The sequence below is a fragment of the Plectropomus leopardus genome, chromosome 12 (genome assembly GCF_008729295.1).
Source record: "Plectropomus leopardus isolate mb chromosome 12, YSFRI_Pleo_2.0, whole genome shotgun sequence".
Lineage (NCBI taxonomy): Eukaryota > Metazoa > Chordata > Actinopteri > Perciformes > Serranidae > Plectropomus > Plectropomus leopardus.
The window spans coordinates 7,702,543-7,846,721 of NC_056474.1; the positions used below are offsets into that span (position 1 = coordinate 7,702,543).

The window sequence follows — 144,179 nt, forward strand, 5'->3', positions numbered from 1 at the left end:
TCGCTTAAAGTCATTTTTTCTGATAAAAAAGGAAGGTGAATTTAAGCTGACACCTCTTTTTTAGTGACGCGATGAACTTTAAGTGGGTGAGAAGGCTGTGGCATATTAGTGTGTGAGTGAAGGTAAATTATCAAACATTGCTGAGGATGTGGAAACCAACTGTGTGTGTGTGTGTGTGTGTGTGTGTGTGTGTGTGTGTGTGTGTGTGTTGCGCTGTACACCTGCCTGTAGTGTGTCTTTGTATTGTGTGTAGCTCCAGTGTGCATGTTGAGCGGGGGGGTTGTAAAGGAATGCCTGTGTGTATTTCACACTTGATCAAATAGTAATTGCATATATATTTTGTGGTTAGGTTGATGTGGCTCACAGTTACACTTGTTTTCTCAAAGCAATTTTGCTAACGCTTTATTTTAAAGGTCCGTAATTTCTTAATTTTGGAATTTTCTTTGGAGTTTTCAGGAAAGAACTGTGGAATTTGATACTAATTTCTGGATAAATACTAAGAGTTCACTTCTGATTGAGGTGGATCCCTCTTAGAGTGATCACGGCCGTGCAGGTCAAACTGATTATAAAAAATTTCTGTTATAACCTGAAGAAGACTGTTCTTCTGAATTCCTCGTCAGATCACCATGTAATTGACATTTGTTTAATCATTACATACATGGGAGGATTATGAGACAATGGGCTCCAGGGTGTTGTTGTTGTTTTGTGCCTCCTTGTGGTTGTTGTGTCTTTTTGTGGATGTTTTGTGTCTCTTTGGGGTAAATTTGTGTCTCTAAGTTTGTCTTTTTTGTATCTCTTTGTGGTGGTTTTACCTGTTTTTGTTATTGTTTTGTGTCACAGTGTGGTTGTTTTTTGTGTCTTTCAAATAAATTTGTAATTTTTTGGGTCTCTTTGTTTGTTTCATCTGCTTTTTGGGGTTTTTTTTAAGTTATTTTGTGTCATTGCAGTTCTTTTGCATCTTTGTGTGTGTTTTTTTGAGTCTCTTCTTGGTCGGTTCGTGCTAATTTAAGTGACATCGTGCCAGTGAAGGCAGTTTGGGCCCCTAGGCCTGGGCACAGTAGGCCCGTTCAGTAATCCATTTCTGATTACTTAAAGTAATTTGGGATATTAGATGGGGGCATTACATGACCGACATTATCAGTCCACTTGATGTGGAAATACTGTAGCATCGAACTTTTTTTCCACATGTTGTAATATATGAAAAGACCCAAAATCAACACTGTAAGTGGACTTTCTGATTATCATTAGTGAATAACTTAAACAGAATATGTTTAAGTTATTTTCTGCCCTTAGATTCTGCCCTAAGCTTTTTGATTCATATCAGCAGTTGATCACTGTAACAGCGATCACTATAAGCAACTTCCACTGTAATTACTTTTAATTAATCGCTAGTGTGACCTAAAATGTTTTAAACCAGTCCACACGTCAGCTGAACAAAGAAAAATATGTGTGGTATAACGGGTAAAGTCTCTAATGATAAATGTATAAATATTTACTTGGGATTAAAAAGCACCAATATTTTAAGCAAATTTCTGCCTATAAATTCACCCAAAACCTAAATAATTAGTACCAAATTGTGTAGTTCAGACCCATAAAATAAAGCATTTCCACAATTTTTCAATAGTCCTATCATAAAAAGAAAGCAATAAATGTCAGGTCTCTTACACTGAAATGGACAATGCATATATTGCTATCAGATCTAGATTTGGAAGTGATCAGGCTTGAATGACAACCAAAACTTGAATAAGTGCAACTGAAGGAAAAAGTACAACTGAAAGCTCCTCCGTGTCTTCACATCTGAGTCTTGTAAAGACATGGAGCAGAAGAGTGAAGATGCAGAGGAATAATTAAATACAATAAAAAAAAAACACGGCGTGTCAGTTTTTTTAGACCATGTGTGTTTTGGTGTGAACTCTTCAAACACGCGTGATCACTTCTAAACCTGGAGTGAGAAGTGTAACTGCAAATTTATCTGCCAGATAAACGACACAAAGCGTGCCACATGCCACATTTACTCTGCTCTATTTGAACTGTTTTATCCGTCTGGTGTCCTATGATAAAACAAATTATAAAACATAATAAAAGAAATTATCTTTGATCACTATTCGATCAGGTCTGGTGCATGTGTACGCGTGGGAGAACAGGGAGCTCAGGGGGCCCTATAGCAAGGCTTTCTCTGAGTAGGGGACCTGTGAGGCGTCTGAGGAAGGTGCTATGCTCTGGCCAGAGGGGGTGCTGCTGTAGTTTGGCGTCTGCGTCATGCTTGCGGGATTCGTGCCTGGAGCGGTGGCTGGGTTCTGGTAGGACTGTAAGTCTGCTGGGGCCATGCTGCCTGGAGCTGCAGTGTAGACTGGCGGCTGGCCCATGTACATATGAACGTCGCTGTGATAAAGAATGAAGCAACATTAATTACAACACTACAGCAAGGTCGAATAGTTAAACAGTAGGTGGAATTCATAAAACCATAAGCTCTCTATTAAAGGCTAGTACCAAAAAGCTGTCAAAAAAGTGTCAAATAATAGCCGTGACGGGTGTGATTAATTACATGCTACTCGCTAATAAAGGCCGAGAGACACTTATGAGGCATGGAACTAACCTGTAATTAAAATTTAACTTGCATGGTCGTTTCGGACTAATTAAGATTTCCACAGCTCTTAATTCCATCTATACAAGAACAGAGTTGTGCGACACGTAACACTGTTTTGAATTTCCTTTTTTGACAAAAATACTGTTTTCATTCGAAAAGTTTCTCATTTATTTTTCAGTTTATAGCACAGGTAAAGACATATATCACCATTAGCCACAATAATAGGGTGCAGAATGGCTATAACACACTGGAAATCAAAGAAGTCAGCCACCAAAGCCACCAAAGCCACCAAAAGCCACGCAAGGGAGCAGGGAGATCTGGGTTCAACATAGTTCATATACACATAATATCCACATTGTTATGATACACAGCTGACTGTAAACTCACCTGGGAGCTGGCTGACCAGGTATGGGGGTTCCAGCTGGAAGCTGCTCCATGGGAACAGTGTAACCCTGCACTGCAGTGCCGCTCATGGCATATGAACCTGATGCAGGCTGACCAGGGTAGACCTGTGGTCACAAATATACACACTGTGTGTTAATGACGGACTAAGACCAACAGCAATTTACACCAGTGACACTGTAAAAGGTGGGTAATAAAGTCAAATTAAATAACATTCGAGTCCAATACTTAACATTATAGGAAGTGCCACTGCATTGCCTATTTTAGTCCTCAAATGTTTAGCTATAAAATGAGAAGGTTTGTGACCCAACCGCCATGTTCGAAATAGTCAACCAAAGTAACACAAGCTGGACTAACTTTCTCATTTTACAATTAAAAAATATACTGAAATATTTTTCCAAACACATTTGTGTTGAGAAGTAGGCAATACAGTAACAGAATCACGATATCTGATCGGCACTTTCTAATTTGCCTGCACTTTACGAGCAGTAATTGACATGATTAACAGATGTGTTAGAGACTTTAAATAGAGGGTACCAGCTTTAAAGGACAGTACACGCAAAACTGTTTTTGAGTTAACTGCCTCTTCAAGATTTTGACATGTCAAAGAAGTGAAGGTTTTGAGTGAATTTTGTATGCTAGCAAGATTCTGGATGTGCACAAAATCGTATTTCTTTCAAACAAAGTCTAGACTTTTATGCTTGCCTTTGTCACATCTATGACACACTTACTATACCTGTTGTGCTGCGTTTGCAGGTTGCTGCATGTAGTACTGTTGGCTCTGCAGTTTGGCGTACATGGCATAGACTGGATCTTCATTCATTAACTTGGCATACAAAGAGAGCGCTTCCATCACCTTCACGTTCAGCTCTGAGAGCTCTGAGTGTTTCCTGTTGATACAAACACGCACACAAACACAAAGATCAGATCAACTGAATATTTATGGAAAACTTGCATTACATCGATCAGCGTTTTACTTTTCTTTAGCTTAAAACATTCTGTGGTTTTCTATGGGAAAGCATGTCACATCAGCACAGTTTACCTGTCTATATCCTCCAACTTCTGGTCAATGAGCGGCCCCATTTGATTACAGGCACCTGGTGAGAAATAAGTTAAATCTGTAGTCAATAAGTCATATCAGACTCACTTCTGTATACTGACATATACCTTTATCTTACTTACATTCATTTAATACAATATCAAATTCAGTTTACCTTCCAACTGTAATAACTCGACGCTGTCTGACTGGTTGTCTGTGGGATCTGCACTCTGGATCATCTGCAGTAGCTGGTCCATTTTGTCCTGAAATATTTAAAAACAGTTCAAGTTCCAGTTCCAGTTTCAAAGTTAAACTACTAATTTCTCTAAAATGGAAAGCCTAGTCTATTATGTTTGTTTATGTTTTTCAGCAAGTGACAATTTTTAAATTGCATTTCCTATTTAGGAACACAACTCTTGTTTTTTTGATGCAACAGTGAGATCTTGAGGCAGAAAAAGCTGAGAAAACAAGTGTTTATACAAGGGAACTTACCTCATCTATATATACAGGCTCCTGTTCGGGCTCTATGGTCTCCACCTGGATGTCCTCACTGAACTGTACTGTCTTCTTCTCTGTCTTCACTGTAGATTCCCGAATAACAGCGGACGCGGCAGCAGCGAAACAATGCAACAGCAGCAATCAGTTACACATTGATAAGACGTAAGGAGGCGTTGACTGAACATTCAGTAATGTTCAGATACTAGCGCAAAAAGAATGGTCTTGATATCAGATGAAAATAAAATTTACCATCTGATACAAGATATTGACCAATCTTTTTGAAATATCATGTACATATTTGTATAGTTACTGTTTGTGCAATGTGCTGTAACAAGAAGTAGCAACACACTAAACAGTCAAAAGCTGTCATCATGTTTGCGGAGTGAAGGCGTTTGACAGAGAGAAAAAAGCTAATCAGCAGAAAGCACACATGCAGTATGAGTATTTTGAGGGATGACACACTTGCAGAAGCATCATGCAAAAGAATATGACGAGCAAGATGATAAGAAAACGTGGAAAGCGACAAACATTTGGGTGTAATTAAGAAGCGTGACAAACTCCTACCAGAGGGCAACAAAGCAAAGCTGATAACAATGAAAATCATGGAAATCATTATGCCGGATGACCAAAAAATATAACCCCCAACATGCATTTGACTGTTAATACTTGTATGTTTACCAGCAGTAGGCATGGAATTATATAAAATATTCATTTCACAATTACCCTAACCAAAATCACTGAGTTCCACGATATTGTCGCGATAATCATAGAAATATGCTTAAAACTCTTAAAATGGTGATAAACATACTGAAATCACTTCACCTTACATTTTCTTAAGAAATAAGTATTTCATTGCATCACAAAGAGGACACACATCTTTTTTTGTGAAAAGCAATTATAAAAAGACAGGCTTTTGACCTATTTAAAAAGCTATCATATCTTTTGTTTTTTGGGGTTGGTGTGTACGCAGACTCAATGTTTTCCATATATGTTTTGGTTTTTTTTTAATCTTGTTGGTGTGTGTGTGTGCCTTTTTTATCATACTGAGATTTTTTTTCTTCAACAGCAGTTTGAGGAGTTTGAGTCACAGTATTGAAAACTGATAAGTCGATCCAGTCAGTTTAGATCGAAAAGAGGAGCAGCTGCTACAGAGGTCAGTGAATGCAAACTTTAACCCCAGTGCAATACATGTTTAAGATTTACTTTCACTGCACCTGACATTCACTGCTCAGTCTGTGCCCGGAGTATGCTCTGCGCTCAGAGAGTGGTGCTATGCATAACCAAACGGTATACTTATTTCAACAGCGCACAAAATGACAGTTCAAGCTCCAAAAATATAGAATATCAACATGTGGGCAGCAGATTTTTTTTTAACATGGCAGGCTGCCACAAATAAATGAACATTTGGGAAACCCTGCAGCCCGACAGAATCTCTTTCATTGTTGGTTGCCCAGCAGTCCTTTTGGATGCTGATGGACATGATATTCACAATTATCTCAATAAAGGCAATTTACCACAATCAACTTATCGTGAATGTTTTGTTTTTTTTAATCGGAATCTGTGATAAAAATCGTATACTGTCCCATCCTTAGCAGCAAGGATATGAGCTCCTCTCCAACATTTTAAAACAGAAATGAATTTTACAACTGAAATACGGAGCTCAAACGTCCTGTATCATAACTACACTATGACTGGACTCTGTATAGATGTTATGACACCAAAGGAGGAACTGTTTTGTGGTCACACACAGTAGATTTCATGTTGGCAGCAATGCAGCAGACGTTAAATGCTTGGTGAATTAAAAGGTGCATGCATCGTACTATGAGTCAGTGCCAAGAAAATAAAAGTAGCATATGTATGGCATAATAATAATAATAATAATGATAAATAAATACAGTTCAGCACATTACAGAAAATAAATAAGACTTCATATCAGAGGAAAGAAAGATTCTGTATCAATACCGCAGACACTGAAAGTTGTTGTATCAGTATCAGAAATAGAAATAGTTGTATAGTCGCTCTAAGAGGAGGAAATATGTCCAAAATGCTATCAGAGAAACTCTTGTATGACGTCCCAGAAGTACAGACAGCGCTGTGGTGAACTGCATGTGATAATGCATTGATCATGTTCTGTCTATGATCAATTTCTTGACTGTACTGGTTTCTTTGCATTGCTTCATCAGCTTTGTGCAAGTGATAAAGTATTTCCCACTCTAGGATCAATATAGCAATATTGCTAATGGACTAAATGGGCAATCAGAGAACTGGAGATGGCATAAGTGGATAAAGTGTTTTGTGTGCGTGTACTCACTCATCTCAGGCTCTGCGGTGAGGTCGGCTGTGACAAAGTTGGAGGGAAACAACCCTACTCCCTGGTATGTTTCCCCCTTCCACCAGTTTGGGTCACTGAAATAAAAAAGAAAACGCTCAGAAATGATCAAACAACAGATTTAAGTGGTTTTCTTCTGAGTGCTGCGTTAGGTTCTTATGTTAGAGATCTACAGATCAGAAAAGATCATTTTACAGCTTAGCTAACAGTTTAAAGTTTCATTAAAATGTCAGAATATTTTCACAAAACTCAGAATACCACCTCGATTCCCTCAATCCCTCTATGTTGTTATTACCAGATTATATATTCACCTATCGTCCAGGATAGTGATGATCTCTCCTGACTTGAAGGTGAGTTCGTTGTCCTCGGCAGCCTCAAAGTCGTAGATGGCGCGGACTTTCCTGCCGTCAGATTTGTGTGAGGAGAGCAGGCTGGATGTGTTTGGGTAAAGGCTCGACAGGGTCGTCTGCGGCTGCTGACGTTGCTCCTTCAGTGACAGCTCGATAGCTGCACACAAAAGAGGCAGATATGTGAAATCAAGCGTTTGCCCTTGAAAGTCCTTAAATTTTTGCTGAACATCTGCAATGCATTAATCTAGTGCAAACAGGGATCTGTGCAATGCAAATAAAGAATTAAAGCTTTTAGTGTGGCATGTTTTTAAGCATTATGCCTATTAAAAAACATTTCTCTATTGATGCTGAGTAAAAAGTGTAATTGTCCGATAGCAGCTAGAAGCCTCCTTACCTTTGGCCAAGTCTTCTTCTTCTTTTTTGTTTGTGGAGGTGGAGGGATCCTTTGCCACTAAAGCAGGGCTTGCTTTTGCTTGCTCTGCAGCCTGTGAGGAAATGATAATCAAACCTTGAAGTGAATCAACAACTAGAAGAATAAAATGGATGAGTCAGGGTCTCAATGTTGAAGCAAAACAAATTCAAATTCCCCCATGAAATAGAACATTTTGTGTTTGACAGTTTTTTGGCATTTTGCCTTTATTAAGGCAGTGAAATGTGGTAAGCAAGAAAGGAATATGACATGCAACAAAAGTCCTTGACTGGGACTGAAATGGAGACAGTAGTATGGTACAGGATAGGGTTGCCCGATTTTAGCAAAAATGATAACCATGATTATTTTTGTCAACATTGACATTAGAAATTATTCATTGTTTTTAAATACACAGAGCACTGCTTTCACTGTGCTATATTCCTGCTTTTGCATCAAAATAAGATTTAAAATAAGGTTCCTCTTTAACTACATTCAGTACATCTTTCATGGATACATATCAGCTGCTGTATTTTATTTTATTTTTTCCAGTGGACACAGAACTGTGACGCGCTCTAGTGTGAATGTCTCAGTTGACGCTGGACAATTACGGAGACTCAGTGAGGTAACATTAGCAATGTTACTGGCCTTGGCTTTCATGCATTCATCGTACAGCAGATTTTGGTCTTTTTCCTGCTGGTTTAACAAGTTAGTTGTGTTGCTTTGCGGCTCAGACACAAGTCTCAGGTACTCTTTGCATTTAATTTGCTCTATCCTAAATCAGAAATACTTCAAATCAACGCATGATGATGGTTGATAAATGGATCATTTTTGTTTTGACCGCCTGCAGCATAGATATATGGCCGGCAGTCGGAAAGTTTTTTCATAAGCAGCCGCTGCATGGTGCACGTGTAGAGGCATGAGAACTCTTCAAAAGTGGAGTCAGGCTGTTAGTTTAAGAAGCGCTTGATTTGATATGCAGCCGAGTTTTGCATGAGCGGTACACACATTTAAAACCTAATATAACACTTGATCACATTCATTTAATAGTAGGAAGCCAAAATCATGATTAATATTCATGATTTTGTCACACACACACACACACACACACACACACACACACACACACACTCATGCACACACACTCATAATTTGATCTTTTTGTCATCTTTTTGTTGCCCTCATTGTATATTGCTTGCATCAAAGTACTGCACTTTATAATATTACTTGTGATTGATTGTATTACCTTTGGTGAGGTATTTTTATAAGCCCATTTGGGTTTCTAACCTCTCTGGCATCCTGTTTTTCCTGTATTCTTTTTGACCTGTTTTCTGTTACTGTTTTTAATGGTGCAAATAAGTAAATGAAATGATTACTATTTGATTTATAGAGTCACTAGTCCACCCCTAAATACAGCAATTTAAAAATGTACATTTCACACAAAGTACGCTCAAACTTGAATAAAAAAACAACAGTGTATTGCACTGGATACACCTACCTGGGACCCCACAGCTGGGAAAGTGACTCCCTGCTCACGCAGATTCTTGATCATCGCTGAGATCAGACTGAGTTGGGGATCGTTGCGGAAGTCCTCTGCCCACTCAACCATCAGGGCTTTCAGCTTCTCACACACTTTGGGGTGGCCCTGTGGACAATCATAAAAAGGCACATCATGAGAACAAAGAACTGGGTGTAGCACAAGCTGATTCTAAGTAATCAAACATAATTACCATAGACAACACACTTAAAGTATAAATGCAATCACATACCTTGTTTAAGACATTACTGACTTCACTGGCAAACTCTCTGGAGCAAACCTCCAGGTGGAATATCTTCCCACAGTTTGAGACACAAGCACCAAGGAGCTGTGTGAGGACATCAGTACAAACACTTCAGACTCACTATTTAATATATGTCAATATGAAGCACATATTAGGATACAACTTATTACAGAATAAAATCAGGTACACCACAAGTTCACATCTCACTGAAAGGTTAATTAAACTAGATGACATGAAGACTACATGACGCCTCCAAGAATCAAACAATCACTACCATAACAAAGATGGTTGTTTGTGTACAATCTGCTTACAGTCAGTGCCTGCATGGCCACATGAGGATCCTTGTGGTTCACTCTTCTCATTATTGACCGAAGACATTCTTTTGGCCTTCAAAAGAACGGCAGAAATCAAAAGGTTATCACTTCAGAAGTTTTTGTAATCTTCAATTTCTCCTTATACACTTGGTATCCTGGGGTTATATCCCTAACCCTGGGATATGTGCATTTTTACGACTGAAAAACCTTGAAGGGATCTTCATGCAATGCCTGATAAATGTGTTTGTGTGTCAGGTTTAGTGTGATGACAGTGAACTAACCCGGTGCGTGACTGCCCTATCTTATCACATATGTCCAGAATAAGGCCCCAGTCCTCAGCTGTGTTCATCTCACTGGTTGCTTTCTCTGCAGGAAAGAAGCACAACAACAAACGTCAGTAGGAAGAGGGATCGAAAAGAACATTTCCATTACTTATTCTTTTTAGACACTGGGAGGAGAGGTGAGGAGAGAGGATCAAAAATAATGAAGCATCTTGTAACAAAAACTATATTTGCAAGCTGTTGGCATGCGTGAGATCCTCTGCTTTAGTCTTGTTCTTCTGTTAATCATAAAAAATAGCATAAACATTAGAGAAAAACAGACAAGAAAAAAACAGAAGCCCTTACCCAGACAACAGCCCTGCAGTAAATATCAATCTAATGAAGCTCATTTGGTTTGGGTTCAGACTGCCAGTATTAGGTTTATTCAGAACTGTAGCTTGTGCTTATACACCGAGTAAAAGTTCCTCTTTGCCGTTACATCTTCCTTGTCTTTGCCATTAGTCACTGTGATTTTCTTTTAAACCTCTCTTCTTGAAGAATTACATAATTTTACAGTGTTTTGTGGACCTGTGGTAAATATAGAATGTAGCTTCTGTGTACTTGTCTTACCTTATAAATGACCTGTTTCCATAAAAATTCACCGATAAAAGTGTTCCTCTTACAAAGCTGACACGTACTGCTGTCTGACCATATGACCCACATGTTTGGCTGCTTTTAGAATAATGAAATGCATTGGGTATGTGCTAAACACTGAAAAAACGCACTAGCAAAGACACAATTTAGTCACAAGTTGGAGTTGGCAATATGATGACATATACTGTGTGAGGACATACAAATGCCTTACCATTTTTACAATCAGAAATACTTTATTGATCCCCAGGGGGAAAATTGTGATTTCTTACTGTCACTCAGTACAGAGAATGATAAAGGTAAAAATAACATTCAGTATTAAGATGAGAATTAAGTAAAAATATACATTAGAATAAAGATATAAAATAAAAGATAAAATAAATATGTGCATTATGCTTCAATTACACAGCAGAATCTAAGAATGAGATATGTAAAATATGAATAAATGTTTAGAGTGTCCAATATAGTTGTATATATTTATTTAGTTATTAGTGTTGTAGCTATTTCTTTAATATCGTTAATATATTTTTATTTTATTTTTTTCCCACAGCATGATTGGGCAAATTGATATTTAAGAATTGAATTTACTGAATTAAACAAAAAAACAGGCATTCATGTCAGGTTATTTATTCATTATCTGGTTCACAATTTTTAGACAATTTAGGCTACTACACGAAGATTCATAAAGAGATTGCAATACAATATTTTCATTATTAAGGCTGAAGATTTTTGAAAATCCCCAACCACTCCTAACAAGTCAATGATCACCAATGCAGATATATTAACAGTAGTATATAAACTCAAATACAACAAACTAAAGTTGAAGCTGCACCTGTCAGTCCCAACACACCCATTATGAGCTTTAACAAATTAGCATTTACTGCTGGTTTTGAAGAGCTACAGGTTTTTATAAAGTACTGCATAATGACATGTTTGTGTACTTTATCCACCTCCTGTAGCACACTGTGCCATCACATGCTAATGAAGTGGTTAACCACGAGAGCCAGAACAAAGAGAGAAAAGGACACACAGTGTGACTTAGTGGTTTCACACACCATTTCCTCCTCTTTCATATGCAGCAGCAGGGAGACGGCATACATCACATCGGTTAGCCGACATATAAGGGACACAGCGAGGTGATGATGAGGTAGATGACTAGCTAACGTTACTTCAGTTATCTGGTGACAACACCTCTGTCCCACCGTCTGTTAACAGTGAACCTCACCACATAAAAAAACGTTACATAAAATATGAAAAAAAAAATCACACAATTAACCTTCAAATGGCTGTGAACGATTTCAAAATGTTATCTTACGAGCTAACAGCTAAATCTCCACATAACATAAGGATAAGCTAGTTAGCTCTGTGGCTAACAGAGCGAATCACAACAAACACAGGCAAAACATTTAAAAGAAAATTACACGGACTACACCTTGTTGGTTTAAACAACATGTAATATAATGCTACAAGACAGCCAAAAGACATTGTTAATACATCTCTTCGGGGTAAAATCTGAGCTGAAGGCGTCTGAGGAACACAAACAAAGCTGTCTAATAAAAGCTACTTTAGCTAGCCTGCTAAAACAGCCTCCAGTTGTGATTACTCACCAACATCTTGGTCAAACGGGTTGGTCGCGAAGAGAGGCATCGCTGGCGTGTTGACAACAAGAGATTTCGCCTACCCTTGTGATTTCTTTCCCTCTTTTGTCTTATTTCATACAATAAACACGCATAGTAACGACAACTTCATGAATGTCAAATTGTAGCTGTCTCTATTCTACACAGTCACTCCTTCGCCAGACGGCAACAAGCGGGGCATTCTGGGTAATCGAAGCAGACAGGCGCGTGTTAAATAAACTGTTGGCATGTCGCGAGGTGAATAAACCGCTGTCATTAAATATAATTTAACACTTATAGTCGCACAGGTGTGGACGCGCCTGCACAGACTGGACACATAAGAAAATGAACCAGAAGCTGTAAATTGCCCGAAAAAATAACATGTCATCGTCAGGTGATGGTGATCACGTGACGATGTCTTATCGCGCTGACAACAAAATCTCCTTTATGATTAATACATTTATGATTAATCAAAGTCTGCATCTCTGTGATGACTTTCGCAACCGATTTACTATTAACAGTTTATATCTATATAGTGTTTCCAATTCCTTTCAGAGAATTTAATTCTATGGCTCGCGTTATTTCAAATGGATTAATGCAATTTATGAAAAATCACCTAAATGATGATGAAATCGATAGCCTATAGCACAGACTTCCGTTACGCTGAATGAAACTGAGTCTACATACATACATTTTAACAATATGACATATTCGCCAATCTTTTCAAAGAAAGAATAAAACTGGATCCAGTTTTCCCGAAGGTTGAAAATTGAAAACATAAACTGGAGATTTGGCTTTCACCTTAAAATCTCAAATAGAAGTCAATCTCCATGGAGAAGTCCATCTAAAAATCATACATAATATGTATTCTGATTGTATTAATGCTAAATTTACACACTGTACTACTTTCTGTAACTTTTCCTATTTTTTTTTTATTTTAGTTTTATGTGAAATATCCATATTTTTATATTTTATTTAATCTTTTATTTTTGTCTGTTTATTTGTTTTTGTTGTTGCCTTGGTCATTTATGAGCTTCATGCATACTTGTATCATTCAGATATATTGGGGGTTTTTTTCTACATGTGTTATCATTTACCTGCTGTTTTGTACATGTTCATTGTGTCAACAAACAAGCAAACAAACCAACAAACAAATAAATAAAATGTACTCCTAAATCAGTTAAATCTTTTCCCAAACAGTTACAACTGATTTATGTGTGTGCATGAATCCATTATTTTAAAATTTTGCCTCTCTGGCACAGTTGAGACACCTTGTTCTGGGTTACAAAAAAGAAAGACAAGAAAATGGTTGGATGGATGGATGGATAGTATTTGTAAAATTATTTTATTTTAAAATTATTATTTTTTAAAAATAATTTCAGTGGCACCTATCAGCCCTATGTTGTTTCAAAGTGTAGCCTTTAGTTTTATAAAGGCTATTGAGTTATTTTGCAAAGAAAAAAAAGGACAACTTAAATGTTAAAAATGCTAAATATATAACATTTAGCAATTTTAAATACTATCTTTTACAACTTTATTCTTATAATATGACTATTCTTAAATCTATTTTTTTTCTCAATATGGCCCTCACCATCCTTTTTACATCACAAGGTGGTAGTAAAAATTATTGACGTATACTTAAGTGCTTTGACTATATGGAAATAAAGCCATTTTTAATTTTGTTTAATCTTGTTTTGTTTGAGCTCCAATGTCTGATTTTTGTACACTAATTTTGTTAACAAAGACAAATAAAATAAAAGGATGCAAATGTATGTGAGCCTGATATCAGTACTATATCAAATAGTGGCTTTCATGCCCTATTACCTAGATTAATTTATTACAATATTTAATAGGACAAAAAAATCATGGACCTCCCACACAGTTTTTTTCCCAGTTTATTGTGATCCATAGGAACATGGTAATTTAATTAAGGCATAATGAGAGTTGAGCCAGATTACAAAATGCTACTCAGTCCTTAAGTATTATATGAATCAGTAAACATCAATTATACAAAAATAACAGCTGATTATGCAAATTATAAACATGTAACATATTTCACATATTTGGCATAATGAATAAATCATTGTACGATGGCTACATTACAAAAAAATGTACATATTGTTAATGTGTGACTCAAAGTGTATAAAACTCGTACTGGCAGTTTTAAGCTTAAGAAATCCTGTCCTTCATAAAACAGCAGCACTGCTCACACTGAGCATCTATTTTCAAAAAAAATGACATTGACACTTCAGTTTATACATTAGCTTTGCTTCTATTGATTATCTGAGTTTGCAGTCATTTGCTGATGGTGAGGCAGTGCTCATAATTTTCCTAGGAGCTTATTTCTAAGCTTTTGACAGTATAAAAATAGTTCCATTGTATTAACATAATCCTCTGATATAGATTTTTTTGTAAGTGTAAAGATTAAAAAGTCTGCCAAGAAATAACACAATGTGAAATTCAATCCCAAAACAATGTATCCAATGTGAAACATTATTTACAGATGCACCTGTACAACAAGCGGCTGCCCTAAAGAATGACTTGGTACAGCCAAAATAAATCCCTACATTCTCATTTTTCCTTCAGTACAAATACTAAATCAATACAATAGAGGGCTGGCTCCGTGCATGCTCTGTCTTTTACACCATACTGTGTTGTAAAGTGCCTTTGACACAAAGATCAGTCCGAGTCTCAGTGATGCTTGACTGAGCTGGCGTTATCAGAGTCCTCTAGTCATCTAGAGCTCCTCCTTATGTCCTTCATTATCCTAAACTTCAGCCTCTTCACCTTTCTCCCAGAGACAGCTCACACTGTCTTGGATGGATGCTATAAAACTGGTACTTTCGCTGTGAAGACAACAACAAAAACAAAACATTTAACATCTTTATAAAGTGCTTTATAGACTGTTACAGTAACAGTTATAGTAACGCTAATAACACAACTAAATATGGTCATATGCAACATTAATATAATGATGAACTCCCCTGATTCAGTCAGCATATTTTACAGTGGACACTCAAGATTAGTGTCACCAATTCAGTATCTGACTAAATGTGACACTGAATAATGGCCAGGAAAGTGTTTTTGCAGAATATTATGGTGCTACTGTGAAGTTGACCTTTGACCTTTTGGATGTAAAATTTCAATATTTTACCCTATCAGACATTTGTGTAAAAATGTTGTCATAATTAGCATATTAATTCTTGAGTTATGGCCAAAAACATATTTTCTGAGGTCATAGTGACTTTGACCTTTGAACTTTGACGAACAAATTCTTATCAGTTCAACAATTAGTCCAAGTGGATGTTTGGGCCAAATTCAAGGAAACTCCCTCAAGGTACTCTTGAGATATCCTGTAACGAGAACCAAATATATATATGTATATACAGTAAATCCCATTTATACCATCATGGTGCCTCATTCTCACTAGAGCACCAAATTTGCATAAATCTACAACACTAAATAGTTACCAACAAATACACAATTTACTCCTATTTTAGTAAAATTTGCAAAAGAACTACAGTGGATCCAGAAATTATATATGTACAGCTCTTTTTTTTTTTTTTTTTAGAGGATTAACATCTTGAGTAGGCGTGAATAGACTTAGGGTTGAGTCGCACAGGTTGAGTAGGAAAGCTGATAATATTGATATACACCACATTGTTGGTTTTGGTCTTTATATCGGATTTCTTGCAAATTAAGTTATTTATAGACTCGTGCTAGCTGTATACTTAAGAACACCCACCCAAATGTGCACACAAACACACAAATAGGATATTTCAAAATTAAAAAAAATATAGAAGGTACTGACAGTCAGAGGCCTGTTCACAGATGAAACCAATGCGGTCAGTGCAGTAGAAATCATTCCAGTTGGCATTATGGATGAGGCCAGCACAGTCCTCGCCATCTTCATGACCATGGGTCCAGTTATCAGGCTGGCCAGGCTTCCACTTCCTGATAGCAATGACATGAACAGTATATTTTAAAGTTTAAGCATCATACCAAGGTGTTGGTTAAATTTACAGAATCATGTTGTTTTGAACAGAATGAAACAAAGGATTTTCAGAAATCACTTAAACTACTAATAGGTCCCATATAACGCTCATTTTCAGCTTTATACTTGTATTTTGGGTTTCTACTGAAACATGTTTACATTCTTTAATGTTCAAAAAACACTTATTTTCCTCATATTATCGGCCCAAATATACCTCTACTCACTGTCTGTCTGAAACGCTTCATTTTAGCACCTGTCTCTTTAATCCCCCACACACAAAGAGTCTTACACATCTGCACTCTCTGTGTCTCTGCACTGTCGTTACAGCCGGGGAGTGACAGTAATGGTCCTGTAGCGGCACTTTTGACCATTTATAGCATAATTGTGACATCACAACTTCATGGAAGTTCTGACGGCTTGTTTAAAGTTGCACTTTCTGAATATGGACAGTGTGTGTTTCTCTGTGGATTGAGCATTTTGATGCTTTTACAGTGATTATACAACACCTATACCTCCTCTGTAATAAAAAATACATTAAAATCTGACTTTTTCCAAGATGGGACCCTTAATAACAGATAAAAAAAAAAAAAAGTCAGTTTTTCTCACGTGAAAACAGGCAGGGTTCCATCCACCCATTTCCAGACATTTTCCTCCTCCCTGTCAGTTAGGCCCAGCCAGAAATATCCTTTTCCTGCAATTGCAGTTCTCACAAATTGCTATGGATAAAATAACAAAAAAAATCAGATTTTAAGTCATTTTATAACATAGTTTAATTCTTTAAAGTCAGTGAATTTATTTAAAGGGACAGCTTGGATTTTTAAAGTGGGGTTGTATGAGGTACTCATCCATAGTAACTGAGAACTGATCTCCTGCTGCCTCAACAAGTTATTTAGTTTGTGTTATTGTGTGACTTAAGTGAATCTGAACTAACCTTTTTAAAACCAAAGTTACACAATAACACAAACTGACTAACTGATCCAGACAGTGGTAGCCCACCAGCTCCTGTGTTCAGTGAGGTAAAATCACTGGTTTTCTCAATGGAGCCTGACTTTGAAGAGAGGGATCTGATGGTTTTATTTGATGGAAATCACTTTCTGAGATTACAGGTAAAGCAGTGAAAATATTTTAAATAAACCGTACACTTAAACTGATATTGTTTTTTGTTTTTCTGGTGGCTAAAATACATTTAGCTGCTGTCCCCTTCACAGCTGAACATTACTTAGCTTCCATGTCTGACATTACTGTACATAATATATTGTCTATGGAAAGGAACTCCGTACAACCTCACTTTAAAAACGCAACTGTCCCTTCAAGTAACTTGGAGGGTCTAATTTAATTTACCTGTTCCTCATTGTTGGTTATAATGAGCATTTGAGATGAAATGTTGGCACAAAACTGGGAGGCCTCATCAAAGTTGAGCCTCTGAGAACCAGAGGAGAAGTAATAGCAGTTGTTTTCAAATTTTGTGAACTCAGGTGGGCAACCTGAAATGATCATAAACAGAATATTACAGTAAACAATGTAAGTAAAAGCACACTTAACCCTTTAAACCCTTTTTGTATAACACAGGGAAAAAAGCAATGTCCAACTTGGCAAGAAATGGCCAAAAATTTGTAAAAGTGGGTAAAATGTGATAAAAAAATAATTTTAAAAATTGTTTGAAAATGAGGGAGGGATTAATTTCAAAAAATATCAAAAAAAGACAGGAAAAAATGTCCCATGAAGTTTTATTTATTATAATTAATCGTAATGTAAAATTAGGTAATTTTCTTGTAGCCTGTTTTTGTTTTCACATTTTTTTTGCTAATTTTTTGGCCATGTCTTGTTAAGTTGCTTGTTGCCTTTTCCTGTGTTTTTAAAAGAAATCAAACCAATTTTCTCAGTTCTCAAAGAGTTAATGGGCCACAAATCTATTTCCGACTCTCATGTAATCATTTAACTTACCAGGTGCTGCAGTAGTGGCGACAGGGGACTGGATCTGCTGGGACACGGAGCCTTGTGGTTCCTCTGCTGGTTTGGGAGGTTGAGCTGGTTTGGGGGGTTGAGCTGGTTTGGGGGGTTGAGCTGGTTTGGGGGGCTGAGGTGGTTTAGGGGGTTGAGCTGGTTTGGGAGGTTGAGGTGGTCTGGGGGTTGCAGGGACCTTAGCGGGCTGAGGAGTGGGCTTAGGGGGCCTTGAAACTGGAGGTACGGGCGCAGGTATCCCTGGAAGCCCTGGAGGACCTGGAGGGCCGATGGGTCCAACAGGCCCGCGAGTCCCCTCGACCCCTGCAGGTCCTGCTGCTCCTCTGGGCCCCTGTGGCCCTTGTGGTCCTGGCAACCCTGACAGTCCGTCTCTACCTGGAATCCCCAGAGCTCCAGGGTCACCTTTTTCACCAGGAGTTCCAGGTCGACCTCCAGACCCTCTTGACCCTTTAGCCCCTGGAAGACCTCGAGCCCCAGGTGCCCCCTTCGGGCCCGGAATACCTGGTATTCCAGGAGCACCTTTGTCCCCTTTAGGTCCCACCAAGCCCGGCATCCCTTTGTCTCCTTTGTCACCCTTTTGTCCTGCCGCACCCACCGGCCCCGTGGGACCCTTCTCACCTCTGGGGCCCCTTGGACCTGGTGGACCTGAGACACAATTAAAAGCAGATGAGAGCATCAAACATCATGTGCTGTTACTCATGAGGCCTTAAGAAAGAAAACATTTTTTTTCTTGTACTAACGGTTTAAAAAAATATATAAATATTATTTAAATACTATTTTGCCGATAATACAGTGTACTAGAGGGCGGACAGAGATATTCTCCTGGCTGTGGTCAAAGGTTACAAATCTCCCTTTTAATCTAAATCCTTTCATTGCTTTGGACCAACCAGATGACCTGAGATACTCTGAATATTACATTTTAAAAACACTTGTAAAACATTGTTATTAATAGAAATGGAAGGCAGAGAGATTATAAATGTCATTTTGGTACAGTTGGACATGTGTTGTGCATATGTTGACATAATTAAAGGTCCAGTATGTAGGATTTAGGGGGATATGTGGACAGAAATTTAATATAATGTAAAAGTATGTTTTCTTTAATGCATAATAACCTGAAAATAAAAATCATTGTGTTTTCCTCATAATGAGCCATTCATAGCTCCGTCTTTTGTGTTTTCACATCGACCACCATCGTTAGCAGCCCATTTGTGATGACGGGTCAGAAAACCAGATTGTTTTTAACATGAAACAGCTTTTTTTCATTTGTTTTTTACCAATTTGGCTCTGTTTTGGAGAGGAGGAGGAGACCTCTGTGGAAGTTTGACTCCCATAAGAGCGTCTGGATTGCAGGTTACCAGAGCAAAAATGTGAGCACACGGTAGCAAGTGCTGGGCTGTTTGGTTCGTCTACATGTCAAACAGTTTGAAGAAACACTGATTTGCAATGTGAAACTACTTTACTCAGTGTTTTTTACCAGTTTAAATTGTTTGTTTTGGAGAGGAGGACAGCACTGCTGACAATTCAGCTCCTGATAGAAACATCCAGGATCAGAAATAAGGTGAGCACATGTCAAACAGAGTAGGAGAGACTCTGATTTGTGATTTCTGTGGAACTCCTTTATGCAGCATTTTTACTAGTTTAAATCCATTTGTCTTGGAAAGGAGGGGACCTCTGCAGATAATTTGACTCATGTTAAAAAAAAAAACCCTGAATGTCTGGATTAGAAAAAAAGGTGAGCACACATTAGACGGCCCAACGTTGTCGGAGAAACACAGATTTGTAAAGGGAAACTACTTTATTCAGTGTTTTTACTGGTTTGTTTAACTCGGTCCATTTGTTTAGGAGAGGAAGAGACCTCTGAAGATAATTCGGCTCCCAGTAATAACCTTTTGAACATCTGGATTCTAAGTTATCAGAGAAAAAAAGTGAGCACACATTAGCATGTGCTGGGCTACTGACCCGTCTCCATAATGCCAAACGTCGTCAGAGAAACACTGATTTGCAATGTGAAAGTACTTAATTTATTGTTTTTGAACAGGTTTTAATCACCTATTTGTTTAGGAACGGAAGAGACCTTTGTGGATCATTCTGTAAAAACCTCCTGAACAATGACACTAATATATGTCAAATAAATTCATCATTATTCTTACCCTGCATGATGGTGAAGTTGGTGATGAGCTGTGAGTGCTTGGAGTCCACCAGCTTCATCTCCTCCATCACCATGGAGAGGTTGTTGACCTCTCTGTCCAATCTGGCCGCCAGCTCGTCCTGCTGCGTGCGCAGCTCTTTGCTATCTGTGCTAGCCTCCGTCACACTGCTATTCAGCCCCACTAACAGGTCTGTGTGTCGCATCACTGTCTCAGCACAAAACCTCAGGCCGTTAAGATCGGAGCTGATGGCGCCTAGGAGCTGTGTGGTGAAGCTCACGTTTCCGTTCACACGGTCCATGTCGTTCTCTTGTTTGTCTAATCGTGCTTCCATCTCATCAAACTTAGATGAGGTGGCGTTATCGTGGTCTCTCTGGTGGTCCATCAGTTCATGCAGGTTCTGGCCGCGCTCCTCACTGAGAGCTGAGGTGTTCTGGATCTGGCTGGCTAGCGTGCTGAGCTGAGCCCCCAAATCATCCAGAGCTTCTCCATTGGAGCGAGCCAGGGCTGAATTATTGGCTGCCAAAACCTGGAGGTTCTGTACTTTTTCTTTTAGCCACTCTGTGTCAGAGCGGGTCTGCCTGGCTGTCTGCTGCAGACCCTGATAGTCATTCTTCAGTTTCTGCACCGCCTGGCCTGCGTCCTCCACCGTCTTCTGCAGCGTGCTGAGCAGATTCCGCTGTTGGGACTGTGTGATGTTTAGTGCGCTGATATTAACCTGAGTCTGGCTCTGCACTTTGACCTGGCCCTGTATCTCTGACTGGAGCCATGCAGTGTCTGTCTGGAGGTTGTCAATCATGCGGCTGTAGGAGGCCAAGGTCTGGTTGACCCCGCGCAGTGAGGCCTCGTTGCTCTGCAAAACACTCTGCAGGGAGACGTGGCCATTCTGCATGTCATCTCCAGTGATCTGAAGCTCATCCAGCACATCCCTGTTTCTGGTCGCCCTGAGGGCAATATCAGTCAGCTGGTTCTGCAAAGCCTCCAGATCTGACTTGAACGTTTTGATGTCACTTGTGGTATTAACCGATTTCTCTCCTGCCTGATCATCTAAAGTGGTGAAACACAAATTTATCAGTTAATAGAAAATGTTTGTGTTCTCAGCTGATGTAGGTAAAAACTGTATATATACTAAACAGCATATTTTTCAAAGGCTTAAGTTAAAGATCTTCGACTTCTTTCATGCACTCATTAGATATATTTCTGTTAGGAATACATGGTACTGGATTTTCTGGCTGATAACTAATACCAATATTGACATATCTGCTTTTTCCCAACCTAATTTTAATGATCGTCTCTGCTGTGGAATTAACATCATATTATGCATACGCTTACTGTGATGGCCCACCAGCAGATGGAGACATAAAATACAATGCTTTACAATGTATGTGACATTCATTCATTGTGCAAAATAAGAAAAATACTTCAACTTATGACTGATGTTTTGTACATGTTCACTTTATCAATAAAGGAAAGAAATATTGGTTTGTGATATTATTGGCTGATTTCTGCTGAAATTTCATTTTAAAGCCAATATCTGCCAATACTGAGCCAATATTATTATTATTATTACTTTAACCTTGAACAATAGAAGCAAAACCATAAGCGTTGTGTTTAAACAGTTTCTATCTATCTATCTATCTATCTATCTATCTATCTATCTATCTATCTATCTATATCTTATCTTGTGCCAATGAGACTTACCTAGTTTCTTTAAGTCGGTCTCCACAGCATTGATCTTGCCTCCATAATTCTGCATGCCCTCTGTGACATTGTCCATTTTCTGGACCACTGACAATAGATGAAAGAGACAGTGTAAATAGATATGTACAGTAGATACACTTACAGGGAAAAAGCAAAAAAATTAAATAGACAATATTGTGATGCAATATTTTCTCTCACTGTTTGGCGAGAGGAAACTTTCACAGATACTGATGCAGGAATTGCATTCCCTGTGAAATATGACCTTCTATTGGCTATAAAGGATCTATGAGGTAGATAAGTATAAGAATGTTTACTTATGATCACTTACATTTTGCTGATACTACTTACACGCTTTCACTTTAGAAAGTTTTTAAATGCAATACTTTTACTGGAGAACGAGTAATTTTACGTGGCAATGCTTCTTTTGCTTAAGTAAAGAATCTGAATGTCTCTTCCACCACTCATAAATACCTATAAATCCTGTGAAACTTATGTGTAAACAGAGAATTTACTCAGACAAGCTGATAGTGAACAGCAGAGGGTGCTGCTGCATTCATTCCCCTCCACTGAATAACTGCAAACAGCAATTCTGAACACAGGATGTTGAACAGATTTAAGAGTTCCCGATTTTTTTTTGTAACCTGGCAACTCCACATCTGTTGATCGATACAAATCTCGATTTTTCAGAGCACATTCACAAATTCCACTTCAGTATAAACAATGTCAAACACATGATGAATACCACACTAGCACACTCTGGTCCCGCTCTCTCCCTCTCTCCTCCGCACATCTGCAACAAAGAGTCCATCTCCTCTCCTCTGCCGTTTGTTTTTCTGTCGGTACGTGGGCGTCTAAAAACTGCCCTGGAAAACATCCTTAGCTTTCCCCTGTTATCATTCCAGAAGTGACAAAAACACGAAACAATAACAGGCACTTGGGACAAAAACACACAGGACCAGTTTCAAAGAGCGGTTGGTCAACTGCTGAGAGTATGCAGCTTGAGTCTCACCTCGTTCTCTCTCCTCTAAAATGTCTTTATCTTGTTGAGTATTGAGAAAAGCTGTATCTGCCTTGTTTATTTCCAATATTCATTCTATATTGCTATATTACTGCAACACTTAACAGTGACAGCAATGCCTGCCACACTATCTTTCTCCCTGATGTCAGCATACCTTCTTATTCCTCTCTCTTAATCTTTCCATCCCCCACAGTCCTGTATTGGAAAAGCATTATGAGTTATATAAGGTTGCTACATCGAGTAAGGCTCATTGGCTGCCTATTGTGAAATTATGAGCCATACTTAGCTATCCAACAAGAGGCCACACAGATTAATGCTGATCAATGCTGCAGGAGCACACACTTAGTGACAAAGCAGGTTGCACATACAGTACCTTAACATTTAACAAATTGCGTCATTTGGGGGTCCAAGATTAAGAATTAGTGCAGAAAACTGTTTATGTTGGCTGGTTAACAACAGTATGTGGTGTTTTAATGGTATAGAAAAGAGGAAAACAACACAGATCTTGGCCTTCTCTTGCTTCTTGCAAACTATGTTGGACACTTACACCCATTTGTTAGTCAACCTGCGGTTCATGAGACAACAAATTGCTACCAAGCCATAAAATCTCCTCTGGGCTGTTAAGCCAGGGTAGTCGCTGCGTGGTCATCTGGTAGACATTAAACCCAAACCACCAAAATCACATGGGCTCCATGCAAACCCAAAGCTGGAAACCCAAAACAATCCTGACAGCACTCACTGGTCACGTCTCAGATTTAGATCTTAACTTCTATTTCAAATAAAATAATTGAATAAAATCCATGTTTTAGCAGGTTAGGATGCCTGTGGAGGAGGTAGGACTTCAGTTCTTTTGCTCAGAGATGTTTTGACAGGTTTTCTATGATTGATTGGGGCCACAAATGTGTAAGGCTGAACAATACATAAAAGTGCACTCCATATCGAAGGCGTTTGAGATATCTGGTATTCCCTTCTGTTTCTATTTAACATTATCGCCCTGGTTCAAACAGGGAGAAACAGCTGAAATGGGCTGCAGTAAGGACAATGTTGCACAAACAACTATGTTTCTAATCTCAAACTCTGGCCAGTGTCCGAAAGATATCATTTCAGTGGAGGTTAAACAATGAAATCTGTCAAGGTCTCTTCAAATGGTAAATCTTACTCTTACTGAACTCTGACTTGGTTGGACTTAGCTTTGCATTCGATTGCAATGACACAACATTTTGACTCTCATCAAACCTCAGAGAGAAAGACAAAGCCAGAGGGACTGCACATGGACATGAAGGACATGAAGGGATAATCTTCTAAAATCTAAATTTTATTTATAAATTCATTTGGAGACTACAAATAAGAACATCAACAGTTGAACTGATTCTTTTCCCAGTTGACCCTTTGAAGTTGGTTGATTCGATTGATGCTAAACAACTTTTTTTACAATCAAAAAACACAAAATAACAAGCCTAAAAGTCTGCAACCATGCTAGCAACTCTTAAAGCTGAACTTAAGCAAGTTCTGCTTTGAGATCAATGCTAATGTCAGTATGTTAGCATGCTAAACATGCTTACAATGACAATGTTAACAGGATGACTTTAACAGAATATGTCTGCTATGGTCACAATCTCAGTTTAGCATGCTAGCTAACATGCAAACAAATGCTACTTTCTACTGCAAGCTTATGCCCTCCACCCAATTTACTGGACAGATTAAAGATTTTGACTTGATTAAGGGGCTATCAGCCCAGTTACCAAAAGAAAACGTTCACATTCACGTACGTTTCTGCAAACCACAAACATGTTACATTTGCATGTTTCGTGATGTCAAATATAAGTTGACCTTGCCATTGGGAGGTCGGGAGGTTGTGTGTCACTGAGGAGAGACGCCTGCTAAGCTGCAGACCACTGAAGACTAATGTTTAATACCAAATACAAACAAAACCACATTTTAGCGACCCTTTGAAGCATTTCTCAGTGACATTTGCCACCAAACATGGGCGAAACAAAATGTGATCTTTTCCAAACCATAACCAAGTGTCTAACCTCATGTTAACCAAAGCATTGTTGTGAAACATAAGTTTCAATGTATCTGCTACAAAAGAATGTACAATGTATCTGTGGTTTGTAGAAATGTTCATTGCAAATGTTTTTCCTGGCTATTGGGATGTTGCTATAAATATAATTATAAAAGATCAGGAAATCACCAACGTCAGTAGGATATCCTCTGGAAACCAAAATAAGGCAATCTGTTCAATATTTGGCTAAAAACAACGGAAGATTTGTCTAAAATAAGATAACTAATAACTGATTGATGGCTTAAACCTAGACAATTTAAGATTTTCTGACTTTTCAGGAACCTTTGGATACTAGCAGTAGGCAGTGGTATAGTGGTACTGGATGAGGTGGTTATATTACTGGGCAGATAGGTTTTAAAGAAAGTGGATCTGTGAAAGTGAATCCAGAGGCTGTGGGCTTAAAAACCCAGTTTTTTTCTTTGCTGAATGTAAGACTAAATGTTCTAGGATTTGTGTCATGTGACCACAGCTTTAAAATCTGTACTATGAAGGTCAAGGACTGCAGCAGAAACATGAAAAACTCAACTACTGTGCAAAAGGCAATTTATTCGAGTGCAGTTTTGACTTACCTTTGTACCCAAGGACAGCCACTGCTATAGTGAGCAGGGCACAGAGCACATAGAGCAGTGCGATAGCCGCCCTCAGTGCCCAGTCATTTTTACACTTGGTGCACTCTGTACCCTCCTGAATACCTGCAACACACAACAGACTTTGTGTCATGAATCAGGGCAGAGTATACAGTAAGTCTGCCTCATCTTAGTAACAGAGGTAGTACAAACAAACAGTAGTAACTCAAATATTGTGCAACTGGAGCGAGAAGTTAATAAAAATACACCAAAAGTTTTCATTCAAAATCTAAATCACATGGGGTATTTTTTCCATTTCATAACTAAGTTTAGTACTGCGTGTCTAAAGTGGGACACACTGTGCCTTTCTTCAGCCAAGTATCAATTGAAAACATTTGCTGTCATGCGTAAGACTCAGAACCAAACTTTAAAAACACTGCACATGTGTTCGCCATACGACAGAGAAACAAAACACTACCATTTCACTTTCTGTGTCATTCCTCGCTGCCATCCAACCTAAAGCCGCGGTGCAGTGAAATTTTTGGTCATTCATAGCACAGATGTTCACAAGTCTTAACACTATGTCCTGAAAACCACCAACACCACGTGATACAATGCTGAACATTATAATATAGGCAGGATGTTTACTTGACTTCATTAGAACTGACCATGAAGCCTCTAGCAAGAAGAGAGAGGGCAGCTGGTTTGTACTCACAACAGGCAATAAAGATCTTTCAGTAGATGGAAGTAACTTAAAATCTGATTTTCTGGGAAGAGAGAGCACTGGTAACGCTATGAGAGAGGAAGGATATAAAATAAATAGCCTGAGCAAAGGCACAAAGGTTAAAAATACACTTTCATTGTCATGATATTAAACTTCTCTTAATATTTAGGGTAATTAAAATGTGATGTATCAGTGCAACATGGTTATTACTTTCTCTCTGTCAATCATGACATTGTATCTTAAAATGGGGCAGCACTGCTAAAAATAGGATGTCAGACAATCGTAAATTTGGGAAATAATTAACAACTAAAGCAAGAACTTCAAATAAAAAGTTGGTCTTTCGCCCTGTTTACACCTGGCATTAGAATATGTTTACACATGCATCTTGAGTGACCACTTGAGATCAGATGTCACTTTCCTGCTCTAAATTCAAATAAATATATGATTATTTCCATTTGCAAAGACAAAATACAATATTGTTTTTAACCAGCAGGGGGCAGCAACTAAAAAAAATCCTATGTCTAGTCTGCCAAAAATTAAAAGATAAGATAAAAGAAGGAGGGCACTTCCTGTGATGGAGAAGAAAATGTATATGTTTGCAGTTTGCTGAGGTTTCTTCCATTTTTCCCCCTGTACTTGGGTTTTCTTGGGGGAGTTTTTCCTTTGTCGATGTGAGGGTCTAAGGACAGGGATATTGTATTCTGAGGCAAATTGTGATTTTTGCTAATTTACTTTTAATAAATAAAACTGAACTGAATTAAACTGAACACAGGGCATGAACAGTGCTCTCCAGCTGAGTAGGCGGCCCTTCAGTGTGGCCCTTAGTGTACACACTTCTGACAGAATGTGGCCATATGCAGCTTAGACAACATCTGAATGTGATCTGAGCGACGGGATCTGAGGATGCATTGAAGATGCATTAGGTGCATTTTTGTCCGTACTTGGAACTGACAACTTATCATCCACAAAACACATTTCAATACCTGGTGTAAACTGGGCGTTATTCTTCTCTTGGCTAATCTGGCAGTTTGATTACGAACTGTCTGATCATCTGACTGCTTGTGTTTCGTTGTGCTGTTTTTAGGGTGGAATTCAAGTTGGACTTCTGATCATTTCCATGATTTTACCATTTTGCATCACTTTCAAATTCAAAACATGTTCCTTGGAGTTCAGGTAGGTCGTTTGTTTCCGCAGGGGAAACTTAAAGAATTCTCCAACTTGTATCTTCATATAACTTCTCCCCCTAAGAGTTTCAGAGGCCTTTCTCTGTCCCTTTAAGTCATGTCACCCGTGATGGGAGCAAATGTGTAGCCACAAGAGACTCCATCCTTCCCAGTCAGGGGTGAGCCAGGACCACCAGAAGGGTACTGGGATTTGGCCTCTCGGCTTTGGACCCACACATCTGTGCAAACATCTCGTCTGACCACCTCAAAGGGGCCCAGCCGTGGACCCAGACATGGATATGCAGGCCACTGTTGTCCTTATGTGTGCTGAGAGCCTCATGTTGGGATCCAGCACAGAGAGCTTCATCAGAGAACCCCCCCCCACTGGTCCTGACCACATGCTGCTTAAAGGACAACATCACACCATGTAAACAAGCAGCCGACCGTCTGCAGGTCCTGCGTCAAGGGCAAAGCGGGGGTGGTATTTCTGTGTTCATTGGCGTTCGAAAATGGTGGCAGTATCATTCGACGCTTTCAGGGTCACTGAATTTCAAATACTTTCTCACAGGTTTAATCAAGATTTTTAAATTCTACATGCTTTAATAATTAACTTTTCTAACACTAATAACATATAAAAGCAAATTCTTCTTGGTACAATGCCCTAACAAGAAGAGCAAAACTATATTAGTTGAGTACTTTCTAAGACAGGGTTTAAAGGTTGCATCACATAAAGGAAGACCTAACAATCAATGTACTTAAAAACTGTTCTTAATGAGGGGGCAGCAATGGAAAGTGCTCGATCATCTTTGGATTCTGACTTCCAACATGGATCTTAAAGCTATTTGCAAATCATGAGGCATGTCTATGACGGTAAAATTAAAGTTCACACCATCACATACTTGGCTGTAGAACCTGGCTGCAAAAATGTACTAAACCAGACTGTCATGTTCTCACAAAAATGATGCTTCCACTGAACTAACATGGAAATTCACTCTGGGCAGAACAGACAGTAGCTCCTTCCAGGGTCGCAACATTTTCCCACCACATGTCACTGCAGTGTTTTCTGTTCCTCTCTGAGGGCTTTTGTATGAGCAACGATTCTGTCAGCAATGTGGCACACAGTAATGATGAAAAGCAAATCAAAGGTAGCTGCAGTATTGTGTTACATAGAATGCAGAAAGAAAATAAAACTACTGGGTTTCTATGACCACACTAGACGCGGACCAACTAGTTCTTTGTTGGTTTGCTTTGTCACAAAATGAAGATGTTAAATGTATTCTGCAATTGTGGTTAAACTGTTAGTAAACAATCTTGCTAGCAAAACTGAAAGCCAACACCAGATTACGGGTAACTCTGTTGTTGGGAAACGATCTTTGTCCACTTGGCATTTCATCCTTCTAAATTTGCATTTTTCCGGCACTATGTCCTTGATTTTTGTTGGCTAAACTTGGATACAGGTAGCTAATGGTCTTGCACATGGTCTCTATTTTTTATATGAAACCTTCCACCCTCCCACTGCACTTAAGAAGGGCACAAACATATCTAAAATAAAAGCTTTGTCAATTTGGTGTTTCTCGTACCAATTTTTGTAGCTTCTTCTCAGATGAGTGCTGCTGCTACTACCTGTATTGTTATTGGCAGGGGGCTATACACCAAGAAATGTCTTGGACACAGCAAAATAAAATAGGAAAATACATGCAGAGGGCAGTCTCTGCAGGAAAATACACTTCTAGTGAGTCATAAGTGATGGTTGTGAGGGATTAGTTTTGTATCAACCTATAGGCTGTATTGCTTTTTTTATTTTTAGGAAATCCTGCATAGGATACCTCAGCCCATTCTCATTTCCAGATCTCCAAATACCTATGCTTTGTCACGTCCTTCGACATGTGATATCCACAACAAACTCACTCCTATGTAAACCCATCCACAGAATATTTGACACTGAGAGCAGCTGATGCAGGATGAAGAACAAGAAAGTCCACAAAGGTCGAGTGGGAGGATAGGGAGGTAGACGGGTCAAACAATAGCAGACTTTCACACAGTTGGTGTCACCTGTGAAACCAAGTGTCAGTATTGCTTTAATGTTATATTACCTGTCCTGACGTCCTGTGTGAAACCAAAAATCACTGTTGTATTAAAATAATGTTACATAATACAAATGTTACATGTTATGTAACAACCCTACTGTATGTAACAATCAACACAACACAACACGCAATTTTGTTAAACATTAACATGTCCATATCATAAGATTAACCACAGTTACAATGTGTTTTAGCTGTGCATCACAAAGATACACTAAAGGGTGTGTCGGTATCAGACGCCGAGGGGACATGACAAAGCGTCTGTATATGACAACTTGGGAATAAGGATGAATTGTATACCTTTAAGGTTTGTTGAGATAATCATAAAAAAGTATCGCAAACATTTCTGCGACTGAACTTATATTGTGTATTATCCTGATACTGATAATCCGAGCAAGCAACATCTTTTCAAAGCAAAATTCCAAGGATCATGAAAATTTTGATGGAAGAAAATCAAATACAACCTTCAAATCTAAAAGTCATCATCATATTTTCTTTCAGTGTACAGCTTACTGTGTACAGTTTTGTGTTAGAGCCCCCCATCATGTACCTCACCAGTCAGTAAGTGTGTCATATTTCATATCCACAGGCCCACTGAGACTTCTTGCTGTCTACGCATAAACTACCACAGTACATAAACATGCTGACACATACATGTCATGAGCTGACTGAAAACACATTGCTAAACCAAACGGCCCGGTGCAGAACACGGAGGGACTGAGCCTGTTGAGAGTTAAGGAGCTGGCTGGCAGCCAGGACGTCCCAATCAACAAGATGGAATCCAGCCAGATTATCCCCAAGAGGTAAATAAATGCCAGAAAAGCCTAGAAAGAGCGAAGGTAACATGAAGTGTACTGTATCTTACATATTACCGCTGTCAAGTGAGAACCATGTATTCCAGTTTTGGCCTGTTTTTTTTGTATTTACATAATCACTTACGGGCTGAGCTTACGGACCAGGACAAAAATAAATATCCATGAGCATTTATCTAGGGATGACATTGTTGTTCTGTTAGTTGGCCCACCACTTTGGTCCAGTCTAACATATATCAGCAATTTGATAGATAATCAAAAAATTGGCATAAGAAATTCATGGTGTCCAGAGGATGATTTCTAATAATTCTGGTAGATACTTTATTAATCCTGTGAAGGAAATTGTTTTGTTGCAGCAGAAACAAGCAGCAACTGAATGAAATATTCGTTAAAAGGGCATAAATTACAAATATATATATATATATATGTATGTATATATACAAAGGAAGGTACTTAACGTATAATAAAATAACAATAATAATAATGAAGATATGTATTGTGAGCCCATAACTCTTTCTCTTGCTGGTCAAATGTTGAGTTATCCAATAAAATATCTCAATATAGTAGATGGATTGTAGATGAATTCTTACAGCTTTAGTGATCCCTTAGGGTTATCCTCAGGTCAAGAACTGAATTTGTCCAATAGAGTGCTACAGGTGTGATGTTACTTTTAGGCCAACCCAAGCTGACATCTCTCTGCCTGGTTCCCTCAACAAAAGATCTATGGGATTTTTCCATTGGATTTTTTTTAGAAAAGTGGAAAACAGAAGTTTATAATACCTATGTTTTTGCTTCTTGTCAAATTTGTTCTGTGTGCAGCTCTCACACTGGTCAGATACATTACAGTTAATGGTCCCAAGTTGTCTAAGTTGATACTGATACTAAGAAGAAGTTATGGTCAGTTGTGGTTCAGGAGCAGAGAAAAACAGGGATGACAAGAAAAGAGGCACAGAGAGAAAGATGGGGGCAGTCCAGTGTGGTGTCTGTTAAACAGCTGTATTTCATTTGGACTGTGAGTCAGTTAAAGAAAAAAAAATCTCAACACTTATTCCCTTATTCCGTGTACCTGCCATTAGACTTGCCTGCATACCCCGTCTCCCTCCTGGCTGGCAGTGGAAACTTCCATGGCAACACAAAGAAAGCCTTTACAGACTAGAGCCTTTTTGTGTGAAGACCCTTTGTGCAGAGTGTTAATACTATTTTATATACAGTAACTGGGTGGCTACCACAGCCGAATGTGGTTGCAAGCCAAAAACCAGCAGTCGCACAGACAGGCCATGCCTCTCCGCTCCACCTGGATGGAGTCTGACAGATTATAATGCTGCCAAATGCTGCATTTTTGTATCACATTTCCAGAGGAAACACATATTTTTCTTCAAAGTGGCTACACTACTATGTGGTATCTGTCTAGAAACTGTCAAAACTACGATTACATCTAATTGTGGCTCAAGTTACAGTTTGTAATTTCCATAATCAGCCTTACTGAAACAATTTGGCTTAAAAATTGACTCAACAAACTAGAATGCAAAGAAGTAGACACATAAATGTATATAAATCAAACCACAGTGGATCGCTATGAAACAATATTTTTTTCCTTCCATAAATTAAGTTGATTTCTCTCATTATGGCAACCCACTTAAAAGACGGCTTTCAGAAAATGTGCAACTTAGTAATTCTAATGTTAACATGCTGGCATTGTTTATTATCATGTTTGTTTTAGTGTGTTAAGGCTCAGAAGTACTTGAATTTCAGCGGAGGGCTGCAGTCACTGGTTCTATTCATAGGGTCCGCATCAGCTCCCAGCAGTAAACTGGAGGGATTTTTAAGTGAGCTTATTCTGTCCTCCTAATGTGGACATCAGGAAAAAGCGAATTTAAGAAACCGCTGTTGGATCCAAAGTGAACGTCTTTCAAATATCCAACTTCAAACTAACTTCGCAATGGCGACGTGGCTGCGGCTGGCTTGGTTGCAGTGTTTTGGACTTGTTTAGAAGTTTGGAAAAAGTGACTGCACTGCCAATACACTTGCTATGTATACAGGGACAAAAAATGAGTGGTAATAGCTATGGATGGAGCAGCTATGTCACTCGCCCACCATCAGTCCATGATCAGCCCCCTTCGGCCTTTGGTCTGGAAGCAGGAACAGAGAGGAAAATGCTAAGTGAGCGTTTTATGAAGTGTTAGGTCAAAACAGAGGCTGGGATAAGGGTAATGTAAGGGTTGCAGGGTTGTATTACTATTGCACAGACTTCGGCTCTGAATGATGTCACCAGCACAAGATGACAATGGCCATATGTGGGATATTTTAGCTTCACGTAAGCATAGTGGGGGTAAATGGGGGCGTGTCGTCCATCTTTACATACAATCTATGGTCTGGACCAATGCGGTGGACAGGCTTAGCAGACAGACTGTCTTTCACTTACCCCAGAGTTTGGTTTTGCCACTTCCTGTTAGCAGATTTGTCCATGTACTACAGTTGAATCTGGGTAAATAATCTCTTTTGCAATACAATGCATTTAGACTGATGCAATTGTTTTTATTTATCTTGCGCAGCTTGGGCTCTAAAAACTGAGAAGTGGTGCTTCTGACTTCATTCATGAGGCAATGCTGAACCTCTAAGTGAGCTAACAAGGTGTGCTGGGGTCGTGGTGTCCCCCACTGGCCCTTATAGCTACCCCAGTATTAACAGTCGCCAACTGGAATGTTAACAAGTAAACACTCTCCAACAGAGGAAGTTACCACTGAGACAAATTACTAAGACATTAGGGTCCTTGAATTGCTGAGCTGGCCTGGGCCATGTTTTTTTCACCCGCTGCTAACAGGTTTATGACACTTTAAATTGGGCTCCACTCCTCTGGAACATCTGGACCTTGTTACTGTGGAGCCCAATCAAAGGACGCATGCAAACATTTGATACATAATACCTTCATGCCAAGCATCACATGAATAAGCGAACTTTTTTTTAAGCGTTGCCTTCTGAGGGCTATTTTTGGTGTTTTTATAAGAAACCTTCTCAGTGGTGCTCATGATGAGTAAGGAGATCAGGGGTTTGTTGGGTTGTTTAAAGAAAAATAACATATAGATGGCTGCATGTCTGAACAGGATGACATGCCCTCATTACACATACTGTACTCACACATGTACACACAAACTCATTGCCTAAAGCTGACCAAGCTAAACAGCATCCTTTGAAGGCCTTGACCACAGACTATAACAATAACACCATACTGAGATATCCAGTAAGATGTGGACAGGCATCTCTGGAAAACATCCTCTTCAGCAAACTATCATCCCTCAAGTCTTCCGCGAGAGAGACCTGTAAAAAATGTTCTTAAGGACTGTTGGAAGTTAGAGAGATCCTTTACTAAAGGAAAGGTAAATTATTTTTTTGGGGATAGCAGAGCAGGATCTCTGATCTGTTTCTCACTCTGCATACATTCTTTCTTTGTAAGATTTATTTTAAATTATGTATCTTTTAAAATCGGCTGGTGAAACAACAAAGATGGCGTTTTTATATTTATACACTGTGATTTTTGAAGGAGCTGTCTGGGAGAAATGTTTTCCAATTCAGTCCGCTACACGACTTCTATTTATCCTCAACGTTAGTCACATATATGGACACAGGTGGAGCCTTCTGTCCATACTCTGCTTTCATTTTGTCGGTATTTGTGCACATTTTTTGAAAGCTTACAGATACGAACAAACCAGTGCAGCACCACCGGAAATCAGTGTAGCGTAGCTTAGTTTAGTTTTATTTGCACATACATATGTCTAGAATAGACAGAAAAAGAAAATCAAAAGTTTCAACATTGTGCTGGAGAGGTTAGAAGCCAAAAATGGCTTATGGCGAGCCATTTTTTAAGATTTTAAGATTGTAAAATTGATCAAAATTCCAAGTCTAGGCTAAATACAAAAATTTATAGAAATGAACAAATGACAAAAGGTTTGTATTTACAAAGTGAAATGCATCACAAAAGAATTAATGAAGTGCTAGTCTTTGCAAATTAGGGTCCTTTTCAGATGTTTTTTGAACAGCAATAATGTAGACGTTGATTGTAGTGATGGGAGTAGGTTGTTCCAAAGAGATGGTCCTCTATTTCAATGAGTACAGAGGATGAAAGTCCTTATGGTGTCTTCAAAAAACGCCACTTTGAGTGAATCGATAGTATAATGAAAAGAAAGTCATGTCTATATGTCGTGTGTGTGTGTGTATATACTGTATATGTGTGTGTGTGTTGTGTATATGTTTTTTTTAATAGTTTACACAAAATCTCTAACCTGTTTATATATCACTCAAACGCCCAGTCTTGTCCATCATCACCTGCCCTCTTTGCTTTCTATACACATTCAAAGATTATGTTTTCCCTGCAAGTCCTTCAAGCACTCTGGTATGCTTTTGGACAATTGGAAGTTCCATGGAAGTTGTGTAACAATGAGAGAGAAAGATTTGGAAAAAAAAGAACAGCGGTAAATCTGTTGACAAAACCGTGCAAAAGGAGAAAAATGGCATCTTTCAGTGGAACAGAGCTCACTGTTAAGGGGAAAACTTAATGGTGCATTTCTTTTTTGCCAAGCAGGCTGCTGTTTTTGTGCTAAAAGTCACAAACAGAATCTAATTGGTAGAGAAAACAGTTAACTGGCCTATTAAAACAGGGATACAGAGCCAATGAAGCAGTGAACATGGAGTTGATTAGATCTGCTTTTGTCATCCCATCTGCGCTTGGTTAGAAGAGGGTAGACTGTGACAAATGGGTCCTATATCACTATCTCAAGAGACAGACTTTTAAGCACGCAAGTGTGCCTCATAAACAAAGCTGGGCCACTGTATTGGGGATACTTTGTGGGCCAGGATTGGATATCAAAAAATCTTGTGTTTGAGTCAGCAGTTTCCATCAAAGACTGAAATCCAGGTTCAGTGTGTGTCTCCTGGTCTCACTGTGGATGGTGAGATTTGGAGAAACAAGTTAGAGTTACTTCTGCGGCCACAAGTTTCAGGGATGTGATGTAGGTCCGACGTGAGCTGGCGAGCAAAAAAGGTGTTGGCAGGCAGGATTTTTTTTTTTTTTAATGTAATCGAGAATTAATATTCCCAGGGAAACCGTGAAATGCAACTCAAATGGCACCTGCATCTACACTATTAAAAAGGAATGTTTTAAAGCAGGCACATGCAAGTATGTACACTTATGCAACCACAGGACTTTCTAACTCATGGTAAGCTTTATTTCAACTCCTAAATTATGTGTCTCTCAACAAATGTCAGTCCAAATAATGATTATGCATCTCTATGGCTAAAAAGACTGGTTACTTTGTTATTTTCTATCCCTGTGGTATAAAACTGGACCTAAACCAACAATGACTCGGAAAACCATTTAGTCAGTATTGTGCCGAGAAGAGACCACTAAACATAAATATGTGGTAGTACTAAACTCGGTCCAGGATACTCAGTCCAGCCTGACAATCCATTATTACACAAGTATATACAAACCAAGTCTAACGTTTTTTGTTTTTTTTTAAATCATCTCTTTCTCTGGACTGAGGCTGAGAATAATACACATAAAATCCCAATTATTTTATTGTACACTATGTACTGAACAAAATTTGTACCCTCCTCTGGCACATTACACCTCCAACTGAAATGCATGACATTTACAGTGAGAAAATGCGCTCCTTTAAAGCACACATTTTAATTACACAACAACACAACATTCACATCTGTGAATTTATAAAAACATGGAAGTCATAAACTAAATTTATTGGCCTGAGAGGAGAACCTGAGACCCCCTGGCTTCTCCTGCTCATGTTCCAGTTTTGGCGTTTTGGAATGAGGTAATTTCAAGCAAAACAGGACCATGAGAACCTCAGAGGGAGGGGGAAGAGGGGGATGGTCACTGAAGCTCGCTTTCACTATGCCAGTCACACTATATGAACATCTAGTCTTTGACCTATGACTTTTTAAAATGTGCAATGCACGTACATGTCCTCAGTTGTAAAAATGAAAAAGTGTGATAACAAGCAAACTGGATTCACAAAAGTATAGTCTAACTGCTCAATTAGTTACCAGTGTTATCTTCTCATGCCAGGAAGATACAACAGTATTACCAGTGAAATGACAACCATAAGTCCCTGTAGAAAGCACAACAAACCTACATATAGCATTCATAAGAGTAGAAGTAAAAAGACTTCATACATAAAATCAACAGTTAGCCTAACAGTGAACTGCAATCACTGAGCATATTGTATTAGCATCACATCAGCTGCAGAGAGTTAGTTAATGGCTAGTTAGCTTGGAAAGCAGTAAAATGAACTGCTATAACTACAATAACCACCTCTCAGTTGTAAGTCTCCACCAACCAGTCAACTTATAGTTTACATCTGTTTCTCTCTAAACTTACATCTAGTTATGACAGCAGATAATGATTCAAATGTGGATGTCGATGCAAAGAAGCTACAAATTCTAAAACATGGATGCTTCACACACATAGTCAACCCGACAGCACAGAAAGTCTATGCAGTTAGCACAGTTTAAAGATGGACACCCAAGATTAGTGCCACCAATTCAGTATCTGACCAAATGTCTCCCCTTCTGATCCTGTTGCCATAAAAGTGTTTTTGCAGAAAATCATGATTTTACAGTGAATCTGACCTTTTGGACACCAAATGTCATCACTTCCTTATTTTACTGTATTAGACATTTGTGCAAAATTTTTTCATATGGTATAATTCATCAGTCACGGCCAAAAACGTGTCTTTGAGGTCACCTGCTGAAACCTGCTGCTGCTCATGGAAGACAAATCCCCTTAGGGGCAATAAATGTTATATTCAGTACATGTGTATTAATATATTTTGTTCTTGGTTTACAAAGTAAGCTTATCAATGTCAAAATGCACCCAAATGACCACTAATTTTGGATCCAGCCTGACATGGAGAGCAGTGGCTGATCCGATTTGGCTCAAGAACCCAGTCTAAATCCTAAGGTGCTTCATATTAGTGATGTAGTCTGCCAACATAAGAAACATGGTTATTATAAAAGAACACATATGGAACAAGTTCCAATGGCAAAACTCATATTAGATATAAAACCGTTTCCATCACTGGTTTCAGTCATTCCCTGGGTTAAGCAAAGTGCACAAGAGGGTCTAATAAAGCCAGAACTTACGGGATGTTGTATTTATAAACTGAAACATCCATGTAGCAATCTGACGTGCCTCTGATCTCATTATTTCTCAAGAACCCATTTTTGTCCAACTTATTTTTCTATTAACAGGAAAAATGTGTCACTCTGGTTGTGAAATGTGGATTATATAAGTGTGATCAATGTAAAAAAAATCTATAATTGTAACCACGTTAGTCTGAAGAAAGATTTTATTTATAATGGCTCCCACAGTGAAGCCCCAGAGAACTATCTGTACCTTGGACGACATTTAAAAATCAAACGCGCTGAGATCAATCAAAGAGCCTGACTCTAATCTCTACCTCACCACAACAACACGAACACAAATAAACTGAGACGTATTTTGTCATGCGGGTTAAGAATATATCATTACACATTCATGTGAACCCAAAACCACGGCTCGGGTGCCAAGTTGAACACTGAAGTTAACTCCACGGACCATCTGTGTAGTTGGGTTTTCGTGTGGTCACGCCTGCTGGGTGGCCCGCCGTGAAAGCACTTAAGATTCTGAATCAGCAACAATCATCACCCAGTCTGACGATCATCGGCCCGCGTTTGTGCTGTTCTCCACCCCATCACTGCACACCACTTTTAAGCTTCATCGCCCAGTAGAGCCAATAAAACCACACACTGTGGACCCAGCCAGCGGTCCAGTCAAATCTGGCTTTACTTTTGGGGTAAGATGCTGACCACAGAAAGGGTGGTCTAACTTCCAGCTCAGGCAAGTGTAGCTGCACTGTGGTCCTCATCAAAACTAGTAGTGATGTAAAGTATTATTAAACAGGTTTTATCAAAAGATGCCATATTCTAAATCTCCAAAGTAGAATAACATATTTTCTTACTTATTGCTAGTGTTGATCTAATCATACACTCTTTTAATTGCATCGGCTAGTTTTAGTTTTTGCCACCTAAAACAGTGGCTTTGATAAAAGTGCTCTTAAGCCTGGTTCAAGACCTCTTAAACAACTACGCACATCAGAATCTTAAGAATAAGCATGTCGTTTTCCCGTACCAGCGGCAGAAAAATGGCCACAAAATGATGACTAGCTTGAGTGCAGCTGTCACAATATACAGGTTGTTGTGAATGACTATACAGAAATCACATCTCTTAAATCAGCAGATCTTGGTCTGCATAACATATGTTAAGCTAACTGCTCATAGCAATTGCTAATCAATGCCGACTGTAAATTACATCGGAAACGGCCAACATGTCAAACTGAATAATGAGGTGGAATTACGCTCTTCCTGTCAGTGCTGGCCTGGTGTAACAGGCACCTTCTTACTGACCTCAACAAGAGGAAAAGGCCAATATACGGGTGGTTGGGATCTTTAATGATTCTCCTGGCCTTTTTCTTGCAACACCTGGTGTAAACATCCTTTATACGGGGTAGAGCAGCACCTATTATGTTCAGGTGAACAAACTACACTTTGTAAAGCCTTGCGGTCCTGTTTGATGCCATTTCTGTACTATGCTTTTGATAGCGAGAGTAGAAACTCCTCAGTATTGGAAGAAGTAGCCGGATTATACTCAGGCATCAAGAGGTGAAATAGTCTCTTCCTTGACTTTCTCATCATTTAGTCAGTATTATTCAAGATACTTAAAGCTATCCACCCTGTTCATCGAGGACCCATCGATATTAATGGGGTCATAGTTACATTGCTGCTTCTTCCCAAAGTCCACTCATCTCCTTAGTTTTGCAGACATTCAGGTGTAGGTTTTTGTCCTGACAATAGCTGGTCAGGTCCGCTACTTCTTTCATGTAGTCTTTTTCATTGTTATCTGCGATCAGGTCCACCACAGCTGTGTCATCAGCAAACTTGGTGAGGGTGTTGGAATCATAGATGGCTACACAGTTGTGTGCGTACAGGGAATACAGTAGGGGACCCCAAATGCAGCCCTGGGGTGCTCCAGTGTTGAGAATGAGGGTGAAAGAGGTGTTTCCTCCAACTTTCACCACCTTGGGGTCTGCCTGTCAGGAAGTGGAGGATCGACAGGCACAATGAGGTGTCTAATCTCAGCAGGTTTTGTAACTAGCCAGGAGGAAACTATGGTGTTAAATACTGAACTGTTGTCAGTGAACCGCAAAATTAAGCCCCTTTCCTATTGGTTAAAAAAACACTAACATCAATGACAACTGGCTTTTGCATTTAAAGGGAAAGGTTAAAATCTGCATTCACTCCCAAGACAAATGACTCTGCTGTAGTCACAGGTATAAATCAGTACGAACTCCAATTGATTCATCACCTGGCTGGACGTGCTCATTTTAACTCCTTTGCATGCATGATGCAATGACAAGATGCCACTAAACACTGTCTGTCTTCACCCAAGCAGTGCTCAAACATGGTTCAAAATTTAGTCGGCCCAAGTTTGAGAGACATTGAACACAAGATGTAAAAAAAAAATAAACAACTGCAGCATTTTCCCTTGCCTTCATATAGCTCTCTACAGCATGATTTAACCTTGACAGTGAACACCAGGGAAAAAACAAAAACGGAAAGGCATACTCGTCTGCTGCAGAGCCTTGTGTGTGACTCTTGTCTACATTAAGAAAGCAAAATCTAGCCAAATAACATCAAAACATGGCTATTTCAAGAAGTTAGTATGAAAATCAGTTTTTGTGTAATGTGGTTGAAAAACACATAACTATTGTACTAATCATAGTGCTATTAATCCTGCAAACATAAAAGCTGCTTAAGTGTTTTCAGAAACACCAACTGGTTCTGATATTTTCCTTTGCAGCAGATGTATAGATGTGAATACACAAACGCATGCCTGACTAGAAACAGTCATCTAAAACACTTGAGAACTGAGTCAACGGAAAAACTCTGCATGGCTGGCTTCTTCGCACAACACACAGACATTTTTGTGTATCTAAAAAAAAACAAGTACAAAAGCATAAACAAGAAGAGCAGTGTGCTGATGTAGGGCCAACATAATCACAGCCAGAGCAGCGAACGCAGGGTCATATAGTGAGCAGCACACTGACTCACAGCAGAACAAAGAAAAATAGACATTTTTCATTCTAGCTTTCTGCTGTTTTTCAAAGAGAGGAAGCAGAGAGGTTGATGTTGGCCCTCTCTGGAGCCAAAAGACCTCCATCAAGTGTAATACTGAAGCTGAACTTTTCAGCCTATCTGAGACTTGTTGACAGAAAATGGAGTCAGACACTTGCAGTTGTGTGTGTTATTCTTGTGACAGAGCCAAAACCTGCTGCGAAAGGAGAGCTTGACAAACCTCCATTATGTGAAAGAAGACACCCTATCAGATGACAGTTGGTTGTAGGCGTGTCGTTGCCATTGGTTAGCGTATGCCTCTGGGACACGTAGCGTGGAGTTGTGTGAAGAAGTTTGATGAGGTGGTTAGGCCGATTTCGGTTAAAAAAAAAAATACAGCTTTATGTAAAACCGCCAACTGACAGAAGCTCCATTGCAACTCCAGAACTGTCGTGCTTCATATCTGAAATCTTTTGTCATTGACACATTTAATTAATAGGAGCTGCTCATCTAATGACTCCATAGGAATGTCGGTACTGTATGTGTCTAATATGTTCCTGCTATGAAGATAAGATGGAAGTCAAGGCAGCTGGAGCTCATTTTGATCTCCCAGCTTGATAAAAAAAATAGAGCCATGTAGTAGTTCAGGCTGTCCCATATGCCATCCATATATAAATGTTCTGTGTCTAATACCAGACAGACCATGTTAAAAATTTGGCACTGTTACTATCTGCATACGCCAATGCTGAGCACTGTGTCCATGCTGCTTCCCTCTATCTTCCTAGCCGCCTCTTGTATTTAGATTTATGTGAATGTTTTTCTTAAAATGTGTTGATGTTCATTCAGATGTTGCCATGGGGTTTGCCACAGTATGGATAAGATATGGTTACAGTAGATTAAGTGTGGTTGAGGTTTGGTGACTAAAATTATGGTTAGAGTTTAAAACAACCCAACAGCATTTGTTGGTCTGCAACAGAGCACTAACTCTGGTTTCCTGACACTATAGGCCCATCCACCACCCTGATATTCACACGTATACACTCTGTTCATACACACACACTAAAACACTGGAGAGGCAACAGGATACGATTCATTCTGCTACTATTACTACTCAAAAACTCCAACAGCACTCATTTGCAAGAAGTGGGGAGGTCAAGAAAGGTGCAACTTTATCCAGATGACCTCGGACCTGTGGGCCCAACAACTTGATGACAGCCACTCACATTTGAATTCCCTTGTGAATCTGAAGAACACATTTGTTTGCTTCACTCAATACATAAAAGAACTTATAGCAAAATGAAAAAAAGCTGATTTTTGAAATCATAATATCCAAATTCTCTATGACATAACTTTAACAACACATAAAAGTTGTGTACCAGTATAGCAGCAATGTAAGAAACTAACTGTCCATTTAGAGCATGTGAAAGTAAATTATGTACATACTCCTGAGAGACAAGAGCACGTGTGAACGCAACATTACTGGTTTTCTCAATGGACTATATAAAAAAAGGTGGACATAGCCCAATGCTTTCTCATACCTAACTCACAGAATATGTCGATTTCCACTGACTTTCAAAACTACTTGTATGATCAGCCCCAAAAGGACATATACTACTGACACATCATATTGTCACTAGCAGGCATGCTACACATACCACATACTATCAGACTAGGATAGATTGTTATAATAGCAAAACTCAATGTTGACTTTGAGACATTAATACTGGTCTCCTGGGTGAAAGTCCTGTGTTTGTTTGACACAAACATTCGGCGGGCTTTGTCTGTCTTTATGTTATGCCTTGTCACTTCCTCCTCTGTTCATAAAATAATTCCGACGTCCACTAGAGAGTGCCACCTTACAGTAAACAAAAGTATGGGTCATTATAAGCTGCTTGCACAGTAAACCTGAGTGGATGTTTTTTCAGTAAGAGCAGGCTAACGTAGCCACCGTGATGTCTCTCACTGGCTTACTGACTTCTGTTTTGAAGCCTAGAGTTTGGCCTTTTTGCTATCTCCATCTTGTTTTTTGTTATTATAAAACCAGTGGAGTCGGCCCCTGCTGGCCATTAGAAAGAATGCACTTTTAAGAGACTTCCCGCATGAGCTTCACTGTTCAGACCTGGAAATTAACAATGGCTCTCAGTATATAAAGGACACCTTACCTTCTGCATTGGTACCTTATGTTGGCTGACATAAGTGATATAAGACAGAATTGTTTAGGATAGATGCAATCCACAGAGATGCTGAGAAAAAAGTGTTCTGCTCTTTAACAACAAAGGACATAATAAAGGACTGAAAAACATTTTTTCCCTCTGAGATACCTTTTTTCTTGTCATTTTGATGATCTGTGAGTCTCATGTTTGGCTGCATGCACAGTTATATCCCAGTTGAAGACATGCTGACTTGCACTAAGCCTCCACTTTGTGAACACATTCCTCTACAGACTGCCAACATGCTGCAGCAGACTTTGCCTTATCACCATCTCTCTTTGAGTCATTATCAGCTGTATTAGGCTGAGTGTTAAACAAAGGGCCACTCTTGAGTGCAGTGGTTTGTTCAACTGACCTGCAGCTGACCTACGCCTGTCCCCTCCACTAACGCTCTCAGCAGAAATCCTCACATGCTTTACGCTGGCCCCATGCCGGGATGCAGTGATTTGTGTCGTGTCTGGGATGAATTCCCGCCTGCCTGTCATTGGTCAATCCAGGATTGACCCACCATCCTTTTGACCAGTCACAGACCGCTCCTGCAGATCTGCAGGTCTGGGATAAGATCAACAACAAGACAACCCAGCAGGGCTCTGTGTTGTTTTATCTGTCTTCTTGTTTTGTTACCCTGTTGTTAGTGTCTACGTCTTTGTAATCCTCTAATGTTTTCTGCCTCTCTCCTCCTCCTCCTCCTGCAACTCACTCCGCTCTTTATTGAAAACACGAGCGAGTAATCTTTCATTAGGACAACAGAACACGAACTGCATGCATGCATGCCCTGGAGGAGGTTGTAAGTAACAGGCAGGCATTCCGAAAACATTCTTCTCTGGTAATAAAGTCCCCGTAAATTAAAACCACTTGCTGTTGTGCTCCCAAAAATAAGTCGAGCAAGGAATGCGACTCCTCAGACGAAAATAAAACTGGTGATAAATGTTCCCCCCTTGAATCAGAGAAAAAGCATATTGATAAAAGAACAAACAACCTCTGAGCACTGATGAACACTACAATGAAAAAAACAGCTGTATAATATAGAAATGTATACATTTTTGTGAAATCATCTCCACTTGAGGTTTCTTTTTCCATCCCCCTCTCCCCTCGGCACATTGCTGACACAGCACACAGACCCTGAAGGCCCACGGTGCAGACTCCCCCTCCACCTCTCGCTCTGAGTATATAGGTTTGGACTGAGTAAACTTCCAGTATGGATACGGGAAGTGGCTCAGCAACTTCTCAGGTTTGGACACACTCTCAGTGGGATAATAGACCTCTTGTGGAAAGCAGATGTCAAAATGAGTCAAGGACCTCATTCCTCTCCACACTGAGGACATACGAGAAGCATAGAACATATTTCCCTGCCAGCACACAACTATGTGTGGAGGCCACAGACAGATGACATGTGAAAGGAAGAGTTCAACAGTTTGGAAAATACCATGCTACACGTTGGGAGGTTGAATTTGGAGCTGGTGTGAGGAGGTGATGAGCTTAGCTTAGCATTAAGACTGGAACCAGCTAGCCTGAGTCTGTCCAAAGTTCAAGAGTACGTTGCGCAGCACCTTAAAGCTCCCTTATTTGCACATTTCATCATGTTTCTTTAATCTGTGCACTAACAGACATTTAAAAACAACAATTTGTAGCTTTGATGGCAAAGCAGTAATAACTTCCAAAACTGTTTCATCATATGAACTCTAGATAATATCCGGGCCTGATTTCTCTTTCATACGTGTAACACGCACATAAGTGTGCTACATAAACCAACTAATCCATTTGGTTTCTGCAAGTGGTGACACCTGAGTGGAGCGGGCGGTAGGACTTGATGCAAATTACACCACGGTCAACGGTGTCTGTCCCTTGACTTTTTCTGATTATTTCAGCAGCCCTTACAGACAGAAGTTCCCAAATTGTCACCTGTCTAGTTGGAAATGTCATCAACATGGCCACTTGCTTGCAGTGAATTCGATGAAAAATTACCTGCTCTATCCGGCATGGGCTCAATCCCACATTAAACGCACTATATACAAGGGCGTTAACACAGTAAAGTCTGTTTAATGTCCGATCCAACGGATTCAGACATTGTTTTTCTCACTTACAGCTCCTGCAAGTAATGTCAAGGTAATTTCAGGTTTGCAGCACATGTGAAAAGACCTTTAGAGTTTTGCTGTTACTAGGCGGGTTTCCCTTACATATCGGCGCAAACCTTAAGCGATATTTTTGAAATGTCGATACAACATAATTGCAGATAACTGCATTTCCACTGGATGATGTAATGCGACTTCTCCTCTTAAGGTAACATTCCAAGCAGCACGGATGTTCAAATATTAGCAGGTTTATTTTTATTGCAGCCACCACACTAAGTGCCATTATTTCCAAGAGAAGGCGATGTAGGAGTGTTATGCAAGCAATAATGGAAAGGCAAGCCCCCTTATACATGGGAGCGGCCACGTATGAGGGATTTCTGGGAGGTGATAGTCCCCAATTTCACAGAGGAATTGTGGATTCAAAACTTCTAAATGAAACACTCAACTTTTTAAGAGTTATGTGATGCAGTAACACCTCTTGTGTTGACAGCTGCATCATACCTTAGGGAGCCAGTTCCTATCGACAAGTGTATAGTCATAGCATGATGTGACATGTAAAAGCCAAAAAAGTGTTTCCATTGCAGTTTTACTAAATATGGCTTTTTCAAATTGCCTGAAATACCACCTCATGTGAGTGTTGAAATGGTATTTTTTTTTTTAATTTACATGTTTCCATTAGACATATTTTATATTTGCAATTTCAATTTGTGCAATTTAAGGGTTAACTGAAACCCACCAACAGTGGTGGAGATGGTGCACAGAAGTGGACTGATGAGTAGGCTGTTACTTGTCAAAAACAGTTTCTCTGTGCTTCCAGTCATTATGCTAAGCTAGGCTAACTGCCTCATGAGAGTGTTATCAGTCCTCTCATCTAACTCTGAGTACGAAAGAAGCACGATACTAAATGTCAAACTATTCCTTAAAAAAGGCTGAAGGGTCAAACATTGTGTTGTTGGGTTATTTGAGAAGTTTTTCTGAATGTTTCAAGCCTACAGGCAGTGAGCATTTGATACTCAACAGATGCATTTTGGGTTGAGTGTTTCTTTTAACCCTTGCTCCTGAGCAGCTGCTTAGAAACCAGAGGTCAAGCAGCGAAAGTAAAAAGTACAGATGTTAAGAATAAATAATGTTTTCATAAATCTAGCCTGAATCATATTCTGAAGAAAAATGTTTGGTGTTGAATCCAGAAAACTAAAACTCCTCTTCCAAAGAAAAGGTCAAATAAAGACACACACACACACACACACACACACACACACACACACACACACAAAGTGGTTAGGCAGTTTATCGCGGACACGTGCAAATTGATCATGATGACACACAATGTGGACTCCTACTGCACCTACACTTCCTGACATATGACTTCTGCGTGTATGGATGACACACATACTCTAAAACACCTCTAAAACCAGAGGGACCACTGTGACCAGTTCAACCCAGCGTGATCTCTGTTCTGGCACAGAAGCAGAAGAACAGGAGACACACATACATCCCACTGAAGTTAAGGTTTTTCTCAGCTATGCTAATAAAAAAAAAAAAAATTTGATTATTATTATTGGTTGTTTTCAGACAATGACATTTCAGCTTCTCATCTAACATCAGTCACCAGCAGTCCAGTACCACTGAAACTCGAGCACTTCGACCACTCACACTACACGAGCAAAATGTCAAAAAGTCAAGCGTCCGGGATAGTTTTCAAATTTGTGAAGATGACCTTCAAAAAAGTCAAGTACCAAACAAGCAAAAAAAAAAAAACTTTCATATATCACAAATCTACATCGATATCTACAACCAGCTTGTCAAATCACCTGATACAGCCTCGCCATTTGCAAAGTATTCTTTTTTTCAGCTATTATAGCTTTAATGTCACTGCAGCCTGCATGCTAACAAAGTGGATAATTTTCACTTTATATTATGTGCATTAAATGAAAACTGACAGTCCAACTTAAGTCCCCATCTCTCAATAGCCTTCCCCCCATGAAGCTTTGATTAATTGCAAGTATTTCTAATGAAAGCTTCATAACCCCAAAACTGATATTCGGGACAGCTCTAATTGGTACCAACATTTAAAACAAAATTAAATAAATACCCTGGCTTATGTACATAGTCCAGAGACATGCAATTCTTTTGGATAACTATTGATGCTAAAACCAAACAAACCGTCTTTTACAACCATGTTTAATATCTCAGACAAAAACCTAGTTTTCAAAAGTAGGTTTTGCATATTTCGCTAAAATCTCTCTTCGTGGAAACGACTGTGGCTTGTGTCATCAGATCCGACCGAACTCAAGGAATGTGTTAACATAACATTTTTGAACACACAGCTGGTGGAGGTACCAACATCTGGCCAATGGGTTTAATTTTTTTTGCCTGATGAGTGAGTGAGATTATAAACCTGCGTGGAAAATCTGGATCTGAGACTCCGATACATAAGAGGAAAAGGAAATCAGCAGACCTGTTTAGAGACTGACTTTCTTGGTTTTAGACTGAGTTATTATGTGTATTTTTGTGCCGAGCGAAACAAAAGTACACTGAGATGCTGATAAGGTTTGCAAAGTCAGTCGTCTGGTCAGGAACACCCAGGATGTAGCGGTTTCCCTTTCCATGGTACCCTGCTGATGTTTTACTAGAGAAATAAAAATGAAAGCAGTGGCCAAAAACAAGTTCTGGGAAGCGAGGTGTGGCCTCCTTTTAACCTTGTGGATTATTATAGGTGGATTACAGCCAAGCAAAATACTGTATTTTAAGAAAATATCCTTTCTGCAATAATTGGCATCACCAATGTGCTATAGGGGATATGAACAAGTGAAGGTGGTCCTTTAAGTTCACAGCTGGAAGTCAAGAAGTCACTTGATACTCACCAAACCTCTTATAACCAAAGGACTGCACCTCCTCCTCATCAGCAAAGTCGTCTGGAGGGAGAACACAAAGATAATGGAATTAATGTGCTATTTAAAGAGTAAAAACAGACACTGGGGCACTTCTTCCTATTATTGCACATCTAAATAATTAAATTTTTAAACACAAAAAAACTGAGGTCAAGGAATGCTAACAAGCTTTTCTCCAGAGGTCTCACAGTCTTCATCAGCAGATGGTTTCATCAATTTTCTACCAACTTATTGAAGACTGTGAAATGCTGTTGAAAGTTCCAGTTAAAAGCTGTTAAAGGGACTGTTCACCCCTAAATCAAAAATGCACCTTTTCCTCTTACCTGTAGTGCTAATTATCAATCTAGACTGTTTTAGTGAGAGTTGCAGAGTTGGAGATACCAGCCGTAGAGATGTATGCCCCCTTTTCCACTATTAAAACAATAATTTGATAAAATTTACATTTGAAAAACTCAGCATTAATGTTTATTCCAAAAATCATGACCCGGTTACTCAAGATAATCTACAGACCTTGTTGTGAGTAGTTTCATACAGGAACTATTTTCTTTCTACTGCATCACAGCGCAGAAGGAAGTGTGCATCTGCTCATAGACAAGAGCCTTGTGCTTATGACAGTGCAAAATGTAACCACTGATTCCTTCTCAGCTTAGCTGTGATGTTAGCTAGCTTGGTTGTATTGGGTAAGTTACACGCTTCCTTCTACACAGTGATAGGGTTGGAGGGTGCAGTTCAGTAGCAAGAAAATCCGGTCAACTGTGTCACTGTGTGGAAGGAAGTGTGCATCACTTGCTATCTCACGTAGCACCAATGAGCCAGCTGATGTTAAAACTCAGGCCAGGAGAACGCCATCAAATTTAACATCTAGCGCTGACGCAAGTCTCTAGTCCGTGAGTTGATGCACACTTCCTTTCTCATGTTGATACAGTTGGCTGGAGCAGTTCAGTAGAAAGAAAAAAGTTTCTACATGGAAACTGCTCACAACAAGGTCTGTTTATTTTGAGTAACTGGGTCATGATTTCTGGAAAGGGACATTAAAGTTGAGTTTTTCAAATATAATTTGTTGGCCGTTAAAGCACCACAAGCTGAGTGCCATCTAGTTCCATTATCTCGGAGAGAAGGCAGATATCTTTACGATTGATATCTCTAACACTGTTGCAAAGGTCAGTTTTGAACTTTCACAATCAATTTCAATTATATTAATCTCTTTTGGTCCTTTTATAAATATCATGATACAGAGATTGCTCCATCCTTGTTTCAGTTCACTTATGTGTTGTGCTTAATATTAAACACAAAATTCACCCTGTCTCGCATAGATGAGCTCAGCTCTTTTTAAGTAAACTCTTTTCTTTCACTTTGTGGGATTACTCCCATCTCCCATGACCTGACAGGCCCAGAGAGTCGCCTCCTTTTCAGGCAGCTCTTGCGCCTGTGGGAAAGTACTCTGCCAACTTCAAAGCTTTTTTTTTCTGTGTCATCATCCACGGCCAGGGAAAATAAAGAAACACCACATGTCCCAAACATCTTCAGAGGAAAAACATCTCTTCATCTAAAATGCCAAATGCAGTGAGGTGTGACGGTATAAGAGCAATGGCTGTCCATCAGAGAAGTACAGGTGAAAGAAAAAGCTGACTGTTTTGCATGTCTCTTCCTGAGTTTACTATGCAGGAATGTTCAGAAACGGCTGTTCCTGGGGCTTAAACCTGCAATAAATCACAGGGACTTTTTTAACAGACATGTCATGAGAGCAGAGCGAGTGGAGAGGTGACAGGAAAGATCCAAACAGTTGTAAATAATCTGAAACCACATCTTACTTGTGGAATTTGCCTTTCCCAATACCCCCAATAGTCTGTGTCCTGTTTGTGTTTCCAGGCAACATGATTGTGTCCCATTACAACGGTAATGTTACCGTAAGTATGTTTGGCTTTTCAAGAGTGATTCGGGGAAATAGAGTTCATTTCATTTTGCTCAAGGGGTTGAAAACTGAGCAGATTTGAAAAAAAAGAGTCAAATTTAAGGTAATTTGGATTTTGGGATGAAACTGCAGCATGGGTCCATGATATTTAAGAGGGATTGCGCAACATGACAGAAACTGATCCCACCAAGCACTGATTGGGTGATTTTGCAGATGTCTAGGCATCGTAAATTTGGTTAAAAAGTGAACGATTTTTAGATATTCATGTTACACATAACTCTTGATTAAACAACTATTTACTGACTGCATTTCAAAACATAGTAAACACCAATTTCACACTGAAATATAGTCACTGAAGTGCTGTTAAAAGAATTATATCTGGTAACTACAACTACTGCCCGTTCTCATTCCTAAGTCATTAAGTAGATCCGCATTTGCAGTGATTTCGGCATAAGATCCCAGCACCAAAAGCCACCTTTCGCTGACCAGGTGGTGTCATCTGAGAATGCGGCCTGGCAGAACCAGCGGGGTCTTATGATACACCACCGGATGTATCATAAGACCCCCATATATGATGGGTACAACAAACCCCAGACTTTCACCCAGGAGGTCAGTGTTTGCCCCTTGTGTGAATGGAGGTCGACTCTGTTTCGGAGCCAGCCACAAGTGACCATTCGACAATCTGCAGTTTTTCGCACTTTCACGTTAGCTTTATTTTTCAGTCCCACAGGTTATTGCTCGTCAAAAATGAACCTTACAGCTAAAAAAGTTTTGTGTTTTTCTTGTGGTTTATTGCAGGGGGCATGTGCCCCCTCATTATTTGCATGTGCAATCAAAAGATAAAAAGCCGTAAAAAAAAAAAAAGTTAAATAAAACAGAGGACTTTCATCTCGATGAAATTGAAGACATTTACACAATAAATTGATGCCAAAAAGACACAAATGAGTGCATAAAAATTCACCAGGATGCAGGAAATGTTCCCGTGTCCCCCATTGTTGACACAAAACCTACGCCCCTGCTGGTTCTGCAGTATACCTTTCTACAGTTTAAAGATGTACACAGAGCCGCCCAATCCTTATAACTCAAAACAAAGAACTAGAAGTAGAAAACACACAAAAAATCTAAACTAAACAAAAAAGCTCCCACTACAGTCCTCTAAAAACAAGGACATAATGGTGTTTATGTCTCATTGCCTCTCACAGCAATTACAGTAGCAACAGGAAGTCACATTAGAGATTTACTGTGAGAGAAGAGTTGTTCAAATTCATGCCCACAATGCAGAGCTTTGTATTCAATGATGGACCACAGGGTGGCAGGAGTCATGAAGTGTTTAAACAGCGTAGTAATGGAGCAGAGCTTGCTGACCTAAGTGCCTTTGTAAGGAGGTGAGAGTGACATGCACAGCGTCCAAAACATCAGCTCACCATATGAGAATCTGGGCAAACTTAAAATAATCTTTATTTAAATTCATGACTTGTTACCCGCTGACCACCATGACTCATGCACTTTGGAGTCTGAGCTATATTCCATGTAATGTGTTGAAAGGAAGCAAGCCATTGGATTAATGGACGCGTGTACCACAATAAAGCTGTTCATGCACGGGAGTCCAGCCTGACTCAGTGTTTCCTGCACTGCTTTTTATTCATATTTTGCAAGAGAAGCTTTGGATCTAATGCATACAAGACTTCAAGTGCAACAGAAAAAGTACAAATAAAGTTCTAACAGCAAGTAACTAAACTAAAATCACTTTTTTGGCTCTGTTGTGAATAGTTGTGTTAGTGTAGGTTAGTGTTTGATGTGCAGCAGCAGCCAGATGCAAAACAATCCCAAGCAGAGTCCCTTAATTTAAACCAGATGTCAGACACGAGTTGTAGCCCACGCATTCCTCACGTCTCACACTGAGAGTAAGAGGCAAGAAAAAAAAGCGATGAACAAAGTGCGACGAGAATGGTGCACGAGCAGAAAATAGATCAAATGCGCATAAATGAAACTGCAGCGTGCATTTAAATTAGTATCTGTTTTGATGAATGAGCTTACCTTTCATTGTGCTTTGCAGGACTCTACCGTAGTGAAACTTGTTTGAAGTCACATCCAGAGCATCGCAATGGTATGTGCCCAAAAGCTCCCTTTGAGCGCACAGCGTTTTGGATATGCGGCTATCCCAGTATCCACAGTTTGTTTGAGTTGTAAGGATTCAAAGCTCCATTCGTGACTCTTTGGGGACGATCTCCAGCAGCGCAGGTAACTTCTGCGTCGCACCTCAGATGCTGCAGCAGAAAGAGGAGGGAAATTTGTTGCAATTCGGAGTTACAAGAGGAAAAAAGAGTCTTCTTGTTAATCTGGTAGTTTGTAGAGATGCTGAGGTGAGGCTGTATCCTTATCCAGCTCAGCACTCTGCTGGTACCCGCAGCAGTAACCGGAGAAACTCAAAAAGTGAAGGAATCCAAACGTGAGAGGAAGTGGTGCGCCCGTAGGGCTGCACGGAGAAACCACGTGTTCCCACATCTGTGCGCACCGTCTGCACTGATTACTTTGTGTGTGTGTGTGTGTGTGTGTGTGTGTGTGTGTGTGTGTGTGTGTGTAAATATTGTGCACAAATATGCTGAATACGCACTATTCCCACTGACAAATCAACAATAAACAGGTGTTGTGTTTTGATGTCTTAATTAAAAGACAATAAAATCTAATTACAATAACATACTGCAGCTTTCACACACTAAAATCAAAGCCAGTGATTTATTAGCTTATGTAGAATTACTTTAAACGTTGCACTGTAAATATTAGTAATATTGAATTAAATTAGAAATACTGAGTTGACTTAACTTAGTCTATATCAACTTATTATTATTACTTATTTTGAGTTACTTGCACTGAATATTAGGAAAATTTTGGACGAGTGCCTGATGCAAAATTTTGTTATCTACTTTGTACATTTAATTCTTATTTTGATAAGATTAGCTGAGTTTAGTGGTTTTGCAAAAAACTGAGATGTTTTTGTATTGGTAACAACTTCTCACAAAGTGGGGCAGTTTAAAATGTCTAATTTAACTTCGAAATCTAAAAACATTAATATGCAGTCCCCCATAACAAAAGTTTGCTATATTTAATTTCAAAAGTGAGGAGTGCATAACAGGTTTGCACTGTTATTTTTTGCCACATGGAGGCAGCAACAAGCTGATATGAGGAATATGATTCCTTTAAAAAAAAAAAGAAAAAGAGAAGAAGGCAATGCGCAACTAAAGAAGAAATGACCCAAAATTAGCTTGAAATTAAAAAGTACAAGAAAATTACCTGACAATTAGTATGAATAATAGTTTTATTTCTTCCCTTTAAATTTTTCCCTAGCTTTTTAGAGAAATTTACAAAATCAACTAATTGCTTTTGAAAGAAATCGAACCAATTTGCTCAAGGTTTAAAGGGTTAAATACTTGTGAAAGGCATCTGAAAGCAGCAAAAAAAAAAAAAGGAAAGGGTGATGTTGCCCCAGGTTTCAAAGGGTTAAAGGGATAGTTCACTCAAAACTAAAAATCCAGAGAGAGACTTTTGGAGTTGGCAGCAAGCAACAAATCCCTTTGTCTGATTGAGAAACTACTGTGTGTGTGTGGGAGGCTTCCAGGTAGCATGTTAACACTGGCACACAGATACCTCGAGCTCCTGTTGGTCTTGTGTGAGTGCACAACGCAGCTCTAACACCAGGAGCTACAGGTTAAAACAAGGACGAGAACATGGCACCAGTGATGTTTTTCCAAACAAAAACGTCGTCGGGGGCTTCAGGACACTTGGATTACTGCAGACGAGCAGTATGGAGACATATTTGTGATTTCATTATGTCTTTTTTAACAATTGAACTATTTGCCTTAATTTTCTTGAGAAACGAGTGTAACACCTTTCCCCAGTGAATTTCCAGCAGTACTAAAAAACTTCACCAGACTTTCCATCGGTATATCAACTGAATTTTCATTTTTGGGTGAACTATCCCTTTAACACAAGAGAAGAAACTAAATAATTACAGAAATAGATTTATTCTAACATCTGCTGTTAGTTTGCTGAAAGGGAAAATTTCCCTCATGCAATAACTGTTTTTAATTTGAGTTTTTGTTTCTCTCACACTTGTTGCACGCTCATTATTGTATCTTAGGCTTCGAAGAAATCTGCTACGAGTTTCCCTTTGAGCTTTTATGCTGATCGAGCTACAGTGAGACATAATTAACACCAATCCTGTTCCTTCAAACAAAACTCAGCCCCGCTCTGTGGTTCCCAGTCGTTAACGGTTTCATCCATTACACCTCAGTTCTCTGTGAAGCAGTTTATCCCCTGCACCTGTTTATCTCTTCAGCTCAGGGCGAGATGCTTTGATCAGCAACACAAAACTTAACACAAGACCACATCGTGAGCTCGTTATATGGACCTGCTGCTTCACCTTCAACTTTATAAACATCTCCAAAAACTCAAACCTGCACTTAGGGAGATGTAAAAACATCAGATTGCCAGAAAAAGTCAACCACACTTGCATCAGTTCCTAAACTTTTTCGTGATGTATTTTTATTCCTCTGTGATTGAGTAAATGCAGCCTCAGACGTTTTTATTGTCAACTGTTTTACGTTTAGGTCAACCGCGGGAGAAGATGAGAAGAACGTTTCTCCCCGCAGAGTTATAGAAACCAGGTGTTGGAGGTGTCAGCGAGGCAGCAGAGCGAGCTGAAGCACTGGCTGTTTTTGATTATTATCCAGTGAGGACCTCATTTTCTGGGTCACAGCATGCAAAGAGGGCACATTTTTGGGGTAGATGGGGCACCGGTGAGGAGACGGGGACAGAGGAACCCTCTCACCCCGAGTCCCTCGCATTCCAGGAAAGGAGATGCTAAACAGCTTCCTGCTGAGAGGAATGTTTCTTTTGACTAAAAATACATCGGATCCACATGTGGGTATAGGTCTAAGAATAACTGGTGGTAATTTATACACGACAGGCTGATGTTCAACCAATTCAAAACAACGGCTAAGGCTGCACGATATCTGATAATGTTGTTAAATATCACGATAATATTACTTGCAATAAATAAACAGATACTAAAGTATACTTGGTTCTAAATGAAGAAATGAAGTAGATGTAAAAATAGTTGTGATGCTGTCACAGATTTGGAGCTTGTTATGATGAGCATTCAGTGATTGGTCGGGGGGTTGGAGGCAGACCTGCTGTTGCTGCCGTTTGACACAGCGCTTAAAGACCATCTCCGTGAGCTGCTCTCCTCTGGCTCTCTCTCTCTACCTTGTCTACACATAGATGTACTAAGAATCTGGATACAGCCCTGGAGGCGGGGCCTTGTTGCACATCCCACACATAGTCATTAACCCCGACATAAAACAGCTCAGCTCTGTTGTTAAACTTGTCAATAACCATTGGGTAACGTTGGTCCAATATGGACAATGAAAAGGTAAGAATTTTGGAGCAGCAACACCCACAATTTTATGATCAAAACTGGAAATCCTACCGAGATGTTACATGAAAACTGGAGATTTGTCAGACGATCAGCACTGAGCTGGTTGGAATACCAAGTGAGTAACAAGGGAAGCGTGTTATGCTGTATTAGCTGACTAATGTTCCTTTTTTTGACACATCACCATAGCAACATATCATTATGTGTATTGTATTTGCCATCCTACCATTCCATTGGACATTTTTTTTCCTATTTTTTGCCATGCTGAGGGTGTCGCCATCTGCCGGACTCCATGTAAACATAACAGTTAGCCCTTTCACTGTGTGTTGCAGGCACAGAGCTGTGATGTCATGGGAAACAGGGAGAGAGAGGGGCTGCACGAGTCAATACGCTGCACGTAGCTCTACAATGAAATGAGATTTTATCTGTTTTAAATAGACCTACTAAAATTTGCTGTAAAGTTGCACTGATGGGACAAATTACATGGTCTTACAGAATTCACAGGGATTGGCTAAATTTGCATTTATTGTTGCGACTGCAACATTGGGAAACTGCCAAGGGACTGGGTAGTTAAATTTTAAAGTGCAGTTTTCTACTGACACTCTCTTTCAACTAAAAAATCCCTGACAGTAATAAAAAACATATTGTGGAGCCCTAATAAGGGCTTATGTGTATTTCTACCTGTGTGTGAATGTGGGTCAGATGTATATTTACAGCAGCTTATGTGTTAAATGGATGCAGCTCTGCTCTCATGAGATCAGCATGTGGCTCAGGTCCAGTAAAAACAATCTTTGATCATGTGATCTTTTCATATTAAAGAATTACTACAAATGATTACAATAATGTTTCCACACTGACAAAGTCCCTCGTCAATCACTCATATCACACACTCTATGAATTACTGCACAGTTTACTGTGATGACATCACTTGTGTGCATGTGGGGATTAAGCCTTGTGTGTGTGTGTGTGTGTGTGTGTGTGTGTGTGTGTTGCATTAAGGATCTCCCACTGAGGGATAAATTAAGAGCTGATGCACCCCAAAGGGCCCAACCCACCACAGTTTATAGACATATTTTTTTAACAAGTGTCAATATTTGAGTGTATTATGAACATTTCCAGAACATTTTGCACAAAGAAAACATCTGTTTCTTAACATTGTCTTAAAATTGTTATCCTACCATCAGGGGTACTCGCAAACCCCAGATGTATACTTTTACTCATATTTAATGGGTGCATTATTCTATCAATTGTTTATGATTTTGTCAATCAGTTTGTTCCTGATGACTTTGAATCACTGTTTCCATACCTGTTCATTGTGTTTTGTTTTGTTTTGTTTTGTTTTATTTTTGGGTCTAAAGCACCCAATTCTGATATGCAGTTTTAAAAAAGACCTATTTAATAAGTTCATGTTTGCCACTGGTTCTAATTTATTTAAAGGAGACAGATTTTCTCATGTGCCGATCCTAAATATCAGAATTTAAATCTGCTTTTAATGTTTGATTTATGCACAATTCATGCTTGTTTGTCCTGTTTTTATTTACTTTGTTTTATTTATTCTCTAAGTGTTACTAACTTTATTTGATTTTGCTTTGTTAAGCTTCTGAGTATTGTGAAAAGTGCTCTTTAAATAAAATGTATCATTATTATTATTACTATTATTAAATACTAAGTTAAGACTACTACTACTAAGTTAAGATTATGTTTAAAAGCAGCTAACTATAACTTAACTGTAACTTTCCTAAAATAATAATGTTTTTTTGTTGTTTTTTTTCAGATGACACTTCTTACACAACTTGTAAAGAAATCAGTACACATTTTCTAACAGTAGTTTGTTCTCGGGGCACTAAAACTATGAAATATGCTGGAAAATCTCACCAAATAAGGGCAATATGAAAACAGAGAGCCTTCACTTTCTGATAAACATCCTTATCCTGCATTAGCAAAGTAAACAAAGAGCTAACAGAGCACTGGACAAGCATCACGAAGAAGACAACACTGAATTCTCACATAAAAACAAAAACAAAAAAACAATACAGAATTGCAGAAGTTTTAGAGATATCTTGTAGACTAATTTCTGTGGCAATATTCACAGGAAATAATCTGCTCAAAATTCATCCAAATGCTTGTTTTGCACAAACTTCCTGCAGTTAACGCGTTCACTCTTTAGGTTGATTGTACAATTTGTGTGTTTTTTTCTGTATTCTCATTGTTATGCATTGAATATAAAATATCTGAATAATATTCCACTTATTCAGGTTTCATGAGTTCAGACAAGGACAGAAAATGGGATTCCTTTAGAAAATAGGTTGGGAATGACCGTGAAACAGAACGTCTGACATGACTAAGCAACCTCTTATGCAAAACAAAGCTCTGTGACAGCATGTTGGATGCTGGATTAACGAGCACTGACATCAAGCAAAGACTGTAATAGGATGAAGCTCAAGTGGAAAGAGCACAAATAGACCCGGTCAGGTCAACATAAACTTCACGGCTACTGTCCACACCGAGCACTTTGTTTATTCCTGCCAGCCGAAAAGCACCTGCAGTCATCTACAGGTAAGTTTCTCCGCTGTGATCGTCACTTTGGACATTTTTGTTTATTTTTTTTTTGGGGGGGTCTTCTTTTGATGAGTCATTAATGTGCATTTTAAATATATGTGAGTTTAATTAAATATTTTATTGGTATCATAATGTATTTTTTTAAATGGGATGTTATTAAAGTTAACTTTAGTTCATTTAATTATCACATTTTCATTATTTTAACTGCTCATTTTGTTTGTTTCTACTTTAAAGTGATATTTTTGAAGTAAAATTATTATGATTACTGCAGTATTTTTTTGCACACTTTTTTTTAACATTTATGTTAAATCCATAATTATGCATTTATGTATAGATTAAGTAGCTCCTGCACTGATCTTAAAAACAGCGGCTACATGTTGTGAGGAGGATATAATAGAGCTGATTGTACCAGCAGCTTAAACCTATAATGAAATAAGTCAAGTCAGTACATCCCCATTTACTTTAAATCCCTGCTGGATGCAAACTTGTGTAACTCCTCGTGTGGCCGAACTGGGCCAGCTGAGTTTAGCTCGTTACAAACTAACATGTAAACACAAAATTATGTCAGTTTTTTTTACCTTCTGACACAGCAGATGGTCCGAACATGAACACGGCTCGCCAAGTTTTTAAGCTGACATGGGCCTGATGATGTATCCAAATAAGCGTCTCACCTCCTTCTGTTAACCTCTCACATTTAGCCCTCGTGCAACTATTGGTACATTTTTTGCTTTTTTTTTTAACTTTCATTTTTGGATCATTTTGGCTGTGTTAATGCGTATTGCATACATTTTTGGCAAAGGTGTTGCAACAAGGTGTTGGTTGCAACATCATATCTAAATCTATCGTATCTTAATACAATGGAATACGCTACTTTTTACAAAAATTGACATGTATCTTGTTTTCAGTTTATTTAAACTATATTTTACAAGGTAAGTCCCGTTGAGACAACAATCTCTTTTTCAGGGGAGACCTGGTAACAGACACCTAAACTTCAGGATCTGCTGATATGATATGATATGATATGATATGATATGATATGACATAATTTCTGCATCACTGCAAATAGACTATTTAAAGTTCTTTAGAGACTCATTTCTGTTGTCTAACTTCTAAAATAAACTGCTCCAGTTACAATCTGAAGTGCAAGTATTAGGGACGTTTGACTGTAGTTTAAATCCAGACAGATGTGTAGCACCACCAAGTGGCAGACCTCCTTATGACCGTGTGCAGTATTATTTATGTTTCATTATGCTCAAGCTCAAAGCTGATTGGCCCTCTGGATCAGACTCACGAGCACCTGTTGTGTTTGTTTCCCTGTTTAAACACATTTTGTGTGTGTGATCATAAGATAAATGTGATATTCTGTAGCGTCATTTGTCGTGTCCTTTCAGTTTAAGAATGAAGCTCCTGCTCGGTTTGGCTGTGCTGGTGGTGACGCTGGGGGCCCTTTATTCGGCCCCAGAGGACCAATCCACGAGCATCTCAGAGGACACCTTAAAACGTGAGTCAGCACAGAAGAATCTACATTTCTTTCCATTTTAATTTATATTTAAGGAAATGTGTGGGATGTTTTGTACCAGAGTTAAAAGTAGCGATGTGTTGATCAAATACTAAGTTTTAGTATCATTGTGATAATGGCAAAAATCACTGAATCAAATATCACAAAACAGAGAAAAAGCATCAAACAACATAATCTATTAGCAAATCTATTAGTCATTGAAATCGCTAATTTTACATCAACTTCCTGCAGTTAATGTGTTTACAATTTGGGTGAATTGTACAGTTGTTATGTTGTTCTGATCTGTTATTGTTATGATTGAATATGACATGAAATATCCATAAAACATGCCAGGGGTCATTGATTCAAGGACAGAAAAGGGTCCCTTAAGGAAAAACTGTTGGGAGCCACTGTATTAGCCTAAACGATCCCATAAATGCTTAACTAAACTTTGCACAGCATGCCAAAAAGTGACATGTCACACGAGTGGCACAGATGAGCAGCACGTGTCACAGAAAATGACGTTAGAGCTTGCACTGTCATATCTTTTGATATTTTTATTCAGTGCAGCTAACTTGGTATCAGGTGCAATATTAGCCTGAAGTTCCAGTTGAGAGTGCCTTAAGAGTACATGTGCTTTATAATGTGTTCCACTGTGCATTTTACACTGCACATGCTATTATTTCAGTGTTAAGGTACATTAATATAATCGTCAGTGTTGCAACTTGTTTCTTGCTGAGTGTTCGAATGGTGCTAACCGATCAAAATTGTTGCCTAAAGTTCTCTTTGTGTGGAAAAACAGTCGCACAGCAAGTGTCCCTACAATGTGATCAATATTTCACTATTTCTCTGTTGGAGCTGTGTCTTCTGATATATGATGTAAATAAAGTGTGCATACAATTATTTTAAGAAACTTTCTACGGCTCTTTTTATCATTTCAGGTTACTATTTTTATCCCTTTAAAAGCTGCTTCGTCATCATTTTTCTTGCTTTCAGACACCTTTCACAAGTAATAAAACCTTTGAAATCTGACCAGATTGGTTTGATTTCTCTCAAAAACATGGGGGAAAGGCAATGAGCAACTTGGCGGAAATTCCCCGCGAATTGTAAGAAAGTAGTAGATTTATTTTAAAAAAATGTAAAAGCTAGGGAAAATTGTTCAGGGAACTATATTTATAATTTTCAAAATTAAATGTTTAAAAATATTTCACAATTTTATTATTTTAATTTGAAGTAGTTTTTTAAGGTCCTTTTTTTTAAAACTTTCCAATTTAATTTAATTTTAATTTAATTTTATTTGTTTGTTTTGTTGGGGGGGGGGGGGTTGCCAATTTTTAAAAAAAAATTTCTTTCTTTTTTTTCTACTAATTTCTTGCTAATTTCTGTGTCATGTCTTCTCATTGTGCTCATTGTCTTCTTCGTATGTTTTGAAAGGAATCAGGTCAATTTGCCCGGGTTTTAGAGTCCTCAGATGTTTTGATTAAGTTCAGGGACATATAAATCACATTGCAGTCATTGTTTTGTGTGTGAAAACATGATATTAAGTATTTAAACATCTCACCCACATTTGTGTCTCCTTCTCTCAGAGTTGTCCCTGAATGGCGAGAAGCTGGTGGATGAGGAGGTGAGGAGAGCTCTGTACGGGGTGAAGCAGATGAGGGAGGTGATGTGGAGGAACGAGCAGAAGCACGAACACCTCATGAAGTCCCTCCGACACAGCAGCGACAAGAAGAAGGTGAGACTGCCGATAATCTGAAGGAAAGATGGACAGAGAGAGAAGCAGGCAGATGAAATATGTTTTGCTTTGGGCCACCAGGGGGCAGATCAGCTGGCTAAGGAGGTGACTGAGAAGCTGGAGGAGGCGGAGGAGCAGTGTAAAGACTCCCTGCAGACGGAGTGGGAGGAGTGCAGACCTTGTCTGGAGGATGCTTGCAAGAACTTCTACACCTCCACCTGCCGCCGGGGATTTGGCATTTTCCATGCCAAGGTATGAAAACTACACCTCTGACTGTCTTACTTTAACCTCCAAACTCTTGCAGAAACAATGACAAAAATAACAAAAGTGTATAATAATAAAAAAATAAAAATAATTCTATTATATAGCACCTTTAACTATTGGGTCCCCCTTTAAACAAATTACAGTACTCCCCCTCAAATGCAGTTTTCTGTCTGTAACTCAACCGCTATGAAAATATGATGGATTAATATTTTTTGTTAAATATTTTAAACTACTTCAGTCCTGATCATAACTATCAAACGTTCATTCATTTCCAGAATGTTAACCCTTTAAAGGCCAGTATTTGTTATGATACCACTGATGTTTTTTGTTGAAAAAACAAGCAAACAACAACACAAAGATGGATTAAAAGACATTTAAGTCTAGCAATATTTTCATTTTTATTTGTATTTTTGCAAATCAATATATGTCATGGATTAGCAGCATGACTGAATTTGATGATTAAAAACAGAGTTTACTTAGACTTTAACTTCAAACAACTTTATTTACCCCAACAGGGAAATCCATTTTCACAATCTGACAGTTAAACAAGCAGCACTCAGCAGTAGTAATAGTGTATCAGAGTGTGTGAGTGTGTTTACAGAGTGCTTTGACAAAAAAATAAATTCAAAAAATGGATGGATGGATGGATTAAATAGAAGGCAATACAACAATGGAAATATATACCGTAAATGTGCAATGCATCCCAGGAGATACAATTTGTGATTTGTTGACTAAAGTTCACTTTTTCAAAGAAAAAAAATCATAAAACTCTTAAAACTATTTAAGTGGTTAAACCCCGGTAATCACGCTGGGACCCTGCTGTTGGTTATCAGGTCTCAGGTGACACTAAATCTCACTCACCTCGCTGACTTTTCCTCCTGCAGGTGGAAAACTTCTTCCGCAGAGTTTCCAGGCGCTTCGGCCCTCGTGAGCCTCCCATGGACGCAGGGGACATCCTGGTGAACCAGGGTCCTGACACCGACGCGCAGGTCGACCGCATCGAGGACTCCTTCAACCGCCTGGCCAGCAAGGTGGGCCTGCTGGTGAACCGCAGCGTCTCGCTGGTCTCCAGGATGAGCGACAGGCTGGACAAAGTCCTGCAGAGAGCCTTCCTCAACGACACCGACCTGCTGACGGAGGACGCCGACCCCGACCCCTACAACCCGAGCCGGGACTCGGGCTTCCTGCAGGGCGTGGGACTGGAGGAGGTGCTGGACTCCTTCTTCGACTTCGGCAAGAGTGTGGTGGAGGAGTTTGGGGCGGTGGTGACCCAGGTGTTTGATGACATCCAGGAGGCGGTGGAGGAGGAGAAGAAGAAAGGTAGCGCGAGCAGCGGTTAGTTTTGGAGTAAATACCGTAAAACTTCAATAATAGCGCAGATTGATATTTGTTAAAATCGTTGACTTTAACAGGCTTAAGGACAGGCGCTTGTAAGAGACGTGATTTTATTTCCTTTCTTACAAAACTGTTGCTCAGAAAAGATGGGATCAAATTATTTATTTAATCTCTTGAAAACGGGGCAATTTTTTTATTTTTTTATTTTCAAAAACGTGGGGAGACGGTAATGTCTCCAAAGAAATCTATGAAAAGTACAAAAAATTACCTGAAAAATTGCCAAATAAAAAAGCCAGAAGTGACCTAAAATCCTTTAAATAGTCAATGATTCTGTAAAAAAAATGTAAATATATAATTATGAATATAGTTCCCTGGACATTTTTTTGCTAAAAAAAAAAACAAACTTCTGCATCTATTAATCTCTTTTTTTGTGTGTGTCTTCATTGGTGCTCATGGTTTCAGTAAAGCTAAATAAATGACTAAATTGTCAAGAATGCCTCAACGCTAACATTGAGATTAACATATCCAAATAGACAAAACTTATAAATACATATTATATTCATTGTCTAAGCAGATAACTAATGTTTAACTCCAGCAGGTAGCTGACAACCCAGTTTTACACATCCAAAGAACTGCTATAAAAATGAACTGCATGGCAACTAGACAGGAAGAAAGAAAACTCAACAGCAATGTCTCTTTCCAGAAATCATGACCCACTTACTCAAGACAATCCACAGGCCTTGTTGTGAGCAGTTTCATGTAGAAACTTTCTTTCTAAACTACAACCCTTAAAATGTATCACTGGGCAGTAAATGCAGGCCTAGTTTGGTAGAAAGAAAATAGTTCCTTTGTGAAACTGCTGAAAACAACACCTGTGGATTATCTCGAGTAGACGGGTCATGATTTCTGGAAAGAGAAACTGCCTGTTGAGTTTTTTTAATGCATTTTTTGGCACTTTGAGCACCACAAGCTGAGTGCCATCTAGTTCCATTGTAGTGGAGAGAAGGCAAACATCTCTACGGCCAATATCTTTTACTCTCACACCATAACAGTCGAGACTGATAAATAGCACTACAGGTAAGAGGGAAAATATGTATTTTTGATTTTGGGATAAACTGTCCCTTTAAGCCAATGCCAATCAACAAAAAAGATCTAATTTTCAACATTTTTTTTTTTTTTTTTGTTTACAGCGAGGGTAAGTTTCCCCCGTTTCCTGCAGAACAGGAGGTTGTGCCGGGACCTTCGCAAACAGACCTCAGAGTGCTGGCAGCTGCAGAACCAGTGTGAGTCCTGTCAGGGAGCCCTGCTTACAGGTGACGCACCAGCACCACCAGCATCACCAGCAGCACCTGCAGCACCTGCAGCTCCCTCACAGCTTGTGTTTCAGCTGACATCTCCTGCATACCTCTGACCGCTCCTCTTCCTGTCTCCAGAGTGCCCCAGTGTTCGGGAGCTGCACGTGGAGCTGGATGAGGTCTCCCAGCTGGTGGATGTGTCCAAAGAGCAGTATGATGAGATCTTGTCTATTGTCCAGCGCCACACTGATGAGACGGTGAACTGGCTCAGCAACATGGCAGCAGAGTTCAGCTGGGTGGCTCAGGCTGTGGGCAACAGCAGCACTCCTGAAAACATCTTCCACATCACCAAGGTGAGGAAAAGAGATCAATGTAAAGGCAGTGATATAAAACAACACTCATTACAGGAATACTTCACCCACAAAATGATCATTTGAATACAATATCTCACAATGTGATACATTGAATTTGTCAGGAAAACTGCTTCCTTTTTTTTTTTTTCCATGAAACAGAGAAAAAAAGATTCCAAAAAACGAGAAAAATCTTGGCATAAAAGGGGGCCGCATCTAAGACCAGCGAAACTTCATCAAATTATTCATATTCATTCCAAGTCTCATTTATCCAGTCACATGCTTGGTACTTTCCAAACACATGCATTTTCACCAAAAATTTAAAATTCAAAATACTTGTGGTTCAAGTATTCCTTTAAACCCTTTGATACCCGAGCAAACTGGCTTGATTTCTTTCAACGAGCAACTTAAGAAGAAATGGCCCGAAAAATAGCAAGATATTGGTCACAAGTTACAAGGAAATTGTCTTAAAATAAGCACATAAAAAGAAAAGTTAAAACAAACAAAAGTTAAAGCAAATGCTAAATTTAAATTTAATATATATATATATATATATATATATTCTTTTTCCTGTACCATAATTTTATGTATATAATTAGGAGAATTATAAGTATAGTTTTCTGGACATTTTTCAATCATTTTTAATAATGTCCCATAATCCCCCCAAGATAATTATCAGATGATTCAGATAATTTTCTTGTCACTTTTTACCTTTTTTTTTTTTTTTTTTTTTTTTTGCAGTTTTTGGGACATTCTTGTTAAGTTGCTCAATGTTTTTTCCCCACTTTTAAAAAATTAATTCTCTCTGGTTTAAATGCTAGTAAAAGACGTCTAAATGAAGCACAAGAAAAGTGATGTCGGTCCAGATGTTAAATGAATGTACAGCGACAGGACAGTGTAAGAAATGCCTTTTTCTGCCCTCCAGGTGGTGCCAAAGACCAACGATGAACAGAACAAATCTGTGACTGAGACCACGGTGCAGGTGAACATCCTGAACTCTCCCCCACTTCTCCTCTCTGTTCCCGGGGAGCTGGAGCTGCAGGACCCGGCCTTCATCCAGTACGTGGCCCAGGAGGCTCTGAACAAGTACAAGGAGATGGTCAGGTGAGAACGTTTACCGACATCACAGGGTTGAGCGACAGCTGACGTAAATATGCTCTTTCCAAGCTGTCCTGCTGTAAATGTTTTTTAAATAATAAAAGGCACATATTGACATTAGACCCTAAACTTAAGGAAAAAACATGTTTCTGAATTTCTGTTTCAACCTTTTCTTCCAATATTTAATGTTAATTTAATGTTTAATGTTAAACAACTGACATAAATGCATTCTCTCATTCTTCTCAGGTACGAGGACGAGTAAAGCTACCGTCTCCTTTTCTAAACTTTCACCAGCACTTTCTCTAAGAACAGAACTAGATTGTGTTCCTGTATAGTCCGCATAATCTTGTTAAAATGTAAATACACTATAACTGAACCATGTCAATCGTTGCTATTTATTGAATGTAAAAAGAAGAAAATGTACTCACCTGTTGTCAAATGGTGTACATAAATAAAAAATAAATAAAACACAGACATAACTTTATTAAAAATGTTGAAAAAAAAAGTACCCTCAAACCGTGCCATCTCGGGTCTGAATCTGAACGCTGTTTGTGGAGAACAAGAGAGCTAAAGAAAACATTTCAGTAAAACTTTTATTTTTTCTGTACAAAATCATTAGTTCTCAGTAATTTCATCTTCCCACTAGTTCAAGTCCTCTCTTTAGGGAACGATCACATATTAGGTTCTCGTAAGTGACGCACACAAAAAGAAATACAAGAAAATGTTCACATCTTTGTCCAATCCTTTAGCTTCCTTACTGAATGAGATCAAGAAGATGCTTTTACGTCTCAGATTTCCCATCACACACACCGCTGGACAGACAGTGGAAGTACCTCTAAGAACTTGTTATTGGACTTTTGTATTCTTAATATCTATGAAAGTACTAAAGCTCCGACCTGACCGCAGTGTGTGTGAGGTGTTTGTTTTGTCTGCTTCCACTTAATTCGCTCCAGAGGTGATGCATCAACTTTATAACTGGGAGAGGAAGTAAGAAAACCATTAAAAAGGAGCTCGACACAGGCAAATCTGAAGGTTTTTGTTCCATAAAACATTGCTGGCTGACTTTGCATAGTTGCTTTTCCAATGTGAAGGATTTGTTTCGTGTTGTTGACTTTGGATTAAACTTCCCCTCCAGCAGACACAGAAATAAGGACGACACATGCGTGTTAAATTGGCAGTTCACCTCAAAATCAAATTGACATTTTTTTCCTTCTTACCTGTAGTGCTATTTATCAGTCTAGATTGATTTGCTGTGAGTTGTCGAGTGTCGGAGATTATCGGCCGCAGAGATGTCGACCTTCTCCCCGATAATGGAACAAGATGACAAGATGGAAAATATGGTTTTACAGAATCACTGATTTCAGTTACAATTATCCCCAAATTAATGATCTTTTTTTTGATGAACAAAAGTTTTATTACTATAATTGAAATCTGAAAATCTTTAAAAAAGTCTCCCTTTGTAGCCAAAATAAAGGTGAGATACTCCACCCAGTAGCGTTTTTTTTTTTTCAGTACCATAGATAAGTAAATGTAAATGGTATGATAACATTCAATTTTTATATTAAAGTACACCTTGAATCCGGCATACCACTGCAATCCACGTGGTGATACCGTTCAAAGGAAAGAAAATAGTTCCTCCATGAAACTGCTCATAAGAAAGGTTTGTGGATTATCTTGAGTAACCAGATCATGATTTCTAAAACGAAACATCACTGTTGAGTTTTTCAAATGTATTTTTGGCGCTTTGAGCTCTATCTATCTCTCTATGCATCTCCAACACTCTGCAACTCGCACCAAAACAATCGAGACTGATGGATCACACGACAGCTGAAATGAAAAATATGTATTTTTGATTTGTTGGAGAACTCTTCCTTTAAGTTTCAGTTTGGTGAGATTTTACTGAGAAAAACAAACAGCTGCATAAATGATTTAAACGATGACGTCAATTTAATAGATCTGACAGTTTCCTGGAACATCTATCTTGAGATAACTCACCTACCGCGATGTTAAACTGTAGATGTGTGCAACATAAGGAGAAATACGTTATACAGCAATCAGAAATGTGCACCGAACAAAAGACAAGATGCTAATTTCAGACAGACAATGAACTCAAACTTACTTAAATTTCACAGCTGAATTGTCCGTTTCAAAAAACGTTTATAAAATGTTAAACAGGAAAAATGTTTTTCGCACTTGTATATTATCAAAATACCTCTTTATGATTTCAAGTCCCCGTTTAAATAAAAAAAAAAATATGAAAAAAGCATAATAAAATCGACGTGATTTGCCGCTCAAGTGACCGTACTAAATATAATTTGTAGGATTTTTAACACGGTCTTCTCTTGTTCTCATTCACCCACCTGATCACACCTGCGAAAAATACATCTTTTTTGCACATACTGTATGTACATCTGCTTTGATCTCTCGGTACATTCGTTCATCCGTAAAGTAAAACACTTTTCATTTGCTTCACATCACACCTTCGCCTCCGAAGCTTTACAGACGCGGCACGCACTTGACAACCACAGCTGTTGGTCACTTCAAAAACATCACCTATCGACCTACATATTCAAACCAAACTCATGTACATACAAAAGATCTCCAATATCAAAGTGTTGTAAAAGAAAATAAAAAGGGGGAGAAATTGGAGAAGAGGGGAAATGTGTCATTTAAAAAAAGTAAAAAAAAAATGGTGCATCTGCAAGTAGCTGTTGATTTGAAATAAGAAGACAATCGCTCTTTTTGATCACAGTGTTGTGGCCAGTCCGTACGGATTATTCTGTTTAGCAGGGTTCCCAGAGCTTAACGTACCAACACCAATCTGCACAGTTGGACACTTCCCAAATATTTGGTCCCCGCGTACACAAGGGACAAACCTCTACGTCACAAAACATTTTCCTCTTGCAGATAAACCAGTGTGGTTGTGGACTAGTTTGTATTAAAACCTGTTTCCCTGCAGCCTCATCAAGGCTTTTCCCCGTGTTGAAGTTCTCAGTTGTCCCAAAATTTGCTCTAAACTGATGTACCTCTGTAAGAAGCCAGAGTTCGACCCCCAAATCCCCCAGACTAGAGGTTGTCCCCTGGTTGGTACTGTGGCTCTGTGGCTGTGAAGTAGTCTTCCAAAAACGACTGGATGTATTCGAAGGTCGGCCTTTCGTCTGGATCCTTCTTCCAGCACTGCCTCATCATCTCGTGGAGGGACTCGGGGCATCCCTGCGGGCAGGGCATGCGGTAGCCTCGTTCTACCTGCTCAAGTACCTCTCGATTCACCATACCTGGAAAAACACACACAAAAAATGGTGTAAGTGGGCTGCGTTTGTATAACTTTACTATCCATAAAGACTCACGATTTGCCTCTTTCATCTACTGACTCACAAGCGAGTTACAAGGCACATCAGCAGCAGCTGCTCCAGTGTGTGATTTTAGAAAGCATACCGGCATCGAGGAAGCAAAAGAAGTGTGGAGTTTGACATAGCAGCGTGGCCTCTAGATAGACATATAACATATGCGTCGGCAACTTTATTTACACAATAACAAAGAATCGTTTACCTTCCCAGTTTTATGGTGGTTGATGTTGTTGCTTTTTTAAAGTTAGCTGCTAACTGCTGTTAGCTGTAAACCTCCTGCGGTGGGTCACATGCATAAAACATCGTCAAAATGTCACACTCGTCCTGCCATTTGTCCCATCCTGCAGGCTGTCCCTTTCACACAGACCTCGTTTTAGCACTGTTACTACCTGAGATACCGGCTTAAGAGGCGAGACAGTTTTGACCCTCCGTTTCGTCATTGTACCTTTTAAACAGAACGGCAAAGCAGCATAACAGTGTGATATACCTGCCTTGAACTAGCAGTGGGAAAGGGGCTGTTGTGTCTTTATTTTGTCAGAAGTATGGGTGCATTTATTGCTTCATTTGACTACAGTTACCATCAACAGTGATTGGACACTCACATAAAAGGTGGAAATGTTTCCCTGAAATGTAAAACTAGCCCTAAAATGATCAACATACAAATGTTGAATTTCTTTTTTCAAGTTAAGATAATCACGTCAATGTCCTTTGTGTGTTAGCAAAAGTTACGTGAGAGAATTTATGACTATTATATTTTTCAAAAGTTTTCTGTTAAAGAAAAACTGCCAGGTTTGATTGGGAAACAGTTTGCAGCCTGAAGCAGTGGAAATGTTGGCATCATGCAGCTGACAGCAGGAGAAATGCCCACGCAAACCACTGTGTTACAGAAAAAAAGGAAGAAGAAAAAACAACCTGGGTCATTATTTCCTGTAAGACTTGTAGTCAATTTGAAGGTTAAAACACAGAAGGCAAAAACATTGTTTGGAACTGGTAGAAATAAATGTAATTATAAATGTTAACCTGTCCCAGTGATCTTTGGTTAAAATTATTCAAGAGATCACATGAGAAGAAGCCCCACAAGAGCACCGCAGTCTTTCCCAAGACAGGAAAGACAGTGATCCTGAACCCTGTGACACGGCGCTCAAACTGCTCCGCGGGGAGCTCAACTGCAGCTAAAAGAGGTTATGACACAGAGTCAGTGGTATGGTCACAACCACATCCTCCCCCCGCCTCCCCTCCATCTCCCCCGTACATCTCTCTGTGGGAGAGTGGGGATCAGATTATCTCACACACTCTGGGAGAGGAAAGGCCCGGAGCAACTGCTGAGACCATGATATGGTGGCTTTGGTGGTGTGTCGGATGCTGAGGCGTTAGCATGATTTATGTCTTGGATCAGAAATCCTCAGCTCTAATAACATGTCTGTCATACATCTGAGCGAGTGTATATATCTATATATACACACACAGATGAAAATAGAAAAAAAGATGATGCGTTCCCATGCTTCTCTGCGTGGTTTACCTGCCTCACGCTGCTTCGACGTTATCAAACAAGAGAATAGAAATAGAGCTCAGCAGCACAGTAGGACAGGAGCCACAAACGTCCGGTGAGTCATACTACAGTTTCAACGAGGGAAAAGAGGGGGCTCAGCCTCCAAATTCTGCTGCTCTGCGGTGAATAATTAGACCCGACGGTTTGCACTAAACCAAGAGGGCCACGGGAGCCAGATGGCCCTTTACAAGAGAGGGTGGTTAAGTCTGCCATATGGCACGCTCTGTAATCAGTGCCAGTCAGTTAGCAGCGCTGCAGTGCTGCGCTCAGCCAGCAGGGGTCAGAGCTGAGGTGTCAGTCGACAGGAGGAGGGGAATCGTGTGATAGGGTAAGTGGTATTTTCCCATGCACCGATAAGTCATTATACATCTGCGTTGACTCATATCAGCTATATGTATCCTGTGTGAGTATTCTGATCTACATGTGTGAGAAAACACTATTTAAACCCTCAGCTGACGCTGAGTAGCATGCTGGAATTATCCAGAGGCAGAAATACTCCAGTTTGTCCATGAAGGAAACTTAAAAAATATGAGCAACACATTCAAGATAACGAGGAACTTTAACCCTTTGAAACCTGGAATGACATTGGTTTTCTTGCGCTGCTTTCAAACACCTTTCATATGCGTTTAAATCTTTGAAACCTCGGCACATTGGATTGACTTCTTTTGAGATAGTCTAACGTGGTTAAAAGAGCAATGAGCAACTTAACAAAAGATTCCTGCACACATCCTCCCCGGAAATTAGTTTTTAAAAAGAGAGAGAAATTATTAGAAGTTAATAATAATAAAACATGGAAATGGGGTAAAATTACCAGAAAAATATTATTAATTTTATTATTATCTATATATTATATATTAATAAATACATCTTGTGTTTTATTTATTTATTTAACCTTTTTTCTTATCTTTTTTTCAACTAACTGCTTGTTACTTGTACCTTGTTAGTTCTTCCCATGTTTTTGAAGGAAATCAAGCCAATGGGTTAAAACCAGAAATTCAGAAAACACCAGGAAAAGGCACAAAAGAAGATATAAAAAGGTGTTTCTGACATGCACAAGTCTGTGTAGCCTGTTTCGTTACCTGGATATGGCACTCTGCCCTTGGTCACCAGTTCAGTCAGTAGTATACCAAACGACCAGACGTCGGATTTGATCGTGAAGCGGCCGTACAGAGCAGCTTCAGGGGCCGTCCACTTGATGGGGAATTTAGCACCTGAAAAAAATAAAATAAAAATAAAGAGTTATCATTATGAGTAGGGTTAACCATTAGTTTTATAATTTTTTGATCCTCTGACTATTTTCCACTTGGGTCCCACCGCAGAGCTCCAGGCTGGGGCCCACCTCCATCATCGAGATTCATGGTGGAAAATTACACTAGTTTATCACGCTTCCTCGTCAATAAATAAGGTTAACACACCACTGTAATAAACTGCGCAGTTTGTTGTTTTATCAAGCTTCAGAATTCCCACATATTTTCATGGACAAAATTTGAAAACCTTTCCATGACTTTGCAAGGACGCATGATGTTTCTTTCATTTGGGATAATGGAGGTATTTAAGAACTTTGCTGAATGAGAGTCAATTAAAAAAATATTTGAAAGTAATGAGAATTTCTGGTGCTTTCAATCTAGACAGTGAGAGCATCAATGCAAGCACAGAAATCAAGGTTACGTGTTTCTGCTTGAAAACAGTTCAGCTGCAACACGAGTGTCGTAGTCATGGTAAGAGATAATTTAAAGGTCCTGAGTAGGTGTTAAGGACTAAGATTACAATCAAAGTCTATTTATAGTCAATGCAAGGCTTCACAAACGCAGACACACAAACCCACGTGTGTCCAGTTCTTAACACACCTTGTCTGGCGGTGTACTCGTTGTCCTCGATGAGCCGAGCCAGGCCAAAGTCGGCAATCTTACACACCAAGTTATCAGCCACCAGGATGTTGGCAGCTCTCAGGTCCCTGTGGATGTAGTTCATCCTCTCAATGAAGGCCATGCCGTCTGCGATCTGAGACAGAATTGGACAGGCGAGACAGACAGGGAGGGGGGAGGGGTCAACAAAGAAAACAATTTAATCAGGATTCAACCAAAGCAAACAACGCGTCCGTTTGAAAACTTTACAAATGACAAAAATCAAATATGACTTTAGAATAATACTTATGAAGAGGGAGTACAGTGAGTTGTTATATTAGGACACATCATTGATCTGGTATTTAATGCAGATATTAACGCAGGCAGAAATAAACTAGAATTACCACCTTGCAGTTGTATGTCTCTGCACACCAGTCCCACTGCACTTACAGTTCCCCCTCATATAACATGTTTTTGTGGCCAAAAACATGTTATATGAGGTAACACTCGCCTTGACTTTTGACCACAAAACCACCAGTTTATTCTTAGTCCAAGAGGAAGTTTGTGCCAAATTAAAGACAATTCCCTCATGGCCTTCTGGAGACATTAACGAAATGAGATGGTCACAAGGTCCAAGTGACCTTTGACCACTAAATTCTCATCAGTTCATCCTTGAGTCTAAGTGGACGTTTGTGCCAAATTTGAAGAAATTCTCCAACGGTGTTCTTGAGATACCTTATTCATGAGAATGCAACAGACAAGGTCACAGTGTCCTTGACCTTTGACCTATGACCATCAAATCTAATCAGTTTATTGTCAAGTCCAAATGGACGTTTGTGCCAAACCTGAAGAAATTCCTTCTAGGCGTTCTTGAAAAATCATGTTCACGAGAATGGGACGGACAACTTGAAAACATTATGCCTCAGGCCATGGCCATCGCCTGCGAGGAGGCATAAAAAAGAGATTGTATGCAGCCGTGACAACAACAACTGGAGAAATCTTTAACACAGCTATCTCCTCATGCCGGCTGTCAGCTCCCTCAGAGGTGTCTCGGGGTTTCAACCCGCTGCCGTCTAATTCTCAAACACTTTTCTACTCTGCTGAGTGAGGAGAAGAGAGGGAGCCTGGGAGCTTGGAGAGGCGAATTAAGAGCAGATCACAGTATGTGACTGAACCAGGGAGCTTAAGTGGCCTCTGATGTGCAGTGGTTAAGTGCCACAGTGGCAGTTAAGTGGTGGAGAATGAGGGGAGGCACATACAGTGGGGGAGGAGGAAGAAGAGAGGGAGGGGAGTGCAGGGTAGAGATGTCAGGTAGGATATTGAATAAATATGACAGCCAGATGGAGAACAAACCGAGGCTGTTATTCACAGAGATTAAATATTTGACTCATACACACCTACACACACGTCTGGGAGCTTGCCCACATGCAGCTCTCTTTGTTTTACTGCCAATGCATGAAAATCCCTCTCAGAGTTAAAACAGCAGCTGGGCAGGTAAGAGGCAAAGGGAGTTTCTGTGTTTAGATGTGTTTTGATCCTACCTGTGCAGCCATGTCCACCAGCTGGGGCAGCTTCAGATATTTACCATCTCCCTCCTTCAGGAAGTCCAGTAAGCTACCTGTCAGGGTTTAGAACAGTCGAGCAAAATCAATACATCCGTCTGGGTGTCGAACAAACACAACACAAAAATAAATTATCAGTTTAGACAAGAGTTCAGCATCACAAAAGGCTCAAATACCTACAATCACTCACATGCAACAACAAAGATCACGTTTAAATACCATTTCATTTTATGTTTATTGGTCAAACAGACAATTAAGTTTTATTCTACTAATAATAACAATCATTATTAGAGTTCAAATCCAGTTCAACGGTCATACTATTTTATATTACAAAAGGTTACAATACTAGTTACATTAATGTCCCTAACTTAAGACGTTTCCTTGTTATTAAGAACTTATTTTACTGCAGATGTTTTAAGACTAACATTTAAGCATTTTGGTTGTATGCCTCCCAAAACCAGACGAGTCGTTTTGTGGTCATGGTGACCTCCACTAATTAAAGATTTCTTTTTATTGGCATATTCCCTTTATTCATAGGACAGTTACAGAGAGACAGGAAAGGTGGGAGAGAGGGGAGAGTGACACAGCAAGCTGGAGTCAAACCTGGGCCTCAGGCATACTCAGGCGCACTCTACCTGATGAGCTAGAGGTCGCCCCGACCTCGACTTTTAAACAGCAAAATCTTATCAGTTGATTTTAGAGTCTAACTGGACATTTGTGCCAAATTTGAAGAAATGTCCTCATGGTGTTCTTGAGATATTACGTTCACGAGAATGCAACAGACGTTTGGTCAGAGTGAACTTGACCCATGACCACGAAAATCGAATCATTTCATGCTTGACTCAAATTGGACGTTTGTGCCAAATTTGAAGAAACCTCTTGAAGGCATCTGTTTAGATATCGCGTTCATGAGAACGGGACAGACAAAGTCACAGTGACCTTGACCTTTGACCACAAAAATTTAAATTTCAGCCTGGATGTTTGTGCAAATTTTTTTTAAATTCCATCAAGGTTTTCTATAGATATCAATTGATAAGAACTGGACGGACTGACAGAGGAATAGAAAAGGCTGATTATGTTATATGGTCACTCTCAACACAGCGCAGAGTGGAGGGGGTGTTTGGACCCGCCAGTTGCAGTGAAGTGTGACTGAGTGCAGTTACACGTACAGAGAATGCAAATTTTACTCTACAGAAAGCGTAGTTGTTTGAAGTCACATTTATGAGTCCATACGGCGTAGCACTAACATGATTCAATTGTTTAACAACTTTCAGATTTTCAAGTACACATGCATCTTTTCAGCTGTGTATATGAGAGTATGTATTGAGAGTTTGACCCGTCTTTACCTTTCGAAAAAGATAACGCCTGCACACACTCTAATGAAGATCCAAGCAGGATCAAAACGTTGTCTGAAATAAGCCTGTGTGACATGGAGTTAGTGTGCAGGCGTTACCTTTTTCCTCATGTACCTCGATAGCCTTGCACCTGCATGATGTAACTACCCTCTTTCAAGCATCCGTACCTTTTCCCATAAATTCAGTTACAATGTAGATGGGCTCCTCAGACACCACGGCGTACAGAGGCACCAGTTTGTCGTGTCTGAGTTTCTTCATGATCTGAGCCTCCTGCAGGAAAGCCTCTGGGGACATGGTGCCCGGCTTCAGGGTCTTGATAGCCACTTTAGTTGTGCCATTCCATGTGCCTGAAAAAACAAACAAACATGAAAACAAAATCAGTCATGTTTGAAGCAAACCATAACCCAATTTTGCATTTGTGCAGCTTGAAAGGTATTACTGAGGAAATCATTCACAGGAGGCATTTCCAATTTATTAAGTGACGCGCTGGAAAACACAGGAGGTACATTAAAGACTTTTGACCCCTTTTAAGTGATTGAAAAGTCAATCCTAAAATCAGCCGTAGTGCCAGTGATCTCTGGCAGTGTTCCCATGTGTGTAGAGCAGCTCCGGAGAGAAAGAACACGACAGCTAAAATAATCAGCCACTTCCTGGTCGAGAGCCACTTACTCACGCCCTGCTTACATACAATGAGCTGAGGCAGGAGATCTACTGCTTCCGTCATAAGGCTGACCTTCATGAATGAATCATGCTGAATAAACTACACACACACACACACACACACACACACACAAGCTGAAGGACAAAGTAGGGCAGTGATAATATCTAACAACAATAATACGAGATGGCCAGAACCTAACATTTAAAAATGTTAAACAAACACACGAGCAAGGAGGAGATTTTCAGCGAGAGGTTTGAGCCGAGCAGAAAAACCATCAAGAGCAAACACAGAGACACACAGAGGGATTCCTGGGATTGCACAGCAGAGGCTGGCAGGTCGAGGCTTGCTGCGGGGTAGTCTTAATGAAAGACCGCGTGATGAAAGAAGAGAGTCGTGTTCACTGAAAGGCCCCCGTCTCACATGCAGGCCGGAGAGTTGAAGCGTAGGAGGTGACCTGTGATTACTGAGCTGCGTGTGTGTGTTTGAGAGTAAACCACCAGCAATCAGCATTTACATCAGTATGTGGGCCACTGAGGCAGCAAGACGAGCTCTTCACTGAGGTCACTCAACTTTAAAATGAATCATTCTATAAACTAACTCAGTTTATAAGCATTTACTGCGTCTGAGTTGTTGTACATTAAATTTACATCAGTTATAAATAATGCAGAGCGGATGTTTAGTTTCTGTATGTAAGCCCTAATGGCTGTTTGAGAATATGTCCATGTAGCTGTTTATGTTCTTTACTAATTCATGATCGGTGTCAGCGTCAAACATCAGTTCCACAGTATGTTCGTGCATTTGAGTGTTGCTGACATAGGGAGGCCATCAGCTGATCTCCGCATATTCAGTCAGGAGCTACGAGTCAGGATAACTACACACGTAACACCGTAACACCAAGTTTTTCATGCAGGCGTTTACTCTGCATAAGGAGTGAATTCTACTTTAATTTTCTGTTTCTGTTTCTGTGGAATTAACTAATTAACTGGGACAGAGACCTTTAAAGGGATAGTTCTGATTTTGTAGTGGGGTTTTTTGGGGAACTTATCCATTGTCGGTGTTCTGCATCCAGAAGATATCAGTCGGCACGCTCCCTGTTTGGAGAAGCAGGCAAGAGTCCGACACAGAGGCTAAGCAGTGTACTGTTGTGGAGGGGTCAGCAACGGGTTTTATTTTCACGGCCGTTGACGTGGCAACAGTTCTTGCATGAAACGTTAAACTTTTTTTGCGGTTTGGCCTTTCATTAGCAATGGTGTTGGTTGAGTGTAATACGCGCACTTTTTCATGAATTAATTTTTATCAGTGATCATTAGATAAAATGCTGATACAGATAATCAGTAAGATGTCAAATATCGACCCTGATAATCAGCCAGGCCGACAATCTGTCAACTCCTAGTGTGAACATATGAAATACTAAAATGACATCGTTTTTAGTGTGAATAATATGTGTCAGTGCACGATTTGAAAACAGTCACACTGAGAGCTGAAGTAAAGACGTGATGGTCTCTTACCCATCCAGACTTCTCCGAAGCAGCCCTGGCCCAGTTTGACCTCCAGTCGGAGGGACTCCCGTGGGATTTCCCAAGCATCCTTAGCTAGTCCCTGAGTCTGAGGCTTCACTGTGGGGCACACAGTCGTCAGCCTGTAGCACAGACCATCCGCATGTTCTGGACAGGAACAGACATGTAACAGGAGGGAAAAAAAACAGAAAAAGAATGAGCTTTTAGTTGGAGCTTGTAAGCGATCAGTGTGATAATTCACACCAGCGTACAAGCAGTGAGCAGAGCCGTGCTACGGTAAATGGACTGTAAACGTGATGAATAAAATATCACATTGCTACATGACATTGAACTGCAATCAAACCACAGCGAAGCAAACGCACAGAGCGGCTGACCCGTCATTTCAAACAATCATTTCTCACAGAACAATCAGTTATTTTTTTTCAGTGCTTCATTCCAGAAATAATCAAATCTTATGGTAATTTCAGCATGATGACATGAACTCAATTTAGTTTCAATTTCAGCGACAAAGCAAAAGGATCAGGAGGTTGTTTTGAAGCCTTTTTAGACACAGTGAGAGCCTAACGCAGCTGACAGCAGCAGCACTGACCATCTAGTGAAATGTACCATTGGCATTCTGCACATGCACGCACGCACACACGCACGCACGCACGCACGCAGACAAACCAGCCCGTTACGTTCAAGCTATTGAACAGATAAGATGTCATAAACTTTCTCTGCATGACTTGCCCATTATTGTTGACTTCTGGAGTTTAAAAGGCTGCACTTAGAGGAATACAAAGGAGTCAACTATCAAGAGCGCAGCAGTCAGTGAATTACATGAATTATGTGGAAGCGATCACGGCAGGGTCAACAACACAAGACCAGAAATCAAATGTTAAAGCGTCACATAACAAACGTCCTCTTGTTTATGGGAGTTTGTCTGTATTCTGTTAGAGTTTTCAATAAACAGTTTGTCCCGAAGATCTTAGACTGGTCTAAAGAGGCACGGGTTGTGTGTGTGTGTGTGTGTGTGTGTGTGTGTGTGTGTGTGTGTGTGTGTGCTGGGGGGGGGGGGGGGAGTAGGAACAGCTGCCTGTCCATCAATATTTTGGAGATTACAGCAGGCTTAAGACTGTTTTTTTATGGGATATTTTAGATTTCTGTATCCATGCTTCTTTTGGCTTAAGTCTCACATGGTTTTGCTTTGTCGTGACAGCTGAGCCGCGACCGTGTCAGTGAGCGCACCCTCTGTAAAACATATTCAGTACATATCTGAGCAGCAGATCTGCAGCTGAATAATACATTTTCTACCGCAGGCACTGAATTCATTGGCTAAATCACTGGTATTGCAAAACCACAAAATGTTTAAATGATTATAATAAACATTGGTATGTCTGTCCAGAGAAAAAAAAACAACTTGCTTCCCAGCTGTAAACAACAATTTGTCTAAATGCTTCCTGCATGACAATAAGATGTTGGGTCATGCGGACGGGCTGCATACCTGTGTAGTGTTTCACCAGCTTCTGTAGTGTCTCAAACTGGGCCCGTGTGGTGATGTAATAACCACCGTTGTCCAGCTTTCGGATCTTGTAGTGTTTGACGTTGTCCCCCTTCACCTCATCCCAGTCCCGGATAGACAATGAGTAGGCACCTTTGAAAGCCAAAGACAGTAAGTCAGATTGTGTTTCATAGCAACAGTAACTCTCTAAAAACTGCAGTGCATCTCAGGCTTTTATTTCACATAACATATAAAATATAAAAACTATACAAAAACATTTAACCTCTTTTCTACATTAAAAACATGTTTTTTCCAATATAAATTCACATATGATAGGGCTGGGTGACACATGGCCTAGAAATAATACTGCAAAATGTTAAGGCTAAATTGCAAAACACAATATATATCTTGAAATTTAAAATTTATGTAGGCTACTAAAATACAAAATTATTAAATGGACTACACTTACCATAAAGTTAAATAAAGTAGCTACTTTCATATAATAACATTAAATGAAATACTGTTATAATAAAGTTAAATTAAGTACTATTACAATGAAAAAAATCAAAGCGGAACTACTGGTGCTTTTATTTTGAAGGACCCCACTTGTCTTAAGCAGAAAGTGTGAATGTTTTTCCTGAAGTTTCTGGTCAAAACTTAGATGTTATAAGTTAGCAGAAAATTAAACCAATACCACAGTGTCTTTGAGTGTAAAGATTTTTTTACAGTGAGCTAGAAACAAAAAACAGCTCTCTAGTTCATATATTAATAGTATTCACAAGTCACACTGGTGCTCCATGGATGCAAAATGCGACTAAATATTTGCTATCGGGGCTCTGCAGATACAAAAACACGTCCCTCACCTGCTCACACCATCGTCAAACTTATTAAGTTAAACTGCATTGCAGCAAAATTCTATCATTTAATGTTATTCACTGAAAGCTAAAAAACAAACAGCTTTTAAGTTGATATATTTATAATATCTGCATGTTGCACTGGTGCTCCATGGCTGCAAAATGTAACTTAATAGTAGAAAACACACACCTCACCTGCTCAAACATTAAAGCTCAGGAATAACTGGTCTGATAGGTGGAGGAGTGTGTGAGACGTGTCAAGTTTGTGGGTCATTTTGTGCATGTGTGTCTGTGAAGGGAGAGAGCTAACCAAAGCTCAAAAAAAAAAGTGATAATTTACACTTGCGATATAGTAAGTAATTTTATATGTCCCACATGAAACAAGCTGCAATACACACAGTAAATCAAATATATCGACCCCCCCCCAACATATGGCTGCACTAAAATCAAGTCCACAGCTCCCACAACAACAAAGGGAAAAGCTTTAATCATATGCTTTTTGTATCAAAGCTACAGCCTTATCATTAGAGCCTTTCTCTCAAGAAATAAATCCTCTTACCTTTGGTCGTCTCACTCTCTCGTGCCAAGAAAGTGCCCCGCTGGTTCCCTGGAAGCAATAGGAGACGCTCAGCGTCTTTGCGGCCCATTTTACCGAAATACCATCTGCACGAAAAGAGAGACATTCATATAGTGATCCACAGGAGGAGCTCTGAGTGACAAGTAAGATTTTTCGTATTCAAGTAATGAGGGTTTGGCACTGGTTATATTTAGATGTTGGGAGTTATGGAAACTCTCTGGCTATATATAAATCTTTGTATGTAAAATCATCAAGTTTAACATCAAAAACAGACGAACAGGAAAAAAAAATATATATTTAATGTTAACATTAAACATGAGGACTTTTAATGTGGTTCATATGTGGTTTCCTTCAAAGCCAGACGGAGGCTACTTAGTGGCTTAAAATCTCATTAAAGTCAAAATAATTTCAACCATACCCCTATAATTATAGCTTATTAGTAACCTTGCTCCAAGAAATATGTCTTAAGCTTGTTCCATTACATATAAGGCTCTTTCTTTTATAAATTAACAAGTAAAAATAAGCTCAAGGCTGTAAACAATCTTAAAATACAACTCTTCTACTTTTTATTTTAAAAGAGTAATTAGAGCCTTTTTCAAGACATCATTACAAGTTCAGTCTTGTTGAATTGTTTCAGCTCAGCTGAGAAGGAACCAAAAATCCTAAAAAGCATTGATCACCGACTCCAAAGTTAACTGGCTGGTTTTCACAGGGTTTCTTTTTTTGAGTAGCTTAACCATCTTCTATGAGCATAATGGCCAACAGCCAATGAGAAATGGGGCCAAAACTGTCTAAAAGCAGCAGCGCAGTCCCTTAACGTTTCTGTCACACCGGATGAGCAGCAACGGGAATGCCACCAGCTCTCAGCGACAATACAGGACTCCATTGTTAAGACTCTCTGCTGTGTTTGTACACAATGAGTTAGTCACTATGCGTGACCGCCCAGCCACATCATGTCTTCTTAATCAGAGGAGAACTAACTGAGCAGGGTGAGAAACAGGAAAGGAATGTGAGGGAGTCAATAAAAGTGAAAGAAAAAGAAAAAAAAACTCTGTCTCTTCATATCTACGTCATCCTCCAGAGTTTTAGAAAAAGGTAAAGAGCTCTCACTCTTCAGCCTGTATGGAGTCGGCTGGAGCCACGTAGTTACTGGGGATGTAACCTTTCTGCCCGGTGTTGATGGAGCGAGCCTCCCACCAGTCGCCTTCCCTGAAAAGAGAAGTAAATTAGAGATCAGAAACTCACAAAAGCATGACTAAAAAATACACCTACGCTAAAACGAAGACTCCAAGTGTTGAAGTGTACAAAGGCAGGAAAGAAATGAGGTCGTCTTGCACGTCATACAACTGCGTCAAGAGGCTAACGCCTCCTGCAGACTGTGAGATTTTTGCAATCTTATAAGTTAAGTGCAAGCAACACACTCTTAATAAACTTTGGTAAAACATCGGATTTGATGTGTGCATCACCTCCTCAACATCAACACGCATGAACAAAACGTCGTCAGCGCGCGTTATCCATCTACGCTGCTGCAGCGGTCAGAGCAAAATGTAAACAAACAAATCAAGCCCTCGTTATCTGAAGAGGAGGAGAATGTGGACGCGGTCGTGGCTGGGGAAAAGAGGCGAATTCAGCGTGCCAATTTTGCAACGAGAGCTCAAAGTAAGTGTTAGCATCTACTGGCATATAGCATTTACCATTTGTCGCACTGATCGGTGAGTCAATTCATGCTGCATTTCTATTGGTTGGTTTGTAGACGTATAAGCAGTCACACAGTACGATGGCCATCTCAAAATTTCTGACATTGTCAGAATTTTATTCCAGGCTGCTTTGAACACACGACCATGACGACGGACATCCTCGAACCTCTCTCTCTGAGCGATGTAAGGACCACCGTTTAGAGCCACGGCTAAGATATCGCCACGTTTCTGTCACGATCTTTCGTCTGAGACATCCCGTAATCGCACAGTGTTCACCGGGCTTAAGTCATCGCATTATCAAACAGCGGTGGAGGAAGTATTCTGATCCCATACTCAAGTAACAGCAGCAGGATTGAATGATATCAGCCCATTAAATGGCTGTTATCAGGTTAGTATTGACTGATTAAATTAACACAATGTTATATGTGTTTAATGTAAAATCTTAATCTAAATTTTGTTGTGTAACTTGAGCTGTCAAAAAAGTGGAAATAAAAAAGTTCAAAGTTTCGTTCTGAAATGTAGCGGTGTATACGTGGCAGAAAAAAAGAAATACTCAACTTTGTACTGAAGTACAGTACTTGAGTAAATTTACTTGATTACCATCACTGATAAAGAGCAACTGTGAAGTAACTGAAAAAAATGTTGGTAAATGTTTTTAGATACCTGACTTTGTAAGAATATTTTTTTTTAAATGCAATATGTGCTCTTTTTGCATAGTTTCCAACTTTGAGAAACACTAGGCCAATAGAAAATATAATAACCATTCAGAAAACAATATAAAATAAAATACTGAATGTATTGGACCCACGTATGTGACAACAGTAAGTGGTATGTTTAACAGCAGAACAGCTTAAATTCAAAAGGAGGAAGTGAGGTGCAGGGAAAATGTGTCTGCTGGCATTTTTGTAAAACTGAGCTAATCTGTCCTCCCACCTCGCCTCAGAAAGCAGATGGCATTTTCATCATTGGAAACGCAACGTGTTCATGGACAGCGGCTGAAGACAAGTGTGATGAATGAGAACTGAATTTGTGGAGCACTTGGAGCTCTGCCTGTTTTCACACCTGTGCACGCCGGGGAAAAAGATGATGCTGTGGCAGCAGGTCGGAAGGACTGAGTGGAGACGCGTTTCCTTTTCTGTCATAATTCATTGTTATTTTCTTTACTTCTGTTCTACAAATAAAACACAAATTATATTTATAATATTGTATATTGTAGATAAGGTTCATAGTAAAAAAGTTTTTAAAAAAAGTAAAGTTAATAATGATCTTAAAAGTTTGACCTTCAGGCATATTTTTAGTGCAATATTGGTGATGTTGAATGCAAATTCAGTCAATGTTGGTACACTCACAACCTCTTTTATTATGAGCATTGTTTGTATTCTACTGAATAAGGGTAGAGTGCTGTGTTTCACACTGTAACCTACATAAAAAAAAACCTAAAACTAGAGGAATGATCTGTGGCGGGAGGAAAGCGATGGGGACTAAACAGATGGCCCATTAGAGGAGCCCATTAACCCAGACAGATTTCTGCCTTAATATCAGACCTGAGTACAATGGGGGATTAAACACACACACACATACACACACACACACATGTACACACATGTCCACACAGCAGGAGTTTGTCAATGTAAAAAGCAAATGTACTCACGTGTTGTTGATGATCTGGAAGCGATCTCCTTTTTTGAATGACAAATCATCCGACGTTCTCGCTTCATAGTCGTACAACGCTACGAAAAATGTTACACCACCTGAAAGCAAAAGAAAATAAGCGTTAGAAGTGTGCATAATATACACAAATGCTAGTTAAAAATACAAGAGCTTCAGACAACAGTAGGGTTCCTTTGATCAAGTTATTATCTAATCTTGAAATATTGTACAACCAAAAAAACAGCACCAATATTTGACCTTAAAATAAAGACAACCAGATGCTCAGTGGCTTTAAAACTTAGTGTGTGTTATTGTGGGACTTTGTCGTTAAACAGAATTAGTTTTCACCAAAATCATTCTATAACACAAACTAATGAACTTATCGAAGCTGGGGTAGACCAACAAAGCAAATAAAGCAAATGGTGACGATTCACACGTTAAAAAAAAAACAAAACATAATAATAAACCCACAAAATGTCTTTATACTACTTGTCCAAAGTAATCAGAGTGTCCTGAAGCCCAGACATGCCAAGTTGTTTTGAAAAACATCACTGGCAACATGTTTTTAGCCCACACACAGTAGTTTTAAATCCAACAACGGGACTTGCTGCTTGCTGCTAACTCCACAGGTCTCTCTCTGTGTGTGGGGAGGCTTTCGTTAGCATGTTAACGCTGGCATGCAGATACCACTCTCATTGGTGTCACGCAAGCATGCATACGTGATCGCAGCTCCCACACTAGGAGCTAAAGGCTACAGGCTACATCAAGGCTAAAAACATGGTACCGGTGACGTTTTTCAAAACAGCTTGGCACGTCGGGGCTTCAGGACATTTGGATTATCTCAGACGAGCAGTATGGAGACGTTTTGTGGTTTTATTATGTATTTTCTAACATTTGAATCCCGATCACCATTTGCTTTACTTGTTTGGGAAATTAGTGTAACACCTCCAGCTGTGTTTTGTGGACTTTAAAACTTCACCCGACTTTCCATCAGCATGAGGGTGAGTACATAATGACTGAATTTTCATTTTTGGGTCAACTATCCCTTTAAATGACTGTCCCTCTCAGTGGAGTGGCTTAAAGGAAATGGGCCATTCTTTTTACAGTTCTCTAACTCTGTGTTATCACTTCAAGTCAGTGTATCAAATTGATGTCACTTAATCTCTTGTATAATGATGAAAAGAGTTGATTTGTTTGTGCTCTGAAGCTACAGAGTGCAGAGAGACTACAGGACTCTGATACATTTATCTCAAGGAGGAAATTGAACAGGCAGGATTAGATCTTCAGTGGCCCCTCAGGCCAGATTATCCCCCTGAAGAGCAAAGATGGAAGCGTGTCTGCATGAATCTACATGCGCATGTGTTTTTGTGAGCTTTGAGAGAAGACATCGTTCTTTGCTGTCTACATTTTATTGCATAATTTACTCATTCAATCTGGGATGTAATAACCACCTGGAATTGCATGAGATAACTGTTCTCATGTCACTGAGAGTCATTTTATTACCAATGAACGCTCAATCACGAAGTCCTTTTGAAAAACTATTGTTGAAAATAAAAACTTATGCATGTGCATGACTAAATCCATTACAGTCAGCGCATGTAATTGTTTTCTTTGGCTCCAGAGACGCCACGCTGCCTGCTGTATTGCTTCCCATATTACAGATCTATTTTGGGTTTGTCTTTGGCCTTGATGTTTCGGCTGACTCACTTCAAATGTCTAATTTGCATAACATCTGCTGTGCATAACAAATGTTCAGCAGAGTTTACTCTAAAGCTGTACGCTGATTTAAATGTAATGACAACAGAATGAAAAGTTATGAAATAGCAGAGAAAAGTATTGAGTTGTATTTAGGATGCAAATTAGTTGAGTTAATTTATAGCCTTCATTTTGGGGTCTACTAAAACAGCTTTTAAATTTCCGTTTCTTTGAAGGGGCTTGGGGACCCAAAGTTAGATGAATTATATGAATAATAAAGGGCATTTCCATTGTGTTCAAACTATCAACTATTTTTTCTGAAATATGCAGAATCCCTGGTTGCTAGTCCCATGCGTCTCCCTTTGAATGCTTGGCTGCAGTCTTTTCCTCGACATGTCTCCTCGACCTCAATGGAAAACGTCATGAGGTCATGGAAAGATTTGGAAGAGAATTTATCAGGATTTAGGAAATGACAACCACAGTGGAAGGAGAATCTGACTGCACATACACTACGCTACATAAATATACAACCAGGGAGTTAGTGCTTTTTACACAGAGATCGCACTATAGGGCCACTACAAAGTCCCTTCTTTTTGCCTCCTTTGAATTTTTAGTTCATTAAACAACGGTGGCATCATGCCGCTCCAGTGTGTGATTTTAGACAGCATGCCGGCATCGCAGAAGCAAAAGGGCCACCCCCTGAAAGTCAGGGACTCAAATCATAAGTCGGAGACCTTCAGTTGACTGAGACTGCATCAAGTCGAGCAGTCATTTTTTATTATAAGTGTCCTGGTGACGCTTTGATCCCCAGATTTTGCTGCAGAGTGAGTGTGCTTGAATTTCACGCTACTCTTAGCATCTGCAGACAAGCAGGCAGCGGTATAAAGGGAGATAGAAACTGCACAGTGAGTTTAAGAAGTGGAGATTTTACAGCTCAGAGGTAATTTAATACATTATAGTCTATGGCTTTTTTTGATATCTAGTGTCTGCAAAAAATAATGTTGCACATTTGCAATCAGTCGTTAGTGCAGTTAGGTTGTTTACTATATGGCGTGGATGCTGCTGTCACACGGAAAGTCGGAGCTCGTTCAGACTTAAAAACTTTATATGAAAGTCGGAGGGCAGGAGCTTTCAGACCTCATTGTTTACCCAATGTGCAAACATTTTCGGTGGCAGTTCTTCTTAAAGTTAGCTGCTAACAGTTGCTAGCTGTTACTATCTCTGTTTCCAGCTCAAAGGCTGGACTACTCTGTCCCCCCATTCAACGATCGTACCTTTAATACAGAACGGTGAGGCGGCATAAGGGTGTGACATTCCCGTCTTGCACAGGCAGTGTAAAAGGGCTATTAACATGGGTCGTTTCAAATGTTGCTGCAGCAAGGACTAGTGGGGCGACATCATTCCCTTTCCTTTCATAAAGGAAGGTGCTGAAGGAGATAATGAAGGAAGCACTGAAGCTTCTTTCCTGAGCATTTAGAGAATTTGACCAGCTCTTATCATGGCTGCCACTTCTCTACTCTGAGGTCATTTCACCCAGTTAGGAACCTTCCCATCAAAAAAGACTACCCAGTATCAGCCCATTAATCTTTTCCACACACTGACCTGTGATGACACCAGGGAAGGGACTGCTCACGGCCACTGAGGTGAAGGAGGTGGAGGCCCCGCCGAACGGCGTCATGACTGAGGACGCCCCGCCAAATGGTGTGAGGGCGGACGCATGACTGTTGTAGCTGTTGTTGTGTGTCTTCATAGCTGGTGAATGACCCATCAGGGTGGGGTCGGGCCCGTAGTGGCCCAGGTGGGCGTTGACCGGCGTGGCATTTGAGTTGTCGGGTCGGTACTTCAGCGCCGGACCCTTGTCCTCTTTACTCCTGACGCAACCCATCGTCAAGCCTGAAGGGAACGAAAAGAAAGGTGTGATTAACAGCAGTTTGGTGTTCAATTAACAGTATAAGGGTGGCTGCCTCTATTTTGATCAAGCCAACTTTAGTGTCTTCTGTCACACATCTTGGATTCTTGCTGCTGTCAGTGATTCAAACGTGACATGAACAAAAGCGCAGAATTATGGATTATGGTAAGTGATTACAAAATGGTATAAAAGCAACTGAAAGCCACTTCTGCACTGCATGGCACGGCTCGACTGACTCACTTGGCACCAATCTTTTGTGATTATCCATTTACAAAAGTTGTGGATAGAACTTGGTACCTTTATTGGCACCGCCTTAGTCGAGGTCTGAATGAGGTAAACCAGTAACAGAGGGTGGACTTAAAACACTGCAGACCAATGAATGATCGCAGAGAATCATGATGGGAAACAAAATGTTGTTGCACATCAATGCACATTAGAGGTCAAGCTAGAGAAAAAAAAAGTACTTTATGTTACATACATGCAAGGTTTTCAATGTCAAATTACTGTAACAATTTCATTACACTTCACACAAAATTACATAATTAGTTTTCCAAAACTGTCAATGATTTTTACTAATTTGATGACTTTTCCAGGTCTGGAAAATTCCATTACTTTTCCAGGATTTCTATGACTATAGAGACCCTGTTAACATGTTTAAATGTTATAAAAATGATTAAAAATCAACCAATCAACACCACACGTGTAATATATAATCTGACACCTGCGGACACCGACCGGCCCAGACTGGAAAAGACCCAATCCACCTTCATGATGACTGTGCCAAAAATCATCAACTTTAAAAAAGAGCAGTCATCCAAAACTCGAGGCAGTGTTTTGGTGTATACATTAGCAACAGGACATAAAAGTCCTGCTTTGTTAATGGCGCTGAGGTAGGGTCACAAATGGAAAAAAAGTTGTGATATTCTTCATACTTGCCTGGAGCTTTTTGTGGTGGTCTACAATAACTCCAGCATCCAGAAAACAAAGACTGCATGCCAACAAATGACCTCACTTGACTTCACAAGTCCCAACAAAAGCCTGTCAAGCTATCTGAGCTAGAAACTAGATCCTGTTGCAGCCTGTGGACATTTCACCCCCCCTGTGATCGTTCTATCACTGACACAGATTTGTGAGGGTCAAAAAGCCCTCAGGTCTTAAAAGTCAGTGCTCTATCCTCCTGAGCTCACTGATATATGAGACCGTGTGTGGGTGCGTTTGCTGTACATCAAAGACTAAAAAAAACAAAAAAAAATCCACATAAACAGAAAAATGACAAATTAGCTGACGTTTTACTAAGTTAGAGTGGAAAGATTGCGTTCATAAGATTACTAATTGATTATGAGACAGAATAAGTCATTGGGATGTATTCGCAGGAATAGTATCTGGTGGCAGATAAATGCACATCAGTTTTTGGGTGTTTTAGTGCCTGTTGTCATGAGTTGACAGCACAATCTACGCAGCTTGCTCTGTTTATTCATTTTTCGGTCACCTCTGGCCTCTTAGTCAAGTGTCTCTGTGTGTCTTTCGAACTGTACACGATAAAAGAAGCTGCCACTGCAAAACAGATGGACACTGCAGTCCACAACCGATCCACTGACAGTGACTCATATCCTGGCATTTGTGAAATGTTACGACATAGTTTCAAACGGCAGCCGGCAGGTTACTCTGGTATCTGTAACAGAGGTGTGTGCTGCTGTCATTCACAGATGGAAGGTCAAGAGAGCCAAGACAGAAAACAAAAGGCAAGACAAGCAAAATACAGAGGACAGCTTTAACACCTCAGTGACTCACAGTGTCTGTGCTTAAAAAGGCTTTATCTACTAATACAGATAAATGTGTGCAGAGTTTCCCACACATTCATTTATTTGCGCCAACACACTACGATTACAAACATCTGCCGCCACATATCGATTTGATATTTTTAGGAGCTGGACTGTTCATTAGGAGCACTACTGGAAAATTTCTATGTTATGCATTGCACCACACTGTCAGAGGACAGAGCGTACTCTGGGCACAAACCTCGCAGCAGAGCGTCAGGTGCAGTGACAGTGAAACTTAACCTTTCATTGCACTGGGTCCAAATGGAGGAGCTGCTGCCTCTGCATCAGCTCTGACTAAACTGACAAATCAATTATCCCACTTCTATGACTCAAGCTTCACAAACTGCTGCTGAGGAAAAAAAAGCACTCACAGATAGCTTCGCCTGTGCTGTGTTTACGGACTCGCAAAAAGAGGGTACACAGAATAATAAAAAAGAAAGACACACACAAGATTCAAAACTGAAAGATTGCTAATAGCTCATTTCAATTTAATCTCTTGAGTGAGGCACATATGTAAATTTTGTTTGTTATGTTTGTTTGGTGCATGATTTTGCCACAAGAGCATGCAGCATCTGAAATTCCAAACTGCCACGCTATTGTGGACACCAACAAAGAAAACACAACTCCTATTGTTATTGTGCAGGGCATTGTTAAGGTTTCTATTGTCAGGGCTTTATTTCTCTTTTCTAATGTTCTATGAAAGTCCTGTTACTTTGCTGTAATCGAAATCTGTCTTTACGATAAATCGATTGCGGTGAAGATTATTCAATTCATGACCCTTGTACAAGAGGAATACGGTTACGCATCTTCAAGAAAAAAGGCAAAAGGGTTGAGATGTCCAGTACAGATCATTCCCTCCTCTACGTATTGTAATGGTTGTTTCAATTTGTCAGTTCTTTGGTCTATCAAACTGGAACTAAACTAAAGAAAACAATTCATCCGGTCTCTACTGAAATAATTGCCTCTTGGCTTGTGAAGCGCAACAACTGAACCAAATGAGGATAAACAATCAATGTATTGATGTTCTTATTTAAGATGGATAGTGTATTGATTTCCTCCTATGAACAAATGGTACTGACTGAAAGCCAGCGCTGAGGCAGCAGAAATACACATTCGAACAAATGATGGAGTGAGAAGGATGGATGGATCAATTATCGAGAAGGACACTGGGAAATTTAACAAGCACGAAGGACAGACAGATTGAGAGATCATCTCATTGTTTAAAAAGCGAATGAAAAATTGCCTCAGTTCAATAGCTGACATGTTTTTATTCTTTGTGTAGTTTGAATAGTGAATCACTGTTTGTATTTTTAAATTAACTCTACAGACATCAACAACACTGCAACACACTGTCAACATGCCAGATACAAAATGCAGAGAAGTGGAGGATGATTAGCCTTTTATTTTGAAGAAATATGAGTACGATCAGTCACTCAGTCAGTCCACCTCATATGCACTGGCCAGATAATGAGTCCACTTAGACAAATTACAGCCTTTTCGGAAAGCAGACATCCTCCCGGGCTGTTACCAGAGACAGAATAACCAACAACAGCTGGTGAAGACAGCATGCGAGCTTTGTCAACAGGGAAAGCACTACTTTTCCTGACAATTTGTCAATGTTGGTTAACATGCAGTGAAACAAGTCTACATTTTTGTAGGACAGAGAAACACTTTGCTTCAAAGGGCAAAAGGTCTGATGAAGTTTCTCAGTTTTCTGGATTCTCTATAGCTTCACCACCAAACTTCTGAGCAGCGCTCCCACACATTTCCTTTGACAAAAGTACAAAACTTTTCCATGACTTTTCAAGGACCCACAATAACAAAGGTTTGCCTGGCGCTTTTCAAACATATCAGATTAAAACTGTATTCAAACAAAATTTCAGCTAGCTGGAAAACATGAAGGGCAAAGACTGGAGAAACGTACGTGATGGTTGACAGCTCAACACAAACAGCTACAGATAATAAATTGGCTGTTATGTTATCTTACCTGGAAAGTTATCCACTGAAGATTAGAATTTCATTCAACAAGAAAATTCCCTAATTTTTCCCCGTGACTACAGGAACCCTGTATGAGGTACTGGTGAGATTTGGTAGTTGTTCATTCTTAATTTAGTACAAGTACAAAAAAAGAAAAAGACAAAAAAACATGGGAAGACCACTTTTAACTGTTGGTCTGACAAAACGAGCAATCTGAAGAAGTAACTTACAGTTTAAGGAAACTGTAATGTAATTTTCCACTGTTTCATAGATTTACTGTTTCAATGATTAATCGAGAAAATATCGATAAATCAGTAATGCCCATTATTGTTACCAACAGCTGAGATCAAATGCTTTTCACCTCCTGACGAGAAGTATTGTGTGCCATATCTGTAAGTAGGCTAAACTAAATCAGCGCTGTAGTAGACATGAGAGCAGAAGCCAACATAAACATGACTGCCACCTCTGACCTTAGCCCGTCGCATGTCAACCACGACATGTTTCCAAATGTCCAAAACACTTAGTACCTGATCCTCTAGTTAATGCTACAGCAAACGAATGGCTGACCTAAAAGTAAACAAGCTGGAAGAGTGTCGGTGTAGTTAAAAGAGGACATGAATGCTTCAAATCCTCTGCTGTGTCCTGAAACTAATACTCCAGACCGGAGCTAATCTTGATGACACCAGACTACTGGTGACCATGATGACTGTAAGTACTACGTGTAAAACTTGTAAAATACAATGTGGAATATCTGCTGTAAAATGAAGCCGACTATTCAGATTAAAAACTACAATCATGACAATCAAAGCATTTGGACTTGATTCATATCTGTTTCTGGACAACTTTAAAACTCTCCTATGTGGGTGAGCAAAAGCTTTTAAAACCTTCAGTAGTTTCACTTTCTGTTTCAGAGACTCTTGATTCATGTGCTCAAATGCTGTCAAGTAATTATAGGCTGAATAACACATTAAAACCTCTCTCTTCCTGAATAATTGGCAACTTTTCCCATTAACCGATTATGCACCCAGAGGATACGCTCCTAAAATGGCCATGAATAGATTGCAAGCCTGAGCGAGTCCACAGGGTTTGCGCATGATCTGGCATGTCAAACTAGTTCAACGCCCACAAGTTTTACTTTGGATCACTTCACCTCTACAAGACATGGCCTACAGCGAAATCCAAAATGAATCTAGTGATATAATATATCAAAACGATGTCTTATAAAGAACTCAAAAAGGATGGCATAAGCAATAAGAAGATATAATTAAAATTCTCTTGCTGATACAGAGAGAGATCATTCTTTAAGGACAATTAGAAAGCATAAATAAGAAGACTGAAAAACTTTTTGATGCTGTCCCAATTCTAAAATTGGGTCCATAAATGATTTAAAAATTAGCAAAGTCGTCTTTTAAAATAATCTCTGTCCTCTTGGTTCTAGTTAAGTTCTTTCTTAAGAAAATTTTAAATTGATTTAACAAATATACTTCCCGGCTTTTCAACCACCCATGGAGAATTGTGCTCTGAGAAGAAGCGAAAAGGCCACCTCTCCAGAGAAAGGCTTTCAATGTATTCTTTTGTGAGTCTCATCTACCTTTTGTTATGGACAAAGAGAAAGTACCTTATGGTGCTCCCCCACACAGCACAGCACACAATCCCCTCAACTATCCCATACTCATGCAAACACGAGCAGCACAAATGCTAATCAGGGCCCAGGCGCACTGTCCTAACAGTGGTGGAGCCGAAAAAGTCCAACAATCAATCAAAGTTTTTCAGTTAAATATTTAGAACATCCAGAAACCACAATGACAGGAACAGATTTACAACCACAGCTCTTACGAATGGACAGTTTTACTGTTGCAGCAAACTTAATGAATCAGCAGTAGAATCTGTGGATCACTTTATCCAAACCATTTAACTGAATGTCGAGGACATACGTTTGTGGCGTGGGATTCCTCAGTGGGTATCCACCACCAGTCCTGGTCTAACCATTATCCACACTAATGCATTTTCACTTCAATGTGGTGTTTTAAAACCAGACTGATCTCCGTACACATATTTAAAAATTAACGATTAAAAACACATAAATGACCATTCACATACACTGGGCCTGCATGTGCTGATGTTAAAGGAAAGCAGATTGTCTACTCAGTGGCTGGTTGAGATTTTGAAGGTGTACATTCTTCACTTAGTGCAAGAAATCTTTAAAATAGATAAAGAGAATTGTTTGACTAGTAAGGTTTAGGAAGGAGGACTGGGATTGGTTAGGGTTAGGGTTGATTGAGGCAGGTCATTACTTTGCTGTCCCAGGATTAAAATATGTGCTTCCTGTAAAGGTTATTTACCAACTTATCTAAAATTTGGACATGCTGGTCTTTGTCAGAAGATTCTTTAAATACACTATCAAATTGAACTGAGATGATAAGTTCACACTGATTAATCAATCAGCAGAAAATTAATCGGCAAGAAATGCGACATATTCCTTAAGCCTCATTCCCACTGCACAAAAAAACCCTGCTTACACCCACTAACATGGCTTTTTAATGCAAAAGGAATGCGTAAAATCGGTATTCACACCCGGGTCATAACTCTGCCGTAGTCTCAGGTATTTATCACCTATGCCTCTAATTGGCATTGATGGAACACCCAGGTGAATGTGCTAATTGAACTCCTTACCCTGCGAGATGCAATCACACGCTGTCATTAATTACCCTCCGTCTCCTCCTAAGCAGCATTAAAACATTGATCCAAATTGGTCTGCACCGAGTTTGAAAGGGAGACTAAATAAGTAAGAGATGCATAGACAGATGTAACCACCGAAAGCGTTTACAGACCTGTATCCATGATGCTCTCTACTCTTAACCTGTTCTCCGGCCTGTCGGTGACATCCATGGACACACCAAAACAAGCCCCACACACATACTCGCCTGCTGCAGCACCGTGTACACAGCTATGCTTCTGGGCAGTGGGAAACCAGTCTACAGACTATTTTTAATGGGTTCACCCAGGTTTTAAGAACCCACTTGCATGCAATAATTTGGGTGTGAAAATTGTATTTATTCCAGCTGCAAAATTTTGGGTGTAACACAAAATACTACAGAGACGCCAAAATGTAAGACCAAAATTTAATTTGCTCAGACCAATGACAAGGGTGAAAGTGTTCATTAAAGTAACATATGAGTATAAGGCAGTCGAGGTAGCAGGGAACAGAGACATATTAGGACCACCAGGAGCACTATCTATCACCAGAGGAAGCTATGACAGTGGAACATACCCACACAAGAAGGATAAAATCACGAAAGGTACGTAGACCTTTCTATAACATTTTAGCTTGATATGTTGTGACCCAATGGGGAAGCAAATGTGGGTTTCTGCTTCACTGTTTTCAAACAGCTCTGTTTCCACCTGTCAAGACTTGAACACAACGCCTGAGTTTTCAAAAGGGGGTCAGCAACATTTTCATTTGTCTGAATTGTAGTCGGTCCAAAATGCTGGAGTCATCTGGACGCTTGAATAAATGTTGCAAAAATGATGCGTTTTAAAACCAAAACTTATTAGTGTGGAGATTAAACTGTCCTCAAATGCCATGTTTGAGTCCTAGGAAGGAAAAAAAAACGTCCCATGAAAAACATTAAAATGGGAAATGAGAGTGAGAGTATTTGTGGTAAAGACAATAATCATCATTGTGTGACAAATCAACCAAAACTAATGATGGATCAAATTGACTTCACAGCAAATGAAATTACAGGCAGATTATTGTATCCTCTCTCAGATGGTTTTCTGAATGAGGCTGTTATGTACACAATGAGATTAGCTGGAAGAAATGTGTCATTCTTATGGCGGCTCCGAGGGAACACAGTAAATACCGCCTGAGCGCATACAGAGATGTGGGTCATGGATTTAATTAACAAATGTTAATTGCTTTTTAGCATTTATTAAAACTTAAAGACATAGTAAAAACTACACTGTATGAGTTTGGATGTATCGGATTAGTGTAAGTGCTCGCATTTACTTAACCACACAGGAGACACACTATAGTTGGAAATATTCAACCAGCTGCATTAAAAATGACACAAAATGGAAAGAAATTAATGTGCATACTCCCACACATATTTGTAAGTTAATTTTACTCGCAGGCATACTGTACAAGAGCACACAAAAGGCAGTGGTATGCATCCAAACGAACGCTGAAGCCAGACCTCTTCCAAGGACATGAGACATGTGAGGCTGTGTGCCAGACTGCCAGTGATGCCGTGTCAGATTAAGGAGACACAGGCTGCTGCTTCCCACAGGGACCAATACAACAATGCTGGAGAGCTGCAGGAGGGAAGCTTTTGCTGTAGCTGGCATGCAGCAAACATTTAGGCAAAAAAATCCCAGCACTACACATAACCAGGCAAAGTTTTAGCCTTTAAGGGGCCCTGTTTGCACGCTCAGAACTGAATGTCAGAGAGTCAGATATATCTTAAACTAATTTCCCATCACACCTTTCCAACATCAGATTGTGGGGGTCTATTTTCGACAATTTTCGAAACTTTCCGAACCTATGATCCAGCTTTCACACCTATTTCATCCTGTCATTAGTCAGCAGAGCAGAGGTGACAAAGGAGACCTTCACTCCCAAACCCTATTTTTTTTTTTTTTTTTTTTTTTTTTACATAACTGCTGTCCTCTTTAACGTGAACAACAAAGTTCAACATTATGAATGTCTTCCAGGAAAGATTGTTAAAAAATGTACAGTGTTTGCTAAATTATATCACAAACCGCTTTTCTCCCATTGCGTGACCCTCAGGGCCCTGACACACCAAGCTGATGGTCGGCCGTCCATCAATGTCATTCAATCAATGAGTGTCTGTCGTCCTAGTTCTTGCAGTGTGTCCCACACCACTGGCACTTGTCTGCCCTTGTTTTTCGGCTGATTCAACATGTCAAATCAGTGACAGAGCCAGCAGACCCCATCGGTGAGTGAAATCACTTTGACTGACTGTACAGCTCAGTGAAGAGGAGAAATTAAAGTGAGAGAAGAAAACAAGTGACTTAAGTCTAGAGGGTGTGAGATTTAGAAGAAATGGTTCCTAACTGTTTGTAGGTATTTTTTTTAGCACACGTTACATATCCATTGTTTTTTAAACATCGGGTTGTGGTGTTAACATGCTAACTGGCTAACTATGGTCTCGAATACGTCCTGTCGGCCCTCTAATTTCCCTTCTGAATGACGAATACAGACTACTGCCGTCTGCTGGTATAGAGAGTTATTTCCTCTGACAGAGACACAGAACGCACGGACCAGCTGGTTAAGCCGAAGTCTTTGCGATGTTTTCAAAAGCAACTTTCTGGCCAAAACAGAGGCACCATGAGACGACAACATTCAGCCTTCGTCACCAATAGTTTGATTTCGGTTTGCTGTGTCTTGGGCTTTACACTGAGGTAAGTTAATACAATATGTGAAACCAAAAGCCAACACACATTGTGTTTATTTGAATAACCCAGTTATACATGGAGCTTTACAGTCCTGCATTGTCCAAAGAAATGTCACCATACTCAGAAGAATAATGCAGCAAAAAACTGATTAAATCCTGGTACTCCAAGTGGAAAATGGGTGCAAAAAAGAAAAAAATGACAGTGAAAAGTTCAGAAAATGTTATAGATAAGCATAGCGGTAGAGTAAAATATGTATGAATGAAAAGAAAACTCCACATTACACACTATCTGATGAGCCATTAGTCATAAACTACATCAGAATCCATTTATATTGAGCTTTATTGCACAAATTCCAGGATATCGTCACTGATATTTTTCCTGATAATGAAGTATGACTGTCATATGACTGGAACATCTTTTAACTTCCATGAAGTTTGTGTAACGCATTCATCAAGGAGCTCAAGCATGACGCAGCTCTGAACTCCCATTAACCTTCCTGACCAACAGGATAAGACTCAACGCCGGAGTGTTCTGGGAGAGGCCGTTCGACCTTTGAGCCGCTGTCTTGTGTAACCCTTGCAGTCACTTGGCACCACATTGACGCACTTCTTCAGGTTGTGTGCTCAGTAACTACAGCACATAATTTATGTCTTTTTTCTTTCCAGTTAGACAATAAACAACAGTTTTTGGTACTGACTTGAACATGGCACTGAGGGTTTTCATGACTTATTCTTAAAATCAGACAGTTCTTGTTTAAGACATCTTGGTAATTATATTTCAGCAAACCTCTTCTCTGGTTGTACAGCTGTACTGGCCTCTTAGGGCTGGAAGGTGAAACGGGCATTCAAAACAAAGTAGGAGCATGCTGGTACCAACGAGACATGAAATAAGAACCAGAAAGTCCAGTTGAGTGATAGACAAATATTTTTAAAGGCTTGTCATAGTTGAAAACACACACAACATATAATCCTCACAGACAGGATTCCACAACTCTGCCAGGTTAAACTTTGTTGGATAACTCAGCATGATGGGAGGATCAATGCAAGAAAGCTCCAGTCAAACAATGCAGAGTTTTGCAGAAAAAAAGTCAAACTTTTGCTGAAGCACAATAAGACGCTAAATCAATCAGACACATCCAAGAACACCACCCGTTCAGCTCATTATCTTGCTGATGGAGGATAAAATAAGTGCCTTAATGACATCTTTCCCAGTTTCCTGTCACACTGTGAATTGTATTGATTGTCTCATCTGCACCTGAAGCATCATGACCCCATCAACCCAGCCTCTTGATTTTTTTTAAAAATTTTTTTTAATGCAGGGCTATTTTCAGTCTAAACATCCGCCAAGTCTGTGAACCTCTGACCACATTTAACATAACAGCTGGGTTTGGTCAGGTGTGGTCTGCTATACTGTGACCACACCCAGCTGTGATGTAGCATGGTGCTATAGTGCCACGCTACATCTCTGCTGCACGGGGTGAGGAAAAGGCATGCTGTCACAGCTAGTTGGCAGTTTGTTATCTGTATTGTAATTCAATTTAAGTATTACCAGCAGCATCGAGGCTTTTCAGATCATGTGCAGCCTTATTTGGAAAACACATAAAAACAAAGAAAAGCAGTGCTGACATTAATTTTATTCAAAACATTTTACCAATTAATCCTTTTAGGCTGTAACATGTGAGAAACTGGTGAAAAATGAATCACATTTCCCAGAGCAAAGGTAGCATCGAATTCTTGTTTTGTCTGATAAACAAAACCAAAGCCCAAAAGTTTTCAAATTATAATGATCTGGGGTGACTGTGGTCCAGAAGGAGAAGCGGGTCGTCCACTAATCAGAGGGTCGGCGATTTGATCCCTGGCTTCTCCAGTCCATATGTAAAAGTATCCTTGGTTAAGATACAGAATGCCAAATTGCGAGATAGTGTATGCATGTTTAAAAACTAACAGGTGGCACCTTGTACGGCCACCAGTGTATGACTGTATAGTCCCTTTCACACAGCCTGTTCAAGACAAGAATATCACCATTATGCCGCCTCACCTTACTGTAAATAAGGTTCAATCCCGAAATGGGGGGACAGAGTTGTGTCGCATTTAAGCCACCATGGAGGTAGTAATAGCACCAAAACAGTTCCTGTATAAACTGCACAGTCGGCAGGACAGGAACATAGGCAGGACAAGTGTGGCATTTTGAAGTTGTGTTATGCATGTGACCAACTGCAGGAGATTTAAAAAGTAGCTGATAGCAGTTTGCGGTTAACTCAAGAAAAATAACAGTGGCTGAAAAATGTCTGCTTATTGAGAAACCAATGACAATCAGGAGCTCCTTACCCTCTGACGAGATGAGCCACCATATAATAAGGACGGTAAATGGTCGTCATTATCATATTAAGCAATTATTATTGTTTAGAAAGTGCTGCTGTACTTATGTTATATGTCACATGAGAAACCCACGGTGTTGTGTTATAAACGTCATGCCTGTTTTGGTTCCGCTATGCCAGCATGCTGTCTAAAAATCCAACACAACAGCATGATGATACCGTTGTTTGGTTCTGTGTAAAAATCCAAAAGCAGCATGAAGAAAAGACTTTGTAGTGGCCCTATAGCGTGATCTCTGTGTAAAAAGCACAAATGTGTGAATGACTGAATGTGACAACTAGTGTGTTAAATTACGAGAAACAACACAACACAAGTGCAAGTCAGCAAGTCTGTTGGGTAACTACTAAGCATCTGACTTTAAGTTTTTTTACACGTCTTGGCCAAACGGCAGCATGTGAAGAGTCCACAAGCCGAACTTGCTCATCCTATGACAGATAAATCCAGTGCGTGAGCTAAGTCGACAGACTTGCTCCGTAAACACAGGCCACGATCACAGAGAGATGAGGAGGTACCACGGGCTGCAAACCGCTACTGAAGCGTAACTCAGTAATTGCCCTGGCACACTCTCTGAGGCGCAGCTCGGCCTTATCTTCAGGGCAGCCTGCCATCTCTGCCAATCACAGAGAGTGGAGGGGGGGCGGCGGGGAGGGAGGGGAGAGAGGAACTTCCTTCCGAATCCATTCATGCCACTGAGGCCACCTGCTGTGCCTGTCAATGGCTGGAGTGAAGCTGGGAGAGAGAAAGGGCCATCTTCAAGCTATAAAATAGAGGAGCTCTTCTTGTTCTCTGTTCGCTGACTGAGGAGATCTGAAATCGAAGGATTCTCATTTTTGGCGTCAGAAATACAAACACTTGTTTCACTTTGCTAACATGTGTAGAGTCATGACTCTGACCTTTAACGCTGCAGCACAAAACACTGAAAGCCTCTAATCTGCAAACTGTAATGATACTGTAGAGTCTCATTCGAGCCATGAGGACACTCCAGGAGTATGCAAGGGTCCTTCATGCCTCCAACCCAAGTCCCTGAACCCCGGCCAGCACCACCTGTTAGAGCTCCTCACTCCTCTGCCAACAGCCCTCTCCTTTCCAGCTGTGTGTGTGTGTCTCTCTGTGTGTATATGTGTGTGGGAGACATGACTGTCCAGCCAACTGGGTCTGTACTAACAGAGGGATTACCATGGAGGAGGATTACTGTGGCACCAGAGTATATAAGCACCCACAACATGCACAATCAGGGACAGGGTATATATGAAAACACACCACAACATTACAACAGCATTCCTGCACTTTAAATCTTCTTTTCCACGAACATTTTGTGGTGTGTGCAAATCTGGGAAGTGCAGTTGCACCACCACAATAAAAGCATGCAAGAACGGACTTAGGATTGCTACAAAATTAGATGTTCTGTAATTTTGGGAGCTCTGTTGTAATAATGTGTCTTGTAATAAAGGCCTTTAACAGCTGAGGCCTGCAGCAGCTGATTGTGTGAGAAGAGAGAGATTGGGTGAGCCAGACAGAAAAAAGTAGGTGGATAAATTTGGGAAAAAACTCAATAAACACATTTTAGTGAAGTTATACGGGATGCAGTATTGTTATATTTTTAATTGTATGGTTAAAATGGTGCAAATGCAGCAATTTAGTATTGTTTCGGGGCGATTTTGGGAGTCTTTTACTCATTATTTACTCCTCCCATCGCGAAATTCCAGCGATTATTCCGATAACTGAAGTCCTGGTTCCAGATAAACCACGAAACACACTTTTGTAACAATGTAACACACCGTGGAAACTCTCTTGCTCTCTTTTCCCAACTTTCTTCAAGTGTCACAGCACTGCGAGGCCCTGCTCACTCACTTCCAACACAAAACGGGACTTTTTAACCGAGCGCTTCTTACCTTAAAAGCAAATTTTGCAGTGTTGTACCTCGGCTACATGCGTCCTGTGATCTCGGTTTTTTTTTGTTGTTGTTTTCACCACGTTTTTATTTCACGTCGACAATCCAAAAGACACAGCAGGCAGTCTCTAACGTGGAACCTCAGTCTTCCGTCTGTCCCATACCGATTAACTACTTCAACCAGCCCAAAGTCCTCCGCTGGGATCCTTTATATTCCTTTAAAACGAGGACACACCGCCGCCTCACAAAGGCTGCTTAATATGGCGGAGTGAGAGCCAAGCAAAACAGTTAATATATCCAGAAATCACCGCCTGCTGATGGGTCAGGGTCGCCCTGAAAGACACACAACAATAGCCGCACTAGTACCGAGGAGCCGACGAGGCCAAAGAAGGAATAATGCTGCGTTCAAGAGCTCAGATGAGACTCGGATAGCGGAGATTCCCAGCTTCAGCTCCAGGGATGACGTTTTTCTGTAGGCCGAAATTAGGCCGAAATTAGCCCTGGTTCCTTCGTCCAAAATTAGATTTTTCCATTGGATTTTGGATAACTGCATAAAATAAACCATGGCAAGGCAACATAGTCTAGGCCTATAGAGTACATTTCATGCACAGAGGTAAGTTCAAGGTGCTGTACACGGAAGTTAAAAACGATGTATTCAATTCATAATTAAAAAAACAGGTAGAACAGCAGTGAAAGAATTTATTTATATATATATGTATATATATATATATTATATATATATATTATATAAGGGGAATCTTTGTTGGGGAGAAGCTAGTCAAATATTTACAGTAATTTAATTACAGGATAAATGCAATCAGTAATCAGTTACAGTTACTGAGAAAAATATATTATTAAATTACCAGTCAAAATGTTGGTGACTGCAAAGAGGTTACGTATGAAAAAAAGTCTTTTCAGGACAAAAATATATATGTTGAATAAAACATTCATTCTGTTGTTTTACTTTGTTTTTCTTTGCCATGCAGAAATTCCTTCTTTTGTCATATTTCGGACTATGCAAAAAAGACAAACAAAAGAGAGAAAAAGCAGCAAATTATCATTCTGAAAATGATTTTAGTATGTATTGTGTTATATTTATTTTGGTTCAAAATAGTTTCTGATACATCTTGTAATTAACGTTCTGAAAAAAAATTTGCATAAAATGATTCAATAACACTCACATATTTTTTTCTTGCTCTGTTGTATCGCCAGTATGTCTTTTTTTTTTATTTCCGACAGCACTTGAACGTCACATCATCTCCTATTGAATGGTTTTCCCTTGTGCCCAATATGGCCGACATCAGTGGCTCAGATTGAGGACAAAATCCACCATCTGACTCATTACCCCATAAATACAACTGCAACTGTGGATAAAACAAAAATGTCTCGGTCATATCGTGCAAAATTATTTTTAAATTGTATAATTTTAGACATCTATAGCGACGCTGTAGTGTAGCGTTTAACCTTTGAACCTCACTCGCAACGTGCAGACATCTGGCGCCCTCTAGGTGCTCTCACAGGATAAGTGGGACTAAATATTTACTTGCACATTTAATACAGGCCTGCAGTTAAGGCATGATGTATGAAAGCCTGTTGAACTTAGTAAAAGAGAGGACCTGAATCTGTGTTATTGCTAAGGGCATTTAAAGAAAAACGAAAAGCTATTGAGACTACATCTTAAACATCTTGTATGGGCAAAAACAATTACTAAAACACTACAACGTTGCAGGTTCAGCATGTATGAGATCTATGCAGATTTTTTTAAGTGATTCTAAAGTGATTTGCTGACCCCTACTGATTTTGACTGCACTGTGCACAGGCCGCTCTGCAAGTCTCCCTGGGGGGGGACGACTCTGAAAAAGCAGCCACTGTGGAAAACAACGTGGACTAAACACACACACACACACACACACGCACAGTGAGAAAAACAACAGAAAAGCAAAAAAAGCCAAAGCAACAAATGAGAAATGCAGACATCAAGCTAAAAACATTAAAGACACCAAAAACTCAACAAAAACCAGTCTGTACAAATTGGTCTTGAGCTACTTTTTAAGTGTCCACTGTGTCCACAGATCTTAAGTCCAATGGGAGAAAGTTTAGGAGCTACAGCCTCAAAAGAGCAGTCACCCTTTGTGTTGAGCTTAGAGAGAGGAACAACCAACAGAGGACCTAAGATTACGGAGAGACGGGGCTGCAGAAGCTAAACTGGATTCTGTATTTGATGGGAATCGAGGAGAAAGAATTTGAGTTATGAGAAAACCTTTTGGAGTTACAGCTTCGCTAGCCTTCAAATTCCACTTGCCATTACATACTGCTGTTTTGCCTTTCCATATCTTTTGAAAATCACAGGCCAAAAAAATATTTTAAAAGGAAGGAAATCCAGGCACTCCAAAAATGTGAAAAACAAGGACAAATTATTTTTGAAATCTGAGCAAATTGGTAATGTGAGAGGCAAGGAGCAAATTGAGAAGGAATGACCAAAAAATTAAGCATAAGCTGGGGAAAAATGTCCAGAAAATTATATCTATGATTATCACAATTATATATGAAAATTAAGTTAATTATTTTTATTTCTAAGCATTTTCCCCCAAATTTATTTCCTTCTTTCTTTCTCCTTTTTCTGTTGCTGTTTTTTGGGTAATATTCTTGTACTCTTAACTATTTTTTTTCCTGAATTCTTTTGTACATTTCTTTTCAAGTTGCTTGTTTTCTGTCTTTCTTCAAAATCAATTTGCTCAGCGGTGTGAAAGGCATCTGAGTGCAGCACAAAAAAAAAGTGGTGGGGATCCAGGTTTCAAAGGGTTAAAAGGCCTTTATTATAGTGGCCAACATGTTTCAAACACTACCAGTCTTCATTGGACTGGTAATGGTCGAAACATGTTGGCTTCTTTAATGATTTAGCTGCTATAGTAAATGCTTTTCAATGTAATTCCTCTTTGTTTTTCGCATTTTCAGAGTGCCTGGAATTCCTCACTTTTTTTCCTGTTGGCTCCTGTTTTCGATGAGCACCCGAAACAAGTTTTCAACCTGCCTTTGATTGTAGTCTACAGAGCAACCAGTCGTCTTTTTCCAAAAACCTGTTTGATAAAAATATTCTTCACTCAACGATCACCTACGAATCATTTTCTCCCCAGTCTTCTTTGGTGAATGAAACGTGCTTTGCATCATCCTATTTGCTGCAAGAAGTTGCAACATAGCTTCATTTAATGGGTCACAACCAAAGACTGTAAAAATAATGTATGTAGCCACTGTGACGTCACCCATTGGTTTGTGGACTCCTGTTTTGAAGCCTCAAATTTGGCATTACAGCTGTCGCCATCTTGGTTTTTTTTGGAGCCAGAAGTGACCATATTTGGGCAAGAGGGTGGAGCTCTGGAAGAGCCAGAGGTGACTGAGAAGCCGAGAACGCTATCAGCAGACAGCCTGTCACTCACACTTAATAATGCGTAAATCACCCGAGGGTAAAGAGGAAGGGTCATTTATACGAAGACAGCGACAGAAATGTCCAACTGGAGAGACGACGAGATTCGAGAACAGTAAGGGCCAAAGTCTAAATGATCAAATTCAAGAAATACAAGAGACATTGTTGTTTATGACCAAATTACAAACTGGCAATGAGACCGTGGCGGAATCAGCGTCATGTGCGCCTCCTGCACGCTCTACCCAGGCGCCACCCCTCACCTAAACAAACAACGAATTTCCAGAAGGTGAGAAAACTTCTGACAGGGACAAACTCCTGTTGTGTATTACATTACCATTTTTCCATTACCTTTTTTGGCCATCTCTGGAGAACAACCGCCTCCATGCTGGTGGCAGATCCATCTCACCAACCACAGCCGACCCGCAATGACCCTCTCTCAGCTCTCAGGTCTTCAGAAGCTTCTGGCTGAATCTCTGTGGTTTGGAGATTAATTTCTCTCCTGTGTCCTCTTTTTAGGAAATTTGCTTTTATTTTACTGTCTCATGTTCGCTGTTCTGTATGAAAGAGAAGCTCCTGACAATGTCTGCAGCTGATACAGTTTATATGAGAAAACGGCCCTTGTTTAAATCACTGGGGTTTTTTTTCTGCAGTGGTTGTGTGCAAAAAAAGAGGGTGTTTCCATTATGAAACAGGCTACATTTTATAAAGCAACAATGAATACAATGTTTATTTATGGTTGCCAACCCCCCACCCCCACTGATACCTTTAAAATCCATCTAAAGACCAATTTTTTTTCTCCAGATTTTTAATTATCATCACAAGGACATGCCTACTACTACTTGTTTTTTATTTATTGCTTTTATTTTATTTTATCATTTAATTTTATTTTATTATTAATACCTTCATTAACGCCTTTAAAGTTTTTAATTATCATCATGAGGACATGTCTGACTACACTCTAGTTTTTTAAATAATTTATTTTATAATCAATCATCAATTTGATACGTTTTTATTTATTACTTTTATTTTATTTATTTTTTAATTTTATTTCATTATTAGTTAATTTTTTTGGAGTCCTCTTTCCCCACCTAAAAGGCAGCCCTGACTTCCTGCTCCAGTGATACATTCAAAACCCATCTACTGAAGACATGCCTGACCCCATCTGGTTTAATAATCAATTCAATAACTTAAACTTTAAATTTAAAAAAAAAAAATCCATTTTAATTTTTATTATTTTTGTTCTTTGTCCAATGCTCCGATAAAACCATAACTTAATGCTGTGTTATGATTGTATCATTATCTTTAATTACTCAGGTATTCTTACTCATGTCTGTGCATTTATTTGATCATTACTGTTTTATTTGATATCTCTGTAAAGCACATAGATCTGCTTTTCCCTTTGAATGAGCTCTATAAATAAACTTGACTTTCTCCTTTTTGTGATGATGATGATGATGATGATGATGATGATGATAAATGTGCCTCGCGCGTTTCTCCTCTTGTCCTCATGATGGCGCCGTTTGCTCACACCACTGAGCCGCAGCTACACCTGCTGTAACAGGCCTAATGTGAGCTGGTCTGCTCCGGGTAAAACATATGGGGGTTTAAGTTGAGCTCTTCGCAGGAATCACGCCCCGCCGTGAAGAAGCAGTAGTGGATAGGCCTCCTCCGCCAGTGACCGGCTCTGTTCGTCATATCGCGTCACAGTAAACAAAAACCGCTGACGTGAATCTCTCTCCACTTTGGCAAACTCTTCAATTGGTCGGTGAGCTATAGGTGTGATTCAGTGTTGTGTAGAGCTGAATCAGAAAGGTGCGCTGACCTCCAGTTGGTGATTATAACAAGGCTCCATCACTACATCTTTACACTGGCCCTACAAATTAAAAGTCTCATAAGTTGCATCCTACACACTCCGCCGCTGTAAGCTGATACGCCATGAATATTAATGCCAACTTCATACTTAACTGCGATTTTATTTGACTGTATTATTACCAAATAATATGTAGCATATTAAATACACGCCGCCAGCCTAAAGAGGTTGGAGTTATTGCTCAGAATGAGTTTTCATAAGGGTGGAAAGAATTAGGCCTGAGAGCTTTTTGGTTAATTGGCATCATATAACAGCATAGAAAGCATTTTTTTTTCGTTTTAGTGTCTAAATGGGCGCATTATAATGATGCAGACACTTCCAGAACAATGTTGGGAGAATGAGTGAATCGTTTTGAAAGCCACGTAGGCTGATAGCTTCTCTGAACCTCTCTGAGCATCCTGCGTCACCAGTTTCAAATCAGATTACGTGGCTCGTTTATTTCAACAATCTGACGGATAGTCCGAGGCCTCGGTGCTGTCACTGTAACGGCCATAAACCCCCCCCCCCCCCACACACACACACACACACATACACATGCAGCGGACAATTATTGGGAACGATTAGGAAAAAAGTGATTGTAAATACAGACGATTGGAGGAGGGATCGGTTTCAGGACCGGACAGCTCCTGGCTCCCCAGAGGCCTTGAACTTGGTCAGCGGAAGTCTGATCCGTTTCCATCAAAACCATCACACAAACCATACAGCGATCACTTCTCAGCTCTGTCATAAAAATAAAAGCCTAATTGGCGCGTGGGGAAATAACCGATCACCATGAGAAACGCATTGATTTGCATTTTCATCTTGTGCAAAGTTCATGTATATAGTTTTTTCTTTAAAAAAGGAGAAAGTTTTGAAGTAAACTTCCATCTTAGGAGGGAGGTGGAGGGGGGGTTGAGGGTGACGGATGCATCGATGAGGAAGGAACTGTACTTTTATATTCCGGGAGGCAAACTTGATGACGTCTATAGCATCCTTAATGTGACATATTGGAGAGAGGAGGAGGAGGGGGGGAAGGCTTACGATGCGCGGATAAAAATCCAAGGCAATCACAGCACAGGACAAAAGTTTAGAGCAACGATATGTAGGCTGAACACACAGCGGCACTTTGACCACCGAGTTTTTCTTCCGCGACTCCTTTTAACTGTGTCGAAAAAAGTGAGATAGGCTGCACTGAGGGGAACATAAGGAGACGACGGAGGCGCTTCAGCCAGGGAAGAAGTGCCGTGAGAAAGAAACCGTCTCTCTCTCTCTCTCTCACACACACACACACTCAGGCACACAACATCCACAGCCGCGCCCGGATCACATCCTACAGCACAGCGCTCTGCTCTCCTGCTATAGGTATGTGCTTTATCTGCGGATTGTCTTAAAACTCGGAGAAATTCATTGATGGAGATAAAGTAACGGATTTTTGTCTTTTCTGCACTGCATGGAGATCTGATGTTTTTTTGTCTTTAATTACTTTGGCGCTGCATGCAAAAGGATACCTCAGTTAAACTTTTACGAAATGGGATGAGTAAAACAGCCAGAAATCATTTTTTGTTGTACTTTTGCGCAAATGGAGGTTTACTATGTCCAGTTAATAAAACAAGCTTATGTTCGATCCAGTTTTGTTGTTTTGTAAAAAAGAGAAGTAGCACAGCACGTGAATTTGACAGAACAAAGAGAGCATGTTGTTCATATAGGAGTGACTAACCTGTTTAATGTTGCGTCTGTTTTTTCATTTTTCTAACAGCATGGCCAGTTCGAGTAAAGCGACTTTAATCTTGCTCGTCTACGGAATCTTAATGCACTACAGCGTCTTCTGCACACCTATCGGACTAAGTTACCCTAAGATTAGGTAGGTGTATGAGCTCTTTATAGCCTCATTTTAGTATTTCTTTAACGAATCCATGTTAAAAGCTGTTTTTTTCGTTCAATTATGTTATTGCATTGTGACTGATTTTGATTTTATTTGAGGATTTGGGCACTTTTATTTGAAATAAGTGTGCGTAATTGCGCACAAACTCTGCGCGCGATTTTAAAAATCACAGAACTAAGAGTGAGAACGAAAAATGAAATTTCAACAACTGCAATTCTTGTGTGGAAAATGACAATGGAAATTGCGTAGAGGTATCTGTCCGGTGGGACGGTTCACAGAACTCCCCTTATTAAAAATGAGAGTGCAGTCAATGCAACTGATAGCCCTTGGGATGACGGTGGACTGGCGTCACCAAGGAGAGGCGAGGCAAAACGAATAGGAGAGCTCTATCCATTTAAGATTTATTCTTTTTTTTTTCTTTCTCTCTCTCACTCTGTGAAAAGCATATCCATACTCTGGGCGTGGTTCTTATTGATTTTAATATTTCTCTGCTAATTGCGGCATTTCTTTTAATAAATTTCTGGCTCCACGCCTACACTAAATGTGATCATTCTCACACCCATTGTTTCGATTCTTCAATTATTAATGAGGCTGTACAGCTGCTGAGAGCAGCAGCATCAAGTTAAAAAAACAGATTATCCCGATCATAAAATATCAAATTTCTAAAAAAAAAAAAAAAAGAGAGAAAAGAAACACACATTTATCATTTTAAGCAATTTTAAGTCAAACTTTAAATAATTCGTTTTCGGATTTTAGTCCAAAACCCCTTCACATATTACATTTTCTTTTCTTCCCTCATCGCGAATGCATCCAACCTCCCTGTGATTTTAGAAGCAGACATTTTGGCATTCTTTCACTGCTGCGTCCCACTTGTGCACAGATCAAATTTGTGATGAATCCCCCCCCCCCCCCCCTCTTTTTTGCAGACTTGAAAACGACGCCTTCGATGAGGATGGGAATTCATTATCCGACATGGGTTTTGATGGCGATCAGATTGCTATACGAAGCCCACCATCCTTAAACGACGACGCGTACACTCTCTACTACCCACCAGAGAAGAGGTAAATGTGCTTTCACCTCGCAGCTATATAAAGCCTCGAGCTGGATTCCATTGTAATGACTTCTTTTTTTGCGATAATGTTTGCTTGCTTTGTTTATTTCCAAGAGTTTCTCATGGTATTTGTTCAGTGTTATTTTCATACTGAGTAGCCTAAAATGTTGGTTCCGAATACTGTTAAATAATGAACGTAAATAAAAAAAAAAGGTCGGCAGAAATGTGCAAAATAAAAACTATTTGCACCTGATGTTATTTTGCAGGTGGGGACATTTTAGGCTACTTTTGATCATTTTGTCTGCGCTTTTTTTTTTAGTCACTGATGATCTATGTGTTTTGGCGTTTTATCATCTCAGACCAGAAAGGCATGCTGAGGAAGAATTAGATAGAGCCTTGAGGGAGATCCTGGGTCAGTTAACAGCGAGACATTATCTGCATTCTCTGATGACAATTCGTGCAGGGTAAGGGCATTTCTTATAACCTGCAGTCATCATTTTTTTATGTTTCTCCGCTGCACAAGTCCAGGCTGCTGCATCACTGTCTATCATTTTCTGTTTTTAATTTCTATCTTTATATTTAAAAAAATTACATTTTCATCTTTTTTTGTCGTGGCGTGGCATTGCGTTTTTAATTATTAAGAATAAGAAGGTCTGAGACTAAAATACACTTCGATTTATGTGATTAATCCATAAATTGATTTTGTTCTCCCAGTTGAAAAACATGCGTCAGAATCTGCAATGTGCAAATGAATAATTTATGACTGTTCTTTAAAAAAAAAAAAAAACGAAAAAAAAACCCGTTTCTTTTACACTTGTCTTGCTTGTTGCCGCCTTTTTTTAAACGAAAAAAAAAAATAGAAGGCCCCAACAATTCATTTTTAGCGATTGTAGGCAATTTGCATCACGGAAAGGTGGAGAAATCACAATATGTCAAATTAAAAACAAGCTGAATATTTGGAGAAGGCTGCAGCTTTGACTAATCTTATTATTATTATTATTTTGCTTGTTTTTTCAGTGACGACAACAGCATGGAGGAAGAGTCAGAGCCCTTATCCAAAAGACATTCAGATGGGATCTTCACCGACAGCTACAGTCGCTATAGAAAGCAGATGGCCGTGCAGAAATACCTGGCAGCGGTTCTGGGAAGAAGGTACAGACAGAGAGTTAGGAACAAAGGACGCCGACTTGCCTATTTGTAGCGTTGTTAAAGCGCCCAAACTGCCCTCCTGTGTATATACATCCAGTCGTTAAATCATTCAGATATATCTGACCAACCAGTGGATTGCGCCTGTGTTCTTTCAACATGTATTTATGTATGAAGTAAAGCCATTAAAATGAATATTTTAATAATAATATCGTTTTTTTTTTCTTTTTGTACAAAAGCACTTGATACCGCACAGTAATACTTTGTGGACCAATATTTTATTTTCATGTTGTTGAAAACAAAACAAAATGACTTAAAAAAAAAAGAAGAAGAAGAAATTAGAAAAAAAAATGTGCACCTTCAACATTATGCGCTTGAAATCTCTAAAGGTCATCTACATATGCAGAAAATAAATAGATTTTAAAAAGACAATCAAAGTATTGAATGTTATACTTATTTTTGTAACCAACGTTCTATTTTTTTAGTGTTGTTTGTTTTCCGAAACAGGCCCAAAGAAGCAGTGAGCATGCTATGTGAGGCATATCCGGCTTATCCTAAATGATAGATGTTGCCCTTGTCCACCCCCCTCCTCCTCCTCCTCCTCCTCCTCCTCCTCCTCCTGCTGCTCCTCCTCTTTGCTCCCTTAATGGGAGCTGTGTGGATTTGTAAAGCTTGCTGCCCCCCTCCAGGGGAATTAACTTTTGTCCAACAGCCTGTCATTTGATGGCAAAACTGATTGACTTACACGGCCATTCATGCAACTGCTGGTAAAAAAACGACCCCTCTTTTCAAACAGACTTGTAATTGCAGGCGTATTTGCAAGGGCATTATCGCCTAAAGATCAAGGAAGCCCTCAAGTTGCTGTTGCGGCAAACACTGCTTGCTCACTTGCCTCAAAGTCATTTAGGGAGATAAATCATGCTCGATAGGACTGTGTAAAGAATGTTCCATGTGTGTGTATTATGTACAGTACAGAAACTACACATTCATCTCAACGTTGTCTGTGTTCAGTCAACAGGATTATTTGGAAGAATGTGCTTCAGCTGTTGATTGTATTTGGGCAGCACTGCAGATATTCAGAATGGACCCAGAACGTGTAAAGATGCAGGAAACAAAGCAGGCGGAGAGGAAAGGTAGCATCAGATAGGAATATTTAACTCTTTATTTCTTATTTAATGGTGCATGTGGACACCTTTGCTAATTTTTGCTTAGAAACTGCATGCCGTTGTGCTTTTTTGGATTGTGCTATTTGGGAGGTGGGCTGTGCTAAAGCCTATTTCAGCACCACCTTCCCCTCCGTCAGATGTGTTGGGAATGTGAACAAGGAGGGCTAGAGGTGGTGGAAACTGGTACTGCACTGACTTGTTGAATTTTTACCCCCCTGCTGCTGTCATTGTGGATATCATAAGACACTGGACCCCCTTTTGCTGATTGTCTGGGTTTTTAAATGGTTCTTTTTTGCTTCTAGATCGCCGTGCTACGTAGTTGATTTGACAGTGCTGTGAATCATTGTTGAGACGATCTGTGTTAGATGTCTGCTGAGGTCTGTGCAGTGAGGATGTGATAAAGAGATGAGGAGTGTTAGAGAGAGAGAGAGAGAGAGAGAGAGAGGTGTGCATGGAGAGGAGAGCAGGAGACAAAGAGATTATGTGTGTGTGAGAGAGAAAGTTACATAAGAGACGTGCTGCGGCACCCACAAGCCTGAGAGAGGTTGTCGCACCTGGAAACAGGAACAAACGAAGAGGCGAGCTGCTTCTGCTCACCTGAAAAGTGACATCAGGGTGAATGAGTCTGATGAAAATATCAGATGTTGAATTCCCCTCACTTTCAGCAGTGTGAGTGGAGTTTCCCTCGCACACCAGAATGAATGAATTTCATCCCTCAAAGTCAAGGGATCTTCCCACCGACTTTCATTAGAGAGACATATTCAATATTATGCAAACGCAGCTTTATGCACCCCTGCAATCCAATCAGTGGCCCGTGGTCGCCCCCCAAAAAAACACTCCTTCAATTTGGCTTTATCCTACAGGCTTAGTGTGAATGTGTGTGTGAATGCTTGCATATGGTGTTCACGTGCGTCTGTGTGTGTGCATTCAGTGTTTGTTTGAATGACTGACTGACTGACTGACTGAACACGCATGTGGAGGTGGAAACAGCTTTTGGCTTTGGTGCCTTGCTTTGACGTGAGAAAAAAACATGAAATAAAAAAATTCGCCACAAGTGACAGATGGCAATTTTAGTGGCCCTACAATGCTGCAGTCCATTAGCTTACATTGAAACTTCCTTTTACTATGTTTAATCGCTCAGCTTAGTCTGCCCCAAGAGTAGTAGAATAAGGCTTTCTTTTAAAGCATGGCCAATGATTTATTGAGTATATATTTAAAAAAAGAAAAGAATGTATATGTTGATGGAGCAGGTAATGTGTGTGTGTGTGTGTGTTTGTGTGTGTGTGTGTTTGTGTGTGCATGAGTTTGGGGTGTTCAGTGTTTGTGAGAGTTGTGAACAATGACCAGTGTTTGTTACTGTTGATTATGAGGTGTTGTTGATTATTTTGGTATTGGTCAGTAATTTATCAAAAATAGCCCCGACTTATTCTTTACAACTATGTGCATCACTAGTAGAATTAAAAGGGTTTCAGTACATGACAAGAGATGTTGTTCAGATCCTAGAAAATGCCTGTTGTTGATATTTCTGAAAGCGCCAAACGCCTTACTTCAATGTTTAATCTCTTATCTATCTGAAAACAATGTGTTTTAAAAGTGAACCTTAGTACAAGTGACATCGTTATACACACAGGAGTCCTTATATGGGGTTTTACGTTTCTCAATGTTATGGAAGTGTTGTAAGATTTGTATGAATAAATTTTTGTAAACAACATTTTCTAATCAATGTCTAATCTTTGAAATACGTCATTTTTTTAAAAAGATGTGTTGGGAAGCAAAGAAAGTGCAGCGAGGACAGAAGGCCCTTTGTTAGACATTTTGACTACAGCCTTTGCAACTTACATGAGAAAAAAAAAACTTGAATCTACCTTTTAAAAGTTGAGTTTACACAAGCACCGAGAGGGCCACATACGTGTGTGAGCAGAGATCGTCTCCCGAAACAAACACAAGTCACATCACAGGGAAATAAAGTGAAACATCCTGCAGCAACCACAGCAACAACTCTGCTGCTCTCTAGAGGGTTACATCGTCCTGAAGTCCTATCAAGTTAAATTTATCCCTCCGAAGCCACATCAACAGAAACGCAAGAGAAAATGAGATGCTTAAAGCACTGCAGAATTGGTCTCAGCAAGAAGAAAAAAAAACACAAAGTGAGGCTGTTTTTACTGATCAAACCTCGCCACATCATGACATCTCCGGGTGTTTTTTTGAATTTGAAGTCACAGTTTATAAAATGCAGAACACATCCAAGTAAATGCAACTGAGATTCAAACCCGAAGAACCGTCCAAACATCTCCGAGGAGCTCGTCTACGACCCTGCACTGAGCAGCACCGCGTCCTTCCCCTCACTCACTCCACACTGGCCTTGGGAGTGCAGCTGTGTCCCATGGGAGAGGAGGATGGGGTGTGGCAAAGGAGTGTGTGTATGTGTGTGTGTGTGTGTGTGTGTGTGTGTGTGTGTGTGTGTGTGTGTGATCTGATCCTCATCAGCCGGCAGGAGTGTGTGTGTGTGTGTGTGTGTGTGTGTTTGTGTGTGCGTGTGCACATGCACCAGAGCTCAACTAACCCAATCAGAGGAATGTTGCATGGCAACGGTCCACAAAGGGACACGGTTATGTATACGCATGTGTCAAGTGTGTTTGGATGTGTGGAAAGGGAGTGAGGTAGTATGTGTGTGTGTGTGTCTCTATGAGTGTGTTTTGCTACAACACAAGCAGACCTTGAGCAGGAGCTGAATTGGGATGGGGTTCTAGTCTACACCTTTTGTGTACACACACACACACATACTACCTCACTCCCTTTCCACACATCCAAACACACTTGACACATGCGTATACATAACCGTGTCCCTTTGTGGACCGTTGCCATGCAACATTCCTCTGATTGGGTTAGTTGAGCTCTGGTGCATGTGCACACGCACACACAAACACACACACACACACACACACACACACACACACACACACACACACACACACACACACACACACACACTGTGATACATCGTTGTTTCTTCCCCGAGGATGCTGATTCGCAGGAGTTGCCCCTGTTGCTATGAAAAGCCTGACAGATTGTCGATTGTCAGGGTTTGAGCTACCTGTGTGATATATAGGACGTCTCCATTCTTTATTTATCCATCCTTCCCTTCCCCCCCTTTCCTTCCTTTTCAGCCGTCAGGAAGAAAAGCAGGCTTAGTCCTCTTGACAGGCAGAGATTCTTAGATTCCTCCTCCCTGTGACATTTTTTTCTTATTTCACAAAAGATGCATGAAGTGAGCGAAATGCATGAAATGCACAGAAGATATTTGCGCCCTGATACGCCCACACGTGAATATTGAGACAAATGCTCCAAATTGTTTGCGCAGCAGTGGGCTTCACGTGAGGGGCCGCCCCTGAGCCAATTTGTACATAATGTACATTAATGCCCAAATCAATAAAAAGATGGCTCCTCCTCCCTCGTATCATAGCTCCTTTATGGCGCGCATCACTCTACTTCTTATCTCTCCATTAGCGTCTTCAAGCTGTTTTACAACTGATCTCATTTTTCAACAGAGGCTTGTTTTGTTGGCAGCTTCTTGGAAGGAAAAATGGGAACATTGCCTAAAAGCAGAGCTGCAAAAAACAGCCTGGTCACACTTTGGAGTTTGGAAACACACACAGCTTTTAACCCTTTGAAACCTGGCATGATTTCTTTAAAAACATGAGGAGGCTGCAATGAGCAATGAAATGAGAAAATTATCAAGAATTTAATTTTTTTTTTTTTTTAAAGTACAAGAAAATACTAGTAAAAAAAAAGTAAAAAAGAAAAAAAAAAGAAAAAGGAAGTTAAAACATTAATAATTAAAAACAGGGTTGCAAATTGTCAGCACTTCCCTCAATCAATTTCTGGTAAAATTATTTTAATTATTCATATTTATTTAATTGTTATTTGAAAAAAATGACTTGAAAACTTTACTTATTTAAAACAATAACAAATGCATTTATTTCCTCAATCAAAGCTCACAGCAACATATTGCATATACTCTGACAGCACTGCATAGTCTATCAATTAATTGATTAAATTTCCCATTTTGGATTAAATTCTTCCAATTAATTGATTGTTGATTAATTGTTATCATCCCTAATTAAAAATATATTAAAAAATCTGCAACATAATTATGATAATAATAAATAGACATTTTTCCCTTCAATTATTTTTTTTCAGATCATTTTCTAAATCTCCAAATTTCTTGCAAATTCCTGAAATATTTCTTACCAAGCTGCTCATTGCCTTTTCCCCCCATGATTTCAAAAGAAATCAATAAAATTTTCTTTAGGGTTTAAAGGTTTACATACTTGTGAAAGGCATCTGAAAGCTACACAAGAAAAGTGATGTCACTGTAGGTTTCAAAGGGTTAATAACCGTCCCTCTGCCCTGCGATGCCTCCAGACACGTCTTAATCATGTATAAAGTATTAGAGGGGGTTGTGTTCAGGGCTTTTCCAGTGGGGATACCCACGCTGCCCCCACCAGCACCACAGCCACACCCAGCTTTCTTTGTGTCCGTGTGACTCCGGGAGTGTGCGTGCATGTGTAATACTGATTTATTGCTCGTATGATTAACACTGTTTGTGTGTTTATTCACGTACAACACAAACACTGCCCCCTCCTTATCCCCCGACGTCTCTCTTGCGTGTCAGGGTTAAGAATACAGCACTCACAGGAGAGGCCCAGACACAGCGATGATGCAATCACACACACCTCACCCCTCGCTCTCCCCTCCGCCTCCCCTTTGCACTTTACCTCATGAATCATTCAGCGGTCAGGTTTGAGGGGACGGTCTGGTCATGGCTGCAGAGAAGCCCGCGACCATGGCAGCCCCCCTCTCAGTTAAATCTCATCTTGTGGTGGGCTCTGTCACATCAACCATTAAGCAGGAGGCACTCTGTGGTGAACAGCAGCCCCCCTGGGAGCAGCGAGAGGGACAGGGAGGAGGAAAACAGGGGATGTGGGCAAGGGTTTGCAGACATGGACCACTGATCAAGAGTTGCCTTTGGCTTAGAGGGAGACACTTTACCTGTGCTGCTTGAGTAATCATGGAGAACCACAACCATCCATCATTTATCATAAGACTATATGGCCAGGAAAGAAAGTGACCATCTCAAATGTCATTTTCTCAGCTACTTTATATCTGTCTCCAGGCCAAGTTTGAATATGATGTGCACCCTCAAATAACCAACATCCTGAGACTTTCAACAGTTGTCAAAGCCGAGTGATTATTTTAGAAATACTGCAGAGCAAAGACAAGACTTTGTTCATCCCGAGGACATTTTTGTGCCAAAGGTGGTCAGTGCACATAATGTAAATATATACATACATAGTAAAATCAAATGTGCATTCAAACTGAGCAGCAAACTGCAGTTCTTCAAACAGCTATTTGAGGCTGGCTCCAAAAGCAAGTCAATCCCCATAGACCCCCATTTTAAAATGCCCAAATTTACAGAAAGAATAAACATGTTTGGTACCAAAACATGGTTTTGATCTCTGATGGCAATTTTAACACCCTTTACAACTGTTCGGTGGGCAATGATAGGCGGATTGACCCTCAGCATGCGAGTCAGGCTGCTCAGGTCCAACTTCCACCTTCTCTCTTCCCCTCTCTCTTCGTCTCTCACTCCAACCCGTTCTCATTCCGATCTCATCAAAAAGCGCCGCTCTGTCAGTGCTTCCGGCATACGAGTATGATGCCAAAAGCCACCTTACCCGTCCACATGCAACGCGTCAGATGAGAATGCGGTTTGCGTTGTTATCATATGCTGGAGGACAGCCAGACGGCCAGACTGCATCACACACATCAACATACGATGCACCACACGAGCGACTTCACTTGACAAGGCGGCCCAACAAAACTGGTCGTGTGCGCCTGAAACGCTGAAGGACAGCGACAGCACCATATGACTAGCCATGCACTCGGTTCTCTGTTATTCCACTAACAGGGAGTGAAATTTAAATTGCTCACTGGTTTACATTTGAAGTCATAAATACTCATAATTAAGGACTAGGCCTCTTTCACAGCCAAATCAGTATCGCTGTCAAAAGTGTGAGCTCGCAGGACGGGACGGATGTGACGTAAACCACAGACGGAAAATTTAATGGCAGCTAGCAGCAGTTAGTTGCTAACTTAAAGGAGAAGAACAGCAACTGAAAATATCTGTAATTGGGGAGACCATGAGGTCCAGGAGCATCATACCCTTTGAGCAGATGATGAGATCAACAGCCATATAACTGAGATGGTAAATTATTGTTATTGTCATGTTATGCCAGTTTTACTGAAGAAAGAGCTGCCCAGCGTGTATGTTTTATGTCACACTAGAGGCAGACGCTGTTGTCTTACACTGTTTTTGCCTTCTGTGTAAAAAAGCAAAGCTGGCATACTGAAGGTCTTCCTCGCAGCTATATCGCAAAATTGCTGTGTAAATGGGTGGAACAAAAAGTAGAACTATAACGGAGAAAGTTAATAAGCTAATGCACTGACTGCATAGAAAGCTGCATTTTGTTTCAAATATTACAAACCACAAGCAAAGAAACAGAAAGTATGACTGCTTGTATCAGGATGAATGTAAAATATGTTTCGGCACTCTTTGGCTTCCGAGGGAACAGAATTGTAAAATTGTCAAAGTGAATTATGATCCAAGTAAAATTTAAACCTAAATTGATTTTAGCCACTTGGGCGCTGTGCAACAAGCTGTCAACACTGACATTTTATACAATTATATAGATGATTTAGAGAGTGTGTTAGCGGCCTGTTTACACATCCAGCAGACATTAGAGTCAGCCAGTCTAAAGAAAGTCCTAAACTCTGTCTCAATGCACTTTGTTTCAGTTTCAGCCGACTCCTGAGGGAAGTATTTGGCTGTTAAGCTGCTGAACGCTCCACTATGTTCACCAGCTAGTCTCTAACTGTGTCTGTCTTGCTGTTTGATGCTGAGCAGGTAGTGTACAATGGGATTATCTGAGACTTCTGGATGACAACAGTTGCCTGCAGCTGCTGCTCGAAACAAAGCTGATGAGACTGAACAACGCTGTCTCCTAGAAGAACCTTTGTATGTTACTAAACTGCTTTCTTCATTACATTGTTGTGGAAATGCCTAATTATACTTACAGACAAGGTTTCTTTGAGGTTACAAAGCACTATATTCATGTACCACATAGGCGTTCGAAGGAGGCTGTTGAAGGATGGTAAACGTGAAAAGTGCAGGATCTTGACATTGCAACTTTGGGTTCGTGTCAAGACTCCTGTCTTAGGTTCAGACGACAAAAGCACTTTGGTTAAGTTTGGGCAATGTTCGCCATTTCGGTAAAATGTTAATAAAAAAAATGTAATAAGGTGAGGCTGTAGTCACTAAGTCTGGATACTAGACTGGAATCCAGTGCCTGTTTTGGTGGAAAACAACTGAAATGTTTGCAGTGAACATTTTTGCTGATGCATTCAGTATCAACACTTTTGCCACTTGACAGTCCCCACATTAAGATTCAGATTCAACTTTACATATCCCAGAAGAGTAATTCAGTTTTACAGTCTAACCAGACCACACACAAACTCACAGGCAGAAACTAGCAGCAATCAGAAGTAGTAGTGTGTCAGAGAGATCAATACATGGGCAAAGAGACACACTAGCACCTCGTGTGGTCCCGAGCATACTGACTCACATGAGGAACGGGCAGAATAAAGGGTCTATATAACATAAGAAAATAATCTGAAGTCTTCACTGACAGCTCTGACGCCATTTAAATTATCCTGTGGGGTCAAATCCTCCATCTAAGTGCACTGACACGAGCATTAAGAATAGTTTGCAAACAAGACCCTCAGTTGAATAGTGTTTGCAGGATTTCCCTCCCTTGTAAGTCCATTATGACTAAGTGCAAACCCTAATTTGTCAGCACACATTTTTAACAGGCTTATCGTCAGTGCTCCAATTCCCCGTAGTCAGTGGTACTTAACTGGAAAATTCTCCAGAGCTTGTGGCTCTGTGTTGTATAACATCAAACAAATGTCTTTAAAGCTCTCTACTCCCAGTGTGGTTCTCCAAAAAGAGACACGAACACAGAGTTGTTGTGTCCCATGTGCATCTCAAAATTCCTGCAGAGAACAATAGCAGTGGGGGTGTGCCACAGCAGGTGGGCCTACTGGCTTTTGAACTTAGTCCAGACAGTGTGGTGACTTGACTTGAATAGTAAGTTATGTTATGTTTTATGTTTGAATCTCAATAGTCGGCTCAATTTGATTCTTTTTTGAATTCGGGTCATGCACTATAGCATCCGCTGCTGACCTTCAGAGTTCAGTGTGAGGTGAACAAGCGGACACTTTGCAGCTTCAACATCTCTTTGTCTTTCATTTCGCCTGCAGCTCATACATTCACATAGCCCTGGATTGGGCGAGGCTGTGCAAACACTGAATAATGTATCATTGTTGGAGCAGTTAGGTGTGAAAACTCAGTGTGAGATTAGTGAGAAGAAACATGTTCATGCTCTTTTTATTCTCCTCCCTGTCGCTCTCACTTGGCTCCAAAGGAAGGAGAAAGATGCCCTATTACTCTTTCCCCCTGCAGATATTCACTGTTACACCCCTTTCCACATCGCTCACCCTCACGTCTCTAAAGTTGTGACAGATTTTTTGAATGAGAGGAGCGTTAATGAATGGAGAGCATTCGAGAGTAGAGAGAGACGCTTGTCAGGTTCATGCGTCATGGGTTGCGGCTCATGAGAGTCAAATTTCACACGCTGACACACAGCTTGTGGTTATGTTATCTTACTTCTTTCCTTTTAATGAACACGATATGAGCGGATGTGATGTGTGTCTGTGTGGGTGTGAGTGTATGTATGTGTGGTGGGGAATGATTTAATGTCGACAAAATATTGTAGAAAAATATGAAATACAGGGGATGCAACAGTCTCTAAAGGCACAACTCCAGACATAAGTTCTTCGGCCAATGCGACAAAAGTGTTTGAAGGCAAAAAAGTTGCTGAGGAAAAGAAAAGCTCAGAAAGTCGATTTTGTATCTTTTACAAAGTCTAAAGGAAACATTGATGTTAACTCAACATCTTATGTTTATAATGAGAAGAGCTTCTGGTTTTAAAATTGTCGTGTCACTTTGGTAAAATGCATCCTCTCTGCTCTAACAAACTTCTCACACTCAAGCTTTCACATCCAGAGAACGCAGAGGTTGCTTTATCCCGAACCTCACATACACACCAGATGTGTAAGCACTCGCTTTGAGATTCAGAGGAACAGAGCAGGCATAGGCTTTTCCCATCTTTTCACACATATTCAAAATAAAAGGTACTTCCTGTCACTGAGCAACACATAACTTTTTCTGAATTATCTGCAGCAGCTCTAAAAGAAGTGAGGCTTTTTGATGAGGAGAGAGGTGTGAGTGGGAAACAGGGAGGCGAGGAAACCAGCCAGGCTCTTCATTCACACCTGTGAGAAACTTCCTGCGCCCCCTGGGTTACAGCATCCGCATCACAACGTGGGGAAACAAGCTCTGCCTGTGTCTCCTGCAATTTCCCTTTTTCCCTCTCCTCCCTCTTGTTAAAGGGGCTCCCCTCCTGCACAACTCTACCCATCAGGGATCTTTTGTTACATTGATTGACATGTTGCAGAAACACAGCAACAGAAAGGATGTGAACGTTCCAACTTACCCAAAGCCAGGATTTTTTTTAATTTAATTTGCTGATTGATCAATCCATCACTGGAATAACATTGTGATTGCAGACAAAACAGATTATTTAAGAAAAATCTGAAACATACAATACTGTTGAGGTGCAATTTCCTTTTTTGATGGCATTAAGGAGATAGAGCAGAGATTCTGCAGCAGAGAATTAGAAAAAAATACTCTTTTTTTCAGACGTAAAATTGGCTAATCAAAATTAACCTAGATTTGGTTGAAAAGGTACGTTTTAAGCAAGCAGCAAACTTCAGGGCTGAAAATTGAAGGCAGTGTGAAGTGCCGAAAAGTGCAGTTCCTTGAATGGCCACTTGAGGCTGGTTCTGAAACAGTCATTCCCCATTGACGCCCATGTTAAAAGTCCAACTTAACAGCAGAAATAAACATGTTAACAGGTTACTGGTACAAAAAAAAATGGTTTTACTCCTGGTGGTTGGTTACATAACTCATCCATATACATTTATTAGGTCTTAAAGTTATGCATAATTAAGGGTGCGGACGCTTTGAATGACAGGCTGTCTGCTAAGCTTCACCACAGTCTATGAATCAGATCCATCCGTTGCTCCTCCACAGCTACAACCTTGTCCAAATATAGACACCCTGGGTCACTTTTGGCTCCAAAAATCTAAGTTGGCGATGGCCAAGTTTCCAGACTTGAGGCTTAGAGAACGGATGACGTCACAGTGGCTGAGTCCAGTATTTTTGGACAGTCTATTGTTTTAAGACATCTAGCTAACCTGTAACACTTGTTTCAAGTCCTCCAAATTAAACAGGGTTGTTTGTCAATGTCCTCTAGAACACATCTGATCTGTTTCCACTTTCGACAGGACACCATGGGTCCGCGCAACCTGTTCTCATTCCAAACTCGGCGTACGAGTGTGATGCCAAAAGCCACGTCCCACCTCCAAATGCAACAGATGTGTCAGATGATAACATGGTCGGACAAACCAGTGGTGCTGTTATTACATGCTGGCAGCCGTGTGCACGGGTGGTGTCACTTGACAACGTGGCTGGAGGAAACCAGTCACGTGCGCCTAAAACGCTGAGGAACAGCGTCAGGCGATAATGCTGCCGATAACGAGGTAATACAAGGAGCGCAATATAGGGTAATATAACGTAAGCATGTCATTTTGGGGTCACTTAGTACTCTATTTTACGTGAATCGGCAATGCCATCAATCCCAAAATCCCTGCAGACATCAGCTGTACCATCATAACGCTCAAGCAATAGTGTGGCAGTCCTCCGCTGTTGGGCTGAGGTGGATATGTGACATCGTTGTTGCACCGAAAGCAAGCACTTTCTTTGGAAGAGCAACAGATGTGTTTGTTTTTTTCCTCATAGACTGATACCCATTAGTCACAGCGTGAGTGCATTAACTGCGTTCGATCAGCAAATACAATGTATTACATCGTATTAGATCTAATGAAAAACAGTCATGCAGGCAGAGTTCTATAATGCTGAAGCAGTCCGTCAATCATCATCAGTGGGGCCATTTGCCTGATATGGACTCTAAGAAGACAAGCAAATGACGTATCTAAGTTCATATCACATCATATCATAGAAGACTCTTGTGCAGGTATTCTTGCCTCCTCAGACACGGACCTTGTGTTCATTACTGCTGTTTGTTATTTGTAGTCTCAGTAGAGTGGCTCATGCCTGTTTGTTTGGCGGTTTGGCTGCCGCTGTCAGTCCAGTGATATCACAGTATACTGGCACAGTGATTACTGAGAAATGCAGTGAAAACAACACGGCAATGACTGCTTCGCACCAAAGATGCCTCCAAATAAATGTCTCCAAATAAAAACAAACACACTGCAGATAATCAGTTTGAGCTAATTTCATTGCTGCTGGGCTCAGTGGAGTCACACATGCTGAGGATGAAGCACTAGTTTAGTACACTGTGCTCAAAGCGGCTACCTGTTTAAATGAAAAATGGAGGAAGTTTGGGTTAGGATGGCATTAATCTACCCATACGACAAGGTCAACAACAAAGTTAAACCTTAGCCTACGCAGTGGGTGGATCGACCGCATATTTGATCACAGATAAATAAGATATATATCAAACTATCCACACTAAAATCAGAGTTTAAACAGATCCCATCATTACCACATTTCGTGTATTCTATGTGTTGCTGTTGTATATCTCTAATTAATGTTTGTTGTATGCTGTATCACTTACTGAAAATACAAAAAATAAAGACAGTATTGGCACAGAAGCGAAGCGATGTGCTGCGTCAGACGGAGGCAGAAGAATTTTTTTTAGCCACATTAAAAAAATCTGATTTTGAGCGTACACAATATCAACAGTATTTTCACAACTTTACTTACTTTACTGCCGTCAGACAGCCCTTTCTGAACAAAAACCATAATTTTGCTAGTTTAAAACTTCCTGAGTGGTTAGTTTGTTTGTGTTCTTGTGTGACTTCGAAGAATCTGAATTAACCCTGAAAAAAAAAAAAAACAGTCACACAATAACACAAACAAACCAATCGATCAAGGCGGCAGTAGATGTTGGAGCAAGCAAGCGAGAGCACATTTCACCTGTACATCCCTCCACTGGCTCCCTAAACATCGGAGAACACAGTTTAAGATCGTACTGTTTGCTTGAAAAGCTCTGAATGTGCTGGCTCCTTCATACCTCTCTGACCTTTTTATAGCCACATTCACTCCTTGTCATCCCAAAAACAAGACTGAAACATAAGGGAGACAGAGCCTTTGTTGTCATGGACGCCAAACTGAAACAAACTGCCCCAGATTAGACTAGCCCCCACCTTGCCTGTTTTTAAAGTCTCGTTTAAAAACTCATTTGTTCTCCTTGGCGTTCTCAGACCTGAAGTTGACAGTTTTGTGGTTTTACTTCGTGGTTTTATTGCCTTTTTGTAAACAGTTTTCTTTTTGTTTTGTTTTTTTTATGTCCAGTTTTATGATATTTATGCTATTTTTAAAAAATCTATTTATTGATGTAAAGCACTTTGGTCAACTCTGTTGTTTTGAAATGTGCTTTATGAATAAATCTGGTATGAATTGAAGTGGAGGGTACAGCAATGAAAATATCCTCAAAGTGTACTCTTAAATATAATCTTTTTTAGACGGCTAAAATGCATTTTGCTGCTGCCCCCTCCACAACAATCCAAACCAAATGAGCCAAAAATAGGTTCTTTGCACAGAATGTGGTCCTTGGTGAAAATCCTGCTGTGTCAGTTCAGCAGGTTCAGATGCTTTTTATCTCTTTATGCTGTTTGTACTTCATGCAGGTGAGATACATGCACCCATCTTTAGCTATAAATAAGCCTCATCTCTCAGAGTTTGACAGCCAACATGTGTATAACACGATCTAGTAAAATATCTTGACAGAGGTCCAGCTGTAGTTGGAAATCAAACCAAGCACATTACTTTTGTAGCTATGACTACAATCTGTGATTAGACTGCTTTGAAAGACTTCATACAGTATGCATCTATTTTGAGAAACACTTATGAAGTCAGTGTTTCATTGAGCTGCAGAACAACAGCAGAACTTAATGAGTCTATTTTCAGTGATTGTGCTTTGAATATTAATTCATCTACTTTATAAAATGAAACAATACCTTTCATATCCATATACCTAACCATTTAAAACCTGGATCAACATAAATTTTCTTTTACTGCATTCAGCCTTTCACAAGTATACTAACCTTTGAACCCTGAGCAAATCATTTCTCTTAAAAACATGGGAAAAAGGGAATGAACAATTTGGCAAGAAATGTCCTACAAATTGCAAGAAGTTAGTAAATTTAGAAAATTATTCTTCAAAAAGACAGGAAAAATTTCCAAAGAACCATATTTAAAATTATCATGATTATATATTTAAAATTCTTTTTATAGAATTATTATAATTGTTCTCTTTTTGCCTTTTTATTCTTTTTTAAAAAATTTTTTTTTTTATATTTATTATCCAGCGTTCTCAAAACAACCAAATTCTTGTTGATTCTGACCACGTCTAGACCAGCTCATGATATACACCTAAGGGTGCATGTTGATGACATCACATCTGTGATTAAGCCGTTCCTACCAAACCTCCTGCCAATCTGCCCTCCAGGTAATTTCCCCTGATCTGCGGCTGATTGCACAGTAACTGGACACGTACTGAGAAACAGCTGTCACTCAGTCGAGTCTCAGAGGTGTCCATCACAATGGCTCATGGATCCAGAATATTCACCATCTGCTGCTGTTTTGCTGGACGTGTAGCGTAGGCCCATATCACTTCCACTGTTTGGTGTAGGAGGTATCCAGTCACTGGCTGACAGCATCTTGTGAGCATGTTCAGAGCCATATGGGGAAAGACTGGATGCCGCATGTTGGAGTGCAGAAAAATCATCAGTATTTAAAGTCTAAGAGTGTAAAACTCTGCACTGTGCCAGACAGATGCTTTTGATATGCTCATTAAGGAGCTTAATTTAAAGTTCAAAACAGCCACTGAGGAGGCAAATCACCCAAAAATCAGCCTTTGTCCAGTGTTAAGATTATTTTGTTCAGTGTACGGATGTATTACAAGAACCCACTTCCAATATGGCGCTCGTACAAAGTCTGGTGGTTAGCTCATTAATTTTCCTGTTTTTCTGGCAACCAATTTTGGATTTTATCACTGGACTAAGTGGGCGTTACTAGTGTTTAGCAAAATCAAAGATACAAAGGATCCTGTATTATAAATGCTGTGATAAATGCCCGGTGACATTCGGAGCTGTGGCACAAGGTTTCACTTTGACTTTCAGTTAAGCAAACATGGATAGGTTTAGAAAAAACATTATGGTTTGGCTTAAAATAAGTATGTTAGGTGGCATATGGTCCATACATAATAAACATTGCATTTGCATGGGGGAGAGACCAGCGTCTGCGACATGACGGAGATCAAATTTTAGTGGAAGTGGGAATAAGTGGTGCATGTTGTGTTCATTTACTAGACAGTTCATGTTTTTTTTGGGGTGACCAGATAAGAAAAGGCAGAGTTAGCCTCTCAAGAAAACTACAACCTCACCAATATGGCAACATTTTGGATGTGAGGCCGACGAAACAGGTGTGCTTACTGGCTGCAAACAAAGTTTGAGCTGAACTAACGTTGGACGCAGTGTTTCTGTTTTTGAATTAAAATTGAAATGATCTACATGACACTGCTTTATGTCACTACAAAAACCTGAATACAGTGTTAGAGATCAGATCACACTGGACCAGACTGGTATACTGAATTTTAGCACTTGAAAATTGAAAAGTTCTGTAAAATAAAATGACCAGTAATAATAACAAACTAACATTAGGCTACTAACTAAAAACTAACTAATCTTAGCTATATTGTATGTCATTTCCAGTAAATATTGAAATATAAAACATATTTTTTATGTATTTTCTTCTGATTAGACACTAACGTTAAAAACACAGAAAGATAGCAAGTAGGCTACTCACCCATTTTATACCTCTTTCCCACCGAAATTAGCACATACTTGCAGATTTTTTAAACATGGGTAAGCAAGCTTAAAATAGGCTATAGACCTCTATGGCTCTATAAATGGAGTGGACGAATATGTGTGTGAGTGGTGTGTCCGTTTGATGTCACAGACAGGCCGGAGAACGGGTAAACAGTAGATAGCAGCATGGACAGAGGTCTGTGAAAATGTAACAGTAAGTAATTCTGTTTATATATCTCTTTATTCAGTCTCCCTTTAAAACTTGGTGCAGACTAATTTGGATCGATGTTTTAGTGCCGCTTGGAAAGAGATGGACTGTAATTAGTGGCTGCGCATCATTGCATGTCGCTGGTAAAGGAGCTGAAATTAATGCCTTTACTCAGGTGTTCTGATCCCATCAATGCCGATCAGAGTCAGAGGCGTTAAAATCCTGTGACTATTGCAGTCACTTGACGCGGGTGTCAATGCCGATTATACACATTGCATTAAAAAGCCAGATGTTAGCAGGTGTTAACAGGTTTTTTGTGCAGTGGGAATGAGGCTTTATGAGCGGTTAGGTCTCCAGTCTGATCTCATGTTTACATGTAAACAAACAACAGTAACAGAAGTGCACTGCGCACTAATTTAGCATGGATAGAGAGCTCTGGTGTTACGCGCTGCCATACAACAGTCAGACACACGTTTTCTGTTGGGACACGGTGTCACTATGTTCACTAGCAGTCTGGTCCAGTGTTGGGCTTAATATCAAACAGATTTGAAAGTTTTCACACCAAGCCAACCCTATCAGCCAAAACATGCAACTGAAAGACAACATGGTTGAACAGAAATTGGGTTATCTTCTAACTTTTGTTTGACATTTTATAGACAGCAATGATGAAAACAGTGACGAAAACTTGCACGCCTGATTGTTAATGTTAACAAAAAAAGAGTGTTTCTCAGGCAAAGTTCTGACTGACTGCAGCTTCAGTCTGCTTAACTCCCAAGTAAGCTGACTCTGAGGGCACTACAGTCTTTCAGGAGTAAACTTTGTTAGAGTCAAAACTATCGTCTCTTTAGTCAAGGCACGGCCAGACATGAACAGGGGAAACAAAATGCAGCACTCAGAAAAATGCTTTAGGCATAAGGCAGGGGGCGAGTGAGTGTATCGATCTTTGGTTGCAACAGCTTCCTCTGTCAGCAAAATTCTATTTCTGGATCTACCGTATCTCAGGAAGCCAGCGAGACCTGATTTGTGGTGAATGACATTACATTACCTTGTCTCTCCTCCAGTCCCAGTGATCTATTTCCATCCAAGCACTCTAAACCATATTGTCATTTAAGTTAAATTTAGGTTAGACGGAGACACTGAGAGAAACAAACCCTCCTTGTCGTATTGTTGTGGAGGCTGCTGTGTATGCCTATTAATTGCTGCGCCCCTTGGGTGAATCCCCACTCCAATGCAGTCTCATCAACCCGTGTGACACATTACCTACCTAGCGTGAATGAAACCTGAAGGTAATGAGCAAGACTTTCCCTCATGTCAGCAGACATTCATGAGCAGAATCCGGAACTGCACATTGAGACAATTTGGACTGCTTTCACAACAAAACTACTGCAACGAAGTGTCAAAACCTTCCTGCCGGAGCTGGTGGTGCAGTGGTTTCTTCTATCGAGCAGGATCAGAGACTCATGGGGGGCTCGTGTGCGGTGGCGGTGACAGGTAAGTCTCATGAGAGGAAGGGTCTCATGTTCATACACTCGGAACTGTGTGTGTGTGTGTGTGTGTGTGCGCGCGCAAGATAATTTTAACAGTGAACCAAAAAACTCCTGCTATAACAAAGATGGTCCATTAAAAAAGTATTTCACCAATATAAAGAAAATCCTCACATAAACTAGACTCTCTGAAGTAGAAAGATGCAAGAACTTTTAAAATTGGTGCTACATGACCAGAGAAAACAAAGAAAAGGACTTTTTGCTCAAGAGGTGGAAAACCTACGACTACCATAAAGCATCAGACCAATCAGCCCTCCGACTGGTGCATGTAGTAATGCGATCTTGTGCATTTGACACAATGGCGGCCAACCAGATCTTGTATTACAGTTAAATGGTAAGCTACAACATGTTTCTATTATTATTATATATATATTATTATATGGCACCCACTTCCTGTTCACAAACTCTCACCATTATGGCAAAATTAAAAAAAAAAAAACTTTTCTGAAAAGATTTTAGGTGAGAAATGGGAAGTTCAGTGACGTGATCTTGATTTGTGTTGGATCAGCACTGTCTAGTTCTACTGTTTGATTTCAGCCTGAGTTTGAGAGACAGAACGAGGGGCGGGTCTGTCTCTTGATCAGCTGAATACTCTTCGTGTCTGTAGTGGCGGCAGCACGGGTGGCCAACGCAGTATCACTCCGAAGTCATCACATAGTGACGGTCGGTCGGTGACCTTCCACATTGTTTTAGGTATTCTTGCCGTGTCAACCTATGACATTCCAAGTTCGGAGTAAGAACGTGTTGGGTAACCACGTAATATAAGAAGTGCGAATGCACTTATAGGGCAGACAGGTGGGGAGGTGGATGGGTCGCACAAACAACCAACTTTCATGCAGGAATCTGAGGTTTGCATCCCGTGTGGATATGTGTGTGTGTGTGTGTGTGTGTGTGTGTGTTTCTACACCTTACCATGTGCCTCTCTTGCCTAAACCTAACCATCCGTGACTATGGTACCTAATCCCAACCATTGTGACAGTCTGCGCTTTTGTGTGAACATAGGGAACGTGCTGCGTCATCCCATCACACGTGCATTTGTCGACATCACAGTAACAGGTCGCATCATCCCACCATGATGTCATCCCACCATGATGTCATCCCACCACATGCATTTGTTGACATCACCGTAGCGGCATGCCAGAATGTCATAGGTTGATGCGGCAAGGATAACAATATGTCATAGGTTGATGGGGGATGTCATTGACCGACTGTTGCTGTGTCGTGACTTCATAGTGAGAGCATGTTGGGGTGGCGGGCAATACAATAATACAGAAGCACAGCCTGTAGTTTAAGCAACAGCCCTAAGAACTAGTGAAACCCTGTCAAATGACATTAAATATGTCACTGACGTAAAATGATAAAATACATAATTTGGCAGAGCTTCACTGTGGGGGGAGCAGGGAAAGCTAGGCAGTGGTTACATGGAGGGAAGTTTACCAAACTTTATCTGCACATATGCCCACACTGTTTCAATACAAAGCTGGTTAAAAATTGAGAAGTCTCCCTTTAACTCTACCTACAACAAACACTTTGGGGAAAGTTTTTAATTAACAAAAATCCCTCTCTGGAGTAAAGCTCTGGACAATCAATGACTTCTGATTAAATTGACAACAGCATCGTCGAGGGCTGCTGCAAATGAGACGCTGGAGGTCTGCCAGGTGATGCGGCTTGATTCACGACAATCTTGAGAGTCATTCATCCCCCATCAGGCAGTCATCGCTGCCAAACCTCTGGGTCAGCCCCATAATAAATATAGATGTTGACACACAGATTCTACCAGTCACAGGAGCAGACAATTCATGTTGTGGGTGGACTGAATCTGGCCCCATGTCCGCACCTGACACCCTCCAATTATATGTGACAGATGCTTGGCGCGTGCACACGCACATTAATACTCTGCAGCCGGGAATGAAATCTCCATATCTGACACTGGGCACCCCTCCCTCTGCAACTCCCCTTTGTTCTCTGGGTGTATGTGACCAGATGTGGCCCTACTACAAATTTAATAAAGATGCGGATATGTGTGTGTTTGCCCGTGTGTGTGTGTGTGTGTGTGTGTGAGAAAGACTTTGAGATTCGAGTGTGTGACAAACACTGCTAATGTAGTGTGCATATATGAAACTACATGAGTGTTTGTGCAAGTGTGCGTGCATGTTTGGTGTGTGTTACATGCGCATGTACTGATCTCATGGATTGGGTTCTCCAAACGGCCTTATTAGCAGGCTCCATGTGTCAGTGGTTAATCCCCCGGTCTCTCAAGGGACGCACCCCCTCTCCTCACCTCCCCCTCCCCCTGTCCTCCTGTCACCCCCTCATCACCACCTCCACAGATGGGTCCTTTTATTTCCCCACAGAATACTAATAATGGCCATTGAAGGATTCCAAAGGGGCAGCTTTACCCTCTTTACACCAGTGCCAGGACTGAATAGTGTAATGATGCAAGCAGTGGCCGAGGGAGGAAAAAGGGAGGATCCTTACGAGCAAAAAGACAACAGCTAATGCAAACAAAGATTTTCTCCGTGGATGTTTAAGTGGTTCCTTTTGAATTCATGAAGTGTTTGTTGTATGTTGACTTAGGGCTAAGCAATAAAATGGTAATTATCTTGATATAATTTTCCTCGATTGTGATATAGTGTTATAATAAATGTTTAATAAATCCTCCAAATGATTAAAACATACATATGCCTGAAGACGGGGGCGGGATTGCACCTTAAACGCAAGTTTCCACCCGCCGCTAACCAGAGGAAGGAAAAGGAGAAGTAGTAGTAGTAGTAGAAGAAGAGGCTGAGACTGACCACCTTTTGCCGGCAACTAATGCGCAATAACGTTATAGGGGTATTTCTAGCATGACTGTTTTGACCATGGATAATGTCATTGCACCGTGGTTTAGCCCTTGAATAACCTGAGCAAATTAGTTTGATTTCTTTCAAAAACAAGGGTAGTAAGCAATTAGCAACTTAACAAGGCATGGGCCAAAAAATTAGCAGGAAATCAGAGCATCAAAAAAAAAAAGAAAAAAAAAAAAAAGAAAACAAAAAAGAATTACAGGAAAATGTTTTTTTTTTAAAAAATGAAATAAACTGACTCACCTTTTTTTTTTTTTTTTTAAAAAAAACATGCTCATAATTATCATACATATAGTTTTCTGGACATATTCCATGGAATTTTTCCACTGCTTAAAAAAAAATTAAAATTTCAAGTTATTTTCTTGTCACCTTTTACTTATTTCTTGCAATTTGTGGGACATTTCTTGCCATAACCTTCGCAGCAGTAGCTGAATAGTCAACTCAAGTTAGTTAACATGACAGACAAACTGGCTGTTTCATTAGAATGATATAACATAATGTGACTAAACGTTATAACGTAAATAAAACTGTCATATGTTTCTTTGTCCATAAACATGCTTTATGCCTCATTCATGTCAGATAGACTTTCATCGCTACTTTACAACATCATCAAAGTTCAACTTCTGTCATTGTTTTGATTGAGAAATGGCAGGAATTACTTGTACTGTAGTTGTAAAACTTGTACTTAAAGAACTGACTACAGTTTTGTTTCATCTATTCTGTTTCCATTGTCTGATAAATCACTTACAGACTGTTTCAAACCATCTGCACAAACAGTCTGACTTGCTGCTGACCGGAATTAAGATTTCTTTATCTATTTATTATTCTATTTATTTACATTATAATGATTTGAATGGTTTTGTATCTACCTCAGATGTTCTGTCCTTTAGCAAATGCTGTGCCATGTTCTGACAAATGATAGTTTAAACCACAATTAATCTTGTGACTTCTTTAGCTTTAACTCCGGAGCAAAAATCAGCCTTTAACTGAAGCAGCATCTGCGTGCCTGTGCTGCTTTCAGATGCCTTTCACAAGTATTTAAACCTTTGAACCCTAAGCAAATTATTAGTACAATTTCTTTCAAAAACAAGGGTTTTTTTTTAGAGTTATTTCTATGTATTCTTAAATTTCCTTTTCATTATTATTTTTTTTAATTATTAATCTTCAAGTTTTTTTTTTACTTCAACTACTTTCTTGCTAATTTTTCAGTCATTTCTTTTTTTTGTTGCTTATTGCCTTCTTGCTATGTTTTTGAAAGAAATCAAGCCAATTTGCTCAGGTTTCAAAGGGTTAAACTAATAAGAAATAAGGATTTGACTTATTAGCAGTTTTAGCCATATTGCCCTGCCTATAAGTTGATTGTCAACAAAACTCTAACAAAGTTATCAAGTTTGAACACTGTTCTCACAGAATCATGAGGGAACTCAATGTACTGCAATAAAGCCATGGTTATTTTAGAGTTTACTTACAGGTGATGTCAGGTGACCATATGGTGGGAAAATATAGCTCGTATCATCAAGCCAGGGACACCAGCCAAGAGCAACCAGAAAGTAATAAAGAGGGGAAATGAGTGTGCTACTACAGCTTCTAATTATAGCAAAACATTATTGAATGTCTGTGTGATGCTGCAGCGTATAGCCAAACACAGCCTGGAGTCAAGTCACTTTGTCTGAGAGGCAGAGAGACGGGAGGAGGAGGGAGAGCTTTTAAACAGCTTAGGTGTCCCACTGCCAAATCGACTGTTTCTAACTCTCAGTTGGACAAAGCTATTTTCATGATTCCTGTAACAACTCACAACACAATCCAAAATTAAAGACACGCAAACTGTCTCAGAAGAAGGTAGGAGAAACAAAGGAGAGCTGCACAGAGTAACTTTGCACGCAGGTTGCTCCTGCAGGCAGCAATGAAGTTCAATACCAAGATGCTCCCAACAGCGGCTGAAATTTTATCTAAATGACAACAAACTGTGTTGTAGACGCTGACATTCCTCCACTACAAATTTAACAATAAACGGTCTAGACAGGTACGTGAAGAAAATGACAACAAAACCTATTATCTGTATAAACACCGAACTTTCCTTTTACAATATATATTGGATCTGTTTAAATATGGACTTAAAGAGATTGAATAAAACACAAATTAAACAGTAATTTGTGTCTTTATACAACAAAGGGCTGTATTGTGCTTGTATAGAACTGGTTTCTAAGTGTTGTCCGAAAAATCAAAGTCCAAAATCAAAACTGTTTATTGTCCATAGTTATGTAGTTTGTTTTATGTGACTGTGAAGGCATTTATGGGCACAGCATCTGAGTCAAAGACATATTTCCATACGGGGACTATAAAGTATATTGTGTTGTATCGTATCGTATCGTATCGTATCATATCATATTATATTGTATTGTATTGTATCATATTGTATCGTTTTGTATCAAATTGTATCATATCGTGTCATATCGGAGTGTAGTTGTTCTACATGGTCATACTCAAGTGCAACATAAAGAACACAACCGTCAAAGAGCAGAGAGACATGATATTTAAATACAGGAATAACTGCACACTGTAATTGTGATGTGATTTACATTCGGTTGAGATTATTAAGCAAGAAACTTTTTTTTTTCAAAGTTCAGCGATAAACTGCATCAAAATGCATGATCATCAATTATCATCATCACTATTAGCTCTGCTGCATTTGTTGCATATTCTTTCGTTGCCAGTTCTTTTACAATGATTTTTCAAAATTTTACTCATTACATACAAGCCTTTGCCAGTACATCAGTGAACGTCTTACTCTCTACTGTCTCAAAAGGCTTCTTAGATCTGCTGGGTAAGACCTTTTGTTCAGCCAGCTGTTAAGAGTCTAAGTGGAAGTCAAGGGGTGATGGAGCCTTTGCCATACTGGTGCCTCAAATTTGGGAAAGTCTCCCAATTAAGTATTCAGTCTGCTAGCTCTGCTTATAATTCGTGTCTTAATGGGGAACTCCACTGATTTTACAAATAAGATTCAGTTTAATCATCAGCCTGTGAAAACTGTTGTATCATGCCTTCTGGAGGAGCTTTGTCAAGAAAAGAACTCTGATTATCTCAAAGTGATCCCATTAGAGTTATCTTTGTTTGGGCTTGGAGATGACCAATTTATGTGTTTGCATAATACAGATCTGTCATGTAACCATACACTATATGTTTCTTTCTGTTCTTGTTGTTGTTTATAGGAAGATTTATCGTTTTATGTTGTCAATGGTCTTTGGTGTATACTTTTTTCTTTTGCTGTTTCTTTTACAATGCACTGTATTTCGTGCTTTGTTCTTTACAAGTGCTGTACAAATAAAATTAATTATTTAATCATATAACAAGATTCAGTACAAAGGGTTTCCCACACATTTCTTTATTTGTGGCAGCATGCCCAGATAACATCTGCTGCCACCAATTGATTTTTCTAATTTTGGAGCTGATTAGGAGTGCTGTTGTAATATGTAAACAATTTGGTTATTCATTGCACTACCCTTTCAGTGTGCAGAACTGCAGAACTGCTGTACTCTGGGCACAGACGGAGCAGCAGAACACCACGCACAGTAAAAGTGAAACGTGACTCTTCATTGCACTGGGTTAGAAGTTTGCTTTCACTCGCCTCTGCAGCAGCTGCTCCTCTCATCCAGCTGTGATCAGATCGACTGATCAATTATCTACCTGCACAACTACAAAAACTGCAGCTGAGGAAGAAAAGAACTCATGAAAAGATTCAGTTTACAACGACGCAACAACCTCCAAATTTAGAGAGGGGACACAGAATAACATAAAGACACACACAAACACACACACACACACACACACACACACACACACACAAAAGAAAAATGAAAAGTTTGCTAATATCCCTATCCCCCCAAACCCATTTAAAATGCATCATATAAGCATACTAAATTTCCCAAGAGAACAATCGTTAGCGTCTTTGCAAAAGCAATTGGCTTGAAGGTCAACCTCTTAAGGGTAATAAAAACAGCAATGCAATCTAAACAACAGAGAAAATTGCCACAATAACCTCAACATTACATGCCATGTGTGGTTATCTCCTTTAGCTGTTCTCTCCAGGTGCAATCTCTCTTTTAATCATGCATTTGCACAAACATCAACCCCAAAACTGTCTTATCACAGACATCCATTTATACTGACTGAGAAAAAAAGGTTCCCATACGTCTATGATTTGTACATTACACAGAAGTAATGAAGTGTCTTTAAAAGGTCATTATTCAGTATTGAGGGTTTAAATGGACTGCTCTGATCATGCTTGGTGGGGGTTTACCATGTCCTCCTGACGGATGTTGTCACTGGATGAACTCTAACTGATATCCTGTCTTAGTGTACCATTGTGTCTCGTAGTCAGAGGAAGTATGTGGCATCCTCTCAGTCCTCAAAGGGCCTGAATGGAATAGAGTAGGACATTTGTCTGTATGAATATTACATTTTTTCCTTCAGTCCAATGCTAAATTATTGAACAGAATGCACTCTGGAAAACAGCCTTTGTGAGGTGCTTTGTGGATATCGCAAAGTCTATCCTTGTGGGTCCTGTTTTTCTTCTTTCGGTGTGAAGACGAGACCTCCACGGGAGCTCGAGAGATGGAAAGCGTGGTGGAATTCCTCCCTGTTGGCTACAGCGCAGGCCGACTCGACTGTCTGCAGAAGCAACAGATGGCCATGGTCTTGGGTTGCTAGGAAACTGGTAATCAAATACTTTAATTCAGATTGATTTGGGAAGCTGAGGTTTATTAAAAGCAGGGTGAAGTCTTTTGTTATTCAGATGGCAAGATGTCTGATTTCTCCCTCTTATTTTGGTTGGTAAATATTTGATTGCCCTCAGAGTTAGATATAGACATGGCACTGAGCTCTGGACAGGCTGTGGTTGTGTGTGTACAAGGCTGTGAATACAAATGATTGACAATGTCTGACTAACAGCCACACTGGTATGATGGGAATGACAATAAAGACAGAAATATGTGTGTTGATAAATCAACACCTGAGGTGATGCTGGTTTGTAGGCTGCTGGCACCATTTTCTCTTTTGTCCTCTTACTGTTCCTTGTGCTTGTGGAAAAGTGGTCTGTGGGATTACATGAGTTGTCTTTAGGTCTATTAAAACAGAATTTAAAATTTAATAAAATCAAGATTAAGGTGAGATAAAAGCACCAATTCTAGTCTAGGTTTCTTAAATGGGTGAAATTTGCAATTGTCCACACTTTGTTGATCCCCTTTGTTGGGCTGGTTGATATGGTAAAAACTATTATCAAAACATTTTTTTCCATATTGATTAATATAAACATTTATAATGTGATGGCTACCTGCTGCAGACCACTGATCGAGACAAAAAGACAGCAAAATGGATATTGGTAACAAGGCATTGGCGGCATATCCAGCCTTGATTGTGCCACCAAAGGCTGGTTTTCAATCCAAAATATAGTCTTTTACAAACCGTAAGTGCCTAAAAATGTTAACCACACCATTTTGGAAACCTAGGTTTAACATATCCGCTACATAATAAGCTAAAAATGTTTCATATCATCCAAATCTGTGGTTTGCAGTAACAAACATTTTTAAACATTTATTCTCTCAGCTGGGTTGAGGAACTACAGGAAAGGGAAGGACTTTAGCTTACTTTTGTGGTTCTGTTAGTCCAAAGAATGTGAATCAGCGAACAAAGTGTATTCTTGGCCTATGCTTGCTTTAGATATTTTAAAATGAGGCTATGTAAATTTGAAAATTAAAAATAAGTTAAATTTAATAGCAATAAAATCCCCCCTTGCTTAGTTCAATACACTGATGGAAGAAAACTTTGTTTTTCTTGCATGCTGCTCAGCAAATTTGCAAACTCTTGCTTTATATTAGAACATTTTCAACAACATACAAAAAAAAATCACCAGCAGAGTACAAAGAGTATCTCTAGCCTTGTAAATAGGGGCTGCATGACTGTCAATATTCCATGACACACAAATAACAGATTTAAAAGAAAATATACAAGCTTTAATACCAGGCGGAGACCTCAGAGGCTTGGAAACAAAGCTAAAGCAGAACCGCCAAAAACTGCTGGCTTCAAAGTAAAACCTTACAGACTGCCATGTTAAAATGCCTAACATTATAGCAGAAATAAACATGTTTACAGCATGGTACAAAATGTGGTTTTGGTCTCTGTAGCTAATATCAACACTTATAATAACTGTATGGAGGGTGATTTTTTTTTCCATTACTCACCAGTTTAAGTTTGATTAAGTCCTAAAGTTATGTTAGTAATAGTGTCCTCAGTTTCTCAGTTGCTCCTCCACAGCTCCAGCTCCAAAAAATAAAGATGGACATGGTTTGAATGCTGAAGTTGATGCTTCAGAATAGCACAAACCAAATATGGTCATGATAGCTGTGTCCAGTATTTACACAGTCTATGTTTAATACCACAATTGTGCAGTGAGGTTGCAGGGAATAATTTAACCTTCCTATCTTTTGATGCACTTTCATCCACAGCAAACATGGGCCATACATACAGGTAGGTGATCTGCCTCATCTGTTTTGATTCTTAGATATGAGCGTCTGGTCATCTATATTATAGCCCTATTCTGGCTCAGTATTCCTGCCCTAGAGCTGTAATGATACGAAGCAAAAACACGACACAGATCGAGTCTGAATGCCACAATACTGGCAAGCACAGCAGTCTCCAGATGTTGACTGTTTTGCACCAGCGTTTCTATCAAAGAGCAGATTTGTTGATTTTACCAGCACTGGTGCAGGAACAGTTAAGCCTCCTGTGATGCTGCAGTGCTGCAGCCGCTTCCCTGAGTTAGTGGGACAGATCAGAGCTGATATAACATTTCCCTGGTGAGTTCACAAATAGATCCAAACAGAAGACAGACAGACAGACAGACCTAGAGGAAAAAAAAAAACCCCCGCTGATTGTTGGTGTTGATGCTGATTGTTCATAAAGCCGAATTTGAAGTGTTATTTTCTGTTTCATCTAAAAATATACATAAGATGGTATTCCTCAACTCTCTGTTCTCTTTTTATTTCCTCTAAGAACGGCAGACAGATGAATCATTTGCGCAGAGGGGGGAGAGGAGGAGTATGTGAGCACACAAGTAGTTGCATATGCAAATGCATGTGTGTATACACACACGCTTTTGGCATTTGCACATTTACACACACGGACACAATCTGTATCATAACCACACGCAGAGAAGGCACACGACTGAAGATAGTCACATTTGCATTCAGTCCAAGAAAACTGCAACACAATCAGCATTAGAAAAACAACATGTCGTCACAGGTCCAACATGGCCAATAATGAAATACTGAGCAGAGTGATCACAGACTGTCAGGTCTTCCAGAGCCAGCTGGAGCTCACAGTGAAACCAAAAATGACTTCAATGAAAGTGAACAAGAGACTGCGTGAACGTCTGCAGACTGGTGTAAGTGTGACATGATTTAAGAAACATAGCAGTGAGCTGCACTGAACATAAATATGCCAGATAACCAGAGATTTATTTGCATTTTAGCATCAAGAACACATAAGGGGTTAAACTCCTTATTAGAGAGGATACTGCTGCCCAAATTTCACTCCCTTACTTTGGGAGAGGGTCAGTCTTTCCTAAGGGTTCCCACACAATTTTATGGACATATTTTTAAAACTTTTTTTAAAAAAAGTTTTCAAGGACCCACAATATAGATTTTTTTTTTTTTGCCCAATTTTTTCTTCCTCGCCCCACATGCCCAGCTCTTTTCAAACATATTCAGTTTCTGGCTATGACAAGCAGTGCAATTTTTAAAGAAAAGATCTGTTTTCCTAAAAGAAAAAAAAAAAAGAAAAAAATTTAAGTTTTTTTTTTTTTTTTTTTAATAAAAATTGCCAAATATATTAAACAGAATTGCTAAATTTTCTTAAAAGTAAACAATGCCTTTCACATATGTGGTTTTCCTTACAAAACAAAAAAAGAAGAAGAAAGAAAGAAAGAAAGAAAGAAACAAAATGGCAAACATTTTTAAAGGAAAAAAAAGTTGCCAAAAGTAAAAAAGGAAAAGAAAAAAAAGAGGAAGAAAAAATGGCCAGCAAATTTTCTTTAAAAAAATTTAAGAAGAAACTTTTATGATGAACGAAAAAAAACAAAACCTTGTCACAAGCTACGAAATGGCTACAGTAAATAAATTCACCATTATGTTACATTAATGTTATTTAACTCATTACACACAACAAATTTATATGTTTTGTTGTGGTTGTGAAATTCCATGACTTTTTTCAAGTTTTCCATGACCCTGGGAAAACTGTGTCAGACACAGCACAGATTTACATGATTCATCTGCCTGTAACTGTATTCAAACGCCCATACTGCCATTGTTGCAGCCTTATATTCAGTGGTACTGACTTTTAGGACACGTTGAGTCTGACCAACATGGTCTTTTCCACAGTGACATGCAGCGCTGTTTCAGATGAGACAGCTAATGTTGTACTTTTGTCTTTGTACAGAGCAGAAAAAAACTTGCTGGTCTCTGAGGAGTTGAATCAGCCAAGGCATCACACATCTACCTGCCAGAGTTTTGGACAGCAAGCTCAGTTTAATAGGCTTAGTCACTAAACTGTGCAATATATTTTGTTAAGATCCGGAGGTTTTTTTTTTTAAAGGGGGAGGGAGAATGGGTTGAGAATATTTTTCTTTATAGGTTCTGTTTGTAAATTTCATAAAATCCTTTTAATTAGTGACGCCTCTGTCCGACACATAACTGCAGTCAGCATCCTCTGCAGCTGTAAGCAAGCACCTGCATCAGTCACAACGCTGACTGACCACGACTGACCGAACATGATCGATATAGGATACTGAAATTATATCATAATATAATAGAGTTACTATCTGTGTATTCCGATATTATATTCAGACCATTGGCTCCAGGATGTCAAATGTCAACAGCTTTTCATTTGCTAATTATTTTATCAGCTGATGTTGCAGCAAACAACTGCAGATCCATGCAGTGTAGCTTTACTGCTAGCTGAATAACCTTAGCTTGGGCTATGGTCATTGGCCACCCAGCAAACGGTAACTTAACCACGCTGTACGGATCTGTTGGTCGTTACTTTGTAGCTGATACGCTGTAAGAAGGAACTATTTGTTTTGACTTAACAAAAGATAGAGTCCAAGCTGCCTTAAATACTTAAGATGACAGAATTTGAGAAGAAAAGTTAAATCATTATAAAATTACCTCAACTTGTCCAAATCAGTTGTGTGTGTACAAGGCTGTGAATACAAATGATTGACAATGTCTGACTAACAGCCACACTGGTATGATGGGAATGACAATAAAGACAGAAATACTTATAACACTTAGTTCCTTCTACATAAAATAGACCACTCAATACAGTATTTTGCCTGGGATTCACAGACATTCATGTATTTGTGTGGCCCACCACAATAAAAGTGGGGTACTACTAGTGTGGTCTGCTACTATGTATTTATTTCACATATTTGGAGCTGGACCATTCATGATGAGCACTATTAAAACATGTATACCATTTGTTCTTGATTGCTGATGAAAACTGACAGAGTAGCAGAATGTTTTTACGAAATGTGAGTTTCGGGGGTCCAGCCCCGGGAAATTTGGAGCATCAAACACCTGCATTGTGCCATTTCTGCTTTAATTTATGTTGGAAATGTCTTTTAGGGTCCATTTACACGGCAATGGTTCTTGCATGTAACATTTTGTTACAGTTTGTCCTTTCATTTACATGACATGGCATTTTTAGGGGCATGAAAACGCAAACTTTTGAAACCAGGTTTCAGACTGTAATCTTTTTGAAAATGCAACCCCTCCTGTTGGCGTGTAAACAAGCAATGCATGGATCCTGGGGGAACGGTGATGTCAAGGCTGCAATTCACCCATGCGCATGGTGTTCTTCTATGACGTGTCATTGCAAAGTTACACCACCAACTGCTGGCCTGGCAGGCATACTGCAGCATTTTTGGTTGTTTTTGCAGATCCGTGTACATGAAGATTGTTTTCACAATGTTATCATATGAAAACAGATGTTTTTAAAAGCAAAGGAAAGACTTTTCCTTTTTTTGTAGCAAGCTCGTCTAAATGTGGCATTATTTCATAAAATAAAAGTCCCGCTACTGACATATTCTATATATTGAGTAGAACTTGTCCCTTGTGTCCCCTCTGAAATCTATGCATTTGACTCCGACTAACAAAACAGTGTCTTACTCCACCTAAAATGATTTGTGGATTATAAGATATTTCATGGTGCAAAACATTTGTAGAAAGTAAGGCGCTACCCCATTAGATTCTGCGTGACCCAATCCCTTGTTTCCAAATTCACATTAATTGGGTAGTGACCTTTCAGAAACCAAAGGAGCAGGGAGTTGTCATAAGTAGCCGGCAATTACACACCTGCAGTGACAGCCCACTGCATATATTGTTACCATAGTTTCCAGGGGTATCTACTATCTGTTGACCACAAAAATATCTTTGCACCCAGTTCTTTGCATACAAAAGCAAACGAGAACATTATTCACTTGATATTATCTGAGTGATTATATGCAAACAAATATCTATTTTTGAACATGTCTTCTTCAGCGCAGCTCAGTGTGTGTTTATTCATTTATTTTATTTTCATTGCTTTTAAGAATTTTCTTTGACATTTTGGATTTATTTGGCAGTGCACAGCAGCAATAAACTGGAAGTCAGGGGAAAGAACAGGAGCAGGTGACAAAGATCTCTGGCCAGAATCAGACTGGGGAAAGTTAACACTTGTTTTATTTGTCTACATATGCAGAAGCAACCTGGAGGATCTGATTGTCAATTCCCCCCAAAAAACAGGAACATTAACAACTCAGGAATGAAAAAGAAGTGGGATCAAAGTGGCAGCATTTCAACTGAGGTCTGGGGGTTTTATTTTTCAAATGCTGAAAAACTATTATACACAGTATGCATACCGTTCTCTGGAATTGGTCGAAATCATACCAAAAAGATTTGTATCAAGGTGACTAAAATATATTTGAGTTCAACTTTTCCTTGATTGAATAAAAATGAAATAACACTTGCGGTTGAATACTTTCTAACGTCCTTGTTTGAGATTTTCCTCGGCACAGCTGGAGCTTCAGAGATTAGATTGCTTTCTTATTTCCTCTCTCCTAAGAATAGATGTGAAAAGTTTAGTCTCAGGGTGATTTCATTCTCATCAGAAACCATTAGACAGTATCAAACCCACATGTCAGATGTCTGTGTCTTCAGAGACGTTTTTCTTGTGGCAACACGTCATCAACCTGGTGACACATCCAGTCCCCATCCACCCTTTTCATGGACCAGTAATCCATGAGGCAGAGAAAGCGCAATGAAACTCTGGAATAAAACATATCCTACAGATAAAACAGCAGAGAGCCTCTTTGTAAATAGAGGACAAACTCTCTCTTTTTCAAGCTCAGGATGCTGCTTATAAACTCATCCGCTGAGCAAACTTCCAAAAAGGGATGTTCAAATATGATGCACTTTTCGTGAGGGTGTCTCCCGGTGTCTCCAGTCCCATGATAAAGAGCAATCTAATAAAAAAAAATAACCTGCAAGATGCAGAGCCAGGAAGGTCACACTGCTGCAGGCGTCTCATGGCAGCTGGTACAAAGCACACTGAGATGATAGCGGCTGACAGAGGAGTGTAGTGTGTAAATGCAGTCTCACATAGGGGAATATAAGCCGAGTGGCTCATACTGTATGTGTGTGGGCGGCCACAATCCTCTTAAGAAAACATGCCATCTTTTGAATACCGATGAAATAGAGCTGGGCGATACTGCAATATTATTGGGCCATGTTCTAAAACATGACATATATCTCAATATTTTGAAATCTCTGAACTACTGTAGATTACAAAAATGACAAAATTATTACCCGAACTACAGTTACAATTAAGTCAGCTGCTATCACAAAGGAAAGTTAAAGTACTATTGTAACTAGGGATGATAAAAATCGACGAATGATTAATCCGTCATCAAGAATTAAGTTGAACTTGTGAAATTAAGTTGATTAATTGATTGGCTGTGCAATGCTGTATATGCAATATGATGCTGTGAGCTTTGAGGAGAAACGCATTTTCTATTGTATAAAATAAGCCATTTTTTTTTTCAAACAATGATTAATGTATTAATCGCTCCATAATTTTACCAATAATCAATAAAGGACCATGCTAACAAGTTGCAACCCCAGTTAAAATAAATTTGAATATAATAATGTTCTAATAAAGTTAAATAAGGATCTGTTTTAATAAAGTCAAATAAAGTACTGTTATAATAAAGTTCTGCTCTTTGCAGATGATGTGGTTTTGTTGGCCTCATCACAGCATGATCTCCAGCATGCACTGGGGCGGCTTGCAGCCGAGTGTGAAGCGGTCAGGATGAAAGTCGGCACCTCAAAGTCTGAGGCCATGGTTCTCTGCCAGAAAACAGTTGATTGCTCCCTGAGCTGGGACGAAGTTACCGCCCCAAGCAAAGGAGTTCAAGTGTCTTGGGGTCTTGTTCAGCAGTGAGGGTAGACTGGAGCGTGAGACTGACAGGCGGGTTGGTGCGGCGCCTGCAGTGATGCTTGTGTTGTACCGGACTGTCATGATGAAAAAGGAGCTGAGCCGGAAGGCAAAGTTCTTGATTTACTGGTTTATCTACATCCCTCAGCTGTGGTCATGAGCTTTGGGTAGTGACTGAAAGAATAACATCATGGATACAAGCGGCTGAAACAAGCTTCCTTCGTGGGGTGCAGCGTTAGAGGTGTTATGGGCACGTCGCACTGGTAGGAGGCCTTGGGGCAGACGCTGAACACACTGGAGGGAACGCCTTGGATACCCCCAGGAGGAGCTGGACAGCGTTGCAGAGGAGAGAGAAGTCTGGAGCACCTTACTCAGCCTGCTGCCCCCGCCACCCAGCCCAGGGTAAGCAGATGAAAATGGATATTTAAACTACTGTTACAATAACGTTTAATAGAGTACTGTTATAATAAAGTTAAATACAGTTTTGCATAATTAAGTTACTTACAGTACTGTTATAATTAAGTTAAATACAGCATTGTCATTATAAAGTTAAAGTATTGTTTATAAAGTTACATAAAGAACTGTTATAATAAAGTTAAACAAATTTATATTCAGTGTTCGTGATATAGTCATTTTTTACGCTCTACATGAAACAAGGCGAGAAATATTAAGTATATTCGATGTATCCCTCACCCCTACTATGAAAAACTTGACTATGAATTTTTTCAGAGTAGAATTTGACTAAAAGCAAATTTTATCAAGTATTAATTTAACATCATATTCAAGTCATGTTTAAAGTTGCTTTCAGTAGTAAACAGCACATGTGGTGCATTTTTAAGCTGCTCATTAAGCACAAGTGCTCATTATCATGTGCTTCTGTTGTATAAGTCTTGGGAAAACTCTCGAGTCAGGGTGTAGTCTGCACCAACTAACCTTGCT

General features: G+C 39.7%; 4 protein-coding genes across 5 annotated transcripts; 2 read left to right on the top strand and 2 right to left on the bottom strand.

The window, feature by feature from the left end:
* Nucleotides 1–903: 903 nt before the first annotated feature.
* Nucleotides 904–52,173, bottom strand: LOC121951142 (collectin-12-like). The gene is made up of 23 exons (XM_042497390.1): nucleotides 51,756–52,173; nucleotides 47,780–47,830; nucleotides 25,690–25,812; nucleotides 22,038–22,124; nucleotides 20,340–21,383; nucleotides 18,172–18,834; nucleotides 17,569–17,711; nucleotides 16,834–16,943; nucleotides 16,072–16,187; nucleotides 12,225–12,266; nucleotides 9,988–10,072; nucleotides 9,704–9,779; nucleotides 9,381–9,476; nucleotides 9,110–9,256; nucleotides 7,600–7,690; nucleotides 7,167–7,362; nucleotides 6,838–6,932; nucleotides 4,521–4,609; nucleotides 4,204–4,291; nucleotides 4,032–4,086; nucleotides 3,726–3,879; nucleotides 2,975–3,096; nucleotides 904–2,382 (listed from the first exon to the last, which is right to left on the bottom strand). The coding sequence occupies exons 1-23, from the start codon at nucleotides 51,760–51,762 to the stop codon at nucleotides 2,160–2,162; spliced, it is 3,903 nt and encodes a 1,300-aa protein (XP_042353324.1). The 5' UTR covers nucleotides 51,763–52,173; the 3' UTR covers nucleotides 904–2,159.
* Nucleotides 52,174–57,624: 5,451 nt separating this feature from the next.
* Nucleotides 57,625–65,707, top strand: clul1 (clusterin-like 1 (retinal)). The gene is made up of 9 exons (XM_042498276.1): nucleotides 57,625–57,708; nucleotides 59,103–59,212; nucleotides 60,796–60,944; nucleotides 61,026–61,196; nucleotides 62,093–62,528; nucleotides 63,734–63,856; nucleotides 63,977–64,191; nucleotides 65,114–65,292; nucleotides 65,533–65,707. Exons 2-9 carry the CDS (start codon nucleotides 59,110–59,112, stop codon nucleotides 65,546–65,548), a joined length of 1,392 nt encoding a protein of 463 aa, XP_042354210.1. The 5' UTR covers nucleotides 57,625–57,708; nucleotides 59,103–59,109; the 3' UTR covers nucleotides 65,549–65,707.
* A 161-nt stretch (nucleotides 65,708–65,868) lies between these two features.
* yes1 (YES proto-oncogene 1, Src family tyrosine kinase) lies at nucleotides 65,869–100,846 on the bottom strand. The gene is made up of 12 exons (XM_042497212.1): nucleotides 100,466–100,846; nucleotides 86,677–86,967; nucleotides 83,381–83,480; nucleotides 81,143–81,241; nucleotides 80,015–80,118; nucleotides 78,605–78,754; nucleotides 77,113–77,268; nucleotides 75,111–75,290; nucleotides 73,568–73,644; nucleotides 72,030–72,183; nucleotides 71,262–71,393; nucleotides 65,869–68,561 (listed from the first exon to the last, which is right to left on the bottom strand). Exons 2-12 carry the CDS (start codon nucleotides 86,957–86,959, stop codon nucleotides 68,353–68,355), a joined length of 1,644 nt encoding a protein of 547 aa, XP_042353146.1. The 5' UTR covers nucleotides 86,960–86,967; nucleotides 100,466–100,846; the 3' UTR covers nucleotides 65,869–68,352.
* A 5,974-nt stretch (nucleotides 100,847–106,820) lies between these two features.
* adcyap1b (adenylate cyclase activating polypeptide 1b) lies at nucleotides 106,821–109,954 on the top strand. Of its 2 annotated transcripts, XM_042497999.1 has the most exons (5): nucleotides 106,821–107,096; nucleotides 107,491–107,595; nucleotides 108,543–108,677; nucleotides 109,027–109,131; nucleotides 109,685–109,954. In XM_042497999.1, exons 2-5 carry the CDS (start codon nucleotides 107,492–107,494, stop codon nucleotides 109,866–109,868), a joined length of 528 nt encoding a protein of 175 aa, XP_042353933.1. In that variant the 5' UTR covers nucleotides 106,821–107,096; nucleotide 107,491; the 3' UTR covers nucleotides 109,869–109,954. The 2 variants fall into 2 exon arrangements, with proteins under 2 accessions (XP_042353933.1, XP_042353934.1); XM_042498000.1 differs by lacking the exon at nucleotides 109,027–109,131.
* The last annotated feature ends 34,225 nt before the right edge of the window (nucleotides 109,955–144,179 follow it).

Excerpts from the sequence above, each read along its gene's own strand:
- yes1 (XM_042497212.1), bottom strand. The coding sequence starts at position 86,959 with ATGGGTTGCGTCAGGAGTAAAGAGGACAAGGGTCCGGCGCTGAAGTAC. Across the intron at positions 83,481-86,676 it reads CTTCCCTGGTGTCATCACAG|GTGGTGTAACATTTTTCGTA; the intron begins GTCAGTGTGTGG and ends TTTTGCTTTCAG. Across the intron at positions 68,562-71,261 it reads GGGCAGAGTGCCATATCCAG|GTATGGTGAATCGAGAGGTA; the intron begins GTAACGAAACAG and ends GTGTTTTTCCAG.
- adcyap1b (XM_042497999.1), top strand. The coding sequence starts at position 107,492 with ATGGCCAGTTCGAGTAAAGCGACTTTAATCTTGCTCGTCTACGGAATC. Across the intron at positions 107,596-108,542 it reads CTAAGTTACCCTAAGATTAG|ACTTGAAAACGACGCCTTCG; the intron begins GTAGGTGTATGA and ends TCTTTTTTGCAG. Across the intron at positions 108,678-109,026 it reads TACTACCCACCAGAGAAGAG|ACCAGAAAGGCATGCTGAGG; the intron begins GTAAATGTGCTT and ends TTATCATCTCAG.
- LOC121951142 (XM_042497390.1), bottom strand. Across the intron at positions 12,267-16,071 it reads CTACTGCACTGACCGCATTG|CGATGCCTCTCTTCGCGACC; the intron begins GTTTCATCTGTG and ends TCAACACGCCAG. Across the intron at positions 4,087-4,203 it reads CGAGTTATTACAGTTGGAAG|GTGCCTGTAATCAAATGGGG; the intron begins GTAAACTGAATT and ends ATTTCTCACCAG.
- clul1 (XM_042498276.1), top strand. The coding sequence starts at position 59,110 with ATGAAGCTCCTGCTCGGTTTGGCTGTGCTGGTGGTGACGCTGGGGGCC. Across the intron at positions 60,945-61,025 it reads ACAGCAGCGACAAGAAGAAG|GGGGCAGATCAGCTGGCTAA; the intron begins GTGAGACTGCCG and ends TTGGGCCACCAG. Across the intron at positions 63,857-63,976 it reads TCAGGGAGCCCTGCTTACAG|AGTGCCCCAGTGTTCGGGAG; the intron begins GTGACGCACCAG and ends TCCTGTCTCCAG.